Source organism: Brassica napus, chromosome C5 (assembly GCF_020379485.1).
Source record: "Brassica napus cultivar Da-Ae chromosome C5, Da-Ae, whole genome shotgun sequence".
Taxonomy (NCBI): domain Eukaryota; kingdom Viridiplantae; phylum Streptophyta; class Magnoliopsida; order Brassicales; family Brassicaceae; genus Brassica; species Brassica napus.
The window spans coordinates 55,089,302-55,223,870 of NC_063448.1; the positions used below are offsets into that span (position 1 = coordinate 55,089,302).

Consider the following 134,569-nt stretch of genomic DNA (forward strand, 5'->3'; position numbering starts at 1 on the left):
ATCATATGTTAGTGAAGGAAGCAACTATGCATTAAAATATCATTTTCATATTTTTGAATTTTTCTCAAAATCCAAGTGTTAACACCCCTACGAAAATATCAAATTTTCGGTAAATGCTCTATATACCGAAGCCTATGATCTTTAATATTGTTTTAAAATTTCATAACACATTCTACATTTGTATTAATGTATATGAAACTCTCTTTCATGGTACATGGGCATCGTTTTAATTTTTGTCAATTAATTTAGGAAAAACTTCATAATACTCCCTAAATTTGTGGACTAACCACTATAAAATCGCTATTTTCTAGAGAAAAGGAAACAACAAAAGGTCCAAAACTCTTTGACCTTCATCGCATATGTTAGTGAAGGATGCAACTATGCATTAAAACAGTATTTTCATATTTTTCAATTATTCTTCAAATCTATGTGTTAACCCCTACAAAAATATTAAATTTTTCGGTAAATACTCTATGTACTGAAGCCTATGATCTTTAGTGTTGTTTTAAAATTTCTAAACACATTCTACGTTTGTATTAATGTTCATTAAACTCTTTTTGATGGTACATGGGCATCGTTATAATTTTTTGTCAATTAATTTAGTAAAAACTTCATAATACTTCCTAAATTGGTGGGCTAACTACTATAAAATTGCTATTTTCTATAGAAATGGAGACAACAAAAATTTCAAACCTCTTTGACCTTCATCATATATCAGTTAAATATGTAACTATACATTAAAATATTATTTTCGAATTACTCTCAAAATCTATGTGTTAGCCCTGAAAATATCGAATTTTTCGGTAAATGCTCTATATACTGAAGCTTATGATCTTTAGTGTTGTTTTAAAATTTCTTAACACATTCTACATTTGTATTAATGTATATTAAGCGCTCTTTCATGGTACATGGACATCGTTTTAATTTGTTTCAATTAATTTAGTAAAAACTTCATAATACTCTCTAAATTGGTGGACTAACCACTATAAAATCGCTATTTTCTAGAGAAACGAAGACAACAAAAGGTCCAAACCTCTTTGACATTCATATCATATGTTAGTGAAGGATGCAACAATGCATTAAAACAGTATTTTCATAATTTTTATTTTTTCTTCAAATCTATGTAACCCCTATAAAAATAATAAATGTTTCGGTAAATACTCTATATACTGAAGCCTATGATCTTTAGTGTTATTTTAAAATTTCTTAACAAATTCTACATTCGTATTAATGTTCATTAAACTCTTTTTCATGGTACATGGGCATCGTTTCAATTTTTTGTCAATTAATTTAGTAAAACTCCATAATACTCCCTAAATTGGTGGACTAACCACTATAAATTTTTAATTTTCTAGAGAAACGTAGGCAACAAAAGTTCCAAACCTCTTTGACCTTCATCATATGTTAGTGAAGGATGCAACTATGCATTAAAACAATATTTTCTTATTTTTCAATTTTTCTTCAAAACTATGTGTTAACCCCTACAAAAATATAGAATTTTTCGGTAATTGCTCTATATACGGATGCTTATGATCTTTAGTGTTGCTTTAAAATTTCTTAACACATTCTACATTTATATTAATGTATATTAAACTCTCTTTCATGGTACATGGACATCGTTTTAATTTTTTGTCAATTAATTTAGTAAAAATGCATAATACTCCCTATATTGGTGGACTAACCACTATAAAATCGCTATTTTCTAGAGAAATAGAGACAACAAAAGGTCCAAACCTCCTTGACCTTAATATTATATGTTAGTGAAGGATGCAACTATGCATTAAAACAGTATTTTCATATTTTTGATTTTTTCTCAAAATCTATGTGTTAACACCCATACGAAAATATCGAATTTTCGGTAAATGCTCTATATACCGAAGCCTATGATCTTTAATATTGTTTCAAAATTTCTTAACACATTCTACATTTGTATTAATGTATACGAAACTCTCTTTCATGGTACATGGACATCGTTTTAATTTTTGTCAATTAATTTAGTAAAACTTCATAATACTCCATAAATTGGTGGACTAACCACTATAAAATCGCTATTTTCTAGAGAAACATAGACAACAAAAGGTCCAAAACTCTTTGACCTTCATATCATATGTTAGTGAAGGATGCAACTATGCATTAAAACAATATTTTCATATTTTTGAATTTTTCTTAAAATATTTGTGTTAACCCCTACGAAAATATCAAATTTTTTGGTAAATGCTCTATATACTGAAGCCTATTATCTTTAGTGTTGTTTTAAAATTTCCAGCCACATTCTAAATTTTTACTAATGTATTCTAAACTCCCTTTCATGGAACATGGACATCCTTCTAATTTTTAATGAATTAATTTGGTAAAACTGCATATACTTTCTGAATTAGTGGACTAACCACTATAAAATCATTATTTTCTAGAGAAACAGAGAAAACAAAAGTTCCAAACCTCTTTGATCTTCATAATATGTTAGTGAAAGATGCAACTATGCATTAAAACAATATTTTCATATTTTTTAATTTTTCTCCAAATCTATGTACCCTACGAAAATATTGAATTTTTCGGTAAATCTTTTATATACTGAAGCCTATGATCTTTAGTGTTGTTTTAAAATTTCTAAACACATTCTACATTTGTATTAATCTATATTAAACTCTATTTCATGGTACATGGACATCATTTTAATTTTTGGTCAATTAATTTATTAAAAACTTCATAATACTCCCTAAATTGGTGGACTAACCAATATAAAATCGTTATTTTCTAGAGAAACGGAGAAAACAAAAGTTCCAAACCTCTTTGATCTTTATAATATGTTAGTGAAAGATGCAATTATGCATTATAACAATATTTTCATATTTTTGAATTTTTCTCCAAATCTATGTGTTAACCCCCCCTACGAAAATATTGAATTTTTCGGTAAATGCTCTATATACTGAAGCTTATGATCTTTAGTGCTGTTTTAAAATTTCTTAACATATTATACATTTGTATTAATGTATATTAACCTCTCTTTCATGGTACATGTGCATCGTTTTAATTTTTTGTCAATTAATTTAGGAAAAACTTCATAATACTCCCTAAATTTGTGGACTAACCACTATAAAATCGCTATTTTCTAGAGAAACGGAAACAACAAAAGTTCCAAACCTCTTTGGCATTCATCTTATGTTAGTGAAGGAAGAAACTATGCATTAAAACAACATTTTCATATTTTTCAATTTTTCTTCAAATCTACGTGTTAACCTTTACAAAAATAGATACTGAAGCCTATGATCTTTAGTGTTGTTTTAAAATTTCTAAACACATTCTACAATTGTATTAATGTTCATTAAACCCTTTTTAATGGCACATGGGCATCGTTTTAATTTTTTGTCAATTAATTTAGTAAAAACTTCATAATACTCCCTAAATTGGCGGACTAACCACTATAAAATCGCTATTTTCTATAGAAACGGTGAAAACAAAAATTCCAAACCTCTTTGACATTCATCATATGTCAGTGAAAGATGCAACTATGCATTAAAACAATATTTTTGAATTTTTCTCAAAATCTATGTGTTAACCCCTGAAAATATCGAATTTTTCGGTAAATGCTTTATATACTGAAGGTTATGATCTCTAGTGTTGTTTTAAAATTTCTTAACACATTATACATTTGTATTAATGTATATTAACCTCTCTTTCATGGTACATATGCATCGTTTTAATGTTTTCAATTAATTTAGTAATAATTCATAATACTCCCTAAATTGGTGGACTAACCACAGTAAAATCGCTATTTTCTAGAGAAATGGAGACAACAAAAGGTCCAAACCTATTTGACCTTCATATCATATGTTAGTCAAGGATGCAACTATGCATTAAACAATATTTTCATATTATTGAATTTTTCTCAAAATCTATGTGTTAACTAACCCCTACGAAAATATTGAATTTTTCGGTAAATGTTCTATATACTGAAGCCTATGATCTTTAGTATTGTTTTAAAATTTGTAAAAATTATCTACATTTGTATTAATGTATATTAAACTCTCTTTCATGATACATGAGCATCGTTTGAAGTTTTTGTCAATCAATTTAGTAAAAACTTCATAATACTCTCTAAATTTGAGGACTAACCACTGTAAAATCGCTATTTTCAAGAGAAACGGAAACAACAAAAGTTCCAAACCTCTTTGACCTTCATCATATGTTAGTGAAGGATACAACTATGTATTAAAACAGTATTTTCATATTTTTCAATTTTTCTTCAAATCTATGTGTTAAAATATTGATTTTTTGGTAAATACTCTATATACTGAAGTCTGTGATCTTTAGTGTTGTTTTAAAATTTCTAAACACATTTTACATTTGTATTAACGTTCATTAAACTCTTTTCATGGTACATGGGCTTCGTTTTAATTTTTTGTCAATTAATTTAGTAAAACTTCATAATACTCCTTAAATTGGTGGACTAACCACTATAAAATCTATATTTTCTAGCGAAACAGAGACGAACAAAAATTCCAAACCTCTTTGACCTTCATCATAAGTCAGTGAAAGATGCAACTATGCATTAAAACAGTATTTTCATATTTTGAAATTTTCTCTAAATCTATGTGTTAACCCTACGAAAATATTTAGTTTTTCGGTAATGGTTCTATATACTGAAGCCTATTATTTTTAGTGTTTTTTTTTAAATTTCTAAACACATTTTAAATTTGTATTAATGTATATTAAACTCTCTTTTATGGTACATGGGCAAGTAAAATTTTTCTCTATATACTGAAGCTTATGATCTTTAGTGTTGTTTTAAAATTTCTTAACACATTCTACATTTGTATTAATGTATATTAAACTCTCTTTCATGGTACATGGACATCGTTTTAATTTTAATTTTTTGTCAATTAATTAAGTAAACTTTATAATACTCCCTAAATTGGTGGACTAACCACTATAAAATCGCTATATTCTAGAGAAACGGAGACAACAAAAGGTCAAAACCTCTTTGACCTTCATCATATGTTAGTGAAAGATGCAACTATGCATTAAAACAATATTTTCATATTTTTGAATTTTTCTCAAAAAACTATGTGTAACCTACGAAAATATCGAATTTTCGGTAAATGCTCTATATACTGAAGCATATTATCTTTAGTGTTGTTTTAAAATTTCCAGCCACATTCTACATTTTTACTAATGTATGCTAAACTTCTTTTCATGGAACATAGACATCTTTCTAATTTTTAATCAATTAATTTAGTAAAACTGCATATACTTTTTAAATTAGTGGACTAACCACTATAAAATAGCTATTTTCTAGAGAAACAGAGATAACAAAGTTCCAAACTTCTTTGACCTTCATCATATGTTAGCGAAAGATGCAACTATGCATTAAAACAGTATTTATATATTTTTGAATTTTTTTCAAAATCAAATAATTTTAAAATGTTATGTTGAATCCATATATATATATATATATATATATATAACACATATTTGTTACTTGTCCTTTTAATGTATTTTCCAAATAATAAAAACAGGAAAATGTATTGAATTATCTTGTGAATAAAACAAGAATCTAAAATTGTATACCCTAACACTTTCTTACAAAATTAATATGATTGTTGGTCTGAAAACTAATTTACACATATTAATAATAACATCGTATTTCTAGTTAAATAATTGGAAAGTTACAAAATTCTATATTTCCGTGACGTAAGAGCAGCATTAACGCAAGGGAGGGGAGCGTGGGTTCTAATTCTTTTTTTTTTTAAATTAAAAACGGACCAATCGCGGACCGCCACGTGTCAGTGGGGCCCGCGAACAGTACAAAAACTCTACCGGACTCGCCTCTTGCAGAAGAAAAAGGGGTGGGTTTTATGATTTTTGTGGGTCCTACACCTCTTAAAACTCCTTGAGAGTCATGGTTAAATGTGAACAAATATATTTTTATAGCTTAGTCTTTTACTTTTACGTTAAATATTAAACAGAGATGCCAGAACAAAAAAGTAATATGCAACAAGATAAAAGGATTAGGCAGAAATGTTACTAACTTTACTTTACCAGTTTGTCATTATGCATCCAGCATGTGTTTTGGTTGGACCGATCTTCTTTGTCTCAGATTCCCTGTCTTCATTCCGTAATCGATTAAATCACTCACTCACTCTGCATCTTGAGCCACAAGCTCGGAAACACACATGCATATACCTTATCATCTCTTCATCAAGAACAAAAAGTATAGACCTAACATCACAAAAATATTATTATTGCTGTTGTTTATTTGAGTTCAAGTCTAACAAATTTTTATTTTCAGTCATCAAGATGGTAACGCCAGTTATAAGAACCGTTGATCTCCGGTCCGACACGGTGACTAAGCCAACTGAGTCAATGCGTTCAGCTATGGCAAACGCGGAAGTAGACGATGACGTTTTGGGGAACGATCCAACGGCAGTGCTTTTGGAGAGAGAGGTGGCTGAGATCGCCGGAAAGGAGGCGGCTATGTTTGTTCCGTCAGGGACAATGGGGAATTTGATAAGCGTGTTGGTCCATTGTGATGAGAGAGGGAGTGAAGTGATTCTTGGAGATGATTCTCACATTCATATTTATGAAAATGGTGGCGTTTCTAGCCTCGGTGGAGTGCACCCGAGAACGGTGAAGAATGAAGAGGATGGGACGATGGAGATTAGTTCTATCGAAGCTGCCGTGAGGAGTCCCAAAGGAGATCTTCATTATCCGGTTACTAAGCTTATATGTCTTGAGAACACTCAAGCAAAGTAAGTTTTTCTTAGTATTATTAATTAAAGAACAAAAAACCTTTAAAAAAATAACAAAAAACCTAGTTTAATGTGTGTTTAAGTGATATGAACTATTTATAGCCAAGTGGTTTCCTACTCACTGAACGATGTTAGGAGATTTTGTTGGTTATTGCGGTCATGGTTAGACTCTGGATCGGTATTTAACTGAAATACCAGTTTGATTCTTTAATTAATTTAGGCATTATGGTTAGATATAACCGGAGTTTCTTGATGCAGTTGTGGTGGTAGATGCTTGCCAATAGAATACATAGACAAGGTCGGAGAGTTAGCCAAGAAACATGGCTTGAAGCTTCACATCGATGGAGCTCGTATCTTCAATGCTTCTGTTGTTAGTATAGTAACATTTCTTTATATAATTTTTTTTTATATGTGTTTCTTGAACTTTTTAACTCAAATGCAAAATGCTCTGAAGTTTACGAGTTCATTTTTCTCAATTTTGTTTAGGCACTCGGAGTACCGGTGAGGAGGATTGTTCAAGCCGCTGATTCGGTCTCGGTAATGTTCTTCAAAACCGAGCTACGTAACGTTGTGGAATGTTTTTTGGTCGCTCAACACATGGTCCTTTTTGTCTTTGTAAGAGAATGTATTGAATATACTGTGGAGTTCTAAACCGGTCACTTTGATGTGACTAGATTTGTTTGTCGAAAGGCATAGGTGCACCGGTGGGTTCGGTAATCGTGGGAAGCAAAAGTTTCATCACTAAAGTAAGTTGTAGCTAATGAGATTGAGATCCATGGTTAAATATCAATTGTATTTCCGGTTCAAGTACTAACTTGTTTAACTGCATGCAGGCAAGGTGGTTAAGGAAAACCTTAGGTGGAGGAATGAGACAGATAGGTGTGCTCTGTGCTGCCGCATTGGTGGCTCTCCGTGAAAACGTAGCCAAGCTCGAAGATGACCACAAGAATGCCAAGATCTTGGCAGGTGATCCCCCCGATTTTCGGTTAATTCTTAATCGAAAACTTAAATTTTATTGTGAGAGTATTAACCGATGGTTTTATGGTTTCCTACATTACCAGAAGGACTGAACCGGATTGAACGGTTAAAAGTAAACGTTGCGGCAGTGGAAACCAACATCGTAAGTGTATGAAATGAATGGTTAATTATATCCGTGCCTGGTTATTCTAACCCAAAACTATAAACCGATGAGGCTAGTTAATTAATTCACGATTCAGAGTAGAACCAAGACTTTAGGTTTGCAATGTAAGCAAAACAAGTTCCATAGTAAGTTGATAGTTTTTTCTACGAGATTTTCTAAACTAGGCATGTATATCATTTATATACCAGATTTACAAATGAACATAGAATGTATTCATTGTACTTTAATTTTGAAGCCGAATGTTTTAAGTTTTTTTTTTTCGTTTTCGTTATAACTTATAAGACAGTTTTATTGGCAGATATACGTAGATCTACCAAAAGATCCTAAGTTTGGAGCTGAAGACGCATGTAAGAGTTTGGAAGTTCTCGGTGTGCTTGTCATACCTCAAACTACATTCAGGTACACAATTATAATTGTATTTACTTGTTGGTTCGACATATTGTTATGGTTTGTCTGAGTCTGTCTCTGTTCAAAAATGCAATGTGTAAATAACAGTTTTTTGCTAAGAACATGGTGATTAACTTTGAGTATTTTCTATGTATATATACAGAATCAGGATTGTTCTGCACCACCAAATCTCAGATAGCGACTTGGATTATGTGCTCTCTTGTTTTGAGGTAGTTTGCTTTCAAATTCTGTTATGTGCTTCGATATACTTTATTTCTACCACGCTTTGTAATTCTCTGACTAATTGCTTCTTAACCAAAATTTTCAGAAACTGTTTAGCTCAGTTGCAGAAGAGAAAGCTTGATGTGAATTGATTTCACGTGTTGGACTATGTCATAGTACTTGAATCTATTTTCTTGCTTTACAAATTGAAACCCTTTGGCAAGCAATAAACATTTGTTTTAATTATAATTCAAGTTATTGAACATTTCATGAAAGTAACTACTACTTTTACCTCATTCTTTAAAAAATTCGAAATGTTTGATTGATGATGAAATACTGAATAATGTCATTAACAACAAGAACAAAAAGTTGTTACTTTATATTCATTGGTCCACCATGTATGTCTTCACGAGCATCTCCGGAACATCTTCTGGACAAAATAGTTGTTACTTGTTAGAGACAAATAATTAAACAGATAAATAAATTCCGTTTTCTTTTTCGTTGTAAAACAAGTTTTTGATTAAAAACAAAGAATGAAAAGGTTTTATATACTTTAAACAAAAAAAAAAGGTTTTATATACAATTCACGTGACGTCAATATCTAATCATTCTACGTGATGTCAATATCTAATCATTCTACGACTAGGTTTAGCCAGTAAGCCAACCCTATATGAATGTGTATTTATCTTTACTTTCCTATAATTTAATTTGTTCGATATGTAACAAGAATGAGGAGATTCGGAGACATCAACAAACGAAACGAAAAATGTTAACAGTAAAATGAGCTTTGATGTATTTTTTTTGTCATCAAATGAGCTTTGATGTAAAAACACCAATTATTGATTCGAGAGGTTGTAATTTAAAATTAATGTTAAATTCGTGGAGACTCGTAAACCATAGGTTACTAACAATAAAATAAAAATGACTAGGTTACTAACAAATTTGGATAACTTTTGACCATATGATTTTTTCTGACTTGCTATAAAAAATATGATTTTGCAGCAAATATCCACTTACAATAAAGATAAAATATTCATATATAACTGGATCATGTATATGCAAGTATATTCATATATTGCCCAATAAATACTTCTTATCCTTGATAATAGCTAGACACTAAGAGTATGTCCCCAAAAAAGCTAGACACTAATACTTTTTTTTTGGAACAAGACACTAATAGTATTGTTCCTGATAATTGAGTAGATATATATAGAGTTCATCAATACTATGTAGCCAAAATTTTGTTTTCTGGTACCTCAACTTAAATAGAAAGTTATAGGGAAATTCAGCCAAGTAAGTGAATCATCTATTAATGCTTTTGTTATGTCATTTTCAGAAGTTCGCTCTTCGATTTCAATAGCTTCTATACAAAAAATATTAATGCGAAACGTTTTACTATTGATTAACACGTTGGAAATAGTCATATTTGCATTTCATTTTTTAGTTGAAGATTATCCACCAAACTGCGCTTCGAATTTATTAGTCAAGTAAATCAAGATGTTTTGCGCGCCAGTTTATTTTTTTTGAAAGGATTTAAGTTGAACTATGAATCAAAGACCCCATCTTAATATATTAACTATGATTTCATGAGTGGGAAAATAAGTTATTAAACCGGACGTTTCTAAAACTGTGTATAGAATAAGTAAAAAAAATTACAAGTTCGGTGCATATATACTTTTTGAACTGAATCATATGTTTAGTAACCGATTAGTTTCGAACCATATCATATATTTTAGAGAAATTACCTTAATGCATATATATATTCGAGAGTTTTAATATGCTCTTTTTGAACACATGTGTAAAATTAGTTACCAATCAAAATACAACATGCAAAAGAATTGAACTATAGAAGAAGTATAAATATATATATCTATAATTAGTTGTAACAAACCACTAAATTATATGTTGTAATAAAAAATGTAAAAAGTTATTTTCAGAAAATAAATGTGAAGCTTAAACAAAAAATGTAAGCAATTATTCCACATGTGAACTTTGGTCCGGAATCAATCAATTAATAAAAAATATTTAAAATATGGACATAAGAATCGAGAAAAGATTTGTGTCTCTCTTCTTCAGCGGACCAACCCATTGGTCTCCGTCTCTCTCTTACATGTTGAGTTATCTTTTTACACACTGTGTAAACACTAGGTCCGGTCCTATTCTCCTATTTCTCTTCCTTTTGTGTCTTAAATGGAAAATTTATGATTTCTGATGACCAGTCTCACGACTTATATCTATTTCTCTCTCTCCATAAATGACCCAATGATGTTTATGCAGCTATATATTTGGACAACTGATGCATTTTGATATCCACCTTCTCTCTGTATGGTAGAAAGGAGAAAAAAAAACACAAAACAATAGTAGAAAAAGAATAATTAAGAAAAGGAAAGAAATCCCTTTTTAAAAATCTCTTTTCCACTTATATCTCTCATCTTCAAAAGAAGCAAGATAAACATCTCTTAATTCGGTTGTTCCTCTTTGCTTCACCATTTCTGCACAACATCCACTATCCCCAACATTTTGTAACATCTAGTACAAGGAGGTATCCAAGTCCTCTCTCTTCTCCCTTTTTAATTATTTTGTAATTAACGAGCCAAGAAGTTAAATCCATCCACTCCATCTTAGCTACAGAGTACTAATTAAAATTCTAATTTCTGCTGCCCTAAATCTTTCCAAATCCAGAAACGATATCTCTCCAACCCTAGTTTATATATATTTTTCTTTTAAAGCTATGGATCTGATCTCTCAAAATCATAATAATAAGAACCCTAATACAACTCTCTCGACACAACATGCTTCTTCTCCACCTCCATCTAGCCGCTACGAGAACCAGAAACGCCGTGATTGGAACACTTTCTGCCAATACCTTAGAAACCATCGTCCACCGCTCTCTCCACCGTCTTGTAGCGGCGCACATGTTCTCGAGTTTTTGCGTTACCTTGACCAGTTCGGGAAAACCAAAGTCCACCACCAAAACTGCGCCTTCTTTGGCCTCCCAAACCCTCCGGCTCCATGTCCTTGTCCTCTCCGACAAGCGTGGGGCTCACTTGACGCTCTTATCGGTCGTCTCCGTGCCGCCTACGAGGAGAACGGTGGAGCTCCCGATACTAGCCCTTTTGGCTTACGTTCAGTCAGGATTTTCCTCAGGGAGGTTAGAGATTTTCAAGCTAAATCACGTGGCGTTAGCTACGAGAAGAAGAGGAAAAGGGTCAACAACAAACAAATAACTCAGTCGCCTTCGCAGCCGCCTCTACCGCCGCAGCCACTAGAGCAGCAACAGCAAGGCCAATCTATGATGGCTAATTACCACCACGGTGCAACTTGAGGATATCGTACAACTTCGATACATGTACGCACGTATGCTCGTATCTATCTATTTACATGTATCAACCTTTGTATTTGCGAAATGTTATCCCTACTTTACTCCATCCACCGTTGTCTACTGTTTCCTGAACTATTGTTTAGTCTTTTTTTATAACCAATAAATGGAACCAAGTTGGATTGCATTGTATTTGGTCTTATATGGTCTAAACTTAGGTTATGAGTATATTTAAAGGCCTCTTTGTGAGAAGGATCAGCTTGAGAATGATTTTGATACACAATGGAGACGTTAATTGGTTTTTCGAACAGGAAGGGAGTAAGTGATACCATATGATGACTTTGGTTAGGTCATATATTACAACGATAACTATACTGCACGTTTTGATTTTTCTTATAGTCATATATACCATGATTAATCGAGAGTTGTTGGGTTGAGTTTCTTAGCGGAATATAAAAAACCGTCTCTTAACTTTTAACTAAAAAAACTAAGAATCAGTTAAGCATTTTTAGTTAAAAGTTAAGAGACGGTTTCTTATATTCCGCTTAGAACCTCCATCCTACGAATTCTCCATTAATCATGCTCTTAGAGTTTAATTTATAATATACATGAACATACGCATAAGATTCGATTCTTGTCTTTTAAACAACGTAAAGTTGAATGTACCATTATTTTCCTGATAAAGAAAAACTGCACCAAGCGTTGCAAAAAAGAAGTAGAAAACGGGCTACTTTTCATTTTAATGCTAATATATATATTACCAAACCTACTTACGGGTCTTATTTTACCTTTGTTATATGGTACTCACATATGTGCTCACAGCTCAATCATATTTCTGTTCTTATAAAATCAGAAAAAAATGTTCATTTATACTGCGGTCTAATATCTATTTACTGACGACTTCGTTAGTTATTAGTACATGTTATCGTACATGACTAACGAGATAATTTATTTAGCTAACGTTCATACACTCATTGGCGTTTGAACCTGTGCTAGAACTTTGATGCGGACATAGAGAACTGGCGAGTTGGTCATGACGTATATAACTTGGTAACAATCTTATACAAAAAAATATAGAATGAATGTTTCAATTCTTTGTCTTTTCGTGGCGATCATATACATATAAATATATAAATGGTTCCAAACAATTTTACGTATTCAATTGTGCATTTTGTTACCTTTATGTCTAACTTGAAATTCACTAAACATGAGTGTATGAGAGAATGTTGCACACAATATAGGTTTTAAAGGTAACCTAAAGCCGATCTATTATTACAAAAAGACAAAATAAGATCATATTGTCAATTATTGAAGACAGCTAATCTTGTGACACAAAATTCTTATTAGCCGACCTTGGATTTGACATTTAGAATATTTTTAAAAAATTTATTTCTATTATGTATCCTAAATTACCAATAACTCATTTGTGTTTCTGCAAAAACTATAATAATTGGTGTTACTATACCTTTTTTTTTCGATTTTTCAAACAATATTGTTCCTCGTAAACCTATCTCTTTTTCAGCCAATTCACAAAATTGTTGTTCTATGATTTTTTTGGGTACATGTAACCATTTCGAAAATTTCATTATTTTAAAAAGATTCTTTTGCTAACTGCGTATTTGTGACAAAACTAGCTAGTCTAATATGGTTGAATTGCTCATATATAGCAATATTGCACTAGTGATGAGAATAAACACGGTTCAAATAGTCTTTATTAATCGAGCATCCAAATGAAATGTATAGGGAAATTATAGCTTCTGCTCAAGCCTTATCAAATATATAGAAATGGTATTAGTTAAACTGTAATTGTATTTGAATTTCTGAATTTGAACTTGCAAACTGCAATGGCAACGAACTGGGCAATTATTAGACAGGATATATAAATTGAACTAACTACCAAACACGCTGTCTAATGTTTTGTTTCACTCTTAACAATCAATCTTAGTAAAAAACACAATCAATCGAGAACGGCCAAGACCAAAAGGGTAACTTGTTTGAGTCACGTGTGTATCTCTGACACTAGTAAAAGCTTCGTAGAATAGTCAGTTGCGTTGAGCCATCAGAGTTATAAAAAAATCGTATATACTCGTTTCCGCGAGATTGGCTATGGCTATTGAACCACATGGACGAATGAAATTTATGCTTCCGTACGAGGTAGGGTTTGTAGCTGTAAGAAAATAGCATTAAATGAAAATTATTATTTTTGCTTTATTTGGCAAAACCTGTGGATTTTTTTCAGGGAGGGGCCACGTCTTAATAGTGTTTTAGATCCACTTGCATTTTTTATATTTCAGAGTCTTCCACATTTCTACAGATTCAGTCCGTGTATAAGTAAATAAATATAGTACTTCAATTTAATGTCACTACAATTTTGGACTGTTGACCATATATTTTTTGGTGGTCTTTTCAGAATTTGTGGTTACGAAAACCAACAAGGAACATGATTGGTAAAAAAATCGAATTTGAAAATAACATTGGTGAACACTATAGGTGGCAGGTGCACATGTACCCGTAATTATATTTAAGTTTTGTTTTTTTTTTGTGAGAGAAATCATTACAAAATTGTTAGAATAGGTGGTTAAAAATTAAAATAGTATTGGTAAACAATATTATGAATCTAAGAGTATTAGTATCAAGAGATTATTTTTATGCAAGTCTCTTAGCCATATAATATTAAAAGAATTAAATTATAAAATAAATAAATAATATTAAACCAGTCATAATGTCACATTCTTTAAGAGTTTCTCAACCAAGAGAGTCTCTTGCTTTTCTTTTTCACCTTTTTAAAATTTCTTAGAAAAATTATGGATGACTTAGAAACCACATGCTGCTGCTGTAAAGCATTTACTTACTCCACTAATGGTCTTCTATTTGTGAAGAAAGTAATGGGCTCGGCCCATATATTTAAGCCCATCTCCAGAATTTTCTAATTGCATTATATACATGTGGAAAAGAACTTAAGAAAAACAAACTTGCGTCGATCCTCTCTTTGTTGCGATTCATCGGCGTTTTGCTTTACCCTCGACGATCTCTCCGATGTCAATCCCTCCGTCTTCAGCTTCTTCTTCAGCCTCTCAGTACACATACACTGCGAATTCGTACTATTCCGCGCCTTACCAGCCTCCACAGCCCTTCGTGGCGCCGTCGCCTGCTCCAGCTCCTCCGGTTGCTACCATTCCCGGAGCTACGGTCTATCCTCAGCCTATTGGCCCCGTTCCCGCCGTATACTCTTACCCTCAGTACCAGGTAAAGAGTTTGTGGATTCAGAATATTGTTGATTCGGATAGAATTTTGCGGATTTGAGATTTGGGGGTTTGAATTAGGGTTTACGAAATTCCTCTACTTTGAATTTAGATAGCAGCTCCTTTTATGATTGTGTGATGAAAGCTTGGCTCTTGATGACGAATCTCACATGATTTACAGTTAAAGCTTTGATCTTTGGTTTTTGGTTTTCTTTATTTTAGTGTTTTCTGTGATGTTTATGATTTAGCGTTGTGTGTATTGGCAGGCGCATCAGTTGTTCCAGAGAGATGCACAAACCATCACACCTGAAGCGCTTGAGAATGTGAAAGCCGCTTTGGCTAGTAGCGAAACGGAACACAAGGCGGAAACTAAGAAGAGAGCTATTCCTCGTAAAGCTGCTGGACAGTCTTGGGAGGATCCTACTCTTGCAGAGTGGCCAGAGAGTAAGTTCTCTGATTGTTCTTTTAGTTTGAAGATTGTATCAGAGTTGTTCAGAGATAGGTTTTGGATGTTCTTTGCGCTTATTTTAGAATTGATTTCTTACAACTCTCTGTTTCACATTTGCCAGATGACTATCGCTTGTTTTGTGGTGATCTTGGGAATGAAGTAAATGATGATGTTCTTTCCAAGGCATTTACTCGATTCCCCACCTTCAATATGGCCAAGGTAAGTGTGTACTCTCTCTCTCTTCCTTTGCGTGTTTATTTGATGATTCTATTTGGTTTCGTATGAATATATTTAGAAAGAAGTCTTTTGATAGCAGTAATTTTTATTTCCTCTAGTTGGTTGGCTGCTAAGAATGTCAACTGTGATGCATTTGTGATTTGTACAAAACATAATCGACCTTAGATATAGGGATCGTGACTACTTAATTCACAAAGAGAAGTATTCAGTGCGAGTTTTTTTTTTGTGTGGTTAAAAGTTTTTACAGAACATAAGAATCGTGTCTTTCATGACAGGTCATCAGAGATAAGCGGACTGGTAAAACCAAGGGTTATGGGTTTGTGAGTTTCTTAAATCCTGCGGATCTAGCTGCAGCCCTAAAAGAAATGAATGGTAAGCGTCTGGTTTTAGTATCTGTTTATGTCTTGCTACATCTTGACATCTTTTTCACTGTTTTTTCCTTCAGAACTTGTTATATGGTTCTGTTTCATAATCACTGCCACTGAAAAATTTATTGAAGTCCATTGATTTCTTATTGAATACACAGGTAAGTATGTTGGGAATCGTCCAATCAAATTAAGAAAGAGCAGCTGGAAAGAGAGAACAGATCAGGAGGCTGCAGAAAGACAAAAGGCAAGTGTCTTGTCTCGTATATTTTGATAGATAAATTAGCAACTTAATTATTGATTTTGAACATGATTCTTTTTGATGGTAAATGCAGCGTCATAGCAATAAGAAACAAAAGACAGTGAAGAAGAAGAGCGTACTCCACAAGTGATCAGTTCCCATGAGAAAAAAAAAAGCAGAAGATATCGTTGTATTTTTCAACTTTTTTGTCATACCATTGTTGTAACCAACTAAGTTTGAATCTACACTATCATTTTATATAAAAATAAATTGAACTTGAATTTATTTCTTAACTTAACCAGCTGAGTTGGAAAGACTATCAGAAATAAATTGATCGAACTTGAATTTATTTCTTTAGTTATTTGAGGATTTGTATGTTGTAAATCTTTGAACGACTATTATGTTTTGTCTGTTCTACAATGATTATGAGTTAACAAGAACATGTATTAATAACAGTGTGGTTTTGTTCAGCCAAATCAAATTTGGCAAAGCGTATTTAAAATTAAATTGTTGATTGAAAAACTTAGATGTTCAGAAATCATATATAAGTTAAATTTAAGATTGAATTACATAATTTTCATATAACATTGATTAATTTCAATTTTCAATATTTTAAACATAATATAAATAAAATGAAATAATTTAACATAAATCTGTAGCTAGATAAAAAGCTCATTTCTCTTGCTATTATTATTATTATGCTTACTTTATTTAAGCCTAATTATTAATGTATATTCATTTCTAATACATGTTATTACTCATACTCTAATTATAAAATCAGAATAAAAATGTATAAAGAATAACAAAGTAATACCGAAATTAAAAAGAGGCCACATATTCTCACAAGATGTCTTAGCACCCATTGCGATGAGTTTGTGCATACTAGTAGCATAATCGTTTATGGTCTGCTAGCAGTTATACATCCACATCTTAAAATGTGTATTTGGTTATATTAATAGATAAACAGAATCTGGATGGTGACATCATAGATTGCATCTACTTTAATCATATATTTCTTCAGAATCATGAAATTCAAGTACATTTACCTCCACCTCAATTCATAATACGTCTAAAACTTTGTTATTTATTTCAATGTTAGCTACAACGTCATTTATTTATGTTTGTTTGAATAATAAGTTTTTTTTAATGTTTCTCTAACATATATAGTTTAAAAACGAGTAATCTTTTTTAAACAATACTATGGGAGACGCCAAAAAAATCTTTTAAATATGATAAAAATAAAGATGATACTAGTTGGCAGTTTTAGGATGCTAATATAACACAATATTCTGAAAGGACGATTCCAGTACAAAATCAAGGAAGAGCACAAAGAAAGTATACGTACATAATATTTTTAATAGTAATATCTAGCTAATATATTTGTCAAAAAATATCTACCAGACAAAAAAAAATCATCAGATCATATGCAAACTAAATTGTATATAAAAGTTATTACTTAGTTATTCATGATACGCGCAACGTGGAAATTCACCAAACATATTTAAACTTAAAATGTGGAGTATAAAAAAAAACTTTAGATATATAAAATTTACGTACAAGTTAATTTCAAGATTTTGTTGCATAATTTTATACAACATGGGTTTGTTTTCAACTTCATATTACAAAAAAAAGATAAGAATAATAAAAGTAAAAGATGAGCAAATTATAAGAAAATATAAATAAAAAGGAACAATTTAATGTAAGTTATGTAAATGTAATACATAGCACTTGATATAAAAGTTTCTTTTCTTGCTATCATTAACCACAAGCAAAAACACGTAAGAAATTTCCTTCCCTTCCTCTCTTGTAATCTTGTCACGCGAAAATAATATATATACAATGTTTCTGATTTTTTTCTGTGTGTTTCTAATACAAAGATGTGAGTTTATATGTTTATGATTTCTCTTGTTATATGATATGTTTTCTTTGATTTCATAAAGATAAAAGAAACAAATTCTCAAACTAAACAGATATGTTTTTCTCTTCGTTTCCGTCTCATGACAGCTTAGCTTGAGATCCACCCCAAACTTGTATGATGCTCATGTTGACCATTCAGGTACTGACAAAACTAAGTTTGTTTTTTTGGTAATATTGAGAGAGCCCTGATGGCTATCTGATTGCCTGTATCAGTTGTCACTATCAGCCAGCCCTACGGAATCCGGAATCCGCATCTCCAAGACCATATATTTCAGGTATTTTCTTGTTTCTATATTATTATATCCCATAATTTTGTATTTGTATAGGAATATCCTAGTGTCATGGAAAAGATATATAAAAGAATGCAAAATCCCTGCAGTTCTGGCATAAGACGGGCAAGACATGTTTCGCATGAACGTAACCGGTCCGGAGAGACTCGACTGATGCTTAGCAAATATCATCCGAAAGTCTACCATACCGACCCCACTCGCAAACATGATGTATTTAGTAAAACCTGATTATATAATCAAATAAAATATAAGTCTTTAGTAAAACCTTGTATAATTAATCAAAACTAATATACAGTATGCTGAACGTGTGAGACCCAATGGTTGAGTCGGCTGACGACTTTAGCTTAGCCCAGATTTGGCTAGCCTCGGGCTCATACGGAAAACATCAGACACCAATTCGATTGAAGCTAGTTGGCAGGCACTTAATTATAGTGTTTGCAAATTAAATAATATAATAATATGTATTAATTAATGTTTAATTAAAACTAACTTTGATTTTAAATTAGATTTCCCCGAGATATATCATGACCACCCGCCTAGACTATTCACGTTTTGGACGGTAACTCATTTATCTTTTTTTTTTTTTTGTAACTACGGTAACTCGGCAACTCATTTATCATCCTATCATTTTTCATATTTTCAATCTAAACATGATTTATATCAGAAAATATTATGGAATTGCAATTTATATCAGCTTGAAAAATACTACTTTTATAACGAAACCAGTTTGTTTAAGTTTTGATTTTTTCTTCCAATATACAAACTACAAACACATGTATTCAAAACTTGGACGATTGCTAGCGTTTTGAGATTTGGGATTCGAATTAGGGTTTGTGGAATTCCATCTGCTTTGACTTTGTTTGGTTGTTATTGTTGTTCGTTGAGATAGCAGCTCAGTTAATGATTGTGTGATTTTCATTTTAAATGTATCTAATTTTTTTCTTTTGTAAAGTGATGAAATTAATAATGTACTGATGATTTAAATTCTTAAAATTGTTTGTTTTGTTCAGATCTGAACTCCATATGTCCCCGCTGTATTTTCTTATAAAATTGTGTATATTATAATATACTGATAATTTTTTTACATATTTCCAATCACTAAATCATAAAATCAGAAAATACGAAAAAGTATGCATAATTTAACCAAAACAAATTCATCAAAACTCAGTTAAAACTAAAAAGTGGAGTATAAAAATAAGCTTTAGATATACAAAATTACATACAAGTTAATTTCAAGACTTTGTTGCATAATTTTATATAACATGGATTTGATTTTAAATTTTAATACTGTAAAAAAATATAAGAAAAATATAAGTAAAAGATGAGTAAAATATCAGAATAATTCATCAAAAAAAAAAAAAATATCAGAACAATATAAATAAAAAAACAGCAATTGGAAAATTCTAATTTTACCACAAACTTGATTCCACTTTTCAAATTTATCTTTAAATGATGTCAATTTAAAGATAAAAAATGATGTCAATTTTCATATATAATCTAAATTTATGATGAAAAAGATAGAACTAATTTTTTAAATCATTTATAAATGTTTAAGAACTATTTATAGAAATTTATAAACCCAATCTCATTTTCTGAATACTAAACATTAAACAATAATCACTAAACCCTAAATCCAATTGTTAGAGCACTTTTGAAAATTGATTTCTAATTTGTGCTATTTAAGCAATTTCTGTCGGAGGATAGTTCATTTATTTTTGCTTAATAAATATTATTTTTAAACATTCTTTTGGTCTAAATGTTAGATTACTGTTTTGATTTTTTTCTTTATCCTAAGTTATTTTTGTGACAAAAAGATTGTAGTGACAAATGTTTTTAGTGCTATCTATCTATGGTATTTACTCTATTTAAAATAGCACCTCTGCTGAATCAATAACCAATTAAAAGAAAATAGTCGCATTTTTAGAAAGTTTTGATAAATGATCATATTAATTCATATCACATTAATTCATAGTATTATTGAAAGGAAACAAAACTAAAAACTAAAATATTCAATTTTGTATTTGACCTCCTTAGCTCTGAAACTTGCTCATTTTGTCTTGAGAAACCCACGAACTTCAATGAGGAAGTTGTTGAGGTTCTTTCTGAATCTTTGGTAGTTGAGACGGTCCAAGGATGACGATAGCTGGTTCGATGTCGTGAGCACCTGAAGAGCGTTTGCTAGCCTCGTTTTGAAGTTGGGATTCCCCTGCTTCTCAATCAGTTCGTTGCCCAATCCCTAAAGGTAATAACACACACTGCTAAGTCACAACGATTTCACATGCAAACATGGTTTATATTTTTAAAGAGAGAACCTAAAGACCGACCTGGTAAAGGTTTGGTTCACAGAGGATAAGAGGGAACAAGGCATCTGCTGCTGTGCTGACTAGGTCGGTACTGTAACAAGAAAACGGTAAACACACTTTGAGTAAACCTTAAGAGTTAGAAGCATTAAGTGATTTGAGTTGAATAGAGTGATGGATACCTGTAATCCTCAAAAAGCAGAAACTGAAGTAGTGTCCGAAGGAATCGGCTCAGGATTCCTTCGTGGAATACTCCATTAGGATCTGTTTGTCCAGCCGCGTGTGACCCCAAACCCGTGTTGCCAGCTTTTGTCTCTTTGTAGTGATATGACGCAAGAGCCTTTAGAGCTCTCAGGCACATCGTGACTATATCTACATCCTGTTGAGCATATCAATAGATAGCATTGCTTTAACATTTTTGTAAACCAAGAACAGAAGGGATTTACTTAAATCACTTCACCTGCTGATGAAGACCAAAGTCAACTGTTGTAAGCACATGGTTAAATGCATCACTGTTGAGTTGTGCAAGCGTCTCCGGGTAAACCTCGAGCATATGTGATATGAGCGAGAAATACTGCAAAATTTAATGGCATTAGTGAAAGTTCATAACAGTAAAACTACTATAATAGGATTAGTAAATGGTGGATTCAAATACTAACGTCGAAACAAAGCTTGGGGTATTTGAGGAGTTCCAAAGTTATAAGTGGCGTGATTATATGGAGGCCAAAGAACACCACCTGTAAAGTTCAAAGAATTACACATACCATTCTTGTAGAGTTTAATCTTAAATAACTTTGCTTTTTTTACCTGGGATATGTTTGTGCTTTGCGTCTCGATACTGTCAGATGAAAAATCAACCTGCAAAATATAGTACCACTTGTTAGAAGAATGTGTCAAGTTTCTACAGCGAGGGCAGAAAAATAAAAGAACGTTTACCATATCTTTTGAGCATAGATGAGATAGTAGCTGAAGCAGAGCGCGTAAATCCTTGTACTTTTCGGTTTTAGCTTCATTAAGCAAGGTACTCGAGAGAGACAATGATATCTGATATGGAATATAGCAAGTGTATGTCAGTGACGTTATACAAACATTTATCTTGTCTGCTTTCAAGGAATGACGCTCAGTTTGAACAGAGAAGCAAGGAAGAGATAGGGGCCTAGAGTTACCTTCCCAATATTGTGTGACGAATATATTTGTAGAAGACTCATGCAGAAATTGACAACTCCAGCTGTTTCATGAGCCTCTAGGTAGGATATTTGTCCATCCACCCAGTCCACCACAAATTTAAGCAGTAGATAAATTACTGCAGACTAAGCAATAAAACACATGGATTTTGAAGACAGGTTGAGTGAAGTGCACCAGATGTATTAAACTGTTAAGTATAGGCCATGAACAATACCTCGTGTTTGTAAACCTCGAGAAGACGGAGCACAGGATTCATCACAGACAATCCCATCTCATATATTGCTCTCTGTGTCCGGGGTTCAGTGGCACTTGCCGCTCCTCGAAGCCTCTCTAATACACAACTCACCTAACACCAAATACGAAAGAAAACTTCTCAAGGATTGTGAAATCACTAAATCTAAGTTTTCGAGTGTTTCTCTTCCTCACCAGCATAATGATATCAGGTTGCTGAGCCAAATTTTTAAGGTCACTGTTATTGGCCAAATCCACTAAAGATGATGTCATATGAGCCATGAGGTCCTTCACATATCTTATGGAAAATAAAAAGAAGGTTATCGGTCAGGCCAAATTCAAGGTTAAGCTGTGAGGGAAGTGGGCAGAATTTGGAAACTCACTGATTTGATGCATCTGAACTTTGCATTCCATAAGCAGAAAGAACAAGCGTTTGAGCTAATGAACGCTGAATAAAAGTAACATCATTTCAAGAAACAGAATATACGTGAACAAACTAACCACAATGAAAAATTTAGGGAACTATACCTGACTAACACCATTTAGCAAGAACAAACTTTTGTCATTAGCAAAAGCATTTGCTAGGTTGCGCCAGGAGTCCTGAACATTTTGCACACAGAGTTAGTTACTACATAAAGACAGGAATAAGTTCATCTACAAAAATTATTATTAATGAACATGTCTTCTTCAATGGGATAAATGAAATAAGCAGAGCGATCCTAGTCTAGCAGCCATATCATGGAATGAAAACTGACTGTGAATTCGAAAATACAAGTTCGTAAATAGTAACACAGGAGGACGAAATGAAGTTCAAAAATGTCCCATGTCTATGGCGAGTTTCTGAACTCACCAGTGATAGAAGGTGAAAACATATATTTCTTCGTCGAACCAGCGCATGCAGTAACTGATGACATGTTAACTCCTGCACAGAGCGGAAAAAAGATTAGAAGAATACCGTGAAATGGAAGTAACCAACAGTTATAACCATTGCTTATAACAAACTCCAAATTAAGCTCTAAAAGAAATCTTGCTATAGCTAATTGGATTCCCTGGCCTAAAGTCCTTTTAGTTATCAAAATTTGTAGAGTCGAACGAAGTTCGAGATTTCTTGAATCAGTTTAGACCCCCTCACAAACAACTCTGAATAATATATTCATTTAACATACCAGAAATAGTATTTGTACACAGTAAAAAAAACATGGTACATGGTTTTCAAAATCAACAAAGTTTATAGGACAGAAGATTATTACCTGCAAATCCTTTTCACCAGGGTAAGACATGAGCGATGTCAAGGAGATCCGGACAATTATATCAAGGACAAACTTCCCTTGATTATGTTCATTGAAAAACGTGAATAAACATGCTCTGGAAGGTAGAGACTGAAGCTGGTTGCTACCCAAATTGCAATCTTCAACGACCATAAGATATGTGAAAGACCATCTTGCAAGGAACCATATGACTGCCTACGTATGTTTCTCCAATCAATAAATAGAAACAAGATACCAGACTGCAATAACTTCGTATTTACCCAATTCAGGAGTTAGTAAAAATGTACCTCCATTAGCCGAGGACTGAAGATCGATGATCTCATATTTGCATCCAAACATTGCTCGGCGAATTTTACAATTGAGCTACGACAAAAAAAAAGACAACCAAAAGTCATCAACTGTTCAGTGAAAAATATGTAATTTTATATTAGTATGCCACTAGAATCTCAATAAAGTTCAAGACTATCTTATAAATACCTCGATGGTAATTTAAGAATCACCAGTCGGGAAAGGCTCAACTAAAGCTTACCTTGAGAGTAACACGACAGGGTGGTTGCCTGCCTCTACAACGTCCACAAAATGAGTTTGCAAGGCATCAGGAACCTGGTTATTAACAACACCATCTCATAAATACTCTTGAAAGAATTGATAAGTACAAACAAAACTATAACAGCCCTCGTGAAAATACTTATAAGACTGATTCTCCAAGGACTTCAATTACGTATATTAAGAAAAAGTAGTTTCAAGACCCATTAGTTTGAAATTAATATCTGTGGTAAAACGTTTCTTATTTGTTTCAATAGGAAAGGAGCGTAAGTGTGTGACTATTGTTTGACAGATACCTAATATCAGTAAAACATGAAACATGAAAGAAAATATGAATTGAAACCCAATCTATCATAATAAACAGAAAAACATTAATGTACGGAAAGCTTGTCAGCGTCTTCCTTTTTGTGATAACATCAAAGAGAAGCAAGGAAAATAAAGAATTACCAGGGCCGTCTCTCCTTCTCCTTCATCTGCAAGTACATGACCGATTATCAGCAGTAAAGAATAGACCTCTTCCAAAGTGTCAGTCGGATCAACAGTGCCCCTGCCCTAAAACAGGTAGATAACAAAGCAAAAGCAACCTCTCAGGACAAATTAGAAAACTCGTCCATAATTCTTTAAAATATGTAAGAACACTGTAATTCAGAGATAGCTGAAATTTCTGATCAATAGCAAAAAAGTTTTCGTGCAGGTGCATATTGATATGTAAGCTACTAAAAGTCATGGCTTAGAAAAATTAGGTAAATAAGTGTGTTTGGTAGACGAAGAAATGTTGCTTTCGCTTATATTCTAAAGGAAGGTCGATCAAGAGCACCTGATGGAGGCGTGCAACACGATCAGAGAAAAGTTTTGTTAAAAACGGAACTGTAGCATCCACCGCTGCCCTCGCTATGAGAGCATAAGAGCCTAGTCTTTCATCCATGGCTGCCAGAACATGATATAAAAATTTTGAGAAAAGAATAGCAGGACATCTGCCTTCTAAGACTGGCTTCAAAATCTAGATCAGAGGAAAAATTGCAATTCTTTTGCTCACCAGATACAGAAGCCAGACAGTCAGCATCATCTTCATCAGTTGTAGCTGAAGCAGATGCCACTATAGGAGTAAAATTGCAGTTCGTAAATAGATTTGAAAATGAAAATAGTTCCAAACGACAAAAAAAAATTGTTAGGCAGTGGCACTGGCAACAGTCCGGAATCGTTACATTTTAGTTCAGATTCCGCAATCAATGAAAAGAGACTAGCTGCAGCATGCATCCCCTCAGGTGGCAACCACGAATTACCTCCAGAACCATCCATTGACTAACAGGAAACATCACAATCGTTAGTCATAAAACTGTTGGCTGAGACGATGACAGGTATTAATAAATACCCTGACAATCACAAATTAAGACAAAAAGAACCAGATATGGCCACAGAGTTTCATGTACACAACCATGAATAATGTTATAGATATATGTAGCTTTAAAAAAAAAAAATCTTAATCGTACTCACAGCAAGGAGAGTTGTCCAGGTATCTAGCAAGATATCGCGCGCCTCATAGCTCCAAGTCTCTTTATCATTACTATTCGCCAATAATACTTTCACAACTTCACCCATTAACAGAGATAAGAGTGTAAGAGTACCAAAGGGCCTGAAGAAACAGGTAAGAACCAACTACTTATGAATAGCAATCGCTAAGGGGCTTATAAAAGCAAAAAGAAGGTAATATGTCAATTGTCAAAGACCTTATTGATCGCAAGAGTCGGTCAAAGACAACAGGAATAGTAACGGTCGCGATAGACAACAATGCGCGACAACCATCAATCATCTCACTGGAATAAGAATGTGAGGACACAACGTTAAAGTTGGAATACAAGACATAGAAAACAAGCAGGGTTAGAGTGTTGAACAGCTGACCTTCCACTCCTTCCTTCTTCAATCTCCTTTGAAATGACATCAGGAGGATCAATCCAGGGTAACACCCCTGACAGAAGGAGGAGCAGATGCTGCTCTCGCATCTGTGCATTGTCTAGATTATTGAACAAGTCACTAACAGAGAAATATATATCTTGATAAGGTAGAGATGATGGACATCCATCGTTCCTTACGTATTCAACAGAAGAGTAATTAGTAAAAGTTACAGAATCACAGAATACTCACTGGAAGGAAATACTTCTCCTGCCAAGGAGCACAATTGTACAATAAGTTTCCGAGCAGAGACTGCAACAGGACAATCTAGCCAATAGCCTTCAAAAGCAAACTTCTGCCTCAGCGACGAATATAGATTTATCAGCCATCCAACATGTGAACTTGAAAGCAAAACATCACACCACGAAGCACCAGGCTGCAATCAGAACCATTGAAGGTGAGACTTATGAAGAGTCAATGAAAGTGTCTTAAAAAAGTATAAACTCTGACATGCTAGAATCACCCCTTACGATATCTCTGAATTTCGGCAAGTTAATGAAGTTGAAGCACATGTAATATATCTTAAATATAACCATTAACTACCTGAACTATTACACACTCTGTCTTCCGTGATGATGCAGTATCAGATCTCATTCCATCAGAGAATACATTAATGCTGCCCTTTGTGCCACCTTTGCTGTAACGAAACTCCCAATTTAGTATCTGATGCATTAGCCGCAACGCAGCATTGCAAACTTTAACCTCAGGGACATCAGAATTTGATTCCACAATCTTATTTGTAACACTTAAAGCAGCATCCTGTGCCCAGCTATAGAAAGTCTGCAATTGAAAACCATCGGAAGTAAACAGCACAGTTTTAGTAACAGAACCCTTGGTACAGGCTATCATTCTTCCAAAGACGAAAGGTTGATGGGTGTCACAATATCTGAAAGCAAATAAAATCCTAAGAGTACCTTCAGATAGTTTTGTTCCAGCGACTTGCGGCAGTTTTCATGAAATTCCCTCGGGAGACTCATGGCACTTGAAGTAGAGGGTGAGAATTCAGATACCTGAGATACTGAAACTATGAGCATACATATGGTATACATATAACGCCAAAAAAAAAAAATCTAAACAGATCATTACCAAGGATTCGAGAAAATGAATACCGATGAACTGCACATCTAAGCCTCGTGAACCAAGAATGGCCTGGTTAATCTGTAAAAAGCAATTATGAAAAGCCAAAAGCAATTCAATACCATGATCCTTCTAACAAACATTAATATCAGACAATTCCCTTGTATTTTTAAGATGGATAGCCGCACTTCCACAATTTTCTATGTATATCATGTAGAGCATCAAACTATTTGAAACCCCCAATATCTTTTTATCAAGGCGTGGAGCATCGAAAGACATATCTAGCTAAACTACGGAGCAAATGATCAATTACTACTTAGTCACCCCAATGATGACTAGTCAACCTACTCAATTACTCTACATCCTCCCCAGACCATATCTTTTACGGTTTGCACAGTTAACAAGGTGTGAAGTATCATGTAAGTATGCAAATTTTTTTTATCAAATAAGCTATCGTGTATAAAATGCAGGATAACAAATTGAACAATATGTGCAGCTAATTCTAATCAAAATGTTAGATACAAAAAAATTGAAAAACAGTCCCAAAAATTGCAATACAATGTAGATACCTGGTAGAAAAAGACTTCTTTCTCGGCTGGAGTAAACTCAAGCCTATAAGAGTAATTCACTCAGATTAGAAGTTTCTTTAGATGAACTAAGCAAGCAAAAAGAAAAAATGAGATTTTTTTTTTGCACTACTCTATTTTTCCAGAAGCTGTCAGTCATAAGCGTGTGTGACCAACAACTAATTTTCATGAATCCTCTCATATGCATACAAGTAACAGCTAACTTCCAGCATCTACAAAGCATGCCTTATTATTCAGAATACCAGAAAACAGCTCAGCTTACCAGCCTCTTTTCATCAGCTGCGCAGCGACAGAAGATACTTTTGAAAACACATAGGCATCTGATGAATTAGCATGCTGAATGACGTAGCCAAGGCAGAAGCTGCAGAAAGAAATCGCCATATCTCAGAATTTATTTTTCTTTTTTATGAGCCAACAACTCATAAGAAAACCTCTAATTTATTAATGACGGTAACAACGATGCGTGTCCATACCAACCACAAAACATTACAGTCAAAGAAGCAGCAGGTTTCACAGTCCAGAAGTAAAAGTTGCAGTAACCCAAAATTACCATATTGCGAAGCATGAATTCTCCACGTTAATTCGCAAAGCAATCAAAAATACAAACTTAACAGAGGATAACCAACCGTTCAACTAAGTGGAAGCTTAAGCATTTATCAATAAAACGTTAAAAAAAAAAGGAGCAGAGAGAGAGATAACCTAATCAAACCCCCTTTATCCTCAGTGGAAAGAAAACTCCATTCCCTGATAGCTGCTTCTTTAATAGCTGCAGCAGCTTGAAACCTAGCAGACGCCACCTGAGAATTTTCTGGAAGTACAAAAAAACACACACACTTTCACTCAAACAGCTGTATCTTCAAGTTCACTGAGGCAGTCAGGATCCGAATTAAGAAGAGTAACTTACCAAGAATGAATCTACAGGCCTTGTATGGCTGAGGAGACTGGTGAAGCGACAATATGGTAGCTTCAGCAGCAGCTGGATTAGTATTTATCTGCAGGGAAGCATAGAAACGTCAAGTAATTGTCAATCAATCCACAAAAAACACATAAGCAACTTCCTGTGACTTCAAAATGAAGCAAAAAAAAAAAAAAAGAGCTCATAAATGCTAAAGCTTCCTCCGATGTATTAGGAATCCAATGAGATAAGCGAGGAAACGAAGGATGGAGTGAGCAGCGTGTTGATGAGTAACTATAAAGGAAGAAAGCGAAACCTGAATGTAAGAGCAAGCAAGTTCAATCGCGCGCATGGTGGACTGTAGCTGAGGCAAATCCTCAGCTCCACCTCCGGCGATTCCATTAAACATCGGAGTATTAAGAGGAAAATTCGATCGGAGAAGGAAAGTGGCGGCGGTGAGCAGAGAGTGAATGGCGGAGAAAGGGATCGATGGTGGCGAGAGAGCCGGGGGGAGTTGGGGAATCGATGTTTTTACCAGGTGTGTGTGTGTGTCGCGGGCCCAATCTGTGGCCCAATACATGGCCCAATTAATTATATCTGAATTTATTAAAAGAAACACATGGCCCAGTCCACCTAGGTTGCAAACCCATTTGATACACACTTTTAGAAAATTAATCTGAACCAAAACCAATGTAGCTGGTAGTAATGGGCCCTCACATTTTTCGGTTCGGTTCGGTTCGGATTATTTGGAATAAGGAATTTAGCACCCGTTTTTTCAGATATGTTTGGATAGTATCGAGTTTGGATTTTTTTAAACCTGAAATGAAACCGAATTATTAATAGTTCGGGTTCAAAGCCCAAAAACTAAAAAACCCAAATTAAACCCAAAAAATATTCAGGTAATTTGGGATTTCAGATATTTTTATTTATAAACTATATTATATATACTAAAAATAAAATAAAAATAATTAATATTTTATTATATTTAGAATATCATGTATTTATTTGGTTCTCTGTTCAGTCCTGGTTCGATTTGGATTTTTGGGTTTAAAAAATAGAAACTGTTTGGGTGTTTGTAATTTTTCGGTCTTGGTTTCTTCGATTCAATTCCAGTTGGATTTTCAGATTTCCATTAATATGCCCATGACTAGTAACTGGATAATAATTGAACAAGGCTTTGTAGTCCATAAAACCCTAGTCTTTGATAGGAGGTTCAGTTACAGTTTCATCATATGCATTAGCAGTTGGATTAAGACCTAAACTAGATTCCAAAACTTTAAATAGAATTTCAATTTGGATAGAAATTGACAAATGAAAAAATAAAAGGGTCCAATCGAATAACAAGGAGAAAAGTCGTGCAAGATTCCTAAATAATATAAAAGTCATTTCTTTTCTTAAAGTCGCCCTCAAACTCTATTGTCTGTTGACTCTCTCTCTCTCGACTACACACAGAGAAGAACCTCAAGGACTCCAACTAGAGAGACAGAGAGATGAAGGTGGTGGCTTTAGTCAGTGGCGGAAAAGATAGCTGTTATGTCATGATGAAGTGTATCCAGTACGGTCACGAGGTACGTCTTCTTCCCTGAAACTACCTCAAAGAAGAAGTTGTTTTTTTTTTTGTACTATATGTACTTCAAATCTCAATTGGGGTTTGCTTCTTTGTGTTTCCAACAGATCGTGGCATTGGCGAACTTGTTACCAGTTGATGATTCTGTCGATGAACTAGACAGCTATATGTATCAAACAGTAAGAGTCTGTCTGCTTCCTCTTTTGTCTTTAATGGTTTCAATATATATATATATGTTGATGATTGTGAGGTAAAGCTGGATACTTTAATTGAATTTGAAAAATGGTTATAAGAAAGATTTGATTTTTCTTAATCTGATACCATCATTTGTAAAATCTGAGTAGTTTTTTTTATTTTCAGAAGGCTAAGACTAGATACTGACATTAGCATGATAAACAGGCTTTATGAAACAGACTAGCCGAATGTGCGGATTTAATGGGTGGGCGAAGCTAGTTTTGACTTTGGAAATTTGGTTCAAATCGGGTTTGTAACGGAATCTGATTTGCCAATTGTTCGGGTTAAATAATATATATATTTTTTTAAAAAAACAGGCTTTATGAAATTTGGAACCTGAATTTTATTCATTGATTGAATGTCTCTTCTTCAGGTTGGCCACCAGATTATTGTGAGCTATGCAGAGTGCATGAATGTGCCATTGTTCAGAAGGAGAATCAGAGGTTCTTCCAGGTCTAGCTTCTGCTTGAGATTCTAATCCATTTTTTTTTGTTTTAGTTATAATGGATTATCATTCTGAGGATTTAATGTTTGCAGGCATCAGAAGCTTAGCTACCAAATGACACCAGACGATGAAGTGGAAGATCTGTTTGTTTTGTTAAGTGAAGTGAAGAGACAGATACCTTCCATCACGGCAGTATCGTCTGGCGCCATTGCATCAGACTACCAACGTCTGCGTGTGGAAAGTATTTGTTCAAGGTTAGGTCTTGTTTCTTTGGCGTTTTTGTGGAAACAAGATCAGACTTTACTTCTTCAGGAAATGGTAAGCCAAAGAAGTTACACTCAGTCTCAAATCTTTTCTTTTGTGAATTTGTCTTCTTTAATTAGTTTTTTTTCGTTTACTTGCAGATAGCTAATGGGATCAAAGCTATTCTAGTAAAGGTACTATTATATTTTCATGCTTTTATTAACATCAACATCTGTATATGTTTATGGTTTTCTTTCATGTTAACAGGTGGCGGCAATAGGGTTGGATCCTTCTAAGCATTTAGGGAAAGACTTAGCCTTCATGGAGCCATATCTTTTGAAGTTAAAAGAGTATGCCACAGTTCTCTTTTATTAGCTAGTTGTGTTACATTGATTATGTGGCTTCTGAATGTATCTTTGCTTAAGGTTATATGGAAGTAATGTTTGCGGTGAAGGAGGAGAATATGAGACTCTGACTCTCGATTGCCCGCTTTTCACTGTATGTCTTCTTAGCAATGCTGTGTTCATTGTGTTTCATCACATTTATTTGTAGCTTTGACAATTTCTGTTTTCTTTAGAATGCGAGAATCGTGCTTGATGAATTTCAAGTTGTGCTACACTCTCCAGATTCTATTGCACCTGTTGGAGTTCTTCATCCAACGACCTTCCATCTCGAAAAGAAAGACTCTAATTCTCTTGAGAAGAAGGAACCAGGTTTGGTGTTTGAGGTACAAGGAGATGGTCCCAACACACCAGAATCTACTCGCCAACCAGATAATGGAACCGTGGAACATACAAGAAACAGAGTTAGCTTATCAAAGACCGGGAAAGAAAACACATTCTCCATCTGCTGCTGGCTGGAAGATTCTAGTCAATCTTCCACAGGTAACTCCAGAATCAAACTAAATCTTCAAGTTGCCTCCCACAAGAACTTGATATTTGCTTCTCTTTGAACAGGTCTGAGAGAAGATCTTGAGACCGCTCTTAAAGAAACCGAGTCTCAGCTTCTGAAACAAGGATTCAACTGGCAGAACGTCTTGTACATTCATCTTTACATCTCTGATATGAGTGAGTTTGCCGCAGCCAATGAGACGTATGTGAAGTTTATCACACATGAGAAGTGCCCTTTTGGTGTTCCTTCACGTAGCACAATAGAGCTTCCTTTGGTACAAGCTGGTCTTGGAAAAGCTTACGTTGAGGTTTTAGTGGCAAATGACCAAAGCAAAAGGGTTCTCCATGTGCAAAGTATCTCCTCCTGGGCACCTAGCTGCATCGGACCTTATAGTCAGGTGAAAATTTATGACTTTATATTCCAATCTATTTTTCTATTGGTTAAAATATGGTTATGTGTATAGATAATGATGGTTTTGTTTAGAAAATATACAAAATTAAATGACAATTAAAATGAAATAGAGAGAGTAAAATTTTATTATCAGCAAACTCATTCACTGTAATACTTTTTCTCTTCAGGCGACTTTGCACAAGGGTGTTCTTCACATGGCTGGTCAGTTAGGGCTTGACCCTCCCACGATGAATCTTAGAAACGAAGGCGCAGTTGCTGAGCTGAATCAAGCATTGACGAACAGTGAGGCGATAGCTGAGGCTTTTAGATGCTCAATCTCTTCATCAGCTCTTCTCTTTGTGGTGTTCTGTTCAGCACGCACGGAGGAATCAGAGAGGAGCCAACTTCATGAGAAGTTTCTTTCTTTCTTAGATTTGGCAAAGTCTTCTCGGAGGGTCCTTGATCCTATCTTCCTTTACATCCTTGTCCCTGATCTTCCAAAAAGGTATTAAACAACGGAAGAGAATATAATATTACTGGTCTGTGAATTTTAAACACTGAACTTTTGTTCTGCAGGGCTCTTGTTGAAGTAAAACCTGTCTTATACGTTCAAGAAGATTCAGAGACCGACGATGAAACAAGACAAGATCAGTTTGGTGAAGGAGACTACGGCTGTTGGGGGTATAAGCCAGAGGAATGGCACCAAGACTGTGTGCAGAAACGAGTTGTTGATGGGAAAATATGTGTGACCATTCTCTCCATCTCAACCGAAGTGATGAAGAAGCTTCATGAACCTAAAGAGGAACAACAACTGGAGAGAGTAACGAGATTTTGTGTATATCTTCTCAACAAAACCTTGTATGAAAATTCATTCTCTTGGAATGACACTACGGTGAGAATGAGTTTCTTCATAAACAATGTCAGTTTTTTCATCCAAAGCATTGCTTATATCTTCTTCTTTTTGTTGATGCAGAGCTTGAGGATACATTTCTCTACAAGTCTAGGTGTGTCCGTAAAGAGATTATTCAACGTTTTTGAAACTGCATTCAAAGAGCTTAACGAGATGAGCCCTGAAGGTAGAGTCGCCAAAGAACCTATATTCAATCTCGTCCCGGTCCTTGGTGCTGGAAACTCTTCTGCTTCGCTCGACAACATAATCACATGTGAACTATTTTCCCTAAGGTCGTAACTTTCCTTATCTCACAAGAAACACAAAACTTTACTTTTATCATCTTTAAGCAGACTCTCCTCTTCAATGGGTTTCCACTGAACAAGTGCCTTACCTGCCGTTAGCCACTTGAATGGCACAATTTTTTGGGCTCTCGTTTCATTATCGTATGAACAATATGTAGTTGTGTTTTGTTTACAATGAAAAAAACCACACCATGTTTGTTTTGTTTAATATGGTTAGTGCAAAACTGCAGAGGTTGCAGTATTCTGAATCAAGGATATTATTTACTCTTCTTGTCGGATCTTGTCCACTGCATTCTGCAGAATTGCCTCGATTGGATTCAAAGATGTTTCACTTTTTGAGCCATCACTGAGGCCTTGTGAAAAGGCTTTGGTAATGTTCTTGTTTATTTTCTCTTGTAATGCCACCTTCTTTCTGATCTAATCCGTCTAGCGCCTTTCGAATACTTCTTCCACTTCAAACCTTCTTGTCCAGCTAGAGTGTCTGATGTAACACAACCTTGACCAGCTCTCCTCTTCAAAGTCAACGTATCCTGCCTGAGATGAACAGAACCAAGACCAATTCCAACAAGGTTATTGAACGTTGTCATTGACTCCGTACGTACATCCTCGCCGCCTCTGTTCTCTCGAAAGAAGATAGTAAGTTTGAATCCGTAATTGTTTGAAAGTTTGAATCTGTAATTGTTTGATTCTATAAACATTTGATTTTAGCCTTTTAGGTTCAGCAAAGCTCAAAAAAATTGTGTTTAGAGGATTTGCTTTCATCATGCGTGTCTGGTTTAACATTATGTGTTGTATCATCCGTTAGGCACTAGTTGAGTTGCTTGCTATCCAAGGGACCATGAAACCACGGAGGCAGCGCAAGGATCGTAGAACCAGCAGCAGCCTTGTTGATACTGACCAACAACATTCATCACTGCCGCTCCCAATCGATCTCACGATCGACATCTTCTCCAGGCTATCCCTCAAGTCCGTCGCCATCTGTCGTTGCGTATCCAAGCCCTGGGCCTTGGTACTTGGCCGTTCTGATTTCAGGGATCTGCGCTTGACAAGGTCTCAGGCTCGCCCGCGGCTACTGTTCGCCTTTTGGGAAGGTAATAACCTCTTCTTCCTCTCTTCACCTCAACCTCAGAGTCCTGATGAGATGTTGTCTGTTGCGGCCGATCATCACATGAGTTTCTCCTTTGATCACCCTGTCAAAGATATATCTGCAAGTGTCAATGGCCTTGTATGTGTCCGTATTAGTGGTCACCGGTTCGTAAATGGAAGGAGATTCAAGGTGGAGGAGTCGGTGTTATGTAACCCCAGCACGGGACAGTCACTTACTATACCCAAAGTGAAGACAAGGAAGAGGGTTGGGATAGTAAGCTTACTCGGGTATGATCCCGTTGAGAAACTACACAAGGTATTGGGAATGATTTGGCTTCTTCACAAAGGCACAACTATGGAGCATCAAGTGCTTACATTAGGAGGAGGACGAGGAAGTGATGAGAAATTGACATGGAGAATGGCTGAATGTGGCATCCCATGTCCATGTCCTTCTTCTTCGGGTACACAGAATATATGCATTGGTGGTGTTTTCTATTACATCGAGGCTCATATGATAATTTGCTTCGATGTTAGAACTGAGAAGTACAGCTTTGTTAAGCACCCGAAAAGGAAACTGCATCATCGGCTGCTAGACTGCAACGGTAAATTGGCTTTAGTACCATTGGGCAAAAGTTATTATTTCGATAGTGAAACTGTTAAGATGTGGGTTCTAGAAGACCCCGAAAGACATGAGTGGTCCAAACGTGTTTACACATTGCCCCCTATGTGGAAAGATGTAGTTGATCCAGAGGAGTCGTTAGTGATTGTTGGAGTGACTGGTCCTAATGAATTCTTTATGTCGTCCGAATATTCAGGTGAGCCTTTCCAGGTTTACTACTGCAATTTCGACAAGGAGACTGTAACAAGAGTTGTAATCCAAGGAGTGGGAGCGTTAAGGAGTGGCATGGGGTATTCTATTTACACCTATCTGAACCATGTGGAGGATGTGAAGCTTATGGAATTATAAGGATAAGCATCAGATTTTAAGAATTTTTATGGAGAAACTATCGGTCTCAAAGCTCGTCCATCATATTGAGGCCTTGTGAAAACTCCTTGTTTATTGCTCTTGTAATGTCACCTTACTTTTGAAATTCCTTATCATCATTACATGTTTCGGTTAAGGAGCAAATGATTTCAATAGAAGCCATGGAACATGAACTCCAATAGTAAAAAAGTTTTTATTTTATTCTATCCGGTTCACTGTTTTCACACACAGATTTTAATTATCAGATATCATCAGGTCTGAACGCATATACCATCAGTTTGGTGGATATATCATCAAGCCCCTACATACTTTTTTGTTTTGTGGTGGTAGTTAACCCCTTGATTTCATCAAATAACCAATTCAGGTTAAGAAACAATCAAAATGGCCAAGTTTGAAACTCTGGACGGTCAAGACATTGCTTTTATGAGATGTGAAAATAGAACAGTAAGATAGTGATGGTTTACTATCAGTGGAAAACTTAAGGAGGGAGGTATTAATTAACCATATAGTGTCAAATAGCACATGAAAACTCTCCTCTTTAAATATTGGCATTACTTTCAATCATCTTTTATTATCTATGAACACCCTCCTTTGTTTTGTTCTCAAAACTTTCTTCTTCTTTTTTTGTTTTTTTTATTTGGCCAAAGTTCTGAAAACTTTCAAGAGCCTTCTTGTCTCAGAAAGCAAAAGCACCTTTTCAAGTTTCTCTCCACAGCTACAAGATATGGCAAAGGTACAACAAGATCATTTCTTTTTCTTTTCTTCATTCCCATTTTTTTGATCAAATCATGCATCACTTGATTTTTTTAAGATGAGTTTTTGGCCATGTGATCAGCAAACCATGGTGCTGAAAGTGAATATGAGCAGTGAAAAATACAGGACCAAAGCCATGAAGATTGTAGTAGGAGCATCCGGTAAACTTAAACAATCAAACAAAACAACATCACAAAAATAAAATAAAAACACAAAAGCCTAATGAAAAAGAATGACTACGTTTTCAGGAGTTAAGGGAGTGCGGTTGGAGAAAGAACAAGGGAAGCTTATGGTGGAAGGAGAGGGAGTGGATGTACTTGAGCTTGCTCGAACTCTGAAGAAGAAAGTAGGCAAAACTGAGATCATCAAAGTTTCTTAATAAGTCTAATCCCCTTTTTTTCTACACAACACTACCCTTATATCTAATTATTCTAAGTGGTTTTCTGGTTTCATGATGATGTGTTCTTGTTGGGGCAACATTTGACACGCTTTCTTTTCCAGTTTCTAGTTTATGGATATATTTCACTTGTTTGAAAATCACTAGATTTCAGTTTGCTATCTGTTGTTGGATGAACTCTGTTGCATTATGAAAGTTATGAACATTTTATAGTAATGGTTGTTAAACTTTCCATAAAAAGGTTGTTGTGGCAGCATTAGTATCATATACAACACCGCTCTTACTAAACCAACCAAAACGATCTTTACTACTACTACTATGGTTTACTACTAGCTTGGATCTAAGATTTATCAATGCAGTTAACTACTCCCTAAAGCAGATATTTTGAGCTTGGATAACTTTGTCAATGCCTCTTCTAAGGGCTAAGGGCTCACTGATGATCTCGTCTTTCCTACCCTCTGGATAAAACCCCACAAAGCAAGAAATAAACACATAAAAGTATAAGAACTCCTAAAAGTATTATTTTATTCTATCCTGTTCACTATTGTTATATCCCAATTTGAGAAAATATACAATTCCTTTTGAAGTCGAAACTAAGAAGGAAACAAAAAAATATCTGTCTGCTTTCTTTGTCTTCATCAAATTCAGCTTCAGTTAGGAGCAACACATCTTTCTTGCAATACAAGATGCACTTGATGAACTCTACAAGAAAGCTTATATACATAAACCAATTGTGGAATTAGGAGCCTCACTTGGCAGTCTTTTAGCTCTTCCAGTGTACACACTGGTTGCGCCACCTCCAACCCAACGATTGAGAACGAAGCGCTCAGTGTTTGGCTTAAAAACATTAAACCGATTGTCTCTAAGTGTCATGAAACAACCTCCTAATCTGATCCACGCTTGCTGGAATCAATGTCACTGGACATCGCTTGTACTGTTTAAATCAGAATACCGACATAAGCTTTTATATCAAGGGAGTGGTTACTGGGAATATAGAGAAAATATTTGGAGAACTTACCTGTGAAACATACTTGAATACGCAAGAATAGCAGAAGACAAATCCAGAGACTGTTACAACTGATGGGTTTGCAAGTTTTTGCAAGCATAACGCGCAGAGAGTCCTGTCAGGAGGTAGAGGGATTCCTTCTTTAGCCACCTGTTTGAGAGAAACCAAACGACAGTTACAAAGCTGAGTGAGCTATAGAACATTAGTTTCAGAAAATGCTACCAATTGATATGAATATCTTTGGGGATGGAGGAGGTGGAGGTGGAGGGTACACGGTAGGAGCTGTCAATCTCTCTTCAGCTGATTGATACCACCACTCCATCATCTACAGAACGGAGAAAAAAAAGAATGAGACACTTATGTTCAAATAAAATATGTATGGGATAAAAACTCTACCGAGAGAGATAAAGCCAAAAGAATAGCAATAGCTTAATTGCATTAACTTGTGGCTGTAGAATACAAAATCCAGTCCAATGTGATTAAAGCTCACATTTTATAAAGAAATCTCCTTCAGAATATGGTGGGAGGTTTCAAGACGGTAAAACAAGAGAAGAATTGTAAACAGGAAAGTTTATGCCTTATGGGTACTTACTTTAAAGATAAAAACTGCTGCAATTAAACCGGTTTGGGCGTAGTCAAGCACCACATATGAACAGCTGAGAAGTGCCCCTTGCACTGTCTAGATTAATATTCAGTAATGTCAGATGTTGGATCATTAATGTGTAAGCAGTAGAATGAATCAGCTAATCTCATTCTTTAAATTACGGGAAGATTAAGATAAGTGAAATCTTACTTTAAACCATGGAGGACCACGAAGTCTCTCACGCTCATGGTTCCTTATCTTTGAAATACTTGAAGATGTATCCATCTATCTTGGCATTAAAAGAGCAAGACATAACACATCTAGTCAATGATCTTCTTGCAGAAATTTCAAGAAAAAAATAAGGAAGAATGTGGATACCAGTTCTTGCCCTGTAGCTCGACAAACTTGAATCCCAAGAGCTTGAAGCACGAGGGAATAAAATCCAGTAGCGTCCAGTAGATACAGGAGCTGGTAAGTGAATGATAATCCTGCACAGAGAAGCCCAGATCATCCCAGATAAGTTAAACTATATAAAGATGCCAGAGAACCATTATGAATCCTCATATCATATTAAAGCAAACGCTGGCTCAGTGTACATTACTCAGAACCATCCAGAAATGTACTAAAAAACATGGAATGTGGTTCCAATTCAGAACATCAAGATTACCAACTCTAGGCATGAAGCTCAACCTAACTAATATAAAGAATCATATCAGCTAATATACTAAACATCCGTGCTTTACATAAATCTGAAATTACCTTCACTTGATGCATGTATCCAAGGATAGCACACAGCTACAAACTTTTTAATCTTCGTAGCTAACTGTACTCGAACAGAAAGCTCCTGATTCCCACTATTCCCTCTTGGAACAACTGGTTCCTCTCCTTGGTCCTCTGTTCCCCACAACTCTCCCGGAGCCTAGCTTCCCTTTCCTTGTTATATATACCATGCAACTTCGATTTAAATTACGGTAACACAACCTAACAAAAAAAAAAGGCACTTATCAAAAAGTAGTACCAAGCTTTAAAGGCACAAAGCTTTTTATGCCTTTGGATAGAGACAGTACCAGAAACACAACGGAGAGGATCCTCTGACGTTTCTCTAAACCGGAACGTTGAACTTCTTCACCAGAACCTTTGCTTAATCTCAATCTCACTGACTTCCTCCTTAAACCATACAATGATTCAGCAAACGAAGCATCTGAAAACAAACAACTCATTCAAAAAAAACTAAACTTTATACACATTCACTCTCCTCCAATCCCAAACACATTGATCCAGAATCTAACCTGTGGTTCTTAAGCTATGTCCTTCGAGAACAAGCATCAGAGAAGCAAAGAACTCATCCTCGTAGTCTAAGATTCTATGAAGAAACGATCTTCTCAATGCAAAAACCTACAAACAAACAAAAAACCAACGAACATGAATATGTAATAGAATCTCAAAGCTAAGAAGAAGGAAGAGTTATTTGAAATTTTACGCCGAGGGAGTATGTGAGAGAGGCGCGGAGGCTAGCTGGAAGCTGCTGAGCTGCGGCCATCTCGAAGAAGGTAGGGCGCGTGCCATCACCTCCTACCTGAAACAGCATCTTCTTCTTGATTACTTGATAAAGGCGAGACCTTTAGCTTTCTCCAGAATTGCAGAATTTTTGTGGGAGAAGATCGATGAAGCAGAAGGAAAAGAAAAACGTATTTCGAGAGAGAGTTATATTATTAAGTCGTAAAGCCACGTCAGCAACACTACAATAGCTGACTCGTCAGCCGACAGTAGTCCAGCTCGACAACGATTTGTCCATGTCAGTCATCTCATCACCAATTAAAAGTTGATTAGTTGGGTCTCTGCTGATGCGAGTAGGTTCGGTTTTGGTTCGAAAATTTCGGTTTGTGTATTTCAATTTTTGGTTTTCTTGGTTTTAGAATTTAAGAACTGTCTGGTTATTTACAAAATTCGGTTTGATTATTTAAGTTTTATGGTTTGGATAGCAAAATTTAAAAAACTAGCCAATATCCGGAAAAAATTGGATTTAGTCCGATTCTTTGGGTAATTTTGGATAATACAGATGAAATATGGAATAATTCGAGTTTCATATTAAATATTGGATAACTTGGTTGTTTGAATAAAATTTTGGGTAAAAACTATTCGGATAATTCGGGTTTTCAAGTATTTCAGTTCATAAACATATTTAGGTTCGATTTTGGTTTGTTTTTTTTTGTTTTTAGTTCGAAAAATATAAGATCTGGCCGAATATTTATGAAATACGGTTTGTTTCAGTTATTTTGATTCGGTATGGTTTAATTTTTTTGTTTTGGATAAATGTGTCCATTCCTAGGTGTGAGTTTCACATTAAGCAACAAGAGGAAGAGCAATGAACATGTTTTTGTAAATGCAATTACAAAACTTAACTTTAGTTCCAAGAGAAACATGTCTCCTATACAAAAAAAGAAACTTCAAGCGCAAGTCACTAGGTCAGTGTCATCACTTCCAACTTCTGCAGTCACAATATGTCTTTAATCTTCTCTAACTCGTTTCTTAGTAGCCAAAGAGGGATACCCGCTCTGATCCAATGTGCCAGAATCACTCTGCAGTCTCTCAGTTATTGACACTTGTGAAAGGTCTGGTGATGGAGCTGAAGAAGTGTCAGCTTCTGGCATTAATGATGAGCCAGAAGAAGAGCCTATTTTCTTCTCTTGCATCTTCTGTTGTTGTTTCTCAATCATCATCTGGAGATACCGACCTTGTTCCTCAATTTGTAACTGTAACGTTCTTTGGACCTGGCATTGTATTAAGACCAACATCTTCAGACAAAAAAACGGAGAGGAAAGAACACAGTTTTTGTTTCATGTAAGCTTCTTTTGACGAAGTTGGAATCATACCTCAAGTTGCTCATGGAGTTTTTTCTGAACTTCCATTTGTAACCGTAGAGCTTCAGTGATCTCAATGCTCCTGAAGAAGAAGAAGAAGAAGACAAAGAACAAAATCGTCAGTATTATAAGTACAAACTTCCTTGTGCTTACATAGTCTGTTCTGAAGGAAGAACTGAAGTTTATAGCTTACGTCTTCAAGTCAAGAGACTTGATATCTTCAATGGTCTTCAAAGTCTTCAGTGGAGGTTTTTCTGTTCAAACAAGGAAAGCAAATTTAGTATAGAGACTTGTTTCCTCACACACAAGATCTCTTAGATGGCATCAAAGCTTGTAAGAGTACCTGTATCTACTGAAATCTCCGGTTTATACCTAGCCGTTCTGTATTTCTGGAGAGAAGTCAAACAATACAAAGACGGTTCAGATTACAAATGGGAAAAGCTAATGCATATAAACCAAAAAAAATGAGATAATAAGAACAAATAATAACCTGCAAATGGCTTTTGACATGGTATATGGTCAGCCCTGGGCTATTGATGAGCTTCAATACAGCCTTAGGTGTGGCTCCTATGGTTTTGCAGTTATAAGCAATAGTAAGTCTTTAAGCTAAAATTTGCATCCATGAGAAGAGAGAGAGAAAAGAAAAGGGGGGGCTCACGCACGTTCACTACCGCCTAGCTGATTGATAGCATCAACAAATGCTTCATGGAGTTCAGGCGTCCAACGCATTCGTTGCTTAGATGTCATTGAACTAGCTTGTGGGCTTTTGGCACTCGAAGGATCCACCTGATGCTGAGTACTGACTACTATCTCTTGCCTAGCTATATCACAAGAAGGTGTTGGTATCTGCAACACATCATGAGAGCTTCTCTTAATAAGAATCTTGAGGCCAATAAATAGATATAGAGAGATTTAGCTGCATAAAACAAACCTTTGAATCTTGGTTGAGGACATTAGGATCACCTAGAAGCTCCGACCAGTTAGGTCCCAGACCATCACCGACAGAGATCATCTGATTGGCCCAGTCTGGCCATTCGCTTTTCGCTCTGCTGCTCTCTGCTTGTGGAGGAAAGTCAAAGAACCCTTGAAGCTGGTCTTCAGGCCAGCTCACATCTCTCTGCTCTTGAGGTTGATTAGTCACCGGCAAGGGTTGTGTTTCCACGGATTGTCTGGTCTGCGAGGAGCTTCTTTCATGTGATGAAACGTAAGTGCCATTGCAGAAGCCAGAAGAAGTGCCACCAGAGACCAGAGGAAACACTTGGCAGGGTACAGGGTTGTTCATCGGTTCCTGTCCTGATGATGAAACCCACAAAGAGTTAGGGGACTTATGGTGATTGTATCTCTCATCTAGAGTTGCGGGAAGAAGAGGGAAAAAGGAAGACATGGCTGTTGGTGGAAAACCGAAATCACCAGTAAGTGTCATAGAGGGAAGATTAGCTACAAATATTAACAGAGAAGTGTATTGGCTTTAGCAAATGAAATGAGACTCACTATCAGTAACTTATATACACAGAAATGAATCTAAAGAACATAAACTGTTGAATAAAATTCCCTTGCCATAATTGAAATCCTTTAGTCTTTTCTTCCTTTCAAAAAAAAAAACATTCTCAAAGAATATTCTTCACTTTTGGTTTTGCCTTGGATCATAAAGAAAAATCTAAAGCTTTTAACAAATATTAACACAAGAGGAAAGATTAAAAGGGAACAGGAAGAAAATGCTAATATTCTTACCCAAAACAAAACTTGTTTCAGCCAGGAAGCTATCATGGAAATGACAGATGCATCAAAATCAAAATAGTGGACCACAAAATAAGATATTGGAATCAAATGCAAGCAACTGGGAAACGTCCCATTTGGGAAAAGAAAGAAAGGAAAAAGGCAAAATGGCTTTTGGTAAACCACAGAGACAATCAAAGGATTAGAGTCACTATGAACACATTTTATCATTCAATCAATTAACCCCTTATCAAAATTGACACGTCAAGAAATTAGAATCTTACAGAGAACTAAATCTAAAATGAAATAGCTTTGACCAGTGAATAGAAACGATTCTTGGATCATAACAAAGTCACAATCATAAGATTGAACTTTCTTATCGTCCATGAAAAAAAATCATATATACCTTTTGCTTTAAAATTTTCAAGAGAAAAAAAATAAACAGAACATAGAGCCAACCAATTGAAGAGAAACAGCACTTTAAGCTGAATCAAAATCTTGAGATTATACTTTCTTATCCTCCATGAAAAAAAAAAATCAGACCTTTTGCTTGAAAATTTTGAAAAAACAGAACATTAGTGAACCAATACCACATCAACAAGAGACAATAAACGAACAGAATCAGCAAATTTAATGACTTTAAGCTGAGCTAAAAAAAAAAATCAATAACAGATCAAACGGACAATTAGTTAGTGTTCATTTCTCTTCCCTCCACAAATCATAAAGAACAAAAAAAAACAATCAGCTAACTCTCTGAAGAGATACATAAACATAACTCACCGATTGTCTAAGAATGCCGACAGTGAGTTAATGGATTATAGAATCTCCTCACACCCAAAAAAAAAAGGAAAGAAAAAGACAGAATCTTCTTACTCGACCAAGCAACACAGAATCCAATACCAAAAGAGCTTTTAATCCTTGAATGATTGAACTAAACCAAATTTTTTTTGTCCTTTTAAGTATTTATCTTCTCCCAAACAAAACAAAACTATTTTTCTCTTCCTGAATTATTTGAGAAGACTATAAAAGGAGATTCATTATGTAGAGCAGAGTCAATAAACGAAAGGCCGTGTTATATAAAATGAAGCGTATGTGGGGTCCATCTGATGTTTGCTTCTATTTTGATTGGTCGAGTGTTGCTCGGTGCTTATAACGTCAAGGCACTACCCAATATTCATTTTTAGACATTTTCATAATGTTTGACCTAACCTAGTAGCAGTTTTTAATTTGCTTGATTCTAATTGATTTTCTATTGACATCAGAAAAAAAACTATCTATATTATCCATCGAAAGTGATAGAAGAAAATTATTTTGTTGGACCAATACCCAATCCTGTTAGTACACGAGACTAAAGACTAAAGCATATTGTTAATGTTCATTTCACAGGTTCAACTAAAGAAAATAATACACATAAGTAATAATAATTTATTATTCCGCATCGCATTGGGCTTATTGGGCTGGTCAGCCACATTTCATCTCGAGCATTACAATTTACAAGTTTATTTTGGGCCGAAAACTAGACCTGTAGAGAATCAAAGCGCGAACTAAACCAGAGGAAGAACTTATATTCAGATTAACCGAACCAAACCAGAGGAAGAACCGGTCCACACATCTCTTGTTTGATTTGACACAGAAATTAAAATCTCACTGGCAAAATTAAATGTCGAACAAAACCATAATATAAGTAAATAACTAGAACCAAGATTAAGGCAAAACGCAAGTCTAAGACAAAAACAAAACATCCTCAACAGAGGTTTGAATAAAACGTTCAACAAACACGAAAGAGAGAGAGATATTCTTAAACGATGGCGTTAGCAGCACTAGCGATCCTTGGCCACAGGTCGGCACACTCCTTCCCGATTGGTCCAGTGATAGCAGATCCTATACACATTACACACAAACAGATGCATAGATATTCATCAGCTACCACGATTAGCTCCAAATCAAAATAAACACGATGTTCTTACCTTTCATTTCACCCTTGGGATTGACAATGACACCAGCATTGTCTGCAATCAACGGACCAACTTTGATTAGACATTCAGCAGTAATAGATGAAGACATGATATAGAAATGATTTTACCCTCGAAGTACATGAAGACACCGTCCTTTCGGCGCCAAGGCTTCCTCTGCCTAACGATGACAGCTGGCAGCACCTTCTTACGTAGATCCGGTTTACCCTTCTTCACGGTAGCCATGACCATGTCGCCAACACATGCGGACGGCAGACGGTTGAGACGACCCTTGATACCTTTGACGGAGATGATGTAGAGATTCTTGGCTCCGGTGTTGTCAGCACAGTTCACGGTGGCTGCCACTGGAAGACCCAGTGACATCCTGAACTTGTTTCCAGAGGTTCCTCCTCTTCCTATCAAACAACAAACATTCGAAACAAAACATCACAGATGAGTTACACTATAAACTAACATCTTAACATATGATTCATGACAGTTATATGTGTAATACTTGAAACTAATCACAAGAAACGCAGATTCAGCTTTATAAACGACGATCAAACATGATTCTCACAAATGTATAGACTTAAAGGTGATAAACACTAGATCTTCAATACGTGAGCATAAGGCAGCACAAGCGAACATATGAACAACATATCTTGACAAAAGGAAGAGATTGTTACCTCGCTTCGACATGGTTGCAGGCTCTCACGTTGGGAAGAGTTCGACGGCAGTGAGGAGACACGGTATATAACTTGTTATGCTAGGGCTTACTACAACTAATGTGTGCTGACCTGGATTTGATACTATATGGGCCGAAAATACTTACCCATAAGCCCAATGATGCAATACAAATTATAATCTTTAATGGGCCGGAGGAGCTTACCAATACAGATTATACCCCTTTTTCTCAATTATCTTCAGTCTAGTCTCGAGTCAGATGGCATGTTTGAAAGTTGATTCTAACAATGCATCATTGTAATATTAACCAATATATGCTTTACACTTTAGAACCTTAAAAGGAACCATAACCAATTTATTTCTTATAAGAAGACCTTAATGTTAATATATTTGACATTAATGCATTCTCTAGAACAAACCATTAACAATGAGTTTCTTTGGTTACCCAACATAAACTTTTATTCGTGTCTAAACAATCTTTTGTCAGCTAACTGAGAAGAATCTGCTCAGTTCAGATAATTCTACCTAAAGAAAGGGGATTATTCTAAGTGAAGAGCTGTGGCGAACATAAGACTTCTCTCTTGAACTTAAGCAAGCAGCTCAGTATGGATCAAAGTGTACGTGGGTTATTATGTGTTACTCTGATGTTCAGCCTCATTTTCGTTTTAATGCCATCGCTTTGGAACCTGCGTTACAAGATTTTGCAGGTATTAGTAAACACCCAACGACTAAACGAATCATTCACAAATCATAATGGGATCAAAAGCTTTAGAGAGGACAAACTATGACAACTGATGCCTATCTTCTCTCAAGACTAGGACAATTTTCTCACCTGCTTGTTTTTTAGCAGGAACAGCCTTTCTTCTTTCTCCTGACTTGCCTCCAGATCCTGACATATGTCCCACCATAACGCATAATTAGCCAAGAAAACTCATTTTTCTCTGAACCAATGTATTTTACGAAATGTTCGGATCTCTTACCGAACAAAACAAGTTCTAACTTAGAATATGTGTGCATTACTAAGGATGCAAGCCAATGCTCTGTCATAAAGATTTGAATAACGAAGGCAATGTGTGAAGATTACTGACCTTTTGGCTTTTTGTCTCTGCATAATTCGCTTCCGCAGCAACATCTAAATGCCTTCACGGGATGACTTTCATCATGGAAATCTATCAAGTAATCCTGCAAATTAAAAAACACGGGTTATTTGAACGGAGTATGTGTATAACTCAAGAGTGAATAACATTCCAGGAATAGTAGAAGACGTGTTTGGTCCATCTCGTTCGTGGAGTCATATACAAACAAAGCAGATATATATATATATATATATATATATATAGAAAATGGCAAAATGCCAAAATCAATATCATGTCTAGTTGTTTAGCTTCAGTGACATATCCACAGTTGCGTGCTTACCCATGTCAGTTCATCCATGGCCTTCACGTCTCGAATGGTAAAAAAGGCAATCTGCACATGACCAAACCCAAAATCCTTAAGCTCGCTGAAAACTTACTTTAACAATCAGTGCCTTGATCATGTTAGAGTGGGGAAATCATATACTTACATGGTAATAATGTCTGTCAGGAGTCTCTATTTGTACCGGAATATCAATCAAGTTTGCATCCTCACACCTGCATCAATAAAGTCCAAAGAACGATTAACTCTCAAGAGAAGCACGAAAAAACATTAGCATAAGGAGAGTTGATTGGTACTACCTGTGATTGACAAACCTAGCGACATTCCCACAGATTGTGGCATCTAGACAGAGAGCTTCTTCATCTTTCAAATCCTTTTCAGAACCCCAGTCTGCATCCAGAGTTACAGGATATGTATGCCGTTCACTAGTAGACCTTATATTCCGCTCGTACAACTCCGTATTGGTCAATATTTCACCAATGTATTCACAGACAAATGTTCCTTTCGGCAAGTCTTGCAGTGTTCTAATACCCCATCCTTTCCCTTCTTGAGTAAAGTAAACCTGCAACATATATTTTGCTTTTGCTAGTCAAACATCAAGACATGAAGCAATGGTCGGCATAAAGGAACTAAAGTAGCATGTTACCTGCAGTTGGCACCTTATCCCTCTCTGCACCACTCGATTCCCACACATCATATCACATCCACACTTTCTCCAGCACTCCTTAATAAACTTCCTGATCAAATGTCCTTCACACTTTCCATCACCTCTCTCCAAAGGGCAGTCTTGGCAGTAAAACTTACTGAAGCTATCTGGCGCCTTTTTCATCTTAAGACAAGTATCCAAAAACTCCTCCTTTAACAACCCATCTTTACTATACGCATACTCTCCGCCGGTTTCACGAGCACAAGCACACGGAAAGTCCGCTGAAAGACAGTCCCCTTTGCAGCTCGCGCAACAATCATCATCAGAAATCCGAGCTAAGGACACATGCAAGTAAGCACTTTGGTAGACAATGTTGTGAGGGATGTAAGTAAACTTGGGGACTTGCTCAGTCCCAACCTCATCAACCAGAGATATCTCAACGCTCTCTGAGCCTTTCGTGATGTCACGAATAATGGTTTTATACTTCTTCTTGCGAACAACACCATTGCTGGTCTGTTGCTGCTTCTGAGCTTCCTCGGAGGATGATCCTGAGGTTGCAGAACGGGTCTCATATTTTCTTTTGAGAGTAGCGGGAGAGCACTCAGTGCCCACAACAACATTCTTCCCTCTGTTAGATGAACTTTCTCTTTGCTTCTTCAGAGCACCACTAGGAGGAGAGTCAAAGACATGCTTCCCTCTAGTGCTGTTTGATGAAGTTTCGTTTTTTTTCTTATCCTCTACTTCTTCTTCTTGTTCATCATCAAGAGAGTAGATAGCGTCGATCAATGCGGTGTAGTTATCAAGTTTTATGAGAGTCCAATTCTCACCGTTCTCTTGGAGCAGCTTCTTGAGCACTGAGAGTGTCTTCTCATCGGGGATTTTGAGTTCTCTTGTTGTCTCACAAGCTTTGCGTACTCTCTCGTCGGTGAGGATCAAAGGCAGCATATCCAGATCACTCTACACACCAAACACTGCAAACTTTTCCAATTAAGTTATCAGCATCAACAATCAAAGCATAATCTCACTAAATAGAAAAAAAGGCGCGGAAGCAAATCTCAATCAATTCGATTCGAAGCGAATGCAGAATCATCAAATCAACGAGGATAAGAGTTTCCAAATTTTTCGGAGTTTGAAGAATCGCCGAATCGCGAAACTAATACAGAGAGAGGTCTAAAGTAATCGTAGATTCCGTAAGAGATCACATTGAGAAAGATGAATAAGAGCTTGCAGAAACGAAGAGGAGAAGGAAGGAAAGAAAACCTCAGTGAGTAATTGAAGCGGAAGCTTCTGGAATTGAGCCGCCTTATCACAGTCGAGGAAGTAGATTGAATTGCATGCAGAGGATATCGAACTTTGAGACTCTGAAAAAGAAATTATAAATAAAAAAATATTACTAAAAGTAAATGGATCCGATCCATTCACAGAGTCAGAGAATCCGATTCACGGCGGAGTACATTGTTTGTTTAGATTTTTTCTTATTTTGTCTTTCTTACTGAAAAGAGAGTGAGAGAGAGAGAGTCTGTAATTACTATAGGCCCATTGACTAAAGAGGCCCAAAAACGCGTATAATAAATCTTTTTTTTTTCAAAAGTCGTCGTATTATACTCAAATTTGGATTCAGCCAAACTGACCACCACTCGTTAGATTAACCGGATTCTTAAAGGGAGTTTTTAACCGAATATAAAAAATCATCTTCTAATTTTTAACTAAAAAAACTAAAAATCGGTTTTTAAATAAGAGAATATTTAGTTAAAAAGTTAAGAGACGATTTTTATATTCCGATAAGAACTTCACCCTAAAAAATTCCATTAATGATGCTTTTAGTCTTACATTTGTTAAGGTCACATTAGAGTTCCACTTAATTTGGATTTATTTAGTTCAATGGACCATGAGCACCATTTTTTTCTTGAGATTCTCATTCGCATCCTGCATTTATCATAGATTAATTAATATGCATTTTCTCCTACATTTTTCAAACAACTTATGATTATTTCACGTTTATTACTCACGAGTGGATGCCACAATTCTTTCCACGTTTTTTCAGAATTTACAATATTCTCTAAGTGTTGAAAGATTTATTACATATAAGGTGACTTACCGATTTTAGGGAAACCATTAAGCAAATACAAATATTTCACATTATTATATCATCTAACTATTGTTATATTCCCAACCGAGTTTGATATCTTTCATTGTGAACCAAATGTTCTTAAGTTGATTTAACAAATACTAGGAGCAAACAAAATTTTCCAACGTCTTTCCGATGTAGACCTTCTCTTCAACAATCTGCAATACAAATTTGAATATTCTTTTCATATTATTTTAGTTACTCAACTCATTTATCTCTTACTATATATAGGTAACTAGCTAATTCCTATTAGTAATAATTTATAACTTTTTTTTAAACATATTGAATAAAGGATAAACTGTATACCTATTGTTAAAGTTAAACTTCTAATTTTCAGTTGTGTGAGTAAATCTCTATAATAGATAAACTCAAATAAAATAAAAAGTAGTAGATTAAACGTACCATCTCCTTTTCTACGCAAGCTCTTGAGGAACAAGAAGAAAATAGCAACAAGGACCAAAGCCGCGACTCCTCCTACAACTATCGCCAACGACTTCCCCGTGCTTGCTTGTCCCCCTTCCTCTGCCAAAAAAAAGACATCTTACCAACTTATATTTGTTTGATTATCTAAGTTCACGTTCGGTTTGACTTGAAAACAACTATTACATAATCTTTATTTACTCGGTTTGGCTAGACTAAAGTTAGGATGCTATTTATTTGTTTGATTATAAATTTACTGATCAGATTATGAATAAGAAAATCCCATATTTAGCAAATATTTATATACAAACTGCTTTGATTTTTCTATATAAAAAAAATATTGATACGTATTTGCATTGTTATATACATGCATACGTACCGTGGTATGAATCACCGGGATATTCATGCGGGTTATACGTATACCCAACGTAGCAACCTTCCAAGTATATTTGACCGGCGATGGACCACGGACACTCTTCTGCCGCTGCTGCCGCGGCTGCACTGACGCACTCGCCGCACTCACAGGCTTCAACGTGGCCGTCGCACTGAGCCACAACGTGCATGAGCTTGTAGCTTTCCTCGTAGAACCCGTGCCCGTCAACGACTCCTGTTTCGGCAGCAGTGAATGCCACCGTTCTCATCTCTTCGAATCCGGCGAACGTCTCCGCCGTAGCTCCGTTACATATCTTGTGGATGAGACCGCGTTCCGGTGTTTCCATTAACTTGTAGTTATGATGATTATAGGCTTCTCCGAAAAATGAAAACAACGAATAAATCGTGTTGGAAAAATTACTAAAAAAATTGGTATATATATCGCCATTATACTTACGTATTGGTAGCAAATTCACATTTAAAATATCATTAGCCATTCAATTTAATATTACATCAAACAAAGTTATTAATATACAATGTAATACTTACGAGCAGTAGGGGTATCAACAAATTCGAATTCGTACACCATGTGACATCCCCTGAGATGAACACGAGCTGACGTAGCATTTCCACACATTCTAGACGAAATACCACGAAGCTCAGTAACACATCTATGGCATATCTCACTCGGATAATCTTCTCTGCATTGGAACCATCCTGAGACGGCGTGTTGGTCGTTACCAGCTAGAGTCTTAAAGAACTTCGCTCGAGAGGATTCTGATTCGAGTTTGCTTAAGAAAGAATAAAGAGCTTGCGCACGAAGAAAGAGATTATGGTTTGAGTAATTGGGATACTGTGTGGTTGTTGTTTTTTGGAGGATGTTTGTGTCTGATGAATCACATTTACTGAACACTAGAGTGTCGTAATCCAATAAGGATGTGTTAATGAGAGAGGGGAGAGAGATGAAGATTAGGGCTAGGGTTCGTGCGATAGGAGAGATCAAGTGAACAACCATATTTGAGGCATATCCAGAGGGAAATATTATAAGTTCATTGACTATATATTGATGAACGGAGATGGATGTTGTGGTAGTTTAGATATTGTCTACGTATCTCCTAGCTACTTGAATTAAAAAATCGACCTATATGTCAACTTGTCTATTTAACTAAAAAATCGACCTATATGTCTACTTGTCTATTTATTTGTATCATTTGGTTGTGACTTGTGAGGTTAAACACGTGAGACTTTAAAAACACTCAACGTTTCATAATCATAGCCGTTAGATATAACATTATTAATAATTATTACCAGTTTTTGAATTCAGCCGCAAATGTAAATTTCAATATAGTTTGTAGATAGGGAAATGTTTTTATTTTCTAACCTAACCCTTATCTAATTTACTTCTTATCGGGCAGTAAACAGTCGTCCGCACTTGCAAGTAACATATGTCCAGAAAGTCTTAGACAGCAGTAACTATAAAACATTCCGCTCAACTAAATTGACCTACCAGGGTGGTCTACCTAATAACGTTTAATAGTGGACATTTCTATAAGTTTTAAGTTTTAACCAACATTTAAACCAATGATACTAAAATTCTGTGATAAACTGTAGCCTAATACTAATAGCATGTACGTGTTTATATTATTCGCCGCAAAAGGCCATTTATATAAAGATATTAATACAGTGATTTTTCAAATTGACCCTTCTGATCCGATGTTTGGATATCATGTACTTTTTTATCACCATAATTAAGAATCCTAAGCCCAGAGTCAGTTAGAAAAAGTAGACTCAAACTATCATTCAAAAATGTTCAACCTAAGTATTTCAACCGCTTCAATTTGTACTATAATCTAGCACTAGATAGTAACCCGCGCAAAGCGCGGGATAAGATGTCTATATTGATGTTGAAATTATATATTATGATTATGTATAATATAAAGTATACTTTAAACGATAGTTAGATAAAACTAAAAGTATGATTGTTATCAGAGGCAAGCCATAAACTTTTTTTGTAGTGGGCTCACTAATATTAAAATTTAAAATATGGTGTTTGAAAGTTTGAGAAAAAGTTTTGGAAAATATTTTTTTATATTTCACCTATCACGTTGTAATAGTTATGGACTTAAGGGATTAACATATAAAATCGAAAAAAGTGAATCAATAACATATTATAAGCAAAACAATAATTGTATGAAAAAAAAAATGTAGCCCCTTTAAATTCAGAAAACATAGTTGCATAATAAAATAAATTGAAAGTTATTTGACCCTTTAAATTGTAAAAGTTGTTCCAGATGCGACCAACACGTGAGACTTGCTGGTGGTTCGTTCCTAGAAGTTTCTTTTCATCTTCAAGGTCGTCTAATGCAGAGCTCTCATGACGGCGAAGGTGGTGACACTCACATGCTTATATTGCTTGCTCGAGAAGACTAATACACTAAGCCAAGACGATTTACAGTGATTTAGTCTCCTCAAAACAGAGATCACCTCATCGAGCAGTAACAAAACCGAGTACAATACATTTATTTAGAAATAGATTTTCAACGTGCTCTTTCAGCAATGAGAGGCAGTTCTCAAGAATGTGAATGTTCTGCTAAATGCATGAAAGCATGTATGGAGAAAATGGCTCTTTCATTAACACTTGGCATCATACTAAAGTTTCATCGCTTTGTCGTCTCTATGGATCTGTCGATTTAATGGCGATAGATTAGATGGGTTACTGTTTTCAACATAAACGTATAGAGGAATAAGAAATATTTATTAATGCTATGATTATATTGAGGGGATTGATAAATCAACTAATCGAACTTGAAACTGAAGGTTTATCATGTAAAAGTGTTCATCGAGAAAAATATAGATGGTATGAAGTTCTTTTAAAGAAATGTTAGTGTGAACGCATTAAATTCACAGTTTTGGTGAGAAACGTTTTGTGTGTGACACGTAAGCGTTGTACTAAATAAAAGCTTCTCGTGAAACCACGACACCACGTCACATTCCTTGCCAATTAACTTTTAAGGTAAGTTTTAAAAGTGCTTCTCCTTTAATATATAAGGGATTTAAATCGGTATGATTGCGCCAAGTTGTATGTGCCACGCTATACTAAACAAATCATTTTATTTTTTACATAATAAGTCCGCTTCCCAGCTCACGTTTCGGGTTGATCTTGTTCCCAACAAGTCAGCAACACCATTTGAACTTTCCTAAACATGAAACAACATAAAATAAAGAAATCCGAGGAGTGAATCTAGAAGACTCGAGATTTTTTTGTAAAAAATTAGCAAGGATACGTATTAAAACTACAATTTTTTCAAGCCGAAACTGAAACCCAAAGCTAAATAAAAGAGCCAAGCAAGGATATGTATACAAAAGAAACTAGAATCTTCATTATAAAAAAAACTAAAATTACAAAAGAAAATATAAAGAGCTAGAAGATAACAGAAACTCCTCTATTCTTTCGTAAAACTCCGTTAATTCGTTTTTACGACAGAAACTTCTTCTCTTTTGTCAGAAAGATCTTCTGTTTTTTCATTACAACAAAAAGTCAGCAATCTCAAAGAGTCAAAGAGTCTCCAGCCTACTTTTTATAACCAATATGTTCCGTTGAAAACAGTACGTTAAAAAAACAAAAACAACGGTCGAGTTCTTATCATGTCTAAAAACCATCAGCTTCTCCCTAATCTCACGCTCCTTCCCTCCTTCCTTTTTATCCTCCTTCTCAATCTCTTCTCAACTGATCGAATAATCATTTCACGAGAGAGACGAGTGAAACACACAAGAAGGTTAACCCCTTTTTTTTTAAACTTTCTTGACTCCCACGCTTCTCGCGAAAGATTAAACGAATCCATTTAGGTTTTTTTTAGAACACAATAATAAAATAAAATAAACATGGTTCGGCTCAAATTCGCATGTCCCGTCCTCGAAATCAACTTAATCTCAGCACAAGACCTAGCCCCTATCTCAAAAAACATGAAAACATACTCCGTCGCGTGGATCAACACCGACCCCATGCGCAAACTCACGACGCGTGTCGACCAAGCAAACCGATCCAACCCTATCTGGAACGAGAAGTTCGTCTTCCGCGTCGACGACAAGATCCTCGACGTCGACGCGTCGTCGATAGTCATCGAGATCTACGCGGCGGCTTGGGCCAAAGACGCGCTCGTCGGGACCGTGAACGTTCTCCTCAGCGACCTCTTCGCTCCTTGGTCCGGCTTCGGCGACGGAGACGACGGCGGCGGCGGGAACAACAACATGAGGCTCGTGACGCTTCAGATACGCCGCCCTTCCGGGAGGCTACAAGGCTTTTTGCGCTTAGGCGTCGCGCTTCTCGACGGCGGTCAGAGGAGCATGCCGTTGTCGGTCGAGGTGTTCGATGGAAGCCGGAGAGATAGTAAGAGAGGTGATGCGAAGATGATGCATCGTCGTACGAATAGCGATCAGACGGACTTAACTACGTCGACTAATGACTACGGAGTGAAGACAGGGGTTGTTACTGGAGGAGGAGGTAGTGGTGGAGGAGGAGGTGGTGGGGTTGATAGTATGGTGAATGGTTCGCTTTGTAGCTCTGATATAGGACCGTCCGCGTCTGTGGTTGCGGCTGCGATTGCTCAAGGGCTTTACAACAGACAGAAAACAACGGTTAAAGCGGTTGCGGGGAAGGAGGACGCGAGTTCGATACTCGAAGGGAAGACGGAAGGGATTGAGCATAGAGTTGAGAGGTGGAGAGCGGAGAAAAGCGCGGGTAGAGCGGTTGAAGCGGCGGGATCAAGCGATGACTCTAGCGGGAAAGGAGGAGGAGGGAGGAGGCAGAGGAGGAGGAGGAGGCGGAGGAAGGAGAAGCAGCGGAGGAGAAACGGCGAAGGTAAAAAAGGGTTGTTCTCGTGTTTTGGAAACGTGTTTGGATGTGAGATTTCGATTACTTGCGGCGGAGAAGGAGACAGCACGAAGAAGAAGTATAATAACAATAAAGTAGTGAATCTTAGTGCTGTAGACGAAACGTTTAGTCATTCTGCGACTTGAGAACACAAAAAAAATGTGTATAATTTTCTTTTGGTGTGTGTAAAACGTTTGGTTTAAAAATTTGAAAGGTAAATGAGTTGAAAACGTATGAATAAAACTTCCTTCACATCCCCCTATTGATTCAACTTTGGCACAGCTTCGTAGAACAGAATCTCTGGCCGAACCTTCATTTTCTCACAGAATCTGACCACATTCTTCCAGCTACCAACAGCCTGTTGCATCATCACCACCACACACACATATCAATATTGTCTTTAAGTCCACATTTCAAAATGTTTCTGTCTTTTACCTTTTTGGCTAAAGCTTCATGTCTGTAACTGACCCACCGGTTCTTTTTAAAAGATAGGCAGATGTATTCTTCTTCTTCACCACAACCAACCTGCATTTTTACACATTCTGAAACTGTAACCAAGAACAACAATATGACAAAACATTTGTGACCTTGTTTTTCTGATTTTTACCATTGACACAAGCCGGTACGTTGTGTTTGGTTCCACGCCTTCGTATAGCCTACTGATGTCTATCTCCCAGTCCAAAGCCTTTGTAGTCTCGTGAATTTCCTTTTCAGTTTCGTTCTTCTCCCATTTCAACACTAGTAATGTTGCAAACCCACAAAACACTCAACATTGTTTTCTCATTAGCATATAATAAATGACATGAGTTGATAAGATCACAACTTACCAATTGTGAAGATAGGCGGGGATCTACTTATAATGTGATGAACAAAGTTTGCCTTTCCACAGCCTTCTGTTTTAACGTCACATAGCATTTTATATTCCATGCGGATCAACTTAAGGATGTCCTCAAGCTTCATCTTCCCAAAAGCACACTATACATGGAACCACATAAACAAACACTGTCAGTTTCTGAAGGAAAGACAAAGAGGGAAATAAATGAAACATACTTTCAGGTCTCTGATTGAATCTGCAGCAACAACAACGCCATAAGAACTCTGTTCTGGATAATTCGGATTCTTTCTGCATTTGCTACAACTCATTCTTTCATATTCTTCCAGTGTAAAAATATGAGTTACGAAGCTTTCTATATCTGGAGTTCTCCAGCAAGGCCAAAACTCAAGGATGGATACGAGTAGCTCAGCAGCATCCCTTGACTGAAACGAGTAAAAAAAAAATCAGAATGATATTTAACACAACAGTCAATAACTTATAAGCTTATAGTTTATCTGCACAAACCATTGAATGAGCCTCTTCTAGGGAAGAAAGTACGTTTCCCAGGAGGTAACTGTACATTCCCTCTTTTATCGTCTTCGAGGCAAAAGCGGTGAAGAAATCTCGTAATGCATAAGGAACTTGTCCTTCCTGGTTGTCAGCAAATTCATCCTGATTGAGCACCAAATACTCTTTAAGAACCTTGATTTTACAAAGGGCCTGCAGAGCAGAAAGAAGAATAAGGAAGTGAAGAGAAAAACAAAATTTAGAACGTTATGTTTAGAGCTAAATTGTTGGTGCCTGCTTTACCTTCAGTGTCATGTCAAGAGCTAAATTGCATCTGGTTGAAGCTGCAACAAGTGGTGACTCCATATGTTTCGACAGTAAATCTTCTCCAGGCTTATTTTGCATATCTAGAAGATGGCAAGTTCAAGAAACAAAAAATATTATACATCTCAAAACAAAGTAGTTTAGAAGATTTGTCAATTGAGAAGCTTTTTCTTCATCCAGGGTCACCTTTAGCAGTTTTCTCTTGATTGTCAGTGTTGGCTGCAATATTCAGGGTATCTTCTGGTTCCACACAGTCTTCTTCCACAGGTTCTGGTGGTGGAGAAGATTCACTAAACATTGGTAAGAAACACGATGTACTCAGCGAAAACCTTCAAACAACTTATCAACTTGCGAAACCTAATTTTTCATCTAGAGAAGAGGCACTTACGGTTTGACATTCTGCTCGATATCAGTAGACGTGCTTGTTGAAGTTTTCTGTTACACCATGAAGACCATTTTCATTCTCACAACTGAGTAACCGAAAAAGTCAGAAAAGCAAATAGCATAATATAAATCTTCCACAACCTTGATGACTCCACGTTTCTTGTTCTTTGACCCTGATTTCTTCTCCTTCTCTTGTTTTTCACTGGATAAAAGATCTGCTTCTGCCGCAGCTACCTTGGCTAAGGCGTCCATTTTTACAATTTCATTTAACTCGTCCTGGAAGAAGAGGCATAAACCACAATATAAGGTACATACAAAGAAAAAGTCAGAGCGAAGATGAAAACTCTTTCTATAAAACCAAAGTTTCAAACCACCAACCCGCATGAACCGTTTGAGCAGGTTACGGATATACGACCGGTAGTCAAAAGCAGAAAGCCTGGTGAGCTCGTTTAGCAAACTAATCCTTGACTTTTCAACTAGTAAAATCTTTGAATCGGCTAGTAGTACCTGCAAGTCAATAGATAGCGTTACGATAACAATTTACTTATGTTATTCTATCGTTAATTAAAACTCAGATCAGGGACAAACCTTGTCGGTGACCACAGATTTCAGATGGTCTATGGACTCTAACACCGTACCATCACTGAGATCTTTAAGCCCATGTATAAGATCTAGGGAAGCTTCTAGATCGTCGAAATCAAATGTGGGATCTGGTGCTCTCTCGAGAACATCCCGTACTGCAAACACGAAATGTCTTCCGTTGGGAGGATCTCCATTGTCTGTTTTTAACTCTTCACACCTGTCACCTAGAAGAGATGCATATGCGACGTTCGCTTCACCTTCCGGAGCAATCCTTCTCCTTTCATCTTCGCTCGTACACAAGTTTTTGGCGTCAGTAAGAACTTTATCATAACACAAGTTCTCGAACTTCCTTCCATATTTGGTTCCCCAATCCCTACAGGTGTAGTGAATGGCTCTCAGAATAGCCACCCATATATCAAGATTGTGTGCCCTGGCAGACCTGGGAAATTCAAAGCTCCCATCTATCAAAAGATAGTCAAGTAACCAGGTTATGATATCGTCGCCCTGAGGTTGTGTCTTGGCGTAGTAGTCATGCTTACAAACATCTATTGCCCCTTCATCATCGAATGGATCAATCTTGCCTCTCAGCAGTCTTTTATCCAGAAGCATAAAAGAAAACCGTTCGTCAAACTCGATCTTTTCTTTAACTCCAGTACGACCACATAATCTCTCCACTGCTCTGCAAACCAGATCTGTACCATCATCCCTTTCAAACTTGATGAGTTTGAGAAGGTCTCGAATTCGTTTGAGTTCATGGCAGTCCCAAAAGCAGATACGCTGAGGTGTTCCCACTAGGCCACACTCGGTTATAAGAGACTCGGTAACTTCAAATCGTGCAAGAATCGGAAGCTCCATCATCCATTCTAGAGTGGTAAAACTAAGAACCTTACTCTCCCAAAGTAACACAAGAAGATATTGGATTTGCTTGAGTAAATTAGTTCGCTCTTCATCTTCAGCTAAAGGCCAGTCCTTAGACCATCCTTTCTCATATACAAACTCCTTCACAGACTCGAGCCGAGTCTTGATCATTTCAGCAGCAGCTACTGCATCCACTGGTTCCCAACCTCCAACCAACATCATATCAGCCCACGCTTCATTTACCATCTGAGGCATATTCTTTGCCGTAGCACGTTTAAATTTTGCACCATGTTCTTGCTCAAGATGATTCCTGAACTTCTTCACATAAAAGAATTTCTGTGAGCAAGTTCGACACATCCAGAATCTCCATTTCTTGTTTGTCCTTGTAGAATCCAGAACTTCCTCCAAAGCCTTTTTCCCCTCTTCGCCATATAATCTCTCAACATAACCTCTAAGCTTCGAAACGCTTACTTTCATAAAGTTTTTTTTAGCCTCAACACTCATACTCGCCCAATGCGACCTCAATCTTTTACCTTCAGCGTCACTCCTGATCATGCCTCGAGCTTCTTTCGACTCCTCAAGTGCTGGCACAGAGATTTTTCCAGTACAACCCTGGAGGATCTTTAACTCTGCCTCGTTGCTTATATTGGTAAGTGTACGTTGTGTTTCTAGATCGGCCGAGTCCAATTCACCACAAGATTCCAAAAGAGATAATCTTAGTTCTGCGTCTTTCTCAGCCTTCTTGTAATACAACTCCGAATCAAGCTGTTTGGCCATCTCGAACAATGCACATGCAGAGAAGGCGTGCAGCCCAAAATCATCAGTAAAAGGTTCCACACAACCCAGCAAAAACGCGAACGTCACGTCACTCTTCTCTGCTCTCTTCGCTAGATGATACAAGATGGAGCCTTGAAGGAGATGGAACATTCCTGGGACGTCTTCTTTCCCACGCTTTGAAAACGCATCTTCGATTACCTCCAAGGCCTTGATGTGGTTTCCTTGAGCGAAGTGATCTTGTGCGATCTTCTCGAGCCGAGAATCCTCCTCAGCGGATTCGAAGAAGGAAGGATCCATGGTGGAAGAAGAAGAGAGTAGCGGAAACGATTCTCTCTCTCTCAGGGCTTCTTGCGATTCTTAGGGTTTTTTTTTTGTTGCTTCAGGTAGAAGGTAACTTTCTTTGCGAGGGAAAAAAAACAATATAACAGCAAAAGGTTGAATCTTTTCTTTCCTTATCATCACGTGAGACCCACGTGACAATAGGACGATCCACGTGGCGTCTTTTGGAACTACTCTTTTCTCGATATATTATCCATTGAGGACTTATGTCGAGCAGCTTGTGTGCATTCCCCGTTTCGAGTAAAATCACAAAACTACGTCGGTTTAGTTGCATCTTCCCGAAATAAACAATGAACAAAAAAGTCCAAATATTGTGTAAATCAACGAAACATGGAGTGAACCGAGGAAGAGTTTGATTTTTGTATTTTCCGGAATAAAAGAGTGCGACTGTGAGTAAATCAACGTAGAAAGAAGAAGATGATCGGTTTAGTATCTTATACCAGAAACCAGAAGACCTTAACCGTTATCTACCGCTGGTTTATAGTTATAATTAATTTGGTACGGTATTCGGTTTTGATAACCCGGTTAAGTACTGTGTTACATTAAACCATAACCGGTCTTCTCTCTATCTCCCTCTTCTGATAAACCTCTCACTGCCTTCACTCTCGTCGTCAGTAAGCAGTTCAAATCAAATCCGGCGACGAGCTGAGGAGGATTCATCAATCAATGTCTTCATTCTATCGTTGAATCTCACTTCAATGGATTTCATTTCCGCTTCTTCTTCCCCCTTTTTCACACGGTTGTCTCCGCTTTCCCTCAGCCCAGGTCTAGTATCGTTGAATCTCAGGTATCGGGTCAAAAACCGGGTATTCGGGTCTAGAGAATCCAACAAATCTAGGAGAATCGTGGCCGTTAGAGGCTGTTTAGGTTTCGCGAGGTCGAGCCAGTCTGAAGCTCACGTGAGGTCACGTGAGCTTGTGTATAGCGCAAAGAGGAAAGAGAGCGTGATACAGTTTGTATCCAAGCCGTTAGTCTACGCCTTGTTCTGTATCGCAATCGGGTTTTCACCGGTTCACTCGTTTCAAGCTCCGGCTTTAGCTCTGCCCTTTGTTAGCGATGTGTTACGGAAGAGAAAGAAAGAGACTTTGATTGAAAAGGAGGTTGTTTTGAAGTCGATTGATCATGAGTTCTCCGGTTACACTCGGAGGCTGTTGGAGACGGTTTCGGTTCTTCTCAAGAGCGTTGAGAAGGTGAGAAAGCGAGACGGAGACGCTGCTGAGGTGGGAGCGGCTTTGGAAGCAGTGAAGGAGGAGAAGGAGAAGCTTGAGAAGGAGATAATGAGCGGGTTGTATAGTGATTTGAGTCGGTTTAGGAAAGAGAGAGAAGTGTTGATGGAACGAGCAGATGGGATTGTGGAAGAGGTTATGAGGTTGAAGAAAGAGAGTGAAAGGATGTTGGGGAAAGGTGATAGGGAGAAAGTGGAGAGATTGGAAGAGAGTGTGGGTGTGATGGAGAGAGAGTACAACAAGATATGGGAGAGAATAGATGAGATTGATGATACGGTTTTGAAGAGAGAGACGACGACTTTGAGCTTTGGGGTTAGGGAGCTTATGTTCATTGAAAGAGAGTGTGTGGAGTTGGTTAAGAGCTTCAACCGAGAAATGAAGCAAAAAAGTTCTGAGAGGTAATATTATTCTGCATTACCTTTAACTGAGATTTTGATCACCCTTTGATTATATATATCTTATTGCATGCACTTCTAATGGTGATAGTATAAGGCACGTGTAGTTTTCCAGTTCATCTTGTTTATGCTTGTATGCCTAGTTTAAGTACATCTTTTGTTGACTTTTCGATACGTCTTTGTCATGTATATGCGTTTGTTTTTCCCTCTGACAAAATGTGTCAGGTTAAACTTACACAATCAATTGTTTTTCTGTTTGTAGTATTCCTGAGAGCTCCGTTACGAAACTCCCAAGAGATGAGATTAAGCACGAATTACTGAACGCTCAAAGAAAGCATTTGGAGCAAGTGATATTGCCTGATGTTTTGGAACTTGAGGAGGTTGATCCCTTGTTCGATAGTGATTCAGTGGATTTTTCTCTACGCATCAAAAAACGCCTTGAGGAATCGAAAAAGCTGCAGAAAAATCTTCAGGATCGTATCAGAGGACGTATGAAAAAGTTTGGTGAAGAAAAGCTTTTTGTTGTAAAAACTCCAGAAGGGGAAGTTGTCAAGGGCTTTCCTGAAGCTGAGGTGAAGTGGATGTTTGGAGAGAAGGAGGTGGTTGTTCCTAAAGCTATCCAGCTCCATCTACGCCATGGTTGGAAAAAGTGGCAGGATGAAGCAAAGGCAGATTTGAAACAGAGACTTTTAGAAGATGTTGATTTTGGTAAACAGTATATTGCGCAGAGACAGGTAAATTTCGGCTTATTGTATGAAAAATTCACTAGACAACAAATATGTACAATGCTTTATACGTTTCATGGTAGATAAATCAAGATCCTAGTATTGTGGGTTAACATGGCTAACCAATAGATTTGTATCTTTTGGTGATGGAAACCTCAAGAATTGCCTTGGTTATGGTAGATTCTTTAAGCTTTTTAATTCAATACGCAAGTTCGTGTGTTATCTTATTATCAAGTTATCAGGTAAATCAGTTTAGTTGGCCAAGCAAGAAGCACTCTTTATGTTGGTTTACACCATTGATTGAATTTTTTTATACTGTTTGTTCTTCATGGAACTGAGATGATAGCTGTAACGCTTAAGATGAGACAGTTTTAGTAGTACCTTGTTGTAAAGTTTATGTACATCTGTGTGTTTCGCAGAAAATTTGTACATTTATTGATCACTCACCAATAAGTTACTGATATCTTTTGTTTTCTCTCTGAAGGAACAAGTTCTCCTGGATCGAGATAGAGTTGTTTCAAAGACTTGGTATAATGAAGACAAAGATAGGTGGGAGATGGACCATATGGCTGTTCCATATGCAGTTTCAAGGAAGCTGATTGACAGTGCCAGGATTAGGCATGATTTGGCCGTAATGTATGTTGCACTGAAAGGAGATGACAAAGAGTACTACGTTGACCTAAAGGTAGACAAATTAAAGTCTCTAGTCTATTTGATAAATTCCTTATTTTTGGTTTCTAACTCTTTTCTATGGTTGTAGGAATATGAGATGCAATTTGAGAAATTTGGAGGGTTTGATGCTCTGTACCTCAAAATGCTTGCTTGTGGAATCCCAACAACTGTTCATCTGATGTGGATACCCATGTCAGAGCTAAGTCTCCATCAACAGTTTCTGCTGTTTACAAGGGTGGTTTCTCGAGCCTTTACCGCACTGAGGAAGACTCCGATTGTATCACAGGCAAAGGACATTCTACTAGAGAGAATAAGAAATATAAACGATGACCTTATGATGGCGGTCGTTTTTCCAGTTCTTGAATTTATCATTCCTTACCAGGTATTACTTTACTCTCCCTCTCAAATAATTTAGTTTCCTGTTTCCATGAGTCTAGTTTGCCTCTTAAAAATTTCGACTTTTTTTTGACACAGCTAAGGCTGCGTCTAGGAATGGCTTGGCCGGAAGAAATAGAGCAGTCTGTTGGCACGACGTGGTACTTACAATGGCAGTCTGAGGCAGAAATGAACTTCAGGTCCCGCAATACAGAAGATTTTAAGTGGTTCGTCTGGTTTCTAATTCGAAGTTTTGTGTACGGGTATGTTGTGTATCATGTTTTCCGCTTTCTGAAAAGAAAGATTCCAAGAGTTCTTGGCTATGGTCCCTTCCGTCGAGATCCAAACGTGCGGAAATTTTGGAGAGTGGTATGTAACTTTCTTTTTTCCTTATACATCTCTTCCCGATGCTCTCAATTTTTAGTGAGCAGTAACATTGTAGCTAGTATTACACTGCTTGTTAGTCATTCAGGTTCCTTACACTAACAGTTAACTACCAAAATCTCTCTTTTGCAGAAATCATATTTTACTTTTAGAAAAAGGAGAATCAAGCAAAAGAGAAAGGCTGGAGTAGACCCTATAAAAACTGCATTCGATAGAATGAAGAGAGTGAAGAATCCACCAATCCCACTGAAAAACTTTGCTAGCATTGAGTCTATGAGAGAAGAAATCAACGAGGTTGTGGCGTTTTTACAGAATCCGAAGGCATTTCAGGAGATGGGTGCCCGTGCGCCACGGGTATGTTGCTTTATGGTTGTGTAAGACGGAGTCCAATTTTCAAGCAGCATTAATTCATAGGAAGTGCCTTTGTACATTGCAGGGAGTTCTTATTGTTGGTGAGAGAGGAACGGGAAAAACGTCACTGGCGCTGGCTATAGCAGCCGAAGCAAGAGTGCCTGTTGTTAATGTTGAAGCTCAAGAGTTGGAGGCTGGACTATGGGTTGGCCAAAGTGCCGCGAATGTCAGGGAACTCTTTCAAACTGCAAGAGAGTTGGTTAGCTGCTTCACCCCATGTTGTTTTGTTGATTCATTATTTTCATAGATGTTAATTTTCTCGCATGATAATCAGGTTCCGAGTCGTTTGTAACATCAGTTTCATGCCGTCTTATGTTTTGATGTTTGTGTTGTTATTACTAGGCACCTGTTATCATATTTGTGGAGGATTTTGATCTCTTTGCTGGTGTACGTGGGAAGCTCATACATACAAAACAGCAAGATCATGAATCTTTCATTAATCAGCTTCTTGTTGAACTTGATGGGTAAGAGCCACTGAGCCAGTTTCTTTGTTGATTGAAAATTAAGACCATATGTTGTGTAGCCTTTAACACAATAAGAATTGGTGCATTAGAAACCCATGTAGCTTCTCCTTTCTCCATTTGACTTTTCTGATGTCAATCCAATTTGTAATTTATAATTATGCAGTTTTGAGAAGCAGGATGGCGTAGTTTTGATGGCTACTACACGAAATCATAAGCAGATTGATGAAGCGTTAAGAAGGCCAGGTCGTATGGATAGAATATTTCATCTTCAAAGTCCAACTGAAATGGAAAGGGAGAAGATTTTACACAATGCTGCAGAAGAAACCATGGACAGAGAACTCATTGATCTGGTGGATTGGCGTAAGGTGATCTTAAGCTGTGCAAAGTTGTTTATATATGCCGTTTCATATATCTCTTCCTAGTTCTGTATTCACTGGTTCAACTATCTTGGTTAGTTAACAGTTCATGGTTTCAGGTTTCGGAGAAGACATCTCTATTACGACCGATAGAACTGAAACTTGTTCCAATGGCTCTCGAAAGTAGTGCCTTCAGGAGCAAATTTTTGGACACAGATGAACTTCTGAGTTACGTTAGCTTGTTTGCGGTAAACAATCTTTCATCATCTTAGCCTTTTGTCAAACCATTGTTGATCATTTCTGAGTTTGGTTTCATCAATTGGTTCCTTTTTTTTTTCCTTTCTGACAGACGTTTAGCCGTATAGTGCCCTCATGGTTGCGGAAAACTAAAGTTGCGAATAAAATGGGCAAAATGCTTGTTAATCATCTTGGTCTCAACTTAACCAAAGAAGATTTGGAGAATGTGGTTGATCTGATGGAACCATATGGACAGATAAGCAATGGAATAGAACTTCTGAATCCACCTGTTGATTGGACGAGGGAGACAAAGTTCCCACATGCTGTCTGGGCTTCTGGCCGTGCTCTGATCGCACTTCTGATCCCAAACTTCGATGTTGTAGACAATCTGTGGCTTGAGCCTAGTTCCTGGGAAGGAATTGGGTGCACAAAGATCACCAAGGTCACAAGTGGTGGCTCTGCAAGTGGGAATACTGAATCAAGATCTTATCTAGAGAAGAAGCTCGTTTTCTGCTTTGGATCTCACATTGCATCCCAAATGCTTCTTCCTCCTGGAGAAGAAAATTTTCTTTCGTCCTCAGAAATAACGCAAGCGCAAGAGGTAAAGTCTCTCTAATCTTTTGCACCAACCTGTTGTCTAAATACTTAATGTACCTTCGCCCATATGATTATAATTTGCGGTGTGCACCACAGATTGCAACACGGATGGTGCTTCAGTATGGCTGGGGACCCGATGACAGTCCTGCAGTCTACTATGCCACTAACGCGGTAAATGTCTTTCTTATATTCGACATTAGTATTCCTTTCGAGGATTAGTTGTCTGAAACCACTGAACTAAAATGCTAGAGATGTTATGGCTGATGATTCGATCTTGCTTTCAGTTTCCGTTCATTCTGATGTCTCAGCTGACACCTGGTTGACTTTATACTCTTTTTGATCCTGTTTGATGTATTCGATTCAATGGAGCAGGTATCTGCTTTGAGTATGGGAAACCATCACGAATACGAAATGGCTAGTAAAGTTGAAAAGGTTTGTTTTACTCTCTAGTTGCCATGTCTCTAGCCTTTAACAGTTTTCTTCGAGCTTGGCTTTTCAGTTGGTTAAAGCATTGTCCAAGGCTAAGTGTAGAACTTCGCTAACGTCATCTTATTCCTCTACAGATTTATGATTTAGCGTACGAAAAGGCAAAGGGAATGCTCCTCAAAAACCGACGTGTCCTTGAGAAAATCACTGAGGAGCTGCTCGAATTTGAGATATTGACCCATAAGGTAAAATCTTCACGATGTTGGGACCGTTGTGCAACTGAATTAGAGTGAAAGATGTTTCTGACAACCTCTCCATAAAAAAAAAACTTAACATTTTGGTTTCTTGGCTTGGTTTGCAGGATCTAGAAAGACTTGTTCATGAGAATGGCGGGATTCGGGAGAAGGAACCTTTCTTTCTCTCTGGAACCAGTCACAACGAGGCAAGTATTACAACCATCAATCCTTACCGTTATCGAACAAACACAAAAACCTTGAACCATAGATCACAGAGTTACATTGACTTGATTAGAAATGGTTAATACTTGTATGAACTCGAATAATTCACCAGTATATAGAAAACCCTTTTAGAAATTGTGATACAAGTTCAAGAGAAACTATCTTCTTTCTTACTCATATCTCTTGAATGGTTTGATTTGCTCATGTTGCAGCCATTGTCAAGGAGCTTCCTTGATGCCGGAGATTCGTCAGAAACTGTACTTCTTAGTACACCAACCTAAAGACCCATGGAGAACATAGAGTTTGATGATAAGAGTTTTCTTCCAGATTCCGCAGTAAATTTCTTGCGGATTGCAAGTTTTGTTCTTTTCTTCACCAGATGAGCCCCACTTGAGACTAGTTTAGTCTGCCAAGCTTGACACTTGAGATTCATTTTCTAAACTAAAAGCTTTCTTGGCCTGATCTCATTATTCTTGGGACACGTCTGTTATTGTTCTTACTTGTCTGTGTAACCAATATATATTTATCAGTGCTTCCAAATACATTCTGGTCCTCTGAAACGATGTTGTTTGGAAGATTACACAGTTTAAACGTAACCGTAATTTAGTTGCTGCAGTATATTTTAACGTAGGCTTAAAACTGATTAGCCAATCACTCATCTATGGTGAATCTGCTCCACTCTTATTCTTCTTCCATGAATTGGGAGATTGATCTCTGTCCAAGTACCCGCGGCTCCTTCGTGAGCAGAAAATGTGGATAAGGGAGGATACAAGTCATGGATGGTAGGGGATATTGATTTTAACAGCACAGGTTCTAAGTATGGAGGTTGGGATGATCTAGACAAGCGAGTTGAGATTCCTTCAAATGAGAATGTTCGTACAAAGCAACAGTTCAATGAGAAGCCATTGCTCTTGAGGAGGCTAGTTGCTGCTTTCCCCTTTTTGAGTTCATGGACCAAATTGTTATTTTGAGCCCTTTATAGCTTTTCAGATGAAATCAATCTTCCTGGAATCCTAAAGGTTAGCTTTCATTCATCTTGGAACTTAAAGAGTATGTATCTTACTTAAGGCAACAATGGATATTCTGTAAGTTGAGAATATATGCCTGACAGAGATTTTTGTTTCTATAAATACAAAAAGTGTAATGGTTCTTATTTGTATACAGCCTAAAGTAGCATCTTAATTTTCTTTTTTTAATCAGCACCAATAATTGTTGATGGGAGTACCAGATGCTGCTACTACTGAAATTTAGTATGTTAGATTTGTGAGCACATCCTCTTCTACTTTATCTAGTCAGGGAGCAATACTGCTAGAATATATGCTTTCACATGTTAAATTTATATCATTCAAAGGGCTCTTTCAATTCTTTTGTTACTTGTTAGTGATAGTAACCAATGGCCTCATAATAAGAATCTTTGATAATGATCGGTTAGGAATAAAGAACAATCTCAGTGTACTTGGAATCCTTAAGTTAGCAAGTTTCATTAGCACGAATCTGGAACTCTTATCTGTGATGGAACAAGATATAACAAACTGTTAACCCATGAGATTAACTTTTTGATTACTTCAAGCTTAGGAATACAGTTACTCTCATGAGCTGAAACCCCTTTATCTCAGTCTCTTTGAACTAGCTAGAGGGCTTTTACTCTGAGATTATAGTTCTGGCAAACAAAGAAACATATAATCAGGAGGAGCTTTGTACATATCCTAAGCATTGTCTTTTTGGTTTGTCTCTATACTTTATTGTAAGTAGGAAAAATTAAGTAGGAGGATCGAACTTGTAGTGTTTGTCGATGAAAAGAGATACTTCCCAAGTGCAGCTAAGCCCCTTTGGGATGGTGACAAGGTCTCCTGCACCAAACTCTACAAACTCTGATGATGACCCTTTTGGATACACCTTCACTTTTCCCTTCACCAAATAGCAAGTCTCTCTTTCTTCAAACACCAATGCATACTTCCCCGGCTGACAAGACCACCTATCAAAATTCGTCATGTTATTAACCAGTAAGATGAGGGATAGAAACAGAATATGTAGTTGTTTGATACTTACTTAGGCCATGACATGACTCCAAGTTCAGATAACTTTATGCTTGAAGGGTTGTGTTCGATTACGATATTCATTCTGGAAGGAATTCAAAGATGTTTCAGTGCTATTTAGATAGAACAGAGATAAAGGCAGATAGGAATATTGATGAATGAAGGACAGAGTAGTTGGTCTGCATGTGTATATATATAAACAAGATATGAATAAAGTGACTTCTTCCTTTTCCTCTTGTATTGAAAGGGATAATGGGATAGTGGAATCTTTAAAGAAGCACTTTGAGTCTTTGACCCAGGATGGATACAAAACAAAGTCAATGTATACATCCATTAAGCTAACGTTTTTTTTAGATAGTCATTCTAGAAGTATATAATATTACAAAATGAAGACCAAGTCTCCAACCACATCCACATGGACCCCTTCTGTTTTGTCCATGCGTTCATTGTGCTTTACTTTTCACGTTTTTACGAGTAACCAAGTCTCCTACGCTGAGACTCAAGAGTCTAGATAGTCTCCAGACAATGTAGAGAACACTGTTATTCATTAGATGATTCTTCTATTCTTCTATGAACACTGTTATTCATTAGATGATTCTTCTCTGAAGACTGTTATTCATATCTTTATAAACTTTATTATATGGTATGTTTATTTTTTCAGTTTTGAGAAAGTTTGACTGATTCTTCAGTGGAAGATACGTGATAAATGGGAACATTGATATGTGTAGCCCACCTCTCGTTTGGCTGCTTCCCCAACTGGCTCTCTGTTTGTTTCTTTATTCTATTATTATGTCATTGCATGCATGTGCGGATTAGTACTTTAGTTTGTATACTTCTTACTATATTTTATATGCATATATTATTCACATGTTTAGAGAGATTCATATCCTTTGCATGCTAGTGTATTTGCAATTTTCTGACTTTCAGACGAGAGTAATATGAACAACTGGAATAAAGAGTGGAAGTTGGGTCCACGATGAAAACGTGAACACCCTAATAACAGTGTCCTGCTTTTGTTTGGTCTCTGATCATTTCACCTTTGTTCTGGTTACTTGTAGCCTCTTTTAATCTCATATCTCTAACAGGTACTAATCTCTAAAGTAGTTTTTACAGAGATTAGTACCTAGAAACATAGCACAAATGTCTTTATTAATAACTAACTTGCAAGCTTATAAATTTTACGAAAAATAAACTTGGAAGCTTATGCATCAGGATTATCATGTGCTTTGCAGAATCCAGAACATGAAACATCAGGTCCAAGTCGAAGGTATTGAGTCCACGAGCACGACCATCAAGTTTTCTTTATTGGGTCTAAACCATTCGACTAATGGGCTTGTCTAAAAACTGCCGTGGCTGGACTGTTTTTTTTAATTCTTTTATTTTTAAGAGAATTAATATCTGAAATATGGGATATCATTTAATTTTACTGTATAGCTTTTCAAATAAATACATTGATTTTTTTTTTAACTTTAGGGCAGTGTTTTTAAAACCGGATCGGAAGCTGAACCGAAAATATTTTGGGTCACGGTTCAATATGGTTCGACCGGGTCAAACCTGGTTCAATAATATGGTTTAATATTTTTTTAGTATGTAAATATAAAAGTAATATTAGTAAACATGATGCATAGTTAAAATATAAATCAATTTTGAACATAAAATATTATAAATATAAATTAGTTTCTTGTTTATATGGATGATTTATAGATTTTCGATAGTTTTAGTGGTTTTTATTGGTTTAATAACTTTGAAATATAATCCGGCTATGTGGTCGGTTCATGGTCGAACCAATTATTAGACCAATCCGGCTATATAACCGGTTCATGGTCGAACCCGGTCCAACCATCGGGTCGGTCTGGTTTTAAGAACACTGCTTTAGGTAAAAAAAGGAAGTAATAAATAGCCGGAAAATGTTGGTTTGAGATGACATTTACCCTTTTTATGCTTTATTCAGAAATCATACAACATCATGCAGTTGGAGAGGGTAGCTTCATCATGTTAATTTAAGATATGTGAGCTGGTCGAGTTGGTAGATCTCTTAATTTCACTTATACCTCTCTCTCCAATTATTATTTTTATATAGAGAAGTACATATAAAAAAACAAGACAAAACAAATGTTTTATTTTTGAATAATGTATTTACAGAAGTTGTGAATTTTGTCATTACGTATGGATTTTTCTTAATCCAATTCTTTCATTTTCTTCACTAACAAACGTGAGACAAACGCAAGGTGTAATTATGTGGATTAATTAACATAGGTAGTGTGTGATCAAAAAAAAATTAACATAGGTAGTGTAATGTGAGATTCGTTCTTTTACTAATTTAATGCAGACATCAATCAAATGGTTGTTAATATGTGGATTATAAGTAACAAAAGTAGTGTAATGCGACTATGCGAGATTTGTTCTTTTACTAATTTAATGCATACATCAAATGGTTTATGATATTAGTCGACTTATCAAGCATATAAGCATCATTTCAAGAAAATAAAACATATAAAGCATTACACACAGAAACTAGAACTATACTTGAAAATACACAAAAAAAAATTTAAAGCATGGGATTGAACACGACCCATTCCATTCACATTAATGGCTTTAATCGTTATGTACACTTTTTCCAGAATATTTTATTTATATTTTCATTTTATTTTAACTGTACTATTTAATGAAAGAAGATGCATTTGGTTGGAGAAAACCACATCATGTTAGTGTAAAGCTTTTTGTTATCTGAATTGCAAATATCTACCAATATTAACTTTCGATTTTTGAACTTATAGATGGAATTCGTTTGACATGAGGATGTTGTTTATCTCACTGTAGTGTTTTAGATATTATCCAGCCATCATGAGCATTTCTAAATATTAATTCAAAATTTTAAAGAATCATGTATAACCCATGACATGAAAAAAGCGAGAGGATACTGGATATTTATCACATTTTAACTAACCGAGTAGTTGGAAATGGACCCATGGTTGGCTATATAAATTAAGTTTCATTGGAGCCCGGTCCAGCCATAACACCCTGATTTGGGATTAGGGTAAACACACAACACTACACAAAATGGAGACCAAGAACAACAAAAAATTTAAAAGAATCAAATAATTCTAAACATGGTAGTTTCTCACATATATGTTGTGGAAATCCGCAACTTACCATTGTTCGTTGGATGCAGATACTTAGTCATTCCAAATTTTTTTTTTTTTTTTTAAACTACTACCTTTTATTAAATCTTGGCACCCAAAACAGATCCAGTTCGAAACTACAATCACCAAACTGCACAGAAAAAGCTTGAAAACTCTAAAGTGCAAAAAAAGACAACCAAGTAACCAAGACCGAAAGTTGGCCTGGCAAAAGTGTCTGTCTACGAGCCACCGGATCTAATCTGAGTCTCAGAATCTGTTGAATCTCTGCAATAATAACCCCTGTAGGCTTCTCCACCGAGTTATGAACTCTGCTATTTCTTTCTTTCCAAACTAAATACAAAGTTGCTTGATGAAGTAATCTTACTATCAAAACCATGTTCTTATCACGCGACGGCGCTAGCAGCCAACGCAACACATCCTCAAAGCCTTGAGGCGGAGTGAGCTGCAATCGAGATAGGAAGAAAGTCCAGACCTGAGAACTATAGGAGCAGCCGAAAAATAAGTGATGTCGACTCTCATCGTTCCCTGAGCAGAGAACGCAATTGGAAGGAACCGTGAGACCCCATCCAATAAGCCTATCTCTCGTTACCATTCTGTTCCGAGCCGCCACCCACACCACGAAAGCATGCTTCGGAATTCTATCAGTAAACCACACAGCCTTATGCCAAAACAATTCTATTGGATAAGGATGCAAGGCTCTCCACGTCTCACTCGTAGAGAAATTACTTGAGCCACGATCTGCTCCTGGATACCACACATATGTATCATCTACCTCCGAGTCTATAATCTCCCGCGCATTCGGTAAACAAGACTTAATAAGCAAGATCGTAGGACTCCTGCTCCTGCTACGATCCAACCACCAGCCATTATTAGTTAACGCCTCCGCCACTACTGCATTAATGCCCAGGGCGGTTATCTGCGGTCCTCTCTCCCCCACTAGCTCAATCAGCGGACCAAGAGAGGTCCAGTTATCATGCCAGAAACTAGCAGTAATCCCTGATCCCACCTCACAGTGCACCATTGATCTAGCTATCGGTCTCAACTTACAGATAGCTTTCGCTTCCTCTTCTACTACTAGTGGGATCCAAAATTTACTCATCGGTTGTAGACAATACATGTGATTCAGTATAAACATTCAATCGAATTTTGAAGGGTAAAAAATGATTCCATTTAGAACATTTATTACATCCAAACAACAAACAAGATTATAGTGTATCAGTTGGCAGCCTCTATTAATGTTTTCCTCTCGTCTTAAAATTCACAACCAAAAAGCAAAACACATTAAAACATACACATATATATAACATATATGTATACGTTACTGATTGAAACCTACATATCCATTGTCAGCGTGTCTATATATAACACCCACCATATGCTCTCATAGTATTCGTCAACTTAAATCCTTTCTCCCCATTCGTTATCTAATCACATCTCTGCCCATAACTATGGATATTAATTATTCTCCACTAGGGTTTCTAATATCACTCTTCTTCATTGTTACTTTTCTTGCACCACAAGTTAAATCTAGGGCTTTCTACGTCTTTGGTGATTCTCTGGTCGACAATGGAAACAATGATTACCTTGTCACCACTGCTCGCGCCGACAATTACCCGTATGGTATCGATTACCCGACCCGTCGACCCACTGGGCGTTTCTCTAACGGCCTCAACATCCCCGACATTATCAGTGAGTATATTTAATTAGTTCGAGAAAGGTTATGAGATAATAATATGTTCTTTAATTATCCCTAACCATGGTTTAATGTTTTTTTTTTATCTCTACTAGGTGAAGCTATAGGCATGCCGTCGACTTTGCCGTACCTTAGCCCGCAGCTCACCGGAGAAAATCTTCTTGTCGGTGCTAATTTTGCCTCCGCTGGAATTGGAATCCTCAACGACACTGGAATTCAATTTGTAAGCAACTTCGACAATTCTTAAATTAAATGCAATAAAAGTTAGCAAAAAATAATAATTAAATGCAATAAACAAAAACAAAACAAAAAAACACTAGGAAAAGCTATAGTCATTTTGGGCTTAACCATAAATATTTTTAAAAATTAGTCATTTCAGGTTTAAGCCAAACGGGTCCTGGAATTTTGGAAGTTCTAGCCATTTTAGTAAAAAAAAAAACTTAATAAAAATTTTGGTTTAGTAATTTAGGAGCCATAGGTTTATGTATATTAATTTCGAAAATTTTGAAAAATGTTTTATTTTTGGTACGTCGACTCTGGGTTCAAGGAGCTAATATCGTGTTAATGCATTGTAATTCTTGTTTAATTGCTGTCTTTCAACTCGTTCATAGATTATGTTTTTTGTTTGGCAGGTAAACATAATTAGAATATCTAAACAGTTCGAATACTTCCAACAGTACCAGCAACGAGTGAGCGCATTGATCGGACCAGAAGCTACACAACAGCTAGTTAATCAAGCTCTTGTCTTAATCACACTCGGTGGCAACGATTTCGTCAACAACTATTATCTCATTCCTTTCTCTGCTCGCTCTCGCCAGTTCACATTACCGGACTACGTTGTTTATCTCATTTCCGAATACGGAAAAATCCTTAGGGTAAGGACAACTAAAACATACCTTAATCAGCTCTTCTCTACTTTATTTTCACGTGATAGCACTGAATTATAAAGTATGCCATGCTGCCATATAGTACTCCCCTCTGATCCCGAAAGTAAGATTTTCTAGAGTATACACGCTTATTAAGAATTTAATAAATATTTATAATTTAATTTATTTTTTACTTTATTATATACTTTCCAATAATTTTTCACCAATGAAATTTAATCAATTCAAATATTCTCAATTAATGTTCCTCAAAAGTATAAAAAAATATCTTAACAATATAGAAAATTTATCTTTGTGGAACAAGAAAAAAATCTAAAACATCTTACTTTCGGGAACGGAGTTAGTAATAAATTGGTGACTCAGACGGAAACTAGCTAGAATCATGGAATCTTGAGACTTGCATTACCAATGACCTTACTGATGTGTTGTCTCAGTACATGACAATGCCTTTAACAAGTGACCCCTCAATAATTTATTGCGCTATATCACCATAGTAATGACATTATTCTCTTTTCTCAAAAATAAATAAATTAATCACAATATTCTCTTGAAATGAGGGGACATAACTTCTTTTTAAATGGTGGGGAATTTTTTAGAAATATGGGGAAGATTTAATTTCTGTTGTTTTTAAAAGAAAAAAAATATATATATATATATACGTGATAATGATTTACTCTTTTCATAGTACATGATTAAATATTTTTTTCTCTTTTGTCTTCATTGATAAAGAAACTCTATGAGTTGGGTGCAAGACGGGTTCTAGTAACCGGAACTGGTGCAATGGGATGTGCACCTGCGGAGCTGGCTCAGCATAGCCGAAATGGCGAATGCTATGGTGCTCTCCAAACAGCAGCCGCTTTGTTCAATCCGCAATTAGTTAATTTGATCGCATCAGTCAATGCTGAGATCGGTCAGGACGTTTTTGTAGCAGCCAATGCCTATCAAATGAACATGGATTATCTAACTAACCCAGAACAATTCGGTAATTATAACTCATCTCTTATTAATTTGCTAGTAGTGCTAATTGTTTAATACTACTTTGTTCCCGAAAGTAAAATGTTTTAGATTTTTTTCTTGTTCCACAAAGATAGATTTTCTATATTGTTAAAGTACTTTTTTATACTTTTGAAGAACATTAATTGAGAATATTTGATTTGATTAAATTTCATTGGTAGAAAATTATTGGAAAGTGTATAATAAAGTACAAAATAAATTAAATTATAAACATTTATTAAATTTTTAATAAGCGTGCATACTCTAGAAAATTTTACTATATGTTAGGTAGTAGTAGATATTTTGATATATTTCAAAAGGTTTTAGTTGTTGGTTTCGAATTTATGAAAAGTAACAACTCAATCAAAGATTTGACTAGTGAGGTTGACTCAAACTTGTCAAAGATTTAATGATATAACCACATAATTAGGGAGTACTTTTGGAGGAGTAGTGATAGTTATGTCTGATTGAATGCGTACGTGAAATTTAATAAATGAGCATGACCAGTGACAACTATGTAGGACCATCTTTTCCATGCATGTTGTTACATTTATGCAAAAAATTGATTTCACTTCACACTTTTAAATAAAAAGATACTATATAGATCGAAGTATTCAATACGTACGTGTCGGTTTGTATGCATAGCAGTATCATTTTATTAGAATTTTAATAACAGTAACTGTCCGGTCTTTAAATAGTTCTATTTGAAAAGTTTTTCCCCCAACAATCTAACTCTAATGTATTATAAAACCATGGATACAAAAATATTGGTGGTAGTTGAAAGCATTTATTTATGTCTGGATCCTATACAACAAATAAGTACTCTATATATTCTAATAAATACCATTTGATTTGAATCGTTATATGCATGTATATATGTGTGTAGGGTTTGTGACATCAAAGGTGGCATGTTGTGGACAAGGACCGTACAACGGCATAGGACTATGCACTCCAATCTCGAACTTATGTCCAAACAGAGATTTATATGCATTTTGGGATGCGTTCCATCCGACAGAGAAAGCTAATAGGATCATTGTTAATCAGATCCTCACTGGTTCCTCCAAGTATATGCACCCAATGAACCTTAGTACCGTTATGCTCTTGGATTCTTCTAGAATCTAATCTAAGTGAATTTATTTCAGTTAAATGTCAAGGCCTTGCCTTTTGTAGTTTGCATTGTTGATTAATACATTTGATCAGCATAATTAAGAAACTTTTCTTGTCGGATATGCGGTTTGATGTTTGTGCTTGTTGTACCTTGATTAGCTTAGTTTAGTCATTTTTTCATGTATGTGTGCCAATTATCATGTAATATTTGGAGTGATTGTTATATGGTTTTCTGTTCTACTCGAGATTAATGATTCAACTAAGAGATGCGCCGTAGTTATAAATCCATGAACTATTAATGTATATTTACATGCTACGATTGATAATATGTGTCAATGTACTTTTCCGAAAAAATTCTTGTCGCCATATATTACTGTGGTAATGAATCATTAATATTTGAAGGAGAGAAATAGTACTTAGAGCATAATTAGTGGAGGTTAGGTTATTAGACCATAATTAACGCATGGTCTTAAGTGGAGTTTTAAGTATTATTAGGATTTAAAAAAAAAAATTAACATTAATGTGAAGAAGCGCGTCTTATTAGGGGCCATAAAGAGCCGGGTCTTGTGGGACACGTGTCCTTTGCGTGTTCTTCTCGTTCTTTCTCGAGAAAAACTCACTCGGCGTCTCGTCTCTCTCCCTCTCTTCCACGACGCTTTGTCTCTCGAGCTTTCCTCGGCGACTCTGCATGTGTTTCGATCGATGGCTCTCCTCGGCGTCTCCGTTGGTGGACTGTTCGTCTCTCCATCTCTCCTCGACGACTTCGCCTCTCCGCTTTTGATATCTCGGTGGCGATCCTCGACGACTCATCGACGACTCTGCATGTGTGGTTTTGATCTCTCGGTGGCTCTCCTCGACGGCTCCGCGTCTCTCTAGCTCTCCTCGACGGCTCCTCGAGGACTCCGCCTAGGCGCTTTTGATCTCGCGGTGGCTCTCCTCGACGACTCTGCCTCTGCGCTTTTGATCTCGCGGTGGCTCTCCTCGACGGCTCGTCGACGAAGAAAAGCACAGACGTCTCTCTCCGTGGCTCTCCTCGGCGGAATCAAAACGGCGAGTGTTGATGATTGGTCGAATCGAAAGGTAAAGCTATGTCTCATGATTTTGTGTCATGTGTTTGTTTTTGTCTGATGATTAATTTCGATTGTGTTTTTTCTTTGTGCGTTGAGATGTAGGGATCAGGAGACATGCTTGGAAGGTCTAAGCAGAGGACTACACCTAGCGACAAGTTCCAATTGCAAAACAGGTAATCCGTTTATCTTTGATCTGTTAGATAGATTGAAAGTGTTGAAATGTGATTGTGATTGGATTGTGTTATGAAATTAATAGATTGTGATTATGTTCTGATATTACATAGATTGTGATTCTTGTGTGTATTGAATTAGATTGTGTCCTGGAATGAATAGATGGAAGTTCTTGTGTGAATTGAAGCTCAGTAGTTAATGTTTTGGTTACTTGTGTGTATTGATTCTTATGTGAATAGATTGTGATTCTTGTGTGATGTCGTTTGGGTTGTGAATTGATTTGAATGTGGTTCTGGTCTGAATTAGTCTAGATTGTGAAATGAATTGAATGTGGTTCTGGTGTGAATTGAAGCCTCAGTAATTAATGAATTGGTTAGTGTTAGATTGAAGTTAAGATAAGTAATAAATAGTTAGCTAGATGTCAACTCCAATTGGTTGAGTGTTATGAACGCCTTGATCAATGCTCCTTTCATTCTTCTCTTCTATAAAACACATTCTTCTTGTATTAACTATATCAAAAACACATTCTTCTTCTCTTCCTTTTGTCAAAAACCGAGTTCTTTTCTTTCTCTCTTCTTTTCTTCCTCTCCTGACACATTCGGATATGGATTACAATCCATATAATCCGACATCAAACTTTGTTGACCTTCTTCAAAGTCAGCAACACACCGTCTTTGGTTATGTGCAAGACATTATTTCCTCACAAGTCCCTATGTTTTTCACTCAACCCACGGGAAGTCACTGTCTGAGTATCAAAGTATGTGGAACATTAAGATGCATGATTTGGATATGAAGGAGAAGTTATCAAAGATGAAGCTACTTGACTCATTACTTGCAAAGACAGAACCGCTTCTTGACTATGAAGAGGCTTTGAAGAAGAAGCTGGTTACTGAGTTGCTCTCAAATTAGCTCTAGGCTAAGAAGGAAATTCGATGTTCTAAGTTCTTGTTCTAATTTTTAGTTTATGTGTCTTGTGGTGATGTTTTTAGTTTCAGTGTCTTGTTCTCATGTTTTAGTTTCAGTGCTCTGTTTTCATGTTCTTCTTATGGATGTAATGTGACTGTGACTATTAATTATACAAATGCTTGTTCTTCTGTTCGCTGTCTCATCTTCTTGTCTTGGTGATTGGTTGATATAAAGAGGCTAGTTAGTAATCATATAAATACTTGTTATAGCTATCTCTGTCTCATGTTCTTCTCTTGGTTTCCCAGGTGCAGAAGAGTGTAGCAGTGTACTCACGGAGAAGCTCAGTGTCATGAAGTCTCAGTGGAGGAAGTTCAGTCTCTTGTGATCTTCTGTTTTCATGTGTCACAGGAGTTATGTTTTGTAGTGTCACGGGAGCTATTACCAAACATGTCAATCAGCTGTCTTCTGTTTTGTAGTGTCACAGGTGGTTATTACCAAGTGGTAAGCTTGTAGTCTTATGATGTTGTCGTGTGATTCTAGTGTCACGGGAGTTTAAACCAGACATGTCAAGCTTGTAGTGTTGTGATGTTGTCATGTGACTCTAGTGTCACGAGAGGTTATTACCAAACATGTGATTCTTGTAAATGTGATTCTAGTTGTCGCAATCTGAGCACAAGTCATCTTCTCTCATTTCATTCTCTATTTATAGTTTGTATTCACCAAATAATTGGCAAACTATTCATCTTTTCCTCTCTCCTCTCTTCCCTGAGCAAACAACTTCTCTTCACTTCTATTTTTCGTGATCAAGTAAATCAACTTCTCCTCTCTCCTTCTCTACATTGTAAACACAAAATTATCAAAAACAATTTCTACATATTGATCGAATATATGGCATCTGCTTCTCATTACCCTCCTGAGGGATCAGATGATGAAAACTTTGATTAATATTTCGATCAATATTTTGAGCAAGCTTTCGAGATTTTTACCATTGATTATGGTAATCAAGAAGAAGGAAGGAGAAGAAGGAAGAAATGAGCCTATCTCGAAAGAAATCGGGAAGCTGGCCATCTACGTTTGTGGAATGATTATTTTAGTGAAACCCCAACATACCCTGATAATCTATTCCGCAGACGGTTTAGAATGAACAATCCATTGTTCATGCGTATTGTTGATCGACTCTACAATGAAGTTCAATTCTTTCAACAACGACCAGATGCTCTTTGTAGGCTTGGCCTCTCTACACTTCAAAAGTGTACAACAGCTATCCGTGTCTTGGCATATGGTACTGCGGCTGATACGGTTGACGAATACCTCCGGCTCGGTGAAACTACTACTCGGTGATGTTTGGAAAATTTTGTGGACGGAATAATATATTTATTCGGCGACAAGTACCTAAGAAGACCAACACCGGCTGATCTTCAACGTCTACTTGCTATTAGAGAGCAACGTGGATTTTCCGGGATGATAGGAAGCATCGACTGTATGCATTGGGAGTGGAAGAATTGTCCTACCGCATGGAAATGTCAATATTCACGTGGTTCGGAAAAACCCACAATCGTTTTAGAGGCGGTTGCTTCGTATGATCTATGGATATGACATGCGTTTTTTAGACCTCCTGGTACATTAAATGATATCAATGTTCTTGATCGTTCACTTGTTTTTGATGATATAATAAATGGTCAAGCTCCACGAGTCACTTATTCTGTAAATGGAAGAGAGTATCATTTGGCTTACTATCTCACCGATGGTTTTTATCCGAAATGGGCAACTTTTATCCAATCTATTTCAGTACCACAAGGGCCGAAAGCAGTTTTATTTGCTCAACATCAAGAAGCTGTCCGAAAAGATGTCGAGCGTGCTTTTGAAGTCTTACAAGCTCGCTTTTCCATCGTTAAAAATCCAGCATTTTTTTGGGATAAAGTCAAAATTGAGAAGATAGAGCATGTATCATACTTCATAATATGATAGTAGAAGACGAACGAGATGGATACACGCAATATGATGTTTTAGAGTTCCAACAAGTGGAAGACAACGGAAGTTCACATGTGGATCTAACATATTCTACAGATATTGACAAATATCGCCAATATGATGGGTGTTCGAACAAGAATTAGTGATAGACAAATGCATCAACAACTGAAAGCTGATTTGGTTGAACATCTATGGCGTAAATTTGGACGTGATGAAGACAACAACTGAGCTCAAATGTTTCTTTTAAATTATTCTCGTTTATTTTAATAATCTTTGTTTTAATGTTTTTTTTTTAAATCTATGTTTAAAATTTTATCTTTTAATATGTTTTATTTAATAAATAAATTTTATGTTTAATTAAATTTTGTTTAATTAATTTTTTTCTTTAAGAACCCCAAAATTAAAAACCTACCATTGCACCTAAAAAACTAAGAGTATCTTAACTACAATTTCTTAACAACCATTAATTACTAAAAAGTTATTAAGATACCCAATTGGGTTCTTAGGGTTAATGTTGCTCTTAGCGGAATATATGAAACCGTCTCTTAACTTTTAGTTAAAAAAAAGCTAAGAACCGGTTCTTAAATAAGAACTCCACCCTAAAAACTCTACATTAATCATGTTCTAAACGAATTTATTGAGGCATTTTGCAGACACTGAAATGTGAATAATAATAAAGGAATTGATTTCTAGGTGGTGAAGTGGGTGAACTTTTTATGTCCACTATATTATAAAATATATTTTTATATTCTTTCACTATTGAAATTTATTTGAATTTTGATGGACCACCTAATCAATTATCTCGTCCCTTTCATAACAACTAGATTAAGATCTGCGCGTTGCGCGAAATGAATGTTGTATATAGATACTATTTTATTAATATGACTATTTATTAAATAATTTTTTTTATTCACATGGTTTTATGTTCATTTGTATTTTTATAACAAAAAATTGAAACTTTGGTAAAAGAATTTTCAATATGAAACTTTTAATATTTTTTACTAATTTGTAATCATTTTTACAAATTTAATGAAAAATTTGAAACTTAAATATTAAATTCTTAGTATTTGTTCAATAAAACTTTTGAAATTTAAATATTTATACATTTTGTATAATATATAATTTAATTTAAACGATATTAATATAAATAAACATATATATCTTGTTATAATTTTATGAATATTTCTATCTTGTTATCAATAAAAATTAAACCATTGATCACAACTTTTAAAAGTGAGATTTTTTTAAAGTTTATTAAATTATATTCGTTTTTAAAAATTCAAAATATAACATATATATAAAAATTAATTTTTTATTTATTTGGTTAATTAATTGTCTAATTTATTTAAATAATAATAATATAACAAAATGATAGATGATGTATAAATTATTATCAAATATTTATTATTTAAAATTATTAATTATCAAATATATTTTGATTAGATTAGGTAATTCCGTATGTTCGATTTAAGGAAATAATGAAGAATATTTTTATATTAATAATTAATTATATGTTTAGGTTAATGAAAAATATACTATATGTTTAGACAGACCAGCTTATTTTTCTAAAGATTTTGAAACTGATTCTCGTGATGACGTGTGTCATGGTTCAAATGTTGTAATGTTTCTCATTTAATATATATAGGAGATATATATATATATATATATATATATATATATATATATATATATATATATATTTAATCTAATATTTATTAAATAAAACATCTTACTCATATAATTTTATGAACGTTTGTATCTTTTTATATATAAAAATTAAATTATTGATCACAAATTTTCAAAGTAAGATTTTTTAAAAGTTTATTAATTTATATTCGTTTTTAAAAATTCAAAATATAACATATATAGAAAAATCACTTTTTTTTATTAATTGGTTAATTTGATTGTCTAATTTATTTTAATAATATTAATATAAAATAAAAATGATAGATGATGTATAAAGTTTTATCAAATCTTTATTATTTAAAATCATTAATTATCACATATATTTTTATGAGATTAGGTAATTATGTTTGTTCTATTTAAGGAAATAATAAATAATATTTTTATATTAATAATTAATTATATGATTAGTTTAATGAAAAACATATTATATGTTTAGGTGGACCAATTTATTTTTCTAAGAATTTTAAAATTGATTCTCATAATGACACGTGTTATAGTTCAAAGGTTTAATGGTCTTTTGATATATAGAGGATAACAAACTTGTATGCAAATACATTTGTAATATAGACCTTGTTCGTACTGGACCCAATGGGCTTCTGGTTATGGATTGTTATTTCTACAAATAGGTTGATTTTATTTATCTAGTGAGTCTCTCCATCCTACATACTTTTTTTTTTTGCAACTGAGGCTGCCATCCTATTCCTATATTCTTCTAATGAGTAATTTGGGATATCTTATGAATTATTAGGAACAGAACTATCGTGCTAATCTGCATTTATCCAAATTGTAATGGTAACTTTTACCGTGATTTTTGTAAATGCTTACTTTTATTTATTTAATTAATATCCATGTATTATTATACTCATTTAAACATTCATCACAATCTGATAAATTTGCTTTGAGAATACTTAAAACATATGCCACGTTGTTTTAAATCTTTTTCTCTTATAGAAACCAATACACACATTATTGTCTTATAAAACATATAGAATGCAACACTTGTAAAACTTATTTGACTTATATCCTACTTCAATAATAAATAAATTGCCGAACACTGGAGAAAATAATATTTAAAAAAAAAAGAATTCACATTATTCATAAACATATTTCTCTTCCACGAATCATTGGTAGGAAAAAACAATAATAGAAAATGAATGCAAATAAGAGTACGCCGAATGGAACTTGGTCGGGATCTTGGAGCTATTGTTGCCACAGCAGAGAATAAAATTCCACTGACATATATCAATTGTAATCTCTATTACACTGTATATATCACAATGGAGCGATTGTTTTCAAGGCACAACACGGGTTAGAGTTGACACATACAGATAAACTATATAATATAATCAGAGCCGTGCTTACCCCTTTGCAAAAAAGGCAACAGCCTCAGGCCCCCACATTTTAATCAATATTTAGGGCCCCATGTTTTGAAGACACATTAGTAGTTCATGAGTGTATACATATATTTATAGAGAGCTCGATTGTTTTTTTTTTTTTTTTTTGAGAAAGGAGAGAGCTCGATTGTTCATATATTATGTTCTTTACATTTAAGTTTGGTTCTTCTTAGTAGATTCATTTTTAATAGACATCTTTAGTGTATTTACAATTTCATTAACTTGTATAAACTTTTTTTTTTTGTGAAAAACCATGTTTTTGAAAATTAGCCTTAACCCCCAAAGTTGTAGACACGGCACTGAATATAATCTCTGATTCGATCGGGTTTTGGTCAAGACGGAATCTACGAAGCCAAATATTGAAAAAAGTGACCTGAGGACCCGGCCAAAATTTAGCAAAAAAAAAAGTATTGGCTTCGTAGATTTCGTGTAAAACGTGAGCAGAAGTCCAGCTTTGCATTACATAAAACAAAACAAATATATTGAATACCATATCTCATCGATTATTTTCAAACTTTTATTTTTGGCTAAAAATACCTTCAAAATATGCAAGCATTCACAAAAAAAACAAGTGTAGACTTGTTTAAAAATGTTGAAATAATAGACAACTAATAATATGAAGCATAAATTTTTTAAATATCTCAAGCATGGATTATCTTCCACGATTGTACAAGACAATTTTCATAATAAAATAATTCCTATATTTTTATTTTTTATTTTCCACGATTGTACGTACAAAAAGTTTCATAAGAAATTAATAGCAAAATATTAGTCCTACGGCCATGATTAACTCGGCCATGATTAACCCGGATTTTTAAAGTGGGGTTGCCTAAGAACCATTTTTTAGCTTTTAACTAAGAAAAGTTAAGAACCGTTTTTTAGCTTTTAATTAAGAAAAGTTAAGAACCGTCTCTTAAAATTTAACTAAGAAAAGTTAAGAATCGTCTCTTAAATAAAAGATATAAAAGCCAGCTTTTAGCCGAAAAGTGTAAAAACAAAAAAAAAGAGTAAAATCATGAGTTAAGAACCTCAAATTAAGAGTACGGGTTAATTAATGCTCTAAGAAGCCATTACCGACTCAGCTTAGGAACACTGATGTTGACGCATTAAGTTCTATGCTTAATCTGCTTAAGCATACCTTCAACGATCCATGAGAATCTTTACTTTTATATCTTAGCATAGATTTGATAAAGATCTTGTTCACCGTTCAGCAAGACCTTTAACCCAACAAACTAAATAATGAAAAGTATATAACCTTTATTACAATTCTTATGCCGAAAAGTTTTAAATAAAATTCTTATATTAGTTTCTTTATTAACAATAAGAAAGAATTAATACGTACAAATAACAAATATAGAATCTGGTTATGATCTAGATAAATTAATTAAAGATATTTTCACATGTGATTTCTTAAGTATTCTTAATATTTGTTCCCCATTTTGATTTTATTGTTCTCATATTAGTTTGTTAAAACAACTCAGTTGCAAAAATGCAGATTACATTCCAGCAAAATTCTGTAAAAGATGCTTTTCTTAGTGACGTGAAAATATGCTTTTGCACCTTTTCCAACTATAAATTTCGATCAATGTCTAAGTTCCTAGAACACAATTCACAATCTTCTTTAGAATCCAAATTGTAAGCCACTTCTAACCTTTTTTAGATTACATATGTAATACGTATGCATATACAAACAATTATATACAAACACGGAACCATGCATGCAAGAAGATAATTATAATTTTCTTTTTTGTTCAAATGATAATCACATGCATGCGAACACTTGTAAGTTAATTTCCACACTGCATGTTTCATTTATTTAATTAGCTTCTTTTGTGTGAAGATTGTTCTAAGACAGAATCGAAGATGGCAACAAAATCCATGGGAGATATCGAGAAAATAAAGAAGAAACTAAACGTGTTGATCGTCGATGATGATCCACTAAACCTTATAATTCATGAGAAGATCATCAAAGCGATTGGGGGTATTTCACAGACAGCGAATAACGGTGAGGAGGCAGTAATCATCCACCGTGACGGCGGCTCATCTTTTGACCTTATCCTAATGGATAAAGAAATGCCCGAGAGGGATGGTGTTTCGGTACAATTAATTAACAATCTTAGTTTTTGGAAATAAACATATTATTTAATTAACCTCATGGTTAATATACTTGTCACTTGCTTATGTTCTTTAATTTGTTGGTTTTATTTAGACAACTAAGAAGCTAAGAGAAATGGAAGTGAAGTCAATGATTGTTGGGGTGACTTCACTGGCTGACAATGAAGAGGAGCGCAGGGCTTTCATGGAAGCTGGACTTAACCATTGCTTGGCAAAACCGTTAACCAAGGACAAGATCATCCCTCTCATTAACCAACTCATGGATGCTTGATGGATATATATTTTATATTATGGAAACACACATAATAACGTCTAAGTGTGTATGTATGCATAGATACTTGCATGTGTGTGTTTTAGAATTTAGGGTTCTTTATCGTCCGTGATATATAATCATGTAAGTTGTTGCTTTAAGCTTATAAAATATTTAAATAAGGGTTTCCTCTACCAGAAAAAAAAAGTAAATATACAATTTTCATTTTACTAAATAAATAGATACTTCGACCATTAACTGAATACATATATATCTATATATATATATAACTGATCCAGTTTAATTTAAATAACTATGATATCTAAGATGATGTATGTAGTGTAGCTGATGTTAGTTGAATATATAATTATAACGTTAATTGAACTATATATTAGTGAGAGAAAAAAATATATATTAGTGACTGGCTTATGTTTTAGAAAATGATATCTCGCGAATCTAGCTGGTTTGTACATTTATGTTTCCTTTATATTATTTTCCAGAAGTGCTTAACTTTTAGATTTTATTTTGTTTTTATATTTAAATTGATAAATGACCTATAAATTTCATATCCCTCAGTCCTAATTACATATACAAGACACATAAACGTTATTAGATATAATACTTTTTGTTATCCGCTGTACTTAATATTATTTTCTCCAACATTATATGTCATAAAGAAGACACAGCATATCTTACTTTAAAATTGATAAGTTTATGCAGAAACGAGTAAATTCTGATTTCAGCGGCTTATATCATCTTAGCTAGATTTGATTACGCATTGGATGGTAGACGTTCAATTGTATTTGTAATAATTATTTTCACGGCTGTTCGGATATCAATCAGATAACTAAAATTCGAATAAATCTACTCTCTCTTTTTTTGCATTTGACAATTCTAGCTTTTTAAAAACAGTAGAATGAATTTACAGATTCTTTTCTTTTCTCTCTGTTCTCTAAAGTTTACTTGTATCCTTTTGCAGCTAAAACTCGTGAGTCGAAATCTAAAAAGCTTAGGTTATGTGTCAGTGTCTAAAGTGGGATTATATTCTACCTTTTTGAGTTGTTAACTTGTTTTGTGTTTAATGTAATATGAATTCACTTTTCAAAGCATCTAATATATCTCAGGAAAGTTCATAATTGCTATATTTAGGCTAACCAATATTTTATATTACTTTTAGGGCGTATTGGTTTGATTCGGCAATGCTTGAATGCTCGAGAGCTTGAACCGAAAAACATAGGATCTGAGACCATGATTATCCCTAAAAAATCTTTACGTTTTTTTTTCTTTAAAAGAAAAAAAAAAATTAAAAAGCAAATCAATCGCGGACCGCCACGAGTCAGTGAGGTCCGCGAACAGTGTAAGAAACTCACTAAAATCGATTCTTAATTAGTAGTTTTTGTAACTGATCCTTAAAGATTTTGTGAGGACCCACACACTAAGAACCCCGCTAAAAATGCCGGATAAACATGCTCTAACTGTTGAGTAGGCCTACTGTTTCCTTTACATACTTTAGATCGTCGATTAGATCGTCCGAACATTTATCTTGTGAGATTTTAATTTCAGATAAAAAATGACTGAGGTTGTGTGCTGTAGAAAAGCTAGTATAATATATGCAGTAACGAGGTCATTGTTTTTTTGGGAGGGAATGTCAAGAAATTAAACTTTTAAAGTAGGACTAGTAGAAATGAATTTTAAATATAGACTAGGGGTTTTCCCGGGCTACGCCCGGGATATTCGTATAATTTTTTGTTAACTTAAAAAGAAATTACATTTATGAACATAGACCATGTATATATATATTACAATCGACTTTAAACTATTAAATTGATAGAAATTCTAAAATTTGTTTGTATTTATTCACTATCTTGTATCTAACCAAATTAAAATCATATATAGAATGAGAAGTAAGATGAGTGAAAACTAACAAAACTGGTTATGATTTAAATACATTGTGTTAAGTTTTTGTTCTGTATAAAAATGTGTAAGATTTACAACTGATTTAAACCTTGTTTTCATTTTAGAATCTTTGGGTTCTTATGAGATTGAAAAGTTTTATAATAGAAATAAAATTGTATAAAAAATTGATCCAAATGTAAAAGTAGTATCATTGTCCAAGCCAAACCAAATTAAAGAACAATTTTTTTAGACAAACCATTACCAAAACTTGATATTTAAGACTGCATACACTTGTATGAACCTATAATCATTCACGTGACAATGATCTGATCAGGGAATCACTTTAGACTAATCTTAAGACAAAATCTTCTTACCGCCCTCCCTCTTAGTTAGTCCCGACTTCTTTATCGTCTTTAGAGAGCACTATATATCCTTTCTCGGACTGGATTCCATGATTTCTTTAATCTCGAGCTCCATACAGAGTATGCACTCTGCAAGAAAAAGCAATTTGAAGCTACTCAATTGATCAAGTCTAGCATGTTAATACAACACACACACTACTCACTTCACCTCTATAGCTTAAGATTAGAACCCACATTTACGGTGTCATGATACATCTTGTCCATTTGCCAGGTAAGAAGTATTTTTTTTAGTAATTTCCACAAACCTTTCAGTCTCATCAAAAGAAACATGTGAACCATACACTTACGCCTGCAACTCTGGAGGGAGCATGCCAATAAAATGATGATATTAGATGAGAAACCAAAAAAGTATTAAAGTGAAGTTAAGAGTTTTAGATGAGAAACCAAAAAGGAAAAGTGTTGCATGCTCTTCTTGTAAGCCTTATTCGACGTATAGTTGATGACTTATGCATAAAAGGGGTTTAATGAGAGGTTGAGATTCTCATCTAAAATAGCTAACACCGATGATATCAAGTATCAAATTATATTCAAGCAGCAAATTATATTCCTAAGTGTAAAAATGGAAATAAATTAATTTAAGATTAGAATAGTCCCTTTGATGAAGTTTCTCAACATATATTTCCTGCTAGAGAAAATAACAAAATGAGGACCAAGCATCAAGGCAATCACATATAATCTTCAGATCACTTTGGAACTTCACCATTAGCTCGTAACGATCCATCTCGCCAGAGAAAATTTTCAAATTATAATACGTGAGGTAGAAAGTAGACGGATGCTCTGCCTTAAAAAAAATAATCATAAACTGCATCTGATGTTACAGAGAAAATGAAGAATGAATCAGCTCACTATATAAACTTGGTGAAGAGAATATTCAAGAATCAAAAACCTTAACGACATAGGACTCCTTGTGACAGAACAAAAGCCGTAGTTGAACACGGTAAGCGGCGTATAAAGAAACTCAGAGGAAGATAGGTCACTTGTGCGGTAAAATGAAGATATAATTTATTTCACTTTCTACTATTCAGATCATATTCAGATCATATATGCACAGCACATGTAAACAATGATAGGTCACTTGTGCAGTAATATGAAGATATAATTTATTTCACTTTCTACATTACTGGTCCTGAAATTATTGTAAGAAAAGTGAATAAATTAATTAACCATAGTCTGAGAAGATTATAAGGATTGCATGTGGTTGCATGTTTCGCCATCTGAATTACTTCTTCAAAATGAGAGGGAAACCAATCAAAATGATGGCCTGTTTTGCCGTCTAAATCACACGGTATTGCATACCAATAAATTTGAAGAAAAGCTTTACTTTAATGTGGTTTTCGAGATTTTAGGTCATGTGGCATCATCTCCAGTTACGAAAAAAGAACACTAACTGTATATAAACATTATTATTTTAAAAAGTGATATTTTAATTTTTTATAAATGATTTTTTTTTCTTTATACTTTAGTTTTGATTTTATCATTTATATTTCTATTTAAAATATAATTTTTGTTATTTTGTCTTTCTCAGAAAATAATTAATCATCATATGATTTTATCATTTTATATCTAGGCTTAGGCAGGGGGCGTGGGGGTGGGGGGCTTGCAAGATTTATAACAAAGAATAGGCACCAAAGCGACGATATAATGAACGTAACTTATAAACTATGGCTACATGAGGTCATTCCGATTACTGATTTTTTTTATGTGCAAGGGAACATAATTATTGTATAAAAATAACTATTGCTTTATAGAATGAGTATAAAAATACCTATGCTGAATGAGTAGTAGCACTAATATAGATCAAACTGTGAGTTGTTTTGAATATGATCTACCAATACAATGATAAAAATGAATCTAATAGACACCAAAGTATATACCTGCAGATTCCACTGGTTGGTCAGGGGGTGGCGTGGCCATTGTGATTAAGCTTTCACAGTTTCTGGAGTTGAAAACCGAGAAGAAGGTGTACTACGTTTCTTGCGCTTATGCGTGAGGAATATGCGTATTTAGCAGATTTGGGTTTACTTGGAAGAGGTATAGAGAAAGAGTGTAAATGCTGGCACAATGAATAATACTTCTTTCCTTCTCAGATCAAGATTTTTCGTGATTTTGAGATTTGAAACTTATTTTGTATTAAATTAAAGATCATGTGCATTGATTAGATTGTGAGAGTTTTGATTTATTCCGAAAAACCCCCGGAAACTCTAGTCAGCACCACGTACACCTATCTCTCCTTGAACTTACTACAAACAGATTCTCTCATACCCACTACATAAGTCAACAAAACATAAAACATACTACATATGCAAAAGGCAAATGACCTTTTCCCAGATCCCTAAAGAGCCTGTGTCCATTCACATAGATCAAAGAACCATAGACTGTGAAAATCGTAAATGAATAACATTAAAATTAAAACAAAACACATGGGTTTGTCCTTCAGCAACTTGATAACATGCCACTACTCGTATCAAACTTAACTTCATTCTTAAGAACTAAAAGATTTGAAACACATAAATACTACCAAAACAATGTAGATTTAAAAAAAAAAGATAAGTGAACCAATAGATAGTAATACCGAAATGGTTCTAATCCGCAAAAACAGAGTCTAGAAAGGAAAGTAACAATGCATAGTCTTTAATAAAACCAAAAAACAGAGATAAGAAATTTCAGCCACAATTGTCCCGTTAGACTTCTGCTGACTCAACAACATCAGAACTCTTCTTCACTTTCTCATCAGCAGATTTCCCTTTCCATCTTCAGCTTCCTCATCCAAGTTGCCATCCAAGATGCCTTCAGGGTCCAGAGCCTCAGGGTGCAGTACCTTGGTGACAGTGAAAGACATGAGATAGAAACATGAGATCATCCAAGCCAACGCAATATTACAGCCTTAAAACGTTGAAAACCAAACTGAAGATACATATTTTCTCGGGTCAAGATCAACCAGCCTTAAAACGTTTAATACTCTCTAGACTAACAGCCAAAATTGCAAAGATCAGACACAACCAAGCAATATTTCATCATAACATAATCAAAACCAATCTGTTTACACAATTATATGGATTAAGAACCATAAAGGTCTCCTTTACGGTCTCAGGCCTCATCAAATTCCTTGTGCCCATAGAATCGGATCCGATCCTCAGGAAACCCAACCGTACTGTCCGCTGAAACAGAGAGGACGGAGTTCCAAAAGAAAGTCACGGTCACATTTGGCTCAACAACACGGTACACAATCTTGCTCTTAGACCCGTAGAAGTTGGTGAGTCTGTATATGGAACCAGCAACCAAGTGTGGCAGATAGGTGTCAATCCTCCCTGGCGGAATAAACCCCTGAATCACAATACCATGTTCATAACAGCGGAACAACCTTAGTTACTGTCAATCATTCGACAAACCACAATAGATAAATCAAACAAATATACTGCGAATCAGACCTGCTCGTCGATGAGCAGCATCTTCGTGTGGTCCGAGTCCCACATCCCTGAAGGACAAAACTGCATCGGACTTGTCAGAGGAGACAACGGCCTTTCCTTGGCGTTTCTTGTACCTAGCTTCTCCGGCGACAGCGTTGGCGGAGGAGTCACCAGTTATGCCTCTTTTTGGCCTAGCTACGACAGAGGAATCGGCGGTTTCAGAGGAACGGTTCACAGGCTCACCGGCGGAGTTGACCAACTTCGCGGAGGTAAGATCGCCGGAAACAGAGGTCTTGCTGTTGGAATTCATCGTTCTTGAGATTTTTGAGAGTATTGAATCCTTTCGGAAATGACCCGATATAAATAGGAGGAGATACATGAAGGCAAAACGAACCCATTAAAGAAGAATTCATGGTGCAGAGATGGATTAATGGGGTGGTGGCGATGAAACGATTTCCGTTGAGAAATCCAATCGCCGATTTCTCCACTCTCGTCGAAGAAGAAGGAAGAACAGAGACGGTAAGAGGTAGCACGAGAAATTAGGGTAAATCACGAAAACGAACTGGGCCTAATAGACCTTACAGATAAACAAATTAAAAACAAAGAAAAGTCCATTCGGTTTTTTGAATACTTTTGCCTACGTGGCACAACCACAGTTGAGGATATGTTACTTTTAGTATTGTATAGATTACTAGTATCAACAATGAAAATTACAATAACAGTAGATATATGTATCATTTGGTCAATATATATATATATATATATATATATATATATCTTAATATTTATTTTACATTATATATATATTAATAATTGTTTGATAATATATGAAATGTCAAATAAAAGATATCACGCTTGGAGGATTTATCCCTTAAATAGTTGATAATAATTTTTAGATTATTTTCCTCATAGATAAAAGGGAAAAATAGAATATAGATTATAATCTAGATGAATTAATTATTTTCCACTGTATGTATAAATATTATGTTCATGACTTTTATATACTTCTCTCGTATATATATTATTTACTTAACTATATAGCACAGAGATTTGGCACGTAACATATCTTCAAATGTTTGTAAGTACAGTTGATTAAACAATTATATACTAGTCAAACGATGTAAGTGTGTATTATGTCCTGGCGAAATTTCTTCGGTTAAAGTATATATGTACATATTTTCTCGGTCTTCTTCCTGTGCATCTTGATTATATATTGTCTATATTGTCCATCATCAGTTTAACGCAAGAGTCTAGGGACGTTGCTGTCTGGTTGATTGAATCATGTATATTTAATACGTATATATATAAAGCACACACAAAAATCATGCGTGCATGATATAACACTCACGAAACACACATACTCTTGTTCTCTCTCTCAAAAAAAAAAACACACGCATGCTCTTGTTTATACCGTTTCTATATAATTCGATACAATATATAGCATATATTCAAGACAAACATGACCAGCTTTTATTAATTTTGTCGGTTATTGTTGTGAAGTGTTGTTGCAGTAGTAAATCAAAGGAGGAAGAAGAAGAAGTACCGGCAGGACAAGTCGTGAAGAAGACATTTAAGAAACTATGCGTTTTGGTCGTTGATGATGATCGATCGTGCCGTTCACTGTACATGGGATTCATCCAAATGCGTGGAGCATTTCCTTACATGGCGGAAAATGGTGAGGAGGCAGTGAACCTCTACCGCGATGGCCAAACATTCAACCTTATCCTCATGGATAATGAAATGCCTGTGATGGATGGAGCTTCGGTACGTACCGCGTCATAGTCAATTTTACTTAACTAACCGACCAACAATAACCAAATTCAAATGAATTGACGCAGTCAAAATCAATGTTCTCAAATTTGGTATAAGCGGACGTCTATGCACTCGTCTAGACGATAAATCAGTTATAATATATTTTTTTAAATGGTCTAAAATCTAATTGGCGTTTATAACTCATACAAAAAATAATTCTTTAAAAATGCTTAATTAATGTCTAGCAATTTTTAAACATTTGTTAAAATATGTATATGGAATTTGAAAGTCAGTTCAAACTCCCAGTGTTAACACGTTAAACACGTATAATGTTGTGCAAATAGTTCAGTTAAGTTTCATCCTTCCAAGTTTCGACCATTGAATCAAGAACATTATGAACCAAAGCACATACTAATCTATTAATTTACGAAGTAGTTTTAACCAATTATATTGAAAAGAAACTTTAATGGCCGGCTTGATCATTCACTAGTATGATAGAGTCGTTTTTTTCTCACTTGTTAGGCAACCAAGGAGCTAAGACCTAGGGGTGACGTCAATGATCGTGGGACTGACGTCACATGAGGACGAGAATAGTGTATTTATGGAAGCTGGAGCTGACCACTGCTTGGCCAAGCCCATAACATTTGAGAATATCTACTTGCTCATCGAGCAGCTAAAAGACGAAGGATAATGACGCGCGACTATATATTTATCCATTTTTTGTTCTTACTAAAATAAACCAAATACTAGTATAATATAACAGGCTTCAAGAACATATTTTAAATATATTGTATATATTATATATAGTTTCGTGAAAATGTAACAATGAACAGATAAAAGCATTTGTCTAATAATGCCATACATATTTTTCAATTTCTCTATATTATTTGTGATATATTCGCTACATTAATTCGAGTGGTAGCTAATAATTGTTGTTGAAAAATGGCAACTAAACAGCATTTAAGCACAAATATGCGAGCGTCGAATGTTATTAAGATTGGTTTAAGCCTTGTAGCCTTAGAGGTTAACAAGGAATGTTAGTATATTCGATAGATTAGAACGCACTACTAGTAAATTAAAAAGAAACCGAAGAGTATTAATTAGTAGCAGAAAGATTGATAAAACATCAGAGGTCCAAAACTCATTTTATTATATACAATGAAATCTGTCTGTTGTATCATTGTATAATATATGTTGTCCTGTCAATGTGATAAATCTCGGACATAACTTAGCTTCAACTCCAAACTTAAGTGCAATCTCTAACGGTATTGAATTTGCTGCATAGCCACCACCCGGTTTAAGTAACCCAGCTGAATGAAGCTGAAAGCCACCCGGTTTATCTTACCTAGGCCCTAAATCATATAATTAGCCCATAGTTACCTTAGATTAAATGGGCCTAGAAAATCAGTCTAGAGCCCATTATCACATCTCCCTTGTATAAAAAGCTTAACGCTTGTTACGGAGACCTTTCATTAGGGTTTTCTCTTCTTCTCATCTATCACTTCGGCTGCTGCAAGTGACCACCGAATCATAAACCCTAGCCATGGCGACGAAACCAGCTAAACAATCCGTGCAATGCTTCGGGAGGAAGAAGACGGCCGTCGCCGTCACCCACTGCAAGCCCGGGTGCGGTATGATCAAGCTCAACGGTTCCCCGATCGAGCTCTTCCAGCCAGAGATCCTCCGGTTCAAGATCTTCGAGCCGGTGCTTCTCCTAGGGAAGCACCGTTTCGCTGGCGTCGACATGAGGATCCGTGTTAACGGTGGTGGTCACACTTCACAGGTCTACGCGATTCGTCAGAGCATCGCCAAGGCGTTAGTTGCTTTCTACCAGAAGTACGTTGACGAGCAGTCGAAGAAGGAGGTCAAGGATATCTTGATAAGGTACGATAGGACTTTGCTTGTTGCGGATCCGAGGAGGTGCGAGCCGAAGAAGTTTGGTGGGCGTGGTGCTCGTTCTCGTTTCCAGAAGAGTTACCGTTAATCAAAATCTGGTTTGTTCATTGCTCAAAATGAGACGTTAGACTCTCATTTGCGTTTTTTTTTTCAATTGTTATTGGATAATGGTTAATTTGCCAAAGAACTTTTGTTTTTTTTACAATGTCTGCTCGTTTAATGTCTTTACTCCGATTACTATTTTATTTTTGTTAATTGATTGGTCGCTTAAATGATTGGGTATTGGTGAAATGGTCTGCGTAAGAGTGAAACTTAGGTTGATGATATTTACTTTTGGACATCGAATCACTCTGCTATAGTGTCTGACAAGTAGTTGCATTTTGTCACGCTACTCAATTAAGCTATGTGTTTTTCGAGTTTAATGATGATTTTGTTTAGAAATGTTGGAAGAATTCAACCAATTTTGTTTTGTTCATCATGTTTTTTTGTTTGTGTTGTAGAGTTTTTATTCATGGAACATAAGCTTCATGGTTTTTTGAAATGAAAAAAAAAAAGTACTGAAACTTGTTGAAACTTGAATGCTAAAGTAGTATTATCAGGTCTCTTTAGAATGATAAAATGTATATGGAACGGTATAACCGGGTGATTGTTATCTTTATAAGATGATTTCGCCTTCTCCAACTTTTGAAAATTTGATTACACGAAAGAATTTGAAAGCAATTTCAGTATCTGATAGCCTGTTTCTTCTAGACGATGAGAAATAGAGAAACAACATTGTTTGATTGATCCGTTCCATAAGCAAATACGATTTACATGTACACTGTAATTTGGTTTAGCAGTAATAAATAGAAGAATTAACTAAAGCAGGCCCAATTGGCCCATCATACATCACATTTTTAGATCCAACAAGGATCCATCACACTATTGTTTGATTGATCTGTTCCATAAGCAAATACATTAGTGTCTCTGACTCTCTGGTACAATATACCTTGTAAATAGGTTTAGCAGTAATAATAGAAGACTTAACTAAAGCAGGCCCAAGGCCCATCACACTTCACGTTTTGGATCCAACAAGCATTCGTCTTTAGTTTCAGCTTCCGGAATACGCAAAAATGTCAAAATGCCCTTACTTTATTAGCAAATTTACAAAACACCCAAAATTAAATCTAAATTCAAAATCTCCGTAAACACCTCCTTCTCACGTCGATACCATCTCCGGCCATCGATCCGCTGCCGTCATGTCGTCGACAATATCGGAATCCTCCAAATCGTGGCCGCGGAAAGGATCCCTGCGAACCACAGTGGTGACTGGTGAGTATTCGTTAGCCTCCGATCGAGTGTTGTGTGATTTTTATTCTTCAAATGATCTGAATCTCAAAAAACTGACCGATTTGATTTTTTTTTTTTGTAGATTCATGTTTTATAGATGAGAAAAAATCGCATCATCAGTATGAAACTCCACCGGGTTGCTGTTTACAACGCATAACGAGGTTCATTTTACACGATGAAGATGTGTATTATGAGGTATTGATCTCTTTGCCATGAAACTGCATAATTAATCTGTGGAATTAGATTTTGATGGAGACTTTGATTTGATTACTTGCCTACTTTTCTTTTTTTTTCCTAGCTGCTTCTTTCTCAACTGAGTGTTAAATGACAAATTATATTGAAACTCTACATTGGATGTGTGTCTGTGAAGATAAGAAGTGGCCCAGTCTCAAGATAATAAAGGTTCTTGGCTTCTTAGAAACTTACAAACGATGGTGGAGCCTAGACTTGACTGGGGACATCAACTTTTTCAGTTAAAGTTTGTGGCTTTCTCATCCTACGGTAAAGTCATCATTTATGGACTTTGTGTCCCCACTTGTCTTAGTCTACAGCTCCTTCCAGGAATCTTCCTGATTGGTAATTAAAGACTTGGTTGGACATCTCATGCTTTCCTTCTTACTACGCTGATAATACATTTGTGTCCATGCCAATCCTTTTTTTTCATTTCGCAGATTGGTTTTTCTGAAAGACATTTTCAGATCTGCTCGTCTGATGGCTCTTTCTGCTTTGCCTCGCCTTTGTGAACACCATGTCTTTCCTAGCTTCCACGGGCCAGATGTCCGTAGAGGCTTTCTCAGCTACTTACTGAAGGAGTTCAGGGAGAAAGGAATCGACGTCTTCATAGACAATGACATAGAGAGGAGCAAGTTGATTGGTCCCGAGCTCACAGAAGCTATAAGAGGATCGTTAATTGCAGTTGTCTTGATCTCGAAGAACTACGCTTCATCAACATGGTGTCTGAACGAGTTGGCGGAGATCATGAAGTGCAGGGATGAAGATAAGCAGACGGTGGAGGTGATTTTCTATGAAGTGGATCCATCTGACGTGAAAAAGCAGAAGGGAGACTTCGGAGCTGTCTTTGAGAAAACTTGTGCAGAGAAGACAACGGAGGAAATTGAGAGATGGAGGAAAGCTTTGCAGATTGTGGCTCAACTCGCTGGTTACCATACAAGTAACTTGTAAGTCCTTTCGCTTTCCACTTGAATGACTGGTCCTAATCTCTTTTACACATCTGAGTGTATATATCTGGTAAACACTATAGCGAGGGAGTGAGATAGGATCATTAATTATAGTTTATGAGTTAAGTTTGTTTAGATCTGGGGAAGAAATTGGGCATTATCATGTAAAATTTTCATTGTTCTGTTGATATATTTTTGATTTACTTGTCATTTATTTTCTGACTATTTGACAGATGTATTCATCTCTTTCTCTTTTAGTGATGATGATGCAGCCATGATTGAAAGAATTGTTATTGATGTTTCGAACAAGCTCAATGATTATACAACATCAAATGATTCCAACAGCTTGGTTGGGATTGATATTCATATCGGAGAGATAGAGTCATTGTTGTCCTTAGAATCAGCTGAAGTTCGGATGGTTGGTATCTGGGGCCCTGCTGGAATTGGTAAGACGACCATCGCCAGAGCTTTATATAGACAGCTCTCTAGTAAGTTTACACATGCTGCTTTTATTGAGAGTATCAAAGGAAAGTTTGAGCTAAACTATCGAGACGAGCACGCCTTCATGTTGCATTTACAAGAACAACTTTTGTCTAAGACTTTAAATCAGAAAGATCTAAAAATAGGTCATCTGGGTGTGGCAAAGGCAAGGCTGAAGAACAAGAAGGTGCTTGTCGTTCTTGATGATGTGGATGACTTAAAGCAGCTAGAAGCTATGACTGACAAAACTTGCTGGTTTGGGCCTCAAAGTAGGATTATCATCACGACAAAGGATAAAAAGCTTTTGGTAGCACATGAGATCAACCATATTTACCAAGTGGGTTTTCCATCTACATCTGAAGCTCTTGAAATTCTCTGTCTGTCTGCTTTTCGTCAAAATTCACCTTCATTAGGGTTTGAGGACATGGCCATAGAAGTTACACGGCTCGCCGGCCGTCTTCCTTTGGGTCTACGTGTTTTTGGCGCTTATCTGCGAGGAATGTCCAAAGATCAGTGGATACATGCATTGCCTCGACTTAGGACGAGTCTTGATGGGGATATTGAGAAAGTATTAAGGTTCAGCTATGATGCTTTATGCAAGGAAGATCAAGAATTGTTTCTTCATATAGCATGTTTTCTCAAAGGTGAATGGATTACTGACGTGGTGGAGTGTCTTGCGGAGAGTCGTTTGAACGTCAACCACGGGCTCCATGTGTTGTTCGATAAATGTTTCATATCTTTACGCAAATGGGGACGGTTGGCGGTGCATAATTTGCTTGAGCAATTGGCTAAAGATATTGTCCGTAAACAGTCTGATAATCCTGGGAAACGTCAGTTCTTGGTGGATGCTCAGGACATTTGTGATGTACTCGAGGAAAATGCTGTAAGTTTTGAGATAAACTGTATCCAGTCTTTTTTTGTTACTATTTTTTTCGATCATTTGTAGCTAATTTAAGTTCATTCAGGGCACTGAAACTATTAGAGGAATAGATTTTGACTTATCGGAAGTCAGGGGAAACTTAATCATTGACGAGCGAGCCTTTGAAGGGATGTCTAGGCTCCAGTTCTTAAGATTCCGGAAACGGGGTTTGTATGAAAACACCAAACTTCTCTTACCCCAGGGTCTGAAGTTTAGAGCTAGTAAACTTAGATTTCTTGAATGGGATCAGTTTCCGCTTACATGTTTTCCTCGTGAGTTTCAACCACGGCGCCTTGTCAAACTTATGATGAAGCACAGCAAGCTTGAAAAGCTGTGGGAAGGACCTATTGTAAGTAGTTTTATGCGTGCTTTACCATTGAATTAAAGTTCTTTGCATTTCATTTTATAAACGCAGTCTTGTCTTCTGCCTTAATTTATAATATGCGCAGCCGCTCCCATGTCTGAAGCTGATGGAGCTGTCTAGTTCCAGCTACCTCAAAGAACTTCCGGATCTGTCTAATGTCACTAATCTTAAGACACTGAATGCTTGTTATTGCTCAAGTCTGTCGGAGATCTCCTCCATTGGGAAGTCCACTAGTCTCGAGGAGTTGAATCTCGCTTGTTGCTTCGAGTTGATTGTGATCCCTTCTTCCATCGGGAATGCCATTAATCTCGAGATATTGAATGTCGGGATATGCCAGGGTCTGGTTGAACTCCCATCCTCTATTTGGAGCCTCAAGAAGTTAAAGAAACTGTTAATTTTTGGATGCTCAAAGCTAAACCATTTGGGGTCACAGTTGAGAAGCTTTCCTGATTTTTCCGGAAACATTACAGAATTCGATATGAGTAATACAGCGATAGAAGAATTCCCTTCATCAATCATGGCTTTTTCGTGTCTTCGTAAGCTCTCAACAATAACTGCGGAAAGCTTCAAGGTGTTTCCAGATGTTCCTGACACCATCGAAGTGATACATTTGCACAATGCGGGAATAGAAGAAATTCCTCCCTCGATTCAGAATCTCTCACGTCTCACTGAACTGAGCATGCTTAGCTGCAAGAAGTTAAAGGTCCTTCCAACCAACGTCAACCTGCAATCTCTCCATTCACTTGATCTCAGTTCCTGCACACAATTGAGAACGTTTCCAGAGATATCTACAAGCTTTAGATTTCTTAATCTGAGCAATACTGCTATAGAAGAAGTCCCTTCATCCATATGGTCTTGGTCCAGTCTTCTTGAATTGATCTTGGAAGATTGCAACAGCCTTCTGGTGTTCCATAGTTTTCCTGACAACATCGAAGAGTTGGACTTGGACTTGAGCAATACGGGAACAGATTTCCAAGGTGAGGGTCTGGACAGTGTTCAAACATTAGGTATAAACCTCAAAGGGTGCAAGAATCTTGGTTCATTGCCCCACATTCCGCATTTCGTCTCAACCCTTGATGCATCTAACTGTGAGTCGCTGGAGAGTATAGATGGCTTCTTTACCAATCCAGAAAGATGTCTCAGCTTTGCTAATTGTTTCAAGCTGAGCGAAGCAGCGAGAGAACTCATCGAGGAATCGGATTACAAGTTTGCGCTCTTACCTGGTGGAGAACTGCCTGCAGACTTTGATCACCGAGCAAGAGAGGGTTTACTAACTGTCAATTTGTATCCGAGCCCTCTTCCTTTATTCTTCAGATTTAAAGCTTGTCTTTTGCTGCTTCATAGACAATATGATGAGGACGAGGATGAAAGTGAGGAGGATGAGGACGAGGATGAAAGTGAGGATGAGGAGGACGAGGATGCCAGTGAGGAGGATGAGGACAATAAATTGATGTGCGACATCCGGTGCGTTCAGAATGGCGTCGATATTGGACGTGGATCATGCAAGTACAAGCTGCCCGCAATACTGGGATCCAAGGAGCATCTGTATTTCTTGAAATCTTCCATTTCACTAAACCTTCCTAAAACAGGTGTGAATTTCAGCGAGCTTAATTTTGAGTTCAAGACCACTAGTAAATACTGGGATGTAAAAGACTTTGCTGTACAAATCTTGGAAGACCCTGATGTTCATGATGACCAAGGATGCTGTGAAGATACTCACAACGAAGCTGAGTACAATGAAACTGCTGACATCAAGATAGAGAAACTTACACGCTGGAACAATGTGAAGAAGAACCTATTTAAGAGGTAAGCTTTCTTGAAAGAAGCAACTTATTGATTTAACGATAAGAATTGGGATAACAGCACGGTTTCAACAATCCCACACGATTTTGAGCTTCATTGTTTTCTCATGCAGTGACTAATATTAATTTGGATTCTGACAATGTTTGTGATTAACCAAATCAGGTTTCCGTGCGACATGGATGAAAGAGTAGAGAGGGCAGAATAGGTATTGTGGCCGTGTATCTTATCTTTGCGTATAGGTATTGTCGTTTACAAAATAGGCTTTTGTTCTATGTATGGCATTAGCAGTACTGTACATATCAGTGAGCTGGTTTGGCGTACTGATTGCTCTCTGACTAGAAAACCAGACACAACCATGTGATTCAGAGGGCATTTTCAGTACATATCAGTGAGATGGTCTGTCTCTAATCAAGAGGGAATGTTCCTGAAACTGGGATTAATGATTTTGTCTGTGGAATGTGTGATCTATAAGTTGTTTGTTTTTATTTTTTTTGAGGCATCTACTTTTAATATTGGTTAAACAGACATATTATAGCACTGTTAAGAAGAATGTAGGATGACTGCACTGATCTTTATATGAAGTCATATTTCTTGAGAGTGTGTTTGTTGTACATGATATAAGGTTGTACATCCAATAACACTGCCATCTTTGAAGTATTAGTCTTAATACGTTACTGTTTTATGATTAGAAGCTTGACGGTTCATTACGTTTGATTTCCTCAAGAATTTTTAAAATAAAAATATTTAACTAACTAACAATATTGGGATGCTAAGATCTAATTATCATAGTCAGTTTTAGTTCTGAGGATTGTTTTAGCACATTTATAAGAATCTTAAAAGAGAAATTGAATCGCATATACATAAGAAAAAAGGAATTAAGTTTATACCCATAACACCATTTTGGTTATGATGTATTATATATCGCTATGGAAAGTGTTTAAAATACTCATTTTCTGTGCGTGTAAACGTGAATGCGTGCTTCTTCTCTTCATTCTGGAAATTGAAAAAATTGTTTTTACTTTTCAAATTTTTGCTAGCGACGAAGAAGAGGGATTCGAAGAAAGTGCGTAAAAATTTGAGTTCAAAAACCGAAAAGTTGAAACCAACGATGAAATATTCAGTCGTGCGGCATAAGTAGGATATTGAAAGTTAGGTTCCAATGGTTCTTTCAATTTCACGCCAGCGCGATTTTTCCAAAGCCAATGAATCAAGGTAAATTTGGTTTGATTTCATATAGTCTAAGTTTCGAACCGATCTTGTCATGTATTGACAAAAATTAAATTGGTAACATTTTTATTTTTTCAGATTCAGTCAGTTTCAGTGTTTTCTTTCCAACAGAAAGTTCTCGGTTAGGGGTTGAGGAGACAGTTATGTCGTGTGATGATAGGACTATATTATATGAGAGATGTTCGTAGTATAATTACCCAAAATAATTTAAAATAGTGTGATCTATATACATTGTGCTTCCATTATTGTGTTGAATGGTGTGAATGCTTTGTCTATAATAAATATAAAATGTTAGTTGTCACTTGTATAGCTATGGATGCGTCTTTTTTACTATAGTATTGGATATAGTAGACATGCTTAGTATAATCTGCGTGCGTGATTGTGTCGTATTATGCATGTTGTGTCTACTAAATGGAAAATGTTAGTTGAAATAGTTGGTTGCAGGATTGTGAAGTTTGTTGTGCATGCTCTGTCTATAGTATATTATGAAAACTATTAGTACTATATGTTACTAGTATTTTATCATATTTTCAGATATGTTGCACAATTTATTTAGTAGAATAACGTCTATACCATAAGCCTAATTGAAATAGTATAGACTACGGTTTATTTTGTGTAATTGGTATATTAAGATTAGTTATCAATGTGTTCTGTTATTGGGCATACAGTTTATTCAAGTGGTTGACATATATGATTTACATTTTGCAGAGTAATTGCAACGTTGTGCCACTGGAATGTAATGCCACACAATGATTGAACCAGTGTGCCTCACTCACATGTGTAGCCTTCTCAACTTCAACCCCGACCAATACTCGTAATGATCTATTGGATGGAACCCCTATGTTGTGCTTTCTCAACTCATGCCTTTCTTATCGGTTTTACTAAGTTTTGCGACTAATATCCCTTTTTTTACTGCAGCGGACAGCTCAATTTGTGAATTAATTTAGAAGTTATGTATGGTCCATCCTATTAGTTTAATATACCGCTATATTAATATAGTTTTTTACATTTGATTGTTTTGTATTTTTCCACAAACGCCTAAGCACATTATTGTCTGGAAAATGTTAAATGCATGTATACGCCACAACAACTACAATACTATAATGTTTGTAATCTAGTATAGTTAACCATTTGTTTATTCTCGGGTCTCCTAAAGCATTTTTCGCCATCCATTTCCATATTGGATCCACTTCCCTTTTCTCACAACAACTACACGACACCACTTTGGAACTTATGCAACAACACATAGAAGAATATAAACATATTGTATTGGAAGTCATTTGTGTGTTTGATAATGTGACCATACTACATTGAGTATAATATAGTCTATTGTTCGCATTTTCTCATACACCACCATTCCGTCATATATGTTTGGTTTAATGGAACCACGTTCTTACTTATTATGTTGTACATGTTATGTATGCATCAACCGTGCAATAATGCTGGATGATTGCTTGCCGGATCTGGAAATTCCATGTTCTAACAACCATTGATGCCCCATGTTATGGTAAGAGGTTGTATCTGCCTGGCATCTGCGACGTCAAGTGCATCCGTTTCCAAAGCTCCATGGCCTGCCGGTGCGGATTCCTCAGACAAGCACCGTCTTATAGTTCAAATACTTTTCTAATTCCCCCTACATGAAGCTTTTCTAGTTTCCATCAGTGGGATAACCTTTTTGTACCCAACCTTATGCATTTCTTTGTCATGCAACACCCAAGCTTTTGTTTATTTTCTTGTCTTTGAAAATACATATCTTTCGTAGATTCCCTATGGTGCAATATCTCTCATACCAAACACTCAATACGTGGAAACTTATTCACCCTCGCATAGAAAAGTGGAACCTAAACAAAATTAGAGGACACCAGTTTGTTTGGCAATGTACCCTTACTACATTGTCGATAGTATAGTTTATTTTTGACGTTTATTCAGAGATGGAGAATTATCTGTTGTTGTAACTGCTACCCCGTTATTCGTAGCTCCGCTGCACTTGTTACTGATACTTCTAATGCTTGCAATTTGCAGCTTACATTCAAACCGGGCAAAAAATTACAGTGCTTTAAATAATTAAGTTTGATGTTAAGTGATAGAAGTGACAGACTATTTTATGTATAGGTTTAGTACAGCAAAATTAAGCACGTGGCTATTACCTTTCGTCGGCTTCCACACGCGCATGCGTTTGCAGGACTATATTCGTCAATTTTAGACGAAATCTGTCACTTCACTAGATATGTAATATAACATGACTATATTGTACATTTTGTCGCCTCTTATGAATATCCCACGAATTCTCTCAATCTAAAACTACATTACCTACGTGGGTTTTAAAAATAAAAGCATTTCCTAAGACAATGGGCCTCACGAAATGATTAATGGGTCTGACTAAATGGGCTTGAATCCGAAACATTAAATTCGTACGAGGGAAAGTCTCGTCTCAGCAACGGTTCATAACAATTTCTTTCAAAATCTCCTTTCGCCTGTGAACTTCGCCGTTGCCGGATGGATCGACCGCCGTCGTATCCTCACTACTAAAACCCTAATCCCAATTTCTTCCACCGAGCTCCTCCTCTAAACTCTAATCCCAATTTCTTCCTCCGACCTCCTCCTCTGCAATCTCCCAAAACACTTACTTCATACCTCCGTCTCCGCCACCGATTCGCGAGCTCTCCGGCACACTCTCCTCTCTACAGTGTCTAATCTCAGAATGTCAACGCACCTTAGACTCCCTCTCGCAAAATCTATCTCTAGACCACTCTTCTCTTCTCCACAAGGACGGTTTCGTTTGATCCAAATCACCTCATGCCACCGGAAGCCTCTCGATCTCACTCCTCTTCTCGGATCATTTAGTAGTTACCGAAACACACTCGACTTACCGTAGCTGAATAACGGCGACGGTAACCTCTGTCTCTCCTTAGATGACGTCACAGACTTCGGGAACAACTTCTTCTACAACGATTGCCCTGGCGTTGTTAACTTATCTGAGCTCAATGGTAAGTAAAACGAGACGTTTTACACTTCCTAGTGTTCTCTCTGTTGAATGCAGCGAGTTTGAAGGTTCTTATGTGTTGGACAGATAACTCTTTAGGGTAGCTGAGCTTGGGTGTTATGACAGCTAGTAGCTACCGATCTTTTATTGATCATGATTGTCTTCCCAGACAACGCTTATCAAATCAGGTTAATACTAAAAACTATAATTGAGTTTGTTTCTTTCAAATTTTCGTACTTTTTGGTCTTACTGCAACACTCTTTCGTAGATTTTTTTCTTTGTATCCTTTTTTTGGCAATTGAATATCATTGGGGAGAATAACAGATTTGTGTAGTGTGAATTTAGTTTGAGAAAACTTGTATGTATTGCCATTGACTAGAACTGATCGGATTGCTGTAAATGTTGATTTGGTTAGTCACATGTCCTCCTCTAAGTTCCTATCTCTCTCTTGAAGAAAAAATCAAACTAGCATCTTCGGAGATTGTTCAGTCATATGACTTTAATTGATTAATGGAGACTTCTGATTTGATTACTTGCTTCCGTGGAATTTTCTTGTCTTTTTCCTTTCTGCTTCCTTCTTGTTATAGATTAACGACAATATGGATTTCGGGTTGTTATTACTTCTTAAATTTTTGTCTTTTTTGCAAGCATAGCTTTTTCTTTTATTATCCAGTGAAGTTGTTTTGTTGTCTTAAAGACATTCTAATTGAAACTACATGTATGTGAGTCTGTAAAGATAAGTAAAATAGCCCAGTCTCAAGATAATAACAGTTCTTGACTTCTTAGAAACTTACAAACGATGGTTGATCCTAAACCTGACTGGGACATCATTTATAGACTTTGTGTTCCCAGTTGTCTTAGTCTACAGCACCTTCCATGAATCTTCCTGATGGTAATTAAAGACTTTGATGGAGTTCTCATACTTTACTTCTATAAGTGGGTTACTACGCTGATAATACATTTGTGTCCATAAAAATCATTTTTTTTTCCATATCGCAGATTGGTTTTTCTGAAAGACATATTTCATCTCTGCTCGTCTGATGGCTCTTTCTGCTTTGCCTCGCCATTGTAAACACCATGTCTTTCCGAGCTTCCACGGGAAAGATGTCCGTAGAGGCTTTCTCAGCTGCTTGCTGAAGGAGTTCAAAGAGAAAGGAATCGACGTCTTCATAGACAATGACTTAGAGAGGAGCAAGTTGATTGGTCCCAAGCTTACAGAAGCTATAAGAGGATCGTTAATTGCAATTCTCTTGATCTCGAGGAACTACGCTTCATCAACATGGTGTCTGAACGAGTTGGTGGAGATCATGAAGTGTAGGGAGGAAGATAAGCAGACGGTGGAGGTGATTTTCTATGAAGTGGATCCATCTGACGTGAAAAAGCAGAAGGGAGATTTCGGAGCTGTCTTTCAGAAAACTTGTGCAGAAAAATCAACGGAGGAAGTTGAGAGATGGAGACAAGCTTTGCAGATTGTGACTCAAATCGCTGGTTACCATACAAGTAACTTGTAAGTCCTTTCGATTTCCACTCGATTGATTAGTCTTAACCTTTCTAATACATCTCAGTGTATATATATATATCTGGTAAACTCTAGCGAGGGAGTGAGATAGGATCAATAGTTATACTTTTCGAGTTAAGTTTGTTTAGATCTGGGGAAGATGATAGAAATTGGGCATTATCAAGTGATTTTTTCATTTTACTGTTGATATATTTTTCATGTATGTGTCACTTATTTCCTGACTATTTGAAAAATGTATTCATCTCTTTTTCTTTCAGTGATGATGATGCAGTCATGATTGAAACAATTGTTACCGATATTTCGAACAAGTTCAACGATTCTACAACATCAAATGATTCCAACAGCTTGGTTGGGATTGGAACTCATACCAAGGAGATAGAGTCATTGTTGTCCTTAGAATCGGATGAAGTCCGGATGGTTGGTATCTGGGGTCCTTCTGGAATTGGTAAGACGACCATCGCCAGAGCTTTATATAAAAAGCTTTCTAGTAAGTTTACACATGCTGCTTGTATTAGTTCGGTGCCCTTTTGATCCAAATCACCTCATGCCACCGGAAGCTCTCGTCCTCCATTCACTTCGTTGCCCAAGCACTCTCGATCTCACTCCTCTTCTCGGATCATTTAGTAGCTACAGAAACACGCTCGAGTTACCGTGTGAGACAGAGCTGAACAACGGCGACGGTGACCTCTGTTTCTCCTTAGATGACGTCACCGACTTCTTCTACAATGATTGCCCTGGCGCTGTTAACTTCTCTGATCTCGATGGTAAAACGCGACGTTTTACACTTCCTACGGTTCTATCTGTGGAATGCAGCGAGCTTGAAGGTTCTTCCGTGTTGGAGAAATCGTTGTTTGTGTGATAAAGAGTGAGATTGGAGGATGGAGAGATTATCCAATTTCTTATTCCTATAGTGTTCTTTGTTCGATTCTTGGTTCAGAAGCGGTTGAAATTAGTGAGTTGAGGGCGTGGATTCTGGTGAATTCAACGAGATACGGTGTTGTAATCGATACATACATGAGTGATCATGTTCTCTTGCTGTTTAGGTTGTCTATGAAAGCTGTTGTTAAGGAAGCTATTGTGTTTATGTTAGAGTCTGATGCTAATGTTGTGGCTGAGGAGCGGATTTTTACCTGCAAAAGCAGAACGTATGAGTGTCCAGTTTTGTTTCGAGTGTTGTCTTGGTTAGCCTCTCGGCCGCCGCAGTAGGGAACCTAGGAAACAGAACTCGTTTGAAGATAAATACAATCCATTAGAAAGAGATTGAAGTTAAAAAGAAGGTTGGTCTCGACTTTGAGACAATCTTGCAGTAAAAGTTTACAAGGAGCATCGTCAGTATCCTCTTTTGTATCCTCTTTTGCATCCTTTACCATGTTTTTTACATTAAAAACAATACTTTGTTTGTATTCAGTTCTTTTTTTATGGAAATACATGAGCATTAGGTCACGTGTGATACAAGAAAGAAAAGTACGGCTACACGGCGGAGCTCCAGAGTAATCAGAAACCACCAGAGGCGAGAACACAAAACTCGGAGATTCCTGTGAACTTCAATCTCACTGATAAGCTCGGGAGATCGCCGCTCTCTGTTCTCAGCGGAAACGCTCTTCCTCTGTTTCCCATTTCAGACGGCGACCTTGATCTCGAATACATCTCTCTGAGTGGCACACGACTGGTTAGTATTCGTTAGATTCCGCCTGTGTTTAAAATAAAAAAAATTTATTGCTCTGTGTGTTTATTTCTATCATTCTCGTTGGAACATTGTTTCGTTGAGTTTTTCTCTATATCATTCTTTATTTCTCAGTTTTGTAATTGAATATCATTGGAGAACACCATATTTGTATATTGTTTCAGAGGCTTTGATGAAAAGTGTCATCATGTTGCATCAATAGTGTCACTGTATCTGTCTCTGAACCTTTGAATTGGATGTGAAACAATCAAATTACCTGTCTTGGGAGATTGTTCAGTCATGACTTTTGCAACTACAGTTTTGAGATATTGATTCTCTTTGCCATGAAACTGCATATCTGTGAAATTAGATAGTGATGGAGACTTTGCTTCCTTGTAATTTGCGTTTCTTTTTCCTTGCTGCCTCCTTTTTTTGAAATAGAGTGACCACAATATTTTATTACTTCTGAAAATTTGTTCTTTTCTTTCCTGCAAACAGAGTATTTTTCTTTTATATCTATCGATTGAAGAAGTTGCATAGTCTTATATAAACTAAGATGTATGGAACTTGAATAACTTAATGTTTCAATTCATCGACCCATATTTCTCAGTCCAGTGTAAGAGACATTTTTATTGAAACTACATGTATGTCAGCGTGTCTGTGAAGATAATAAGCGGCCTAGTCTCACAATAATAAAGGTTCTTGACTTCTTAGAAACTTACAAACGATGGTAGGGCCTAGACATGACTAGGATATCAGCTTTTGTCGTCAACTTTTGGCCTTTTCATCATAGAATGTGTCACCATTTGTTGACTTTGTTTCCCCAATTGTCTTAGTCTATTAAAATTCCATGAATCTTCCTGATGGTAATGAAAGACTTGATTGCGAGTTGTTAAAATCTTTTTATTTCATTCCGCTGATTGTTTTTTTTTGAAATACATTTTCAGATCTGCTCGTCTGATGGCTCTTTCTGCTTTGTCTCGCCAATGTAAACACCATGTCTTTCCTAGCTTCCACGGGCCAGATGTCCGTAGAGGCTTTCTCAGCTACTTACTGAAGGAGTTCAAAGAGAAAGGAATCGACGTCTTCATAGACAATGACATAGAGAGGAGCAAGTTGATTGGTCCCGAGCTCACTGAAGCTATAAGAGGATCGTTAATTGCACTTGTCTTGATCACGAGGAACTACGCTTCATCAGCCTGGTGTCTGAACGAGTTGGTGCAGATCATGAAGTGTTGGGAAGAAGATAAGCAGACCGTGCAGGTGATTTTCTATGAAGTGGATCCATCTGACGTGAAAAATCAGAAGGGAGACTTTGGAGCTGTCTTTCATAAAACTTGTGCAGAGAAATCAACGGATGAAGTTGAGAGATGGAGACAAGCTTTGCAGATTGTGGCTCAAATCGCTGGTTACCATACAAGCAACTAGTAAGTCTTTTCTATTTCCACTTGATTGATTGGTCCTAATCTTTTTAACACATCTCATTGCATATATATCTGGTAAACACTATAGCGAGTAAGTGAGGTAGGATCATTAATTATACTTTTGCGAGTTAAGTTTGTCTAGATCTGGGGCAGAGATATATATGGGGCATTATCATGTGAATTTTATTTGTCCTGTTGATATATTTTTGATGTGCGTGTCATTTATGTCCTGACTAATTAACAGAGGTATTCATCTTTTTTTTTTCTTTAAGTGATGATGATGTGGTCATGATTGAAACAATTGTTACCGATATTTCGAACAAGTTCAATGATTCCACAACATCAAATGATTCCAACAGCTTGGTTGGGATTGGAACTCATATCAAGGAGATAGAGTCATTGTTGTCCTTTGAATCCGATGAAGTCCGGATGGTTGGTATCTGGGGTCCTGCTGGAATTGGTAAGACGACCATCGCCAGAGCTTTATTTAGAGAGTTCTCAAGTAAGTTTACACATGCTGCTTTTATTGAGAGTATCAAAGGAAAGTTTGAGCAAAACTATCGAGACAAGCACGCCTTCATGTTGCATTTACAAGAACAACTTTTGTCTGAGACCTTAAATCAGAAAGATCTTAAAATAGGTCATTTGGGTGTGGCAAAAGCAAGGCTGAAGGACAAGAAAGTGCTTGTCGTTCTTGATGATGTGGATGACTTAAAGCAGCTAGAAGCCATGACTGACAAAACTTGCTGGTTTGGTCCTCAAAGTAGGATTATCATCACCACAAAGGATAAAAAGCTTTTGGTAGCACATGAGATCAACCATATTTACCAAGTGGGTTTTCCATCTACATCTGAAGCTCTTGAAATTCTCTGTTTGTCTGCTTTTCGTCAAAATTCACCGTCAATTGGGTTTGAGGACATGGCCATAGAAGTTACACGGCTTGCCGGTCATCTTCCTTTGGGTCTACGTGTTTTTGGCGCATATCTACGAGGAGTGTCCAGAGATCAGTGGATACATGCATTGCCTAGCCTAAGGATGAGTCTTGATGGGGAGATTGAGAAAGTATTAAGGTTCAGCTATGATGCTTTATCCGAGGAAGTTCAGGAATTGTTTCTTCATATAGCATGTTTTTTCAAAGGTGGGCACATTAATGACGTGGTGGAGTGTCTTGCGGACGGTCTTTTGAACGTCAACCACGGGCTCCAAATGTTGGTGGATAAATGTTTCATATCTTTACAGGAGCGGAGATGGTTGGTGGTGCATAATTTGCTGGAGAAATTGGCCAAAGAAATTGTTCGTAAACAGTCGGTTTCTGATCCTGGGAAACGTCAGTTCTTGGTGGATGCTCAGGACATTTGCGATGTACTCGAGGAAAATGCTGTAAGTTTTGATATAAACTGTATCCAGTCTTTTCTTGCTACTATTTTTCGATCAGTTTTAGCTAATTTAAGTACTCTCAGGGCACTAAATCTGTTCGAGGAATAGATTTTGACTTATCGGAGGTCAGGGAAGACTTAATTATTGACGAGCAAGCCTTTAAAGGGATGTCTAGGCTCCAGTTCTTAAGATTCCGTAGAGGGAGTGTGTATGAAAACACCAAACTTCTCTTACCGCAGGGTCTGAAATTTAGAGCTAGTAAACTTAGATTTCTTGAATGGGATCAGTTTCCACTGACATGTTTTCCTCGTGAGTTTCAACCGCGGTGCCTTGTCAAACTCGTGATGAGGCACAGCAAGCTTGAGAAGCTGTGGGAAGGACCTATTGTAAGTAGTTTTATGTGTGCGTTACAGTTGAATTAAGTTCTTTGCATTTCAAATATATTAACGTGGTTTTGTCTTTTGCCTTAATTTATAATATGAGCAGCCGCTCCCATGTCTGAAGTTGATGGACCTGACTCATTCCTTCTACCTCAAAGAACTTCCGGATCTGTCTAATGTCACTAATCTTGAGGCACTGAATGCTTGTTTTTGCTCAACTATGTCGAAGATCTCGTTCATTGGGAAGTCCACTAGTCTGGAGGAATTGCATCTAGCTGGTTGCTCCAAGTTGATAGTGATCCCCTCTTCCATTGGGAATGCCATTAATTTCATGACGTTGAATGATTGCCGGGCTCTGGTACAACTCCCATCCTCTATTTGGAGCCTCAAGAAGTTAAAGAAGCTGGGAATTGCAGGATGCGCAAAGCTGAACCATTTTGGGTCACAGTTGAGAAGCTTTCCTGATGTTTCGGGAAACATTACAGAATTCGATATTAGTGATACAGCGATGGAAGAATTTCCTTCATCAATCATGGCTTTTTCGTGTCTTCGTAAACTCTCAACAGAGATTGCCGGAAACCTCAAGGTGTTTCCAGATGTTCCTGACACCATCGAAGTATTACAGTTGCACCATACGGGGATAGAAGAAATTCCTCCATCGATTCAGAATCTCTCACGTCTCACTGAACTGAGCATGCCTCTCTGCAAGAAGCTAAAGGTCCTTCCTACCAACGTCAACCTGCAATCTCTCTCTCGACTTGATCTCAGTTCCTGTACACAATTGAGAACGTTTCCAGAGATATCTACAAGCATTAGATATCTTGATCTGAGCAATACTGCTATAGAAGAAGTCCCTTCGTCCGTATGGTCTTGGTCCCATCTTCTTGAATTGAACTTGGAAGATTGCCGCAGCTTTCGGGTGCTCCATAGTTTTCCTGACAACATCGAAGAGTTGGACTTGGACTTGAGCAATACGGTCTCAGGTGGTGATTTACGTATAAACCTCAAAGGGTGCAAGAATCTTGTGTCATTGCCCAACATTCCGTATTTCGTATCACTCCTTGATGCATCTAACTGTGAGTCGCTGGTGAGAATAGATGGCTTCTTTACCAATCCAGAGAGACGTCTCAGCTTTGCTAATTGTTTCAAGCTGAGCGAAGCAGCGAGAGAACTCATCGAGGAATCGGATTACAAGTTTGCGCTCTTACCTGGTGGAGAACTGCCTGCAGACTTTGATCACCGAGCAAGAGAGGGTTTACTAACTGTCAATTTGGATCAGAGCCCTCTTCCTTTATTCTTCAGATTTAGAGCTTGCCTTTTACTGCCTGGCCACTATATAGAAAACAAGCATCCTTTTGGGTATACTTTTGGGCATGATAAGGACGATAAATGGATGGGTAGCAAGAGGCTTTCATGTGACATCTGGTGCGTTCAGAATGGCGTCGATATTGGACATGGATCATGCAAATACCGGCTAACAGCAAGCTTCATTTCACTTAGATCCAAGGAGCATCTGTATTTCTTGAAATCTTCCATTTCACTAAACCTTCCTGAAACAGATGTGAATTTCAGCGAGCTTCATTTTGAGTTCAAGATCTCTGGTAAGAATGTAAAAGACTTTGCGGTACAACTCTTGGAAGACCCTGGTGTTCATGATGAGGTTAGAATGCACGGGGACGTTGAGTTGGTGCCGTCTCACGTACCGGATTCAGCCGGGGGGCGGGTACGGCACGTGTACTCCTTTAAACGTCAACGTCTCGAGTAATGCAGGGACGGCGAGGACTCAAATGGGGACGGATTGGTGAGTTGACGGAGACGTCTCCGAAACGTTTCTAAGCCATATTCTTGTTTTTTTTTTGCTTGATATATGATTAAGAAAGGTTTAGATTAATCATTTACATGTTGAAAGCAATTAAAAATGAGATGATGGAACCATAGAATCAAGTAAAAAAAGCTATGGTAGCCATAGATTAAGTTTCAAATGGTGTGGAGAAGATGAAGGATTGAAGGGTCAATGGATGAAGAGTACAGAGAGCAGAACAGAGTTGGGTGCATTAGAGCTAGGTAGGCATTCTTGTTTAAAATAGACCAGAAAAGCTTTTTGATTTTACTTTTACCTCTTTGGTCTATGGCATTAAGCATGTACATATCAGTGAGACTATCAGTTTGTTTGTATTTTGAAGCATCTACTGTAAGCAAATATTGGTCAAAATGACATGTCACAGCACTATTCATTTGGGAACAAGAATGCATGTTTCTCCACTGATCTGATCCGATTCGGAGTATTGTATTTGATCAGAAGTCGATATTTTTTTTTAACTAATGGGCCTGACGTAAAACTAAATGGGCCTAGTTAGATAGGCTTAACATCCGACACACTAAATGTGCAATAGGGAAACGTCTCGTCTCGTCTTTATCAAATCAGCTTTTGCCTGTAAGCTTCGCCGTCGCCAGATGGATCGACCGCCGTCGTTTCCTCCCTACCAAAACCCCAATCCAAATTTCTTCCACCGAGCTCATCCTCCTCCTCCTCCTCCGCAAAATTCCAACACTTACTCAATCCCTCCATCTCCGCCACCGATTCGCGAGCTCTCCGGCACACTCTCCTCTCCACAGTCTCTATTATCAGAATGTCAACGCACCTTAGACTCCCTCTCGCAAAATCTATCTCTAGACCACTCTTCTCTTCTCCACAAGGACGGTTTCGTTCGTTGCCCTTTTGATCCAAATCACCTCATGCCACCTGAAGCTCTCTTCCTCCATTCACTCTGTTGCCCGAAGCCTCTCGATCTCACTCACCTCCTCGGATCGTTCAGTAGCTACCGAAACACGCTCGACTTACCGTGTGAGCCAGAGCTGAATGGTGATCTCTGTTGCACAACTTCTTCTACAACGATTGCCCTGGCGCTGTTAACTTCTCCGAGCTCGATGGTAAAACGCGACGTTTTACACTTCCTAGTGTTCTTTATGTTGAATGCGGCGAGTTTGAAGGTTCTTCCGTGTGTTGGAGAAATCGTTAGGGCTCTTACCGTCTGATGTTTGTGTGATAAAGAATGAGATTGGAGGATGGAGAGATTATCCAACTTCGTATTCTTACAGTGTTCTTTGTTCGATTCTAGGTTCAGAAGCGGTTGAAATGAGTGAGTTGAGGACATGGATTCTGGTGAATTCGACGAGATACGGTGTTATAATGGATACATACATGAGGGATCATGTTTTCTTGCTGTTTAGGTTGTCTATGAAAGCTGCTGTCAAGGAAGCTAGTGTTTTTATATTAGAGTCTGATGCTAATGCAGTTGGTGGGGAGCGGATTTTGAGCTGCAATAGCAGAACAAGGTTGGTCTGTCTGACTTTGAGACAATCTTGCAGTAAAAGTTGACATGAAGCATCGGCAGTACCTTTACCATGCTTTTACATTAAAAACAATACTATGTTTGTATTCAGTTCTTTACTTATAGAAATACATGAGCATTAGGTAACGTGTGACACAAGAAAGGAAAGTATGTATCTAAGAAACCAAAGACATGACTCTTTTGAAACTCCTGGGACCAAGACGAGTACCAGAGCCATTACTCATCTCAGAAGAACCGTCAATGGCTAACCCTGCACCGCTGAAACACAAGTACCTGTTCACAAAAGATCTCTGTTTCTTCACGGCAGGTGTCTTCCTCTCCAACTCAGAAGAAACCGTCTGAAACGGCGACGTACAAGCCGACGACGGAGCTCCAGAGTAATCAGAAACCACCGGAGGAGAAAACACAAACCTCGGAGACTCCTGAACCACGACTCCTTTCATTAACCCTTCCGTGAACTTCAACCTCACCGATAAGCTCGGGAGATCACCGCTCTCTGTTCTCATCGGAAACGCTCTTCCTCTGTTTCCAACCTCAGACGGCGACCTTGATCTCGAGTACATCTCTCTGAGAGGCAGCACACGACGGTTGTTGTTATCATCTCCGGAGAAACGTCGATTCTCCTCTGTTTCTTCCTTCTTAGCCCACCGCAACAGAAGCTTGAGACGCGCTCCTGTACTGCGTTTGCGTTTCGAATGCGTTGTCATTTCGGTGGAACACTCGCTGATCCCGTCTAAACTCTCTCTGTCTGGACTCATTTCAGCGTTTGAAGCGGTATGATGATCCGTTCTCGCCGCAGTGAACAGAAAAATCTCGGAGTCAGATATCTCAAACGCAGTTCCTGGACTGCCGCAGAATCCGTAACGCTCTTCTCGAAACGGTATAACCTTCTCACAACCGCCGTTTGATCTCCCGCCCGCGGATCTAAGCCGTTTGATCAATAAATCAGAAACCAACGTTCTCGGCGTTTGGCGTTCAAGCAAATCAACGGGAGTCATCCCATCTACATCAGCAACGTTGAGATCAACCCCGGGGACTCTCAGCAGAATCTCAACGACGTCATGTCTAACGGTGTTCAGAACGTCCATCACGGCTAAATGAACCACAGTTCTTCCGTTAGCGTTTCTAACGTTGACAATCTCAGAAAAGTCAACGGAGCAGCTTCCTCCTCCTGAGATTAACTTCTTCAGAAGCTCCATTTGTCTGTCTAACCGCTTAAACCCGGACGCTGCGAAACCAGACACCACCATGTGTAGGCACGTGTCGCCTTCGTTGTTAACAGCTGAGATCAACGGTGGAGATTCGGTTATAAGAGCCTCCATTACAGCCAAGTGACCCTTGTAAGCAGCTATGTGTAAAGCTGTGTTTCCATGGCTGTCTTTAACCTCCATGATCGAATCATACTTCGTTATAAGATAATTCACCACCTACATTATATTCCAAAGTTTAATTCATGTATATGTGAATTAATACGTTAATTTTAAGAATTATTTGATTTTGTTGTTCTTACTTTGATCTGACCTCTGCAAGAAGCAGAGTGCAAGAGAGTAGAGCCATGAGCATCTCTGAGCCCCGAAACGGCGTCGTATTTACCAGATAGTAAGAATTCTTCCAAGATCGCCACGTGTCCGCCTCTCGCAGCACTGTGGACCCCTCTTTTAACCATCTCTTCCTTTACTATTAACTGCCTCTCCGTCAGTTTCCCGCCGTCCGTTTCCTCGACGCCGGCGATATCTGCCGGCAGCAAAGCGAAGTCCAGCACGAGACGAAAAACGTCGCCGTTTCTACCTCTCGCCGCCGCGTAGAGAATATCCGTCACGCCGTACTCTCCTTCCCCGAACACGAGAAGCGGATCTCTCTCGAGAAGCTTCTTGACGAACCCCAAATCTCCGGCGGAGGCGGCGGTGTAGAGCAGCCAGCCTCCGTATCCAGCTCTGATGAGGGAGTTATCTCCGTTTCCTCCGATCTCGCACTCTTCCAACAGCCTCCTCGCGACGCGGGAGCGGTTCAGCGCCACCTGGGAGGAGATATCTCCGTCTCCTCCGTCGTCGTCCCAGACGGTTTCGAGGCGGCGGATGCGGCGGAGGGAGGTGAGTTTGACGAGAAGGTTCGTGTCGTGGTGAAGCAGCTCGATTACGACGTCGTATAGACCGTTAGCCGCGGCGCAGTCGATTGGGGAAGCGTACCACCACTGGTCTCCTGTGCTCTCCCAACGGAGAGGAAATATCGGCGGTGGTGGCATGTCCCTTGCCCCGGTTTAGATAATGAACCCGGTTCTCTTGTAAACCAAAACCAATGGAGGAGTTCAATGAAAACAGAGCATATGTATAGGAAACTTCAAGAAAACAGAGGAAGTAGATTACAAAGAGTTAATATGAATGGTTAGAAATGAATGGAGACTTTTTACGACAGAACACAAAGATATGAAGCAGAAGACTACAAAAAGGAGAAGCCTTGAGGGCTGTGTTGTTGTGGCGAAGACAGAAACTTTTGTATGCTTTCACCAGAAAAAATTATTATTTTTTTTTTGATCAAATCACCAGAAAAAATTATTTAAAAAGTTTATTTTGATCGGCATCGAAAATATATTAGATTCCATTCCCGTGAGTGGACCATATCCTTACGTGTTTTATCTTTTATACCATCATGAAAAGGTTAGTAGTTAGTACAGTATATTCCAAATCATTCTGTAAAAGCTGTTAATTTTTTCCAGAAGAGGAAAAAAGAATTACGTTAAAGCATTTTAAACAGCTGCAAGAATTTTCGTTTCACATTTTTACTACTTATCAGAATCGTCTATTATTATGTTTTTGTTGAATTTTTGTAAGAAAGCGGATAAGAACTATGTAAAAAGGAAACAATAATGGAATGATGTTTCATCTAATTAGGCGCGTCGCTAGTTTGGTTGAAACCAGACGTTGAGGTTTGCTAATTTATGCACAATTAAACGACATGTGAGTGGTAGTTCCTAAACTATTCTAAATTTTGATAAAAACAAGAAAATGCCCACTTGTGGTGGCTTTAAACTTAAGGGCCCTATAATCAATCATACAATAAATGTGCATTATGACTTGTAGTTACCAGCTTAACCATCATTATAAGTTTGAAGAAGACTATTCATTCTTTATTTTAATATATGTAAGAAGAAAAAAAGTCCAAACAAAATGGATATTTTCTTTTGCCTTGGCCTTTGGGTTATTGTAGATCTACCTCTCTGTCGGTGTGGTGACTGTGGAGTGTGGACGCATCTACAAGCACATGTTATGTGTCCCTAAACTCAATGCTTAATTGTATTGGATCCCACTCCCATAATCTCTTGATGTGAATGAGTCCTGGCAAAACTCTGGATCCTGAGACGGTCTTACAATGATCTCAGTCAAAGCAGACAACAAACTAAACTTGCCTAAACTGTGTCTGAATCATTCAACTCCATTAAGTTACAAATTTCACCAAGTCTTATCCATGACCAAAGAACTTGAAATCTACACTAACAATGTGGTTGAACAAAACAGAACAATGAACACTTCTCAGCATTGTAGTAACTAATAATAACCTCACTTTACAGGGGCAGTAAGTTTAACAGTCCTCATCACATGCTCAATCCTCTCAACCGCTTCAAGCATATTCTTCTTCCTAACCTCTTCCAATAGCAACAAACAAGTCCTATGCCTCGGCGCGATATCTTGGCTAATCATCTCCTCAAATAGACAATACGCCCACTCACACATATCAGCTGTACAAAACCTCTGAATCAAAAAAGTATAAGTCGACTCATCCAAGCTCAAATGATGCTTAGTCACCATTTCTTTCAACAACCTCCCAACCTCAACCACATCTCCCCTCTTAAAGCAAGACCTCAGCAAAGGATGATACGTGTGAACATCAGGCTCACAAACCTTCAAACCCTCCATCTCCCTGAGAAGCTCAACGGCCTTAACCTCCTCGTCGTGGTGACAATACATAGCAATCATCGAGTTATAAGTAGATGTGTTAACGGAAGGCATCTCTTCTCTGAAAACCCTCTCAGCTTCTTCCACCCTCCCGGCTCGAGCAAGCGTGTGAATCAAACAGTTATAGAAAAGAGTATCCGCCTCAATACCAGACCGTTTCATCCTCGCAGCTACCCTCAAAGACTCCTCAAACTCTTTCTGCGAATTAAGACAAGACATTATCGTCGTGTAGGTAACAGAGTTCGGAGGAGAATCGTTAGCTTCCATCAAACTCAACATCTCATACACTTTAATAAAGTCACACTGCAAACAATAACATTTTATAATCGTCGTGTAGCTAATCACACAAGGACGGAACCCATAACCTCTCATCTCTTGGATAGTCCAGAGAGCCTCCTCGACTCTATTGGTCTTACACCAACCGTTAATAAAGATATTAAAAGTATGAGAATCAGGCTTAATGTGAGCCTTTAGCTCTAATAAAACAGATCTAGCTCGCTCGACTCTCTTCTCCTTACAGAGAGTATCTAACAGCAAGTTCATAGACTCGGTGTTCTTCTCTAATCCAAACTCGTTTAACCTATCAAACACGTTAACAGCTTCTTCCCACTCACCAGCTCCAGCGAACCTCCTCATGATCTTGGCCACAGTGTTTAACGTCACGGCTTTATCTTCACTCATCTTCTGAACGAACTCCTTCATACGATCCCATTTCTTGGCTTTCCCGAGTATATCCACCGCCAAGTCGTAAGCCTCGGGTGAGTGCTTGTGGTGGTGGGCTTTGCGAGACTCGGCCCATTTCAAGACGCCGAGAGCTGATCTCCAGTCGTCTCTGAACCTGTGGAGGAGCTTGTTGAGTAGAGTGTCTGAGAGGTTTACTCTGTTGCAGAAGGGATCGTTTGAGAGGCGGTGGAAGACTTCGTCTTCGCTGACGACTCTGTCGCCGCCTGCTCGGCCTATGATGACGTTCCATATCTCCGAGGATTCGTCGAGTGGTTCGGGTGATGGCTCTGGAGACGTGGAGAGATTCTTGATGAGGGTAGATGAGGAGAGAGCGATGGAAGGCTTGAGGCGTGAGAAAGTGTTTTTAATGCGGTTTTGAATGAGACGAGACATCTCGGAAAATCTAAAAAAAAAAAAACAGTAGATTTTGTTGTGAAGTGTTGTCTCGGTTTCGGACAATAACGGTGAGAACAGGTATGTGTCGGATTAAGACACGGAAGTTCGAACTCGTACCAGCGAAAGGAAATCGTGAAACTGAAAACCGACGACGGCCGTTTAGCCTAGCCGGAGAGCTTTGACAAAGGGGGTTATAATCACTTAAATGGACCGATGCTATGGCCCATTAAAAGCCCAAATGATATGAAACGTTTGTGTCCCATTTAAATGGGCCGAATTTTATTAGTTACTGGGAAAAAGCTTAACTCGAACCGAACTATGCAAACCGAAGCCAAGAATGTTCCAATTTCATCCGGTTTATATAATTAGACTAATCAGTAAATAATATTTGTTACTGCCTTAGTTGAGAGGTATTGAGTATAGCAAAAACGAACAGTATAATAAGACTAAATAAACGACTTTTTGAGTTTAGACAATTGCCACAGCCGGCCTTGGTGAATGTGTAGTGAAACATTTGCAATACGCCTCTAATTTTTTAAAAAAGAATTACATACGAATAGTCCTCAAAAAAAAAAGTTTAGGCTCTTAAATTTGTAAGAATTTTTTTTTTTATATAAACACAGCCACATGCATCCAAAATTGAGCCGGCACTGATAATTATTTATGTGTTTTCTCAAGATGTAATATAACTGATCAAATGTATATTTAAGAAAAAAAAAGTTTTAAATCACAAGGCGATTAACCTTTTTACATTAGACAATTGGATAATATGATAAGGAACTGGCCGGAAAGATTTACTGTTTAGTTTTGACATCTTGAGACACCTAACTTTTTAGTAATATGGCTACAAGCCTACAACTAGTAAGAAGTAACATTCAGTTAGTCAGCTTTGATTAATTTGTAATTAATTTGCGTGCGTGTATGTATATAATAAATTACACCCTATCAAATATATAAGCTAAAGTAGATATACTTCAGTCGATATACTCTAGTTGTGAAGTATATTATTCCTAGTTGTGAGAGAGAGAGAATGAATGTGTGAAGTATATTATTCCTAGTTGCTTGGGATATAAGCCAGAGAAATGGCACCAAAACTGTGCAAAAACGAGTTGTTAGATGGGAAGATATGCGTGACTGTTCTCTCCACCTCGTCGGCCGAAGTGATGAAGAAGCTTCATGAATCTTCCAGAGAAAAACAACTGGAGAGAGTATCAATATTATGTGTACATCTTCTCAAACGGAACCCTTGTCTGAAAATTCATGCTCTTGAACACAATGTCAGCTTTTCATCCAAAGCATTGCTTATATCTTAAAATTTTTTGATGATGCAGAGAGCTTGAGAATACACTTCTCTACAAGTCTTGGTCTGTCTGTGAAGAGATTATCAAACATTTTTGAAACTGCATTCATAGAGATTAACGAGATGTCTCACGGACTTAAGAGTCGACCACTTGAAAGAGCCTATATTCAATCTTGTCCATGTCCTTGGTGCTCGAAAGTCTTCTGATTCGCTGGACAACATAATCAGATGTGAACTACTTTCACTAACGTCTTAACTTTCCTTTATCTCACAAGGAACACAAAGCATAGGTCATAGTCGTCAAGAAGAGAGGGATTAAAATTTGATAAAACCATAACTCAAATACTCAATATATCAAAAGCCAAACGTAAAGGGCTTCTCAGTAAAACAACCGGGGCTACAGACTCAAGAGTTCAAGTGAGAGAGATTAGCAAAAACCCAACAAGAGTTTTAAAACCCAAGAAATATTTATTCAAAAACGACAAATTCAAACTTTTTCCTCCAAAACATCATTCCAGAGCATCTTCTCAGATTTAGCACTTTGACATGTGGACGATCAAGTCGACCACACGGGTACTGTAACCCCATTCGTTGTCATACCACGACACCAGCTTCACGAAGTTGTCACTCAATGCGATTCCAGCCTTGGCATCGAAAATGCTCGACCTGCTGTCACCAACGAAGTCAGTTGAGACGACATCATCCTCGGTGTAGCCAAGGATTCCCTTTAGCTTGCCTTCTGATTCCTCCCTGTTCATTATTGAACACAATTCAACCAGTTAGTTTATATCTTACCACGATATGATAATTAAGCTTAACAGGAAGCAAAAGCTTACTTGATAGCCTTCTTGATCTCGTCGTAGGTTGCAGCTTTCTCGAGTCTAACCGTGAGGTCAACAACTGAGACGTCAACGGTGGGGACACGGAAGGACATTCCGGTCAACTTTCCGTTGAGCTGTGGAAGCACCTTTCCGACGGCCTTGGCAGCTCCGGTGCTGCTGGGAATGATGTTGAATGAAGCAGCTCTTCCACCTCTCCAGTCCTTCATTGATGGTCCATCAACAGTCTTCTGAGTAGCTGATATAATAAAAGCAAACCCTCATTAGTGTCAGAGTTTCCCCTTACAGGCAATCAGTAATGGTATTAGGTTTATTGAAGACTGAAAGACTTACCAGTGATGGAGTGGACGGTGGTCATAAGACCCTCAACAATGCCGAACCTGTCGTTGATAACCTACAGGAAGAAACTTAAGATTGGTACGAAGCTCGAAATAACACTATCAAACAGATCTGTTAATAGGCTATGAGATATATTACCTTGGCAAGGGGAGCAAGGCAGTTAGTGGTGCAACTAGCGTTGGAGACAATGTCAAGGTCGGACTTGTACTCGTGCTCGTTGACACCAACGACAAACATGGGCGCGTCCTTGCTAGGGGCAGAGATGACAACCTTCTTGGCACCACCCTGAACAAACAAAATAACCAAATCATTCAGTTGAAACATCCCATAATATAAGCTTAATATACATGGATAAGCACAGAGTTTGTGCCCACTAATTAACTGAAACTCTTCCAAGACCAATAAGCTATAGCATACGAAACTATCTATGATAGTGTATAACATCGAAAGCAGATAAAAAAACAAACCTTCAAGTGAGCAGCAGCTTTGTCCTTGTCAGTGAAAACACCAGTAGACTCAACAACGAAGTCGGCTCCAGCCTCAGCCCATGGGATATCCTCAGGGTTCCTTCACAAAATACAAATCAATCGTAAGTTTGAAATCCTCAAAAGAAAATACACAAACACAGGAAAAAGAAAAGGATAATACCTGATGCCGAAGACGGTGACCGGCTTCTCACCGAAGAGAAGAGTCTTCTCATCCTTGACCTTGAGCTCATGGTGTTTCCATTGACCGTGAACACTGTCGTACTTGAACATGTAGGTCTGCACCAATCAAACACAGAGATTAATCACTTTTTACGCACCTAATCAATAACATTACAAAGACTCCTAATAAAATCATCAGCTCAAAAAACGATATAATCAGCTAATCAACATAAGATTCAAACAACTAAACCAGTTCATGGATCTACGCATTGATTAAACCATTCGTATCTACACTAAGAACACACATGCATAAACGTAACGATCAGCTCCACTAATCGAATCCAATAAATAACCAGATCGTAATTATATTATTTAACCAATCCAGGATCAAAACGACGTCGAAGGAAGGAAGGAAGGAAACAAAACGAACCATGTACTCAGTGGTGATGAAGGGATCGTTAACCGCAACGAGCTCAACATCGTCCCTCTGGAGAACAACTCTAGCTACCAAACGACCGATTCTTCCGAATCCTATCGATTACACAAACCAAACGTCAGATTCACTAGATCAGCTACATATAATAGATCTAACAAACCTAGTTAATCAGAGACTCACCGTTGATTCCGATCTTGATCTTACCGCCAGCTACAAACACAAAAAAAAAAAATTCCGAAAACAATCAGATCTGAATACGATCAACAGACTAGAGAAACCAAACAAAATCAACAAAGAGATACTCACCCATTACGAATCAAATACGCGAGAGAGAGAAAATTACAGTGAGGATGGTTGAGTGAGTGAGTGAGATGGGAGAGAAGACAGGTGTATTTAAAAGAGAGAAGAACGTGGAGAAGGGGTCGAAAAATATCTTCTGGCGAGAAAAAAAAAAAAAGAAAAGTCAGATCTGAAAGTAATATTTTTCTTTTTTTTCTTAAGCGTAAAATGACGGAATGACCCTTCATTACTTCTCTTATTTACCTTTTTTACCGTTGTTCAGCCACTCTGTTTTGGCAAAATGTCGTCACCCCTGAGTCGTGATTAGGAAAAATAGTTGTGGCGAGTCATGGCGTATTGGCGTGTGCATCTCACGCGATGAACTAGAAGATTCTTAGACGGGCCGGGTCAGTTGAGTCGGCATGAAAGGCATCGGATTTGTCAATGCTGTTCTACACGGACCGGCATGTGGTTGACAAGTTGTTCGTGGGAGGCCCATTTTAGTAGACATTTTCAAATTTCTGGAAGGTAACACCCCGACTAGTAAAATTTTATGTTACTTGCTTCTTTCATATGAACTTTTCTAGATTAATATTTTTAAAACAGTTGACATTTGGTTTTCTATATTGACAAAACAGTTGCACAAGATAATGACCACTGTGGTATGTAAAATGTTCAAATGGTTTTTCATGATAGTTTTCAGATCGGCCATGGGTTAAAGTTCATAAAACTCATGCTTTGGGCGTTAAACCGTGTTAAATACTTAAAGAACGTCAAAAGGCTAAAAGTTATGTATTTTATTTTTCATGATTGTTGTTTCTATATTGACAAAACAGTTGCACAAGATAACCACTGTGGTATCCATAGATTTTGTAGAAAATTTCAAAAAATACGAAAATATTGTTTTAATGCATAGTTGCATCCTCCACTAACGTATGATAACGTTCCAAGATGTTTGGAGCCTTTGTTGTCTCCGTTTTTCAAGCAAATAGTGATTTCATAGTGGTTATTCTATCGATTTAGGGAGAATTATGAAGTTTTACTAAATTAATTGATAAAAAATTATAACGAGTCCCTTAGACCATGAAAAGAGCTTAAAATACATTAATACAAATGTAGACTGTGGTTAGAAATTTTAAAACAACACTAAAGATTATAGGCTTCACTATATAAAACATTTACCAAAAACTCAATATAGTGGTTAACACATAGATTTTGAGAAAATTTCAAAAAATACGACAATATTGTTTTAATGCATAGTTGCATCCTCCACTAACGTATAATGACGTTCAAAGAGGTTTGAAGCCTTTGTTGTCTCCGTTTTTCAAGCAAATAGTGATTTTATTGTGGTTATTTTATCGATTTAGGGAGTATTATGAAATTTTACTAAATTAATTGATAAAAAATTATAAAGAGTCCCTTAGTCCATGAAAAGAGCTTAAAATACATTAATACAAATGTAGAATGTGGTTAGAAATTTTAAAACAACACTAAAGATTATAGGCTTCAGTATATAAAACATTTACCAAAAACTCAATATTTTCGTAGGGGTACCACATAGATTTTGAGAAAATTTCAAAAATACGACAATATTGTTTTAACACATAGTTGCATCCTCCACTAACGTATGATGACGTTCAAAGAGGTTTGGAGCCTTTGTTGTTTCCGTTTTTCAAGCAAATAGTGATTTTATTGTGGTTATTCTACCGATTTAGGGAGTATTATGAAGTTTTACTAAATTAATTGATAAAAAATTATAACGAGTCCCATAGACCAAGAAAAGAGCTTAAATACATTAATGCAAATGTAGAATGTGGTTAGAAATTTTAAAACAACACTAAAGATTATAGGCTTCAGTATATAAAACATTTACCAAAAACTCAATATTTTCGTAGGGGTTAACACATAGATTTTGAGAAAATTTTAAAAAATACGACAATATTATTTTAATGCATAGTTGAATCCTCCACTAACGTATGATGACGTTCAAAGAGGTTTGGAGCCTTTGTTGTCTCCGTTTTTAAAGCAAATAGTGATTTTATAGTGGTTATTCTATCGATTTAGGGAGAATTATGAAGTTTTACTAAATTAATTGATAAAAAATTATAACGAGTCCCTTAGACCATGAAAAGAGCTTAAAATACATTAATACAAATATAGAATATGGTTAGAAATTTTAAAACAACACTAATCTTCTTATAGGCTTCAGTATATAAAATATTTACCAAAAACTCAATATTTTCGTAGGGGTTGTTATTACACAGATTTTGAGAAAATTTCAAAAAATATGACAATATTATTTTAATACATAGTTGCATCCTCCACTAACGTATGATGACGTTCAAAGAGTTTTGGAGCCTATGTTGTATCCGTTTTTCAAGCAAATAGTGATTTTATAGTGGTTATTCTGTCGATTTAGGGAGTATTATGAAGTTTTACTAAATTAATTGATAAAAAATTATAACGAGTCTCTTAGGCCATGAAAAGAGCTAAAAATACATTAATACAAATGTAGAATGTGGTTAGAAATTTTACAACAACACTAAAGTTTATAGGCTTCTATATATAAAACATTTACCAAAAACTCAATATTTTCGTAGGGTTAACACATAGATTTTGAGAAAATTTCAAAAAATACGAGAATATTGTTTTAATGCATAGTTGCATCCTCCACTAACGTATGACGACGTTCAACGAGGTTTGGAGCCTTTGTTGTCTCCGTTTTTCAAGCAAATAGTGATTTTATAGTGGTTATTCTATAAATTTAGGGAGTATTATGAAGTTTTACTAAATTAATTGATAAAAAATTATAACGAGTCCCTTAGACCATGAAAAGAGCTTAAAATATATTAATACAAATGTAGAATGTGGTTAGAAATTTTAAAACAACACTAAAGATTATAGCCTTCAGTATATAAAACATTTACCAAAAACTCAATATTTTCGTAAGGGTTTTTTTTTTTTTTTTTTTTTTTTTTTTGAATGTCCAAAGGCCATTCTATTATCAAACTTGAGGTGGTCTGGGTAACCAAACCGGAATAGAACAACTAACAAAATGTAGCATTTTCGTAGGGGTTAACACATAGATTTTGAGAAAATTTCAAAAAATACGAGAATATTGTTTTGATGCATAGTTGCATCCTCCACTAACGTATAATGACGTTCAACGAGGTTTGGAGCCTTTGTTGTCTCCATTTTTCAAGTAAATAGTGATTTTATACTGGTTATTCTATCAATTTAGGGGTTATTATGAAGTTTTACTAAATTAATTGATAAAAAATTATAACGAGTCCCTTAGACCATGAAAAGAGCTTAAAATACATTAATACAAATGTAGAATGTGGTTAGAAATTTTAAAACAACACTAAAGATTATAGGCTTTAGTATATAAAACATTTACCAAAAACTCAATATTTTCGTAGAGGTTGTTAACACATAGATTTTGAGAAAATTTCAAAAATACGAGAACATTTTTTTAATGCATAGTTGCATCCTCCACTAATGTATGATGACGTTCAACAAGGTTTTGAGCCTTTGTTGTCTCCGTTTTTCAAGCAAATAGTGATTTTATGGTGGTTATTCTATCGATTTAGAGAGTATTATGAAGTTTTACTAAATTAATTGATAAAAAAATTATAACGAGTCCGTTAGACCATGAAAAGAGATTAAAATACATTAATACGAATGTAGAATGTGGTTAGAAATTTTAAAATAACAATAAAGATTATAGGCTTCAGTATATAAAACATTTACCAAAAACTCAATATTTTCGTAGGGGTTAACACATAGATTCTGAGAAAATTTCAAAAAATACGAGAATATTGTTTTAATGCATAGTTGCATCCTCCACTAACGTATGATGACGTTCAACTAGGTTTGGAGCCTTTGTTGTCTCCATTTTTCAAGCAAATAGTGATTTTATAGTGGTTATTCTATCGATTTAGGGAGTATTATGAAGTTTTACTAAATTAATTGATAAAAAATTATAACAAGTCCCTTAGACCAAGAAAATAGTTTAAAATACGTTAATACAAATGTAGAATGTGGTTGGAAATTTTAAAACAACACTAAAGATTATAGGCTTCAGTATATAAAACATTTACCAAAAACTCAATATTTTCCTAGGGGTTAACACATAGATTTTGAGAAAATTTTGAAAAATACGAGAATATTGTTTCAATGCATAGTTGCATCCTCCACTAACGTATGATGACTTTCAACGATGTTTGGAGCCTTTGTTGTCTCCGTTTTTCAAGCAAATTGTTATTGTGGTTATTCTATCGATTTAGGGAGTATTAGGAAATTTTATTAAATTAATTGATAAAAAATTATAACGAGTCCCTTAGACCATGAAAATAGCTTAAAATACATTAATACAAATGTGGAAAGTGGTTATAAATTTTAAAACAACACTAAAGATTATAGGCTTCAGTATATAAAACATTTACCAAAAACTCAATATTTTCGTAAGGGTTGTTAATACATAGATTTTGAGAAAATTTCAAAAATAAGAGAATATTGTTTTAATGCATAGTTGCATCCTCCACTAACGTATGATTACAATCAACAAGGTTTGGAGCCTTTGCTGTCTCCGTTTTTCATGCAAAGAGTGATTTTATTGTGGTTATTCTATCGATTTAAGGAATATTATGAAGTTTTACTAAATTAATTGATAAAAAAATTATAACGAGTTCCTTAGACCATGAAAAGAGATTAAAATACATTAATACAGATGTAGAATGTGGTTAGAAATTTTAAAATAACAATAAAAAGTATAGGCTTCAGTATATAAAACATTTACCAAGAACTCAATATTTTCGTAGGGGTTAACACAAAGATTTGGAGAAAATTTCAAAAAAAACGAGAATATTGTTTTAATGCATAGTTGCATCCTCCATTAACGTATGATGACGTTCAATTAGGTTTGAAGCCTTTGTTGTCTCTGTTTTTCAAGCAAATAGTGATTTTATAGTGGTTATTCTATCAATTTAGGTAGTATAATGAAGTTTTACTAAATTAATTGATAAAAAAAATTATAACGAGTCCCTTAGACCATGAAAAGTACTTAAAATACATTAATACAATTGTAGAATGTGGTTAGAAATTTTAAAACAACAGTATATAAAACATTTATCAAAAACTCAATATTTTCGTAGGGGTTGTTAACACATAGATTTTGAGAAAATTTAAAAAATACGAGAATATTGTTTTAATGCATAGTTGCATCTTCCACTAATGTATGATGACGTTCAACTAGGTTTGGAGCCTTTGTTGTCTCCATTTTTCAAGCAAATAGTGATTTTATAGTGGTTATTCTATCGATTTAGAGAGTATTATGAATTTTTACTAAATTAATTGATAAAAAATTTTAACGAGTCCCTTAGACCAAGAAAAGAGCTTAAAATACATTAATACAAATGTAGAATGTGGTTAGAAATTTTAAAACAACACTAAAGATTATAGGCTTCAGTATATAAAACATTTACCAAAAACTCAATATTTTCGTAGGGTTAACATATAGATTTTGAGAAAATTTCAAAAAATACGAGAATATTGTTTTAATACATAGTTGCATCCTCCACTAACGTATGATGACGTTCAACGAGGTTTGGAGCCTTTGTTGTCTCCGCTTTTTAAGCAAATAGTGATTTTACTGTGGTTATTCTATCGATTTAGGGAGTATTATGAAATTTTACTAAATTAATTGATAAAAAATTATAACGAGTCCCTTAGACCATGAAAAGAGCTTAAAATACATTAATACAAATGTAGAATGTGGTTAGAAATTTTAAAACAATACTAAAGATTATAGGCTTCAGTATATAAAACATTTACCAAAAATTCAAAATTTTCGTTGGGGTTACCACATAGATTTTGAGAAAATTTCAAAAAATGCGACAATATTATTTTAACACATAGTTGCATCCTCCACTAACGTATGATGACGTTCAAAGAGGTTTGGAGCCTTTGTTGTCTCCGTTTTTCAAGCAAATAGTGATTTTATTGTGGTTATTCAATCGATTTAAGGAGTATTACGATGTTTTACTAAATTAATTGATACAAAAATAATAACGAGTCCCTTAGACCAAGAAAAGAGCTTAAAATACATTAATGAAAATGTAGAATGTGGTTAGTAATTTTAAAACAACACTGAAGATTATAGGCTTCAGTGTATAAAACATTTACCAAAAACAAAATATTTTCGTAGGGTAACACATAGATTTTGAGAAAATTTCAAAAAATACGACAATATTGTTTTAACGCATAGTTGCATCCTCCACTAACGTATGATGACGTTCAAAGAGGTTTGGAGCCTTTAATGTCTCCGTTTTTCAAGAAAATAGTGATTTTATTGTGGTTATTCTATCGATTTAAGGAGTATTATGAAGTTTTACTAAATTAATTGATAAAAAATTATAACGAGTCCCTTAGACCAAGAAAATAGCTTAAAATACATTAATACAAATATAGAATATGGTTAGAAATTTTAAAACAACACTAAAGATTATAGGCTTCAGTATATAAAATATTTACCAAAAACTCAATATTTTCGTAGGGGTGTTAACACGTAGATTTTAAGAAAATTTCAAAAAATACGAGAATATTGTTTTAATGCATAGTTGCATCCTCCACTAACGTATGATGACGTTCAACAAGGTTAGGAGCCTTTGTTGTCTCCGTTTTTCAAGCAAATAGTGATTTTATTGTGGTTATTCTATCGATTTAGGGAGTATTATGAAGTTTTACTAAATTAATTGATAAAAAAATTATTACGAGTCCCTTAGACCATGAAAAGAGCTTAAAATACATTAATACAAATGTAGAATGTGGTTAGAAATTTTAAAACAACACTAAAGATTATAGGCTTCAGTATATAAAACATTTACCAAAAACTCAATATTTTCGTAGGGGTTAACACATAGATTTTGAGAAAATTTCAAAAAATACGAGAATATTGTTTTAATGCATAGTTGCATTCTCCACTAACGTATGATGACGTTCAACGAGGTTTGGAGACTTTGTTGTCTCCGTTTTTCAAGCAAATAGTGATTTTATAGTGGTTATTCTATCGATTTAGGTAGTATTATGAATTTTTACTAAATTAATTGATAAAAAAATTATAACGAGTCCCTTAGACCATGAAGAGAACTTAAAATACATTAATACAAATGTAGAATGTGGTTAGAAATTTTAAAACAACAATAAAGATTATAGGCTTCAGTATATAAAACATTTACCAAAAACTCAATATTTTCGTAGGGGTTGTTAACACATAGATTTTGAAAAAATTTCAAAAATACGAGAATATTGTTTTAATGCATAGTTGCATCCTCCACTAATGTATGATGACGTTCAACTAGATTTGGAGCCTTTGTTGTCTCCATTTTTCAAGCAAATTGTGATTTTATAGCGGTTATTCTATCGATTCAGAGAGTATTATGAAGTTTTACTAAATTAATTGATAAAAAATTATAACGAGTCCCTTAGACCAAGAAAAGAGCTTAAAATACATTAATACAAATGTATAATGTGGTTAGAAATTTTACAACAACACTAAAGTTTATAGGCTTCTGTATATAAAACATTTACCAAAAACTCAATATTTTCGTAGGGTTAACACGTAGATTTTGAGAAAATTTCAAAAAATACGAGAATATTGTTTTAATGCATAGTTGCATCCTCTACTAACATATGATGACGTTCAACGAGGTTTGGAGCCTTTGTTGTCTCCGTTTTTCAAGCAAATAGTGATTTTATAGTGGTTATTCTATCGATTTAAGGAGTATTATGAAATTTTACTAAATTAATTGATAAAAAATTATAACGAGTCCCTTAGACCATGAAAAGAGCTTAAAATACATTAATACAAATGTAGAATGTGGTTAGAAATTTTAAAACAACACTAAAGATTATAGGCTTCAGTATATAAAACATTTACCAAAAACTCAATATTTTCGTAGGGGTTACCACATAGATTTTGAGAAAATTTCAAAAAATGCGACAATAATATTTTAACGCATAGTTGAATCCTCCACTAACGTATGATGACGTTCAAAGAGGTTTGGAGCCTTTGTTGTCTCCGTTTTTCAAGCAAATAGTGATTTTATTGTGGTTATTCTATCGATTTAAGGAGTATTATGATGTTTTACTAAATTAATTGATAAAAAATTATAACGAGTCCTTAGACCAAGAAAAGAGCTTAAAATACATTAATGAAAATGTAGAATGTAGTTAGAAATTTTAAAACAACACTAAAGATTATAGACTTCAGTATATAAAACATTTACTAAAAATTCAATATTTTCGTAGGGGTTGTTAACACATAGATTTCGAGAAAATTTCAAAAAATACGAGAATATTATTTTAATGCATAGTTGAATCCTCCACTAACGTATGATGACGTTCAAAAAGGTTTGAAGCCTTTGTTGTCGCCGTTTTTCAAGCAAATAGTGATTTTATAGTGGTTATTCTATCGATTTAGGGAGAATTATGAAGCTTTACTAAATTAATTGATAAAAAATTATAACAAGTCCCTTAGACCATGAAAAGAGCTTAAAATACATTAATACAAATGTAGAATATGGTTAAAAATTTTAAAACAACAATAAAGATTATAGGCTTTAGTATATAAAACATTTACCAAAAACTCAATATTTTCGTAGGGGTTGTTAACACCTAGATTTTGAGAAAATTTCAAAAATACGAGAATATTGTTTTAATGCATAGTTGCATCCTTCACTAATGTATGATGACGTTCAACTAGGTTCGGAGCCTTTGTTGTCTCAATTTTTCAAGCAAATAGTTATTTTATAGTGGTTATTCAATCGATTTAGAGAGTATTATGAAGTTTTACTAAATTAATTGATTAAAAATTATAACGAGTCCCTTAGACAAAGAAAAGAGCTTAAAATACATTAATACAAATGTAGAATGTGGTTAGAAATTTTAAAACAACACTAAAGATTATAGGCTTCAGTATATAAAACATTTACCAAAAATTCAATATTTTCGTAGGGTTAACACATAGATTTTGAGAAAATTTCAAAAAATACGAGAATATTGTTTTAATGCATAGTTGCATCCTCCACTAACGTATGATGACGTTCAACAAGGTTTGGAGCCTTTGTTGACTCCGTTTTTCGAGCAAAGTGATTTTATAGTGGTTATTCTATCGATTTAGGGAGAATTATGAAGTTAATTAATTGATAAAAAATTATAACGAGTCCCTTAGACCATGAAAAGAGCTTAAAATACATTAATACAAATATAGAATGTGGTTAGAAATTTTAAAACAACACTAAAGATTATAGGCTTCAGTATATAAAATATTTACCAAAAACTCAATATTTTCGTAGGGGTTAGCACATAGATTTTGAGAAAATTTCAAAAAATATGAGAATATTGTTTTAATGCATAGTTGCATCCTCCACTAACGTATGATGACGTTCAACAAGGTTTGGAGCCTTTGCTGTCTCCTTTTTTCAAGCAAATAGTGATTTTATAGTGGTTATTCTATCGATTTAGGGAGTATTATGAAGTTTTACTAAATTAATTGATAAAAAAATTATAACGAGTCCCTTAGACCATGAAAAGAGCTTAAAATACATTAATACAAATGTAGAATGTGGTTAGAAATTTTAAAATAACAATAAAGATTATAGGCTTCAGTATATAAAACATTTACCAAAAATTCAATAACACATAGATTTTGAGAAAATTTCAGAAAATACGAGAATATTGTTTTAATGCATAGTTGCATCCGCCACTAACGTATGATGACGTTCAACAAGGTTTGGAGCCTTTGTTGTCTCCGTTTTTCAAGCAAATAGTGATTTTATAGTGGTTATTCTATCGATTTAGGGAGTATTATGAAGTTTTACTAAATTAATTGATAAAAAATTATAACGAGTCCCTTAGACCATGATAAGAGCTTAAAATACATTAAAAAAAATGTAGAATGTGGTTAGAAATTTTAAAACAACACTAAAGATTATAGGCTTCAGTATATAAAACATTTACCAAAAACTCAATATTTTCGTAGGGGTTAACACATAGATTTTGAGAAAATTTCAAAAATACGACAATATTGTTTTAATGCATAGTTGCATCCTCCACTAACGT

At 36.2% G+C, this 134,569-nt stretch overlaps 25 protein-coding genes and 2 pseudogenes across 49 annotated transcripts; 14 read left to right on the plus strand and 13 right to left on the minus strand.

The window, feature by feature from the left end:
* Positions 1-6,028: 6,028 nt before the first annotated feature.
* Positions 6,029-8,774, plus strand: LOC125575202 (probable low-specificity L-threonine aldolase 2). 2 transcript variants are annotated; one of them, XM_048758567.1, is made up of 10 exons: positions 6,029-6,211; positions 6,290-6,749; positions 7,008-7,119; positions 7,236-7,286; positions 7,424-7,495; positions 7,583-7,715; positions 7,811-7,869; positions 8,177-8,289; positions 8,441-8,507; positions 8,606-8,774. In XM_048758567.1, exons 1-10 carry the CDS (start codon positions 6,052-6,054, stop codon positions 8,639-8,641), a joined length of 1,263 nt encoding a protein of 420 aa, XP_048614524.1. In that variant the 5' UTR covers positions 6,029-6,051; the 3' UTR covers positions 8,642-8,774. The 2 variants fall into 2 exon arrangements, with proteins under 2 accessions (XP_048614524.1, XP_048614525.1); XM_048758568.1 differs by having other exon boundaries at positions 8,189-8,289.
* Positions 8,775-10,794: 2,020 nt separating this feature from the next.
* Positions 10,795-12,005, plus strand: LOC125587669 (protein LIGHT-DEPENDENT SHORT HYPOCOTYLS 2). Its single transcript, XM_048758569.1, has one exon. It carries the CDS (start codon positions 11,231-11,233, stop codon positions 11,822-11,824), a length of 594 nt encoding a protein of 197 aa, XP_048614526.1. The 5' UTR covers positions 10,795-11,230; the 3' UTR covers positions 11,825-12,005.
* Positions 12,006-14,770: 2,765 nt separating this feature from the next.
* LOC125587670 (RNA-binding protein 42-like) lies at positions 14,771-16,632 on the plus strand. Its single transcript, XM_048758570.1, has 6 exons — positions 14,771-15,064; positions 15,327-15,504; positions 15,630-15,727; positions 16,021-16,117; positions 16,272-16,357; positions 16,446-16,632. The coding sequence occupies exons 1-6, from the start codon at positions 14,855-14,857 to the stop codon at positions 16,500-16,502; spliced, it is 726 nt and encodes a 241-aa protein (XP_048614527.1). The 5' UTR covers positions 14,771-14,854; the 3' UTR covers positions 16,503-16,632.
* A 3,824-nt stretch (positions 16,633-20,456) lies between these two features.
* On the minus strand, positions 20,457-29,192 carry LOC125575600 (exportin-4-like). Of its 5 annotated transcripts, XM_048758571.1 has the most exons (32): positions 28,914-29,192; positions 28,607-28,694; positions 28,402-28,510; positions 27,965-28,063; positions 27,685-27,727; positions 27,125-27,196; positions 26,953-27,048; positions 26,582-26,818; positions 26,231-26,414; positions 25,988-26,099; positions 25,816-25,902; positions 25,583-25,721; positions 25,294-25,390; positions 25,125-25,184; positions 24,906-25,015; positions 24,536-24,640; positions 24,072-24,145; positions 23,830-23,905; positions 23,525-23,737; positions 23,125-23,196; positions 22,803-22,874; positions 22,658-22,722; positions 22,470-22,572; positions 22,258-22,389; positions 22,025-22,168; positions 21,795-21,902; positions 21,666-21,716; positions 21,518-21,595; positions 21,319-21,432; positions 21,041-21,237; positions 20,883-20,952; positions 20,457-20,794 (listed from the first exon to the last, which is right to left on the minus strand). In XM_048758571.1, exons 1-32 carry the CDS (start codon positions 29,175-29,177, stop codon positions 20,606-20,608), a joined length of 3,660 nt encoding a protein of 1,219 aa, XP_048614528.1. In that variant the 5' UTR covers positions 29,178-29,192; the 3' UTR covers positions 20,457-20,605. The 5 variants fall into 5 exon arrangements, 1 of the variants encoding a protein (XP_048614528.1); XR_007323959.1 differs by lacking the exons at positions 20,457-20,794; positions 20,883-20,952; positions 21,041-21,237; ... (7 more) ...; positions 22,658-22,722; positions 22,803-22,874 and having other exon boundaries at positions 23,157-23,196; positions 23,525-23,733; positions 28,914-29,110; XR_007323960.1 differs by lacking the exons at positions 20,457-20,794; positions 20,883-20,952; positions 21,041-21,237; ... (12 more) ...; positions 24,072-24,145; positions 24,536-24,640 and having other exon boundaries at positions 24,931-25,015; positions 25,583-25,677; positions 28,914-29,110.
* Positions 29,193-29,987: 795 nt separating this feature from the next.
* Positions 29,988-33,830, plus strand: LOC125587671 (diphthine--ammonia ligase-like). Of its 2 annotated transcripts, XM_048758574.1 has the most exons (13): positions 30,010-30,165; positions 30,272-30,343; positions 30,564-30,647; positions 30,772-30,851; positions 30,936-31,161; positions 31,248-31,280; positions 31,354-31,436; positions 31,512-31,584; positions 31,664-31,970; positions 32,043-32,374; positions 32,556-32,872; positions 32,944-33,259; positions 33,341-33,830. In XM_048758574.1, the coding sequence occupies exons 4-13, from the start codon at positions 30,808-30,810 to the stop codon at positions 33,554-33,556; spliced, it is 1,947 nt and encodes a 648-aa protein (XP_048614531.1). In that variant the 5' UTR covers positions 30,010-30,165; positions 30,272-30,343; positions 30,564-30,647; positions 30,772-30,807; the 3' UTR covers positions 33,557-33,830. The 2 variants fall into 2 exon arrangements, with proteins under 2 accessions (XP_048614530.1, XP_048614531.1); XM_048758573.1 differs by lacking the exon at positions 30,564-30,647 and having other exon boundaries at positions 29,988-30,165.
* Positions 33,831-33,956: 126 nt separating this feature from the next.
* LOC106429749 (F-box protein DOR-like) lies at positions 33,957-35,838 on the plus strand. Of its 2 annotated transcripts, XM_013870502.3 has the most exons (3): positions 33,957-34,197; positions 34,367-35,249; positions 35,463-35,838. In XM_013870502.3, exons 2-3 carry the CDS (start codon positions 34,400-34,402, stop codon positions 35,612-35,614), a joined length of 1,002 nt encoding a protein of 333 aa, XP_013725956.2. In that variant the 5' UTR covers positions 33,957-34,197; positions 34,367-34,399; the 3' UTR covers positions 35,615-35,838. The 2 variants fall into 2 exon arrangements, with proteins under 2 accessions (XP_013725956.2, XP_013725955.2); XM_013870501.3 differs by having other exon boundaries at positions 34,367-35,838.
* Positions 35,839-37,281: 1,443 nt separating this feature from the next.
* On the minus strand, positions 37,282-40,317 carry LOC125587673 (annotated as a pseudogene).
* A 415-nt stretch (positions 40,318-40,732) lies between these two features.
* On the minus strand, positions 40,733-44,134 carry LOC125574933 (myb family transcription factor PHL13-like). Of its 9 annotated transcripts, none has more exons than XM_048758579.1 (9): positions 43,729-44,134; positions 42,964-42,992; positions 42,164-42,525; positions 41,895-42,078; positions 41,723-41,799; positions 41,576-41,621; positions 41,426-41,486; positions 41,245-41,314; positions 40,733-41,142 (listed from the first exon to the last, which is right to left on the minus strand). In XM_048758579.1, exons 3-9 carry the CDS (start codon positions 42,512-42,514, stop codon positions 40,879-40,881), a joined length of 1,053 nt encoding a protein of 350 aa, XP_048614536.1. In that variant the 5' UTR covers positions 42,515-42,525; positions 42,964-42,992; positions 43,729-44,134; the 3' UTR covers positions 40,733-40,878. The 9 variants fall into 9 exon arrangements, with proteins under 9 accessions (XP_048614536.1, XP_048614538.1, XP_048614540.1 ...); XM_048758581.1 differs by having other exon boundaries at positions 42,164-42,520; positions 43,729-43,999; XM_048758583.1 differs by having other exon boundaries at positions 43,822-43,992.
* Positions 44,135-44,609: 475 nt separating this feature from the next.
* Positions 44,610-45,711, minus strand: LOC106429723 (60S ribosomal protein L23). Its single transcript, XM_013870476.3, has 4 exons — positions 45,587-45,711; positions 45,032-45,316; positions 44,916-44,957; positions 44,610-44,829 (listed from the first exon to the last, which is right to left on the minus strand). Exons 1-4 carry the CDS (start codon positions 45,597-45,599, stop codon positions 44,747-44,749), a joined length of 423 nt encoding a protein of 140 aa, XP_013725930.1. The 5' UTR covers positions 45,600-45,711; the 3' UTR covers positions 44,610-44,746.
* Positions 45,712-45,918: 207 nt separating this feature from the next.
* Positions 45,919-49,135, minus strand: LOC106429724 (histone-lysine N-methyltransferase SUVR4-like). Of its 2 annotated transcripts, none has more exons than XM_048758586.1 (8): positions 48,907-49,135; positions 47,647-48,617; positions 47,300-47,562; positions 47,149-47,215; positions 47,001-47,051; positions 46,673-46,766; positions 46,417-46,473; positions 45,919-46,270 (listed from the first exon to the last, which is right to left on the minus strand). In XM_048758586.1, the coding sequence occupies exons 2-8, from the start codon at positions 48,589-48,591 to the stop codon at positions 46,239-46,241; spliced, it is 1,509 nt and encodes a 502-aa protein (XP_048614543.1). In that variant the 5' UTR covers positions 48,592-48,617; positions 48,907-49,135; the 3' UTR covers positions 45,919-46,238. The 2 variants fall into 2 exon arrangements, with proteins under 2 accessions (XP_048614543.1, XP_048614544.1); XM_048758587.1 differs by having other exon boundaries at positions 47,647-48,624; positions 48,907-49,111.
* Positions 49,136-49,627: 492 nt separating this feature from the next.
* Positions 49,628-52,105, minus strand: LOC106429758 (plasmodesmata-located protein 4-like). Of its 2 annotated transcripts, none has more exons than XM_022714533.2 (4): positions 51,116-52,105; positions 50,574-50,939; positions 50,177-50,296; positions 49,628-49,932 (listed from the first exon to the last, which is right to left on the minus strand). In XM_022714533.2, the coding sequence occupies exons 1-4, from the start codon at positions 51,579-51,581 to the stop codon at positions 49,925-49,927; spliced, it is 960 nt and encodes a 319-aa protein (XP_022570254.2). In that variant the 5' UTR covers positions 51,582-52,105; the 3' UTR covers positions 49,628-49,924. The 2 variants fall into 2 exon arrangements, with proteins under 2 accessions (XP_022570254.2, XP_013725963.2); XM_013870509.3 differs by having other exon boundaries at positions 50,574-50,942; positions 51,116-52,097.
* A 1,322-nt stretch (positions 52,106-53,427) lies between these two features.
* LOC106345961 lies at positions 53,428-55,582 on the plus strand. The gene has a single exon (XM_013785192.3). The coding sequence runs from the start codon at positions 54,449-54,451 to the stop codon at positions 55,580-55,582; it is 1,134 nt and encodes a 377-aa protein (XP_013640646.2). The 5' UTR covers positions 53,428-54,448.
* Positions 55,497-60,397, minus strand: LOC125575193. The gene is made up of 12 exons (XM_048758589.1): positions 58,054-60,397; positions 57,844-57,972; positions 57,607-57,741; positions 57,470-57,516; positions 57,268-57,371; positions 57,061-57,164; positions 56,776-56,970; positions 56,487-56,693; positions 56,264-56,411; positions 56,044-56,174; positions 55,872-55,961; positions 55,497-55,794 (listed from the first exon to the last, which is right to left on the minus strand). The coding sequence occupies exons 1-12, from the start codon at positions 59,977-59,979 to the stop codon at positions 55,696-55,698; spliced, it is 3,315 nt and encodes a 1,104-aa protein (XP_048614546.1). The 5' UTR covers positions 59,980-60,397; the 3' UTR covers positions 55,497-55,695.
* Positions 60,375-67,365, plus strand: LOC106429746 (probable inactive ATP-dependent zinc metalloprotease FTSHI 5, chloroplastic). The gene is made up of 16 exons (XM_048758588.1): positions 60,375-61,645; positions 61,905-62,376; positions 62,852-63,052; positions 63,128-63,421; positions 63,514-63,783; positions 63,931-64,152; positions 64,235-64,408; positions 64,552-64,673; positions 64,837-65,038; positions 65,149-65,277; positions 65,379-65,867; positions 65,960-66,034; positions 66,236-66,295; positions 66,427-66,534; positions 66,651-66,731; positions 66,960-67,365. The coding sequence occupies exons 1-16, from the start codon at positions 60,720-60,722 to the stop codon at positions 67,026-67,028; spliced, it is 3,894 nt and encodes a 1,297-aa protein (XP_048614545.1). The 5' UTR covers positions 60,375-60,719; the 3' UTR covers positions 67,029-67,365.
* A 907-nt stretch (positions 67,366-68,272) lies between these two features.
* Positions 68,273-69,074, minus strand: LOC125587674. Of its 2 annotated transcripts, XM_048758591.1 has the most exons (3): positions 68,797-69,074; positions 68,525-68,722; positions 68,273-68,407 (listed from the first exon to the last, which is right to left on the minus strand). In XM_048758591.1, exons 1-3 carry the CDS (start codon positions 68,865-68,867, stop codon positions 68,389-68,391), a joined length of 288 nt encoding a protein of 95 aa, XP_048614548.1. In that variant the 5' UTR covers positions 68,868-69,074; the 3' UTR covers positions 68,273-68,388. The 2 variants fall into 2 exon arrangements, with proteins under 2 accessions (XP_048614548.1, XP_048614547.1); XM_048758590.1 differs by having other exon boundaries at positions 68,273-68,722; positions 68,797-69,064.
* Positions 69,075-72,080: 3,006 nt separating this feature from the next.
* LOC125587361 lies at positions 72,081-72,947 on the minus strand. Its single transcript, XM_048757628.1, has one exon. It carries the CDS (start codon positions 72,945-72,947, stop codon positions 72,081-72,083), a length of 867 nt encoding a protein of 288 aa, XP_048613585.1.
* Positions 72,948-73,258: 311 nt separating this feature from the next.
* On the plus strand, positions 73,259-76,848 carry LOC106345958 (GDSL esterase/lipase LTL1-like). The gene is made up of 5 exons (XM_048758593.1): positions 73,259-73,615; positions 73,715-73,842; positions 74,252-74,494; positions 75,233-75,485; positions 76,383-76,848. Exons 1-5 carry the CDS (start codon positions 73,375-73,377, stop codon positions 76,616-76,618), a joined length of 1,101 nt encoding a protein of 366 aa, XP_048614550.1. The 5' UTR covers positions 73,259-73,374; the 3' UTR covers positions 76,619-76,848.
* Positions 76,849-85,304: 8,456 nt separating this feature from the next.
* On the plus strand, positions 85,305-86,348 carry LOC125587675 (two-component response regulator ARR22-like). Its single transcript, XM_048758594.1, has 3 exons — positions 85,305-85,436; positions 85,642-85,898; positions 86,011-86,348. Exons 2-3 carry the CDS (start codon positions 85,665-85,667, stop codon positions 86,185-86,187), a joined length of 411 nt encoding a protein of 136 aa, XP_048614551.1. The 5' UTR covers positions 85,305-85,436; positions 85,642-85,664; the 3' UTR covers positions 86,188-86,348.
* Positions 86,349-90,996: 4,648 nt separating this feature from the next.
* Positions 90,997-92,541, minus strand: LOC125575107. 2 transcript variants are annotated; one of them, XR_007323963.1, is made up of 3 exons: positions 91,913-92,541; positions 91,550-91,808; positions 90,997-91,302 (listed from the first exon to the last, which is right to left on the minus strand). XR_007323963.1 is itself a non-coding variant. In XM_048758595.1 (2 exons), the coding sequence occupies exons 1-2, from the start codon at positions 91,976-91,978 to the stop codon at positions 91,572-91,574; spliced, it is 303 nt and encodes a 100-aa protein (XP_048614552.1). In that variant the 5' UTR covers positions 91,979-92,535; the 3' UTR covers positions 90,997-91,571. The 2 variants fall into 2 exon arrangements, 1 of the variants encoding a protein (XP_048614552.1); XM_048758595.1 differs by having other exon boundaries at positions 90,997-91,808; positions 91,913-92,535.
* Positions 92,542-95,101: 2,560 nt separating this feature from the next.
* On the plus strand, positions 95,102-95,814 carry LOC125587677 (40S ribosomal protein S16-3-like). The gene has a single exon (XM_048758604.1). It carries the CDS (start codon positions 95,187-95,189, stop codon positions 95,625-95,627), a length of 441 nt encoding a protein of 146 aa, XP_048614561.1. The 5' UTR covers positions 95,102-95,186; the 3' UTR covers positions 95,628-95,814.
* Positions 95,815-96,684: 870 nt separating this feature from the next.
* On the plus strand, positions 96,685-103,971 carry LOC106345954 (disease resistance-like protein DSC2). 3 transcript variants are annotated; one of them, XR_007323964.1, is made up of 10 exons: positions 96,685-96,850; positions 96,951-97,063; positions 97,239-97,444; positions 97,540-98,046; positions 98,305-99,409; positions 99,492-99,794; positions 99,895-101,615; positions 101,775-101,817; positions 102,650-102,824; positions 103,548-103,971. XR_007323964.1 is itself a non-coding variant. In XM_048758596.1 (8 exons), exons 4-8 carry the CDS (start codon positions 97,580-97,582, stop codon positions 101,815-101,817), a joined length of 3,639 nt encoding a protein of 1,212 aa, XP_048614553.1. In that variant the 5' UTR covers positions 96,686-96,850; positions 96,951-97,063; positions 97,239-97,444; positions 97,540-97,579; the 3' UTR covers positions 101,818-102,207. The 3 variants fall into 3 exon arrangements, 2 of the variants coding, with proteins under 2 accessions (XP_048614553.1, XP_048614554.1); XM_048758596.1 differs by lacking the exons at positions 102,650-102,824; positions 103,548-103,971 and having other exon boundaries at positions 96,686-96,850; positions 101,775-102,207; XM_048758597.1 differs by lacking the exons at positions 96,685-96,850; positions 96,951-97,063; positions 97,239-97,444; positions 102,650-102,824; positions 103,548-103,971 and having other exon boundaries at positions 97,841-98,046; positions 98,280-99,409; positions 101,775-102,207.
* A 239-nt stretch (positions 103,972-104,210) lies between these two features.
* Positions 104,211-108,547, plus strand: LOC125587362 (annotated as a pseudogene).
* LOC106429790 (disease resistance-like protein DSC2) lies at positions 108,535-115,664 on the plus strand. 3 transcript variants are annotated; one of them, XR_007323965.1, is made up of 6 exons: positions 108,617-109,010; positions 109,952-110,431; positions 110,701-111,808; positions 111,889-112,191; positions 112,292-115,116; positions 115,305-115,664. XR_007323965.1 is itself a non-coding variant. In XM_048758599.1 (5 exons), exons 2-5 carry the CDS (start codon positions 109,965-109,967, stop codon positions 113,948-113,950), a joined length of 3,537 nt encoding a protein of 1,178 aa, XP_048614556.1. In that variant the 5' UTR covers positions 108,535-109,010; positions 109,952-109,964; the 3' UTR covers positions 113,951-115,664. The 3 variants fall into 3 exon arrangements, 2 of the variants coding, with proteins under 2 accessions (XP_048614556.1, XP_048614555.1); XM_048758599.1 differs by having other exon boundaries at positions 108,535-109,010; positions 112,292-115,664; XM_048758598.1 differs by lacking the exon at positions 108,617-109,010 and having other exon boundaries at positions 109,880-110,431; positions 112,292-115,664.
* Positions 114,568-115,564, plus strand: LOC125587363 (U11/U12 small nuclear ribonucleoprotein 48 kDa protein-like). Its single transcript, XM_048757629.1, has 2 exons — positions 114,568-115,176; positions 115,238-115,564. The coding sequence occupies exons 1-2, from the start codon at positions 114,568-114,570 to the stop codon at positions 115,562-115,564; spliced, it is 936 nt and encodes a 311-aa protein (XP_048613586.1).
* LOC106349630 (E3 ubiquitin-protein ligase MIB2-like) lies at positions 115,561-118,360 on the minus strand. 2 transcript variants are annotated; one of them, XM_048758601.1, is made up of 3 exons: positions 117,049-118,142; positions 116,100-116,965; positions 115,561-116,060 (listed from the first exon to the last, which is right to left on the minus strand). In XM_048758601.1, exons 1-3 carry the CDS (start codon positions 117,778-117,780, stop codon positions 115,694-115,696), a joined length of 1,965 nt encoding a protein of 654 aa, XP_048614558.1. In that variant the 5' UTR covers positions 117,781-118,142; the 3' UTR covers positions 115,561-115,693. The 2 variants fall into 2 exon arrangements, with proteins under 2 accessions (XP_048614558.1, XP_048614557.1); XM_048758600.1 differs by having other exon boundaries at positions 115,561-116,965; positions 117,049-118,360.
* Positions 118,361-118,937: 577 nt separating this feature from the next.
* Positions 118,938-121,338, minus strand: LOC111213506 (pentatricopeptide repeat-containing protein At3g04130, mitochondrial-like). Its single transcript, XM_048758602.1, has one exon. It carries the CDS (start codon positions 120,602-120,604, stop codon positions 119,093-119,095), a length of 1,512 nt encoding a protein of 503 aa, XP_048614559.1. The 5' UTR covers positions 120,605-121,338; the 3' UTR covers positions 118,938-119,092.
* Positions 121,339-122,222: 884 nt separating this feature from the next.
* Positions 122,223-124,634, minus strand: LOC125587676 (glyceraldehyde-3-phosphate dehydrogenase, cytosolic-like). Its single transcript, XM_048758603.1, has 9 exons — positions 124,475-124,634; positions 124,349-124,378; positions 124,163-124,263; positions 123,734-123,849; positions 123,553-123,652; positions 123,224-123,370; positions 123,080-123,140; positions 122,744-122,984; positions 122,223-122,657 (listed from the first exon to the last, which is right to left on the minus strand). The coding sequence occupies exons 1-9, from the start codon at positions 124,476-124,478 to the stop codon at positions 122,441-122,443; spliced, it is 1,017 nt and encodes a 338-aa protein (XP_048614560.1). The 5' UTR covers positions 124,479-124,634; the 3' UTR covers positions 122,223-122,440.
* Between the last annotated feature and the right edge of the window lie 9,935 nt (positions 124,635-134,569).

Coding starts and splice junctions, on each gene's coding strand:
- LOC125575202 (XM_048758567.1), top strand. CDS start 6,052: ATGCATCCAGCATGTGTTTTGGTTGGACCGATCTTCTTTGTCTCAGAT. Junction 7,120..7,235: donor GTATCTTCAATGCTTCTGTT/GTTAGTATAGTA, acceptor AATTTTGTTTAG/GCACTCGGAGTACCGGTGAG. Junction 7,716..7,810: donor GAATGCCAAGATCTTGGCAG/GTGATCCCCCCG, acceptor CTACATTACCAG/AAGGACTGAACCGGATTGAA.
- LOC125587669 (XM_048758569.1), top strand. CDS start 11,231: ATGGATCTGATCTCTCAAAATCATAATAATAAGAACCCTAATACAACT.
- LOC125587670 (XM_048758570.1), top strand. CDS start 14,855: ATGTCAATCCCTCCGTCTTCAGCTTCTTCTTCAGCCTCTCAGTACACA. Junction 15,505..15,629: donor TCTTGCAGAGTGGCCAGAGA/GTAAGTTCTCTG, acceptor CACATTTGCCAG/ATGACTATCGCTTGTTTTGT. Junction 16,358..16,445: donor AGGCTGCAGAAAGACAAAAG/GCAAGTGTCTTG, acceptor TGGTAAATGCAG/CGTCATAGCAATAAGAAACA.
- LOC125575600 (XM_048758571.1), bottom strand. CDS start 29,177: ATGTATTGGGCCACAGATTGGGCCCGCGACACACACACACACCTGGTA. Junction 27,728..27,964: donor CAGCTGATGAAAAGAGGCTG/GTAAGCTGAGCT, acceptor TTACTCTTATAG/GCTTGAGTTTACTCCAGCCG. Junction 21,238..21,318: donor ACTTTGGTCTTCATCAGCAG/GTGAAGTGATTT, acceptor TATGCTCAACAG/GATGTAGATATAGTCACGAT.
- LOC125587671 (XM_048758573.1), top strand. CDS start 30,088: ATGAAGGTGGTGGCTTTAGTCAGTGGCGGAAAAGATAGCTGTTATGTC. Junction 30,852..30,935: donor AGAATCAGAGGTTCTTCCAG/GTCTAGCTTCTG, acceptor TAATGTTTGCAG/GCATCAGAAGCTTAGCTACC. Junction 31,162..31,247: donor CTTTACTTCTTCAGGAAATG/GTAAGCCAAAGA, acceptor GTTTACTTGCAG/ATAGCTAATGGGATCAAAGC.
- LOC106429749 (XM_013870501.3), top strand. CDS start 34,400: ATGAAACCACGGAGGCAGCGCAAGGATCGTAGAACCAGCAGCAGCCTT.
- LOC125574933 (XM_048758575.1), bottom strand. CDS start 42,655: ATGACACTTACTGGTGATTTCGGTTTTCCACCAACAGCCATGTCTTCC. Junction 42,079..42,163: donor TCCTCAACCAAGATTCAAAG/GTTTGTTTTATG, acceptor GATGTGTTGCAG/ATACCAACACCTTCTTGTGA. Junction 41,487..41,575: donor GGAGATTTCAGTAGATACAG/GTACTCTTACAA, acceptor TTGTTTGAACAG/AAAAACCTCCACTGAAGACT.
- LOC106429723 (XM_013870476.3), bottom strand. Junction 44,958..45,031: donor TGTCTTCATGTACTTCGAGG/GTAAAATCATTT, acceptor CGTTGATTGCAG/ACAATGCTGGTGTCATTGTC. Junction 44,830..44,915: donor TCCCAAGGGTGAAATGAAAG/GTAAGAACATCG, acceptor TAATGTGTATAG/GATCTGCTATCACTGGACCA.
- LOC106429724 (XM_048758586.1), bottom strand. CDS start 48,591: ATGCTGCCTTTGATCCTCACCGACGAGAGAGTACGCAAAGCTTGTGAG. Junction 47,563..47,646: donor GGATAAGGTGCCAACTGCAG/GTAACATGCTAC, acceptor TATATGTTGCAG/GTTTACTTTACTCAAGAAGG. Junction 47,216..47,299: donor GCTAGGTTTGTCAATCACAG/GTAGTACCAATC, acceptor TTATTGATGCAG/GTGTGAGGATGCAAACTTGA.
- LOC106429758 (XM_013870509.3), bottom strand. CDS start 51,581: ATGGTTGTTCACTTGATCTCTCCTATCGCACGAACCCTAGCCCTAATC. Junction 50,943..51,115: donor TGTTGATACCCCTACTGCTC/GTAAGTATTACA, acceptor CATTTTTCGGAG/AAGCCTATAATCATCATAAC. Junction 50,297..50,573: donor TCCCGGTGATTCATACCACG/GTACGTATGCAT, acceptor TTTTTTTGGCAG/AGGAAGGGGGACAAGCAAGC.
- LOC106345961 (XM_013785192.3), top strand. CDS start 54,449: ATGGTTCGGCTCAAATTCGCATGTCCCGTCCTCGAAATCAACTTAATC.
- LOC125575193 (XM_048758589.1), bottom strand. CDS start 59,979: ATGGATCCTTCCTTCTTCGAATCCGCTGAGGAGGATTCTCGGCTCGAG. Junction 57,742..57,843: donor TGCTCAAACGGTTCATGCGG/GTTGGTGGTTTG, acceptor CTCTTCTTCCAG/GACGAGTTAAATGAAATTGT. Junction 57,517..57,606: donor AGAAACGTGGAGTCATCAAG/GTTGTGGAAGAT, acceptor ATGGTGTAACAG/AAAACTTCAACAAGCACGTC.
- LOC106429746 (XM_048758588.1), top strand. CDS start 60,720: ATGGATTTCATTTCCGCTTCTTCTTCCCCCTTTTTCACACGGTTGTCT. Junction 63,422..63,513: donor AATTTATCATTCCTTACCAG/GTATTACTTTAC, acceptor TTTTTGACACAG/CTAAGGCTGCGTCTAGGAAT. Junction 64,409..64,551: donor TTCAAACTGCAAGAGAGTTG/GTTAGCTGCTTC, acceptor TGTTATTACTAG/GCACCTGTTATCATATTTGT.
- LOC125587674 (XM_048758591.1), bottom strand. CDS start 68,867: ATGAATATCGTAATCGAACACAACCCTTCAAGCATAAAGTTATCTGAA. Junction 68,723..68,796: donor GGAGTCATGTCATGGCCTAA/GTAAGTATCAAA, acceptor GAATTTTGATAG/GTGGTCTTGTCAGCCGGGGA.
- LOC125587361 (XM_048757628.1), bottom strand. CDS start 72,947: ATGGTGCACTGTGAGGTGGGATCAGGGATTACTGCTAGTTTCTGGCAT.
- LOC106345958 (XM_048758593.1), top strand. CDS start 73,375: ATGGATATTAATTATTCTCCACTAGGGTTTCTAATATCACTCTTCTTC. Junction 73,843..74,251: donor ACGACACTGGAATTCAATTT/GTAAGCAACTTC, acceptor TTTGTTTGGCAG/GTAAACATAATTAGAATATC. Junction 75,486..76,382: donor AACTAACCCAGAACAATTCG/GTAATTATAACT, acceptor ATATGTGTGTAG/GGTTTGTGACATCAAAGGTG.
- LOC125587675 (XM_048758594.1), top strand. CDS start 85,665: ATGGCAACAAAATCCATGGGAGATATCGAGAAAATAAAGAAGAAACTA. Junction 85,899..86,010: donor CCGAGAGGGATGGTGTTTCG/GTACAATTAATT, acceptor GGTTTTATTTAG/ACAACTAAGAAGCTAAGAGA.
- LOC125575107 (XM_048758595.1), bottom strand. CDS start 91,978: ATGCAGTTTTGTCCTTCAGGGATGTGGGACTCGGACCACACGAAGATG. Junction 91,809..91,912: donor TGCTGCTCATCGACGAGCAG/GTCTGATTCGCA, acceptor ATTGTGATTCAG/GGGTTTATTCCGCCAGGGAG.
- LOC125587677 (XM_048758604.1), top strand. CDS start 95,187: ATGGCGACGAAACCAGCTAAACAATCCGTGCAATGCTTCGGGAGGAAG.
- LOC106345954 (XM_048758596.1), top strand. CDS start 97,580: ATGGCTCTTTCTGCTTTGCCTCGCCTTTGTGAACACCATGTCTTTCCT. Junction 98,047..98,304: donor GGTTACCATACAAGTAACTT/GTAAGTCCTTTC, acceptor TTTCTCTTTTAG/TGATGATGATGCAGCCATGA. Junction 99,795..99,894: donor AGCTGTGGGAAGGACCTATT/GTAAGTAGTTTT, acceptor TAATATGCGCAG/CCGCTCCCATGTCTGAAGCT.
- LOC106429790 (XM_048758599.1), top strand. CDS start 109,965: ATGGCTCTTTCTGCTTTGTCTCGCCAATGTAAACACCATGTCTTTCCT. Junction 111,809..111,888: donor ATGTACTCGAGGAAAATGCT/GTAAGTTTTGAT, acceptor AAGTACTCTCAG/GGCACTAAATCTGTTCGAGG. Junction 112,192..112,291: donor AGCTGTGGGAAGGACCTATT/GTAAGTAGTTTT, acceptor TAATATGAGCAG/CCGCTCCCATGTCTGAAGTT.
- LOC125587363 (XM_048757629.1), top strand. CDS start 114,568: ATGTGCAATAGGGAAACGTCTCGTCTCGTCTTTATCAAATCAGCTTTT. Junction 115,177..115,237: donor TGAATGCGGCGAGTTTGAAG/GTTCTTCCGTGT, acceptor TGTGTGATAAAG/AATGAGATTGGAGGATGGAG.
- LOC106349630 (XM_048758600.1), bottom strand. CDS start 117,780: ATGCCACCACCGCCGATATTTCCTCTCCGTTGGGAGAGCACAGGAGAC. Junction 116,966..117,048: donor CTTGCAGAGGTCAGATCAAA/GTAAGAACAACA, acceptor AATATAATGTAG/GTGGTGAATTATCTTATAAC.
- LOC111213506 (XM_048758602.1), bottom strand. CDS start 120,604: ATGTCTCGTCTCATTCAAAACCGCATTAAAAACACTTTCTCACGCCTC.
- LOC125587676 (XM_048758603.1), bottom strand. Junction 124,264..124,348: donor GATCAAGATCGGAATCAACG/GTGAGTCTCTGA, acceptor TGTAATCGATAG/GATTCGGAAGAATCGGTCGT. Junction 123,371..123,552: donor AAGCTGCTGCTCACTTGAAG/GTTTGTTTTTTT, acceptor TTGTTTGTTCAG/GGTGGTGCCAAGAAGGTTGT.